The 136,482-nt window shown below is 43.5% G+C and overlaps 7 protein-coding genes across 9 annotated transcripts; 5 read left to right on the top strand and 2 right to left on the bottom strand.

Annotated features, from left to right (window-relative positions):
• Positions 1 to 15,112: 15,112 nt before the first annotated feature.
• Positions 15,113 to 20,029, top strand: gpn1 (GPN-loop GTPase 1). The gene is made up of 13 exons (XM_046307887.1): positions 15,113 to 15,378; positions 15,658 to 15,751; positions 16,003 to 16,109; positions 16,238 to 16,275; positions 16,415 to 16,493; positions 16,586 to 16,680; positions 16,850 to 16,895; positions 17,092 to 17,238; positions 17,438 to 17,520; positions 17,599 to 17,638; positions 17,717 to 17,807; positions 17,966 to 18,076; positions 19,308 to 20,029. Exons 1-13 carry the CDS (start codon positions 15,199 to 15,201, stop codon positions 19,397 to 19,399), a joined length of 1,203 nt encoding a protein of 400 aa, XP_046163843.1. The 5' UTR covers positions 15,113 to 15,198; the 3' UTR covers positions 19,400 to 20,029.
• A 6,462-nt stretch (positions 20,030 to 26,491) lies between these two features.
• On the top strand, positions 26,492 to 31,656 carry LOC124001244 (stathmin-4-like). Of its 2 annotated transcripts, XM_046307889.1 has the most exons (7): positions 26,500 to 26,690; positions 28,451 to 28,511; positions 28,687 to 28,776; positions 28,994 to 29,199; positions 29,416 to 29,607; positions 30,014 to 30,031; positions 30,946 to 31,656. In XM_046307889.1, the coding sequence occupies exons 2-7, from the start codon at positions 28,499 to 28,501 to the stop codon at positions 30,952 to 30,954; spliced, it is 528 nt and encodes a 175-aa protein (XP_046163845.1). In that variant the 5' UTR covers positions 26,500 to 26,690; positions 28,451 to 28,498; the 3' UTR covers positions 30,955 to 31,656. The 2 variants fall into 2 exon arrangements, with proteins under 2 accessions (XP_046163844.1, XP_046163845.1); XM_046307888.1 differs by lacking the exon at positions 30,946 to 31,656 and having other exon boundaries at positions 26,492 to 26,690; positions 30,014 to 30,923.
• il17a/f1 (interleukin 17a/f1) lies at positions 31,656 to 33,210 on the bottom strand. Its single transcript, XM_046307890.1, has 3 exons — positions 33,089 to 33,210; positions 32,543 to 32,784; positions 31,656 to 32,205 (listed from the first exon to the last, which is right to left on the bottom strand). Exons 1-3 carry the CDS (start codon positions 33,119 to 33,121, stop codon positions 31,965 to 31,967), a joined length of 516 nt encoding a protein of 171 aa, XP_046163846.1. The 5' UTR covers positions 33,122 to 33,210; the 3' UTR covers positions 31,656 to 31,964.
• Positions 33,211 to 48,121: 14,911 nt separating this feature from the next.
• On the top strand, positions 48,122 to 49,656 carry LOC124001242 (interleukin-17A-like). Its single transcript, XM_046307885.1, has 3 exons — positions 48,122 to 48,172; positions 48,658 to 48,833; positions 49,214 to 49,656. The coding sequence occupies exons 1-3, from the start codon at positions 48,140 to 48,142 to the stop codon at positions 49,443 to 49,445; spliced, it is 441 nt and encodes a 146-aa protein (XP_046163841.1). The 5' UTR covers positions 48,122 to 48,139; the 3' UTR covers positions 49,446 to 49,656.
• A 489-nt stretch (positions 49,657 to 50,145) lies between these two features.
• Positions 50,146 to 53,822, top strand: LOC124001407 (membrane progestin receptor beta-like; the record flags this gene model as incomplete). Its single annotated transcript, XM_046308148.1, has 5 exons — positions 50,146 to 50,210; positions 50,876 to 51,068; positions 51,218 to 51,487; positions 51,583 to 51,798; positions 51,899 to 53,822. Coding segments are annotated over 5 exons (1,080 nt in total), but the record flags the coding sequence as incomplete, so codon positions are not given.
• A 2,721-nt stretch (positions 53,823 to 56,543) lies between these two features.
• LOC124002060 lies at positions 56,544 to 69,894 on the top strand. Of its 2 annotated transcripts, none has more exons than XM_046309304.1 (7): positions 56,544 to 56,776; positions 59,573 to 59,717; positions 67,380 to 67,446; positions 67,714 to 67,783; positions 67,906 to 67,989; positions 68,104 to 68,196; positions 68,794 to 69,894. In XM_046309304.1, exons 2-7 carry the CDS (start codon positions 59,581 to 59,583, stop codon positions 69,663 to 69,665), a joined length of 1,323 nt encoding a protein of 440 aa, XP_046165260.1. In that variant the 5' UTR covers positions 56,544 to 56,776; positions 59,573 to 59,580; the 3' UTR covers positions 69,666 to 69,894. The 2 variants fall into 2 exon arrangements, with proteins under 2 accessions (XP_046165260.1, XP_046165259.1); XM_046309303.1 differs by having other exon boundaries at positions 59,570 to 59,717.
• Positions 69,895 to 71,114: 1,220 nt separating this feature from the next.
• Positions 71,115 to 76,568, bottom strand: LOC124002146. Its single transcript, XM_046309454.1, has 3 exons — positions 75,742 to 76,568; positions 73,323 to 73,378; positions 71,115 to 72,951 (listed from the first exon to the last, which is right to left on the bottom strand). The coding sequence occupies exons 1-3, from the start codon at positions 76,276 to 76,278 to the stop codon at positions 72,849 to 72,851; spliced, it is 696 nt and encodes a 231-aa protein (XP_046165410.1). The 5' UTR covers positions 76,279 to 76,568; the 3' UTR covers positions 71,115 to 72,848.
• Positions 76,569 to 136,482: the final 59,914 nt, after the last annotated feature.

Raw genomic sequence — 136,482 nt, 5'->3', positions numbered from 1 at the left:
AACAGGCAGTGGCTCAGGTGGTTGTTGTCCTTGATGTAGGTGTCCTGGAGGGCAGGTAGTTTGCCCCGGTGATGCGCTGTGCAGACCTCACTACCCTCTGGAGAGCCTTACGGTTGTGGGCGGAGCAGTTGCTGTACCAGGTGGTGATACAGCCGACAGGATGCTCTCGATTGTCCATCGGTAAAGGTTTGTGAGTGTTTTTGGGGACAAGCCAAATTTCTTCACTCCTGAGGTTGAAGAGGCGCCTTCTTCACCACGCTGTCTGTGTGGCTGGACAATTTCAGTTTGTCCGTGATGTGTACGCCGAGGAACTTAAAACGTTCCACCTTCTTGTTGCAGGAATGAAATAACTCTATGTTTTAACACCCAATTAAAATTAAACACTGTCAATTCATAAGGATTTGTAAGACCCTTATTTTATAGTAATGGACAGAGCCCAGTCTTAAAGTCAAACAACAGCTTTTATTCACGAGAGTACTGAACACGATACAGTTTACCACAGGTTATAAACTGAAAATGACGTCATTAGTTTTCGAACTGTCCCGTCTCTTCTCCCACCCTGGTACAAAGGCAGTATCTCAAGCCTTCCCACATCGTCTCCGTACCAATTTAATATAATTTATGACTGAGCCAAGGTCTTCCTGTGTAGATAAGCATTCTAGCCAGTCTGAAAATATAGTTCATTCATTTCTACCAAGGAACAGACAGTCATTGTTCTAATTATTGATTATATTTACACACATTATATTCAGTACTAGGATTAAGAAAGAAAATTCATACATATACCGTAACATAATAGTATTCTGATTAGTTAGTCCTGATTGAAATGTATACATAATTAGTCATTATTGATAAAAAAAATCCCTTAAAGCACTTCTCTACTACTGTCCTGTCGATGTGGATAGGGGGCTGCTCCCTCTGCTGTTTCCTGAAGTCCACGCTCATCTCCTTTGTTTTGTTGACATTGAGTGTGAGGATATTTTCCTGACACCACACTCTGAGGGCCCTCACCTTCTACCTGTAGGCCGTCTCGTCATTTTTGGTAATCAAGCCTACCACTGTAGTGTCGTCTGCAAACTTGATGATTGCGTTGGAGGTATGCATGGCCATGCAGTCATGGGTGAACAGGAAGCACAGGAGAGGGCTGAGAATGCACCTTTGTGGGGCCCCAGTGATGAGGATCAGCGGGGTGGAAATGTTGTTTCCTACCCTCACCACCTGGGGGCGGCACGTCAGAAAGTCCAGGACCCAGTTTCACAGGTTGCACAGACCCAGGGTCACGAGCTTAATGACGAGTTTGGAGGGTACTATGGTGTTAAATGCTGAGCTGTAGTCGATGAACAGCATTCTTACATAGATATTCCTCTTGTCCAGATGGGTTAGGGCAGTGTGCAGTGCGATTGCGTCGTCTGTGGACCCATTGGGAAGGTAAGCAAATTGGAGTGGGTCTAGGGTGTCATGTAGGGTGGAGGTGATATGGTCCTTGACTAGTCTCTCAAAGCACTTCATGATGGAGGAAGTGAGTGCTACGAGGCGATAGCTTTTTTGCTCAGTTATCTTAGCTTTCTTGGGAACAGGAACAATGGTGGCCCTCTTGAAGCATGTGGGAACAGCAGACTGGGATAAGTATTGATTGAATATTGATTGAATAAGTCCGTAAACACACCAGCTGGTCTGCGCATGCTCTAAGGACGCGGCTGGGGATGCCGTCTGGGCTGGCAACCTTGCGAGGGTTAACACGTTTAAGTGTTTTACTCACGTTAGCTGCAGTGAAGGAGAGCCCGCAGGTTTTGGTAGCGGGCCATGTCAGTGGCACTGTATTGTCCTCAAAGCGAGCAAAGAAGTTGTTTAGTTTGTCTGGGAGCAAGACATTGTGGTCCGCGACGGGGCTGGTTTTCCTTTTGTTGTCCGTGATTGACTGTAGACCCTGCCACATACCTCTCTTGTCTGAGCTGTTGAATTGCGACTCTAATTGGTCTCTATACTGATGATTAGCTTGTTTGATTGCCTTGCGGAGGGAATGGCTACACTGTTTGTATTTAGTCATGTTACCTGTCACCTTGCCCTGATTAAAAGCAGTGGTTCGCACTTTCAGTTTTGCGCGATTGCTGCCATCAATCCACGGTTTCTGGTTGGGGACGGTTTTAATAGACGCTGTGCGTACAATATCACCGATGCACTTGCTAATAAACTCGATCACAGAATCAGCGTATTCGTCAATGTTATTGTCCGATGCTATTGCCACGCCCTGACCTTAGAGATCCTTTTTATGTCTCTATTTTGGTTTGGTCAGGGCGTGAGTTGGGGTGGGTTTTCTATGTTCTATGTTGTGTATGTCAGGATTTGGCCAGGATTGTTCCGGTTTTGGCCCCCATTGTGCTTTTTGACCCTTTTGTTTTCCCTTGTTTCCAGTTATTATTTGCACCTATGCATCGTTTCCCTTGAATGTATTTAAACCCTTAGTTTTCCTCAGTTCTTTGCTCTGTGTTTGAATGTTAGCACCCAGCCCCAGCGATGCTGTGAACATTTGTTGCTCCAGTTGGACTCTCTTGTGGTACTCTGTTTTTGTTTTTGTTTATTTATTTTTGATTATCTTTTGAGGCTTTTATTCTGCTGTACCTACCACCTTGTGGATTTACCTTTTGAGTTGGAGGATTATCTTTTTCTCTCTGAATTACTTTTGACGTTTTGGATTTATATTTTTGCCTGAACTTCCCTTTTTACTTTATTAAAACACAGTCGCAAGTACTGCTGTGTCTGCCTCATCTTCTGGGTTCTGCCGACTATTAGTGGCTGTTTGCTAAGTGACTGTTTCTCACACCGGAGACCTGAGTTCGTACCCAGGTCTTGACAGTGTAGTTCTATGTTTTGGCCAGGTAGGGTTCTCAATCAGGGACAGCTGTCTATCGTTGTCTCTGATTGAGAATCATACTTAGGTAGCCCTTTTCCCACTTGTCATTGTGGAAAGTTGACTTTGTTTATGGCACATAGCCTGTAGCTTCACGGTTGTTTTCTCGTTTTTTGTCTTGTTGGCGTAATTTTTTATAATAAAAGAAAATGTACGCTCACCACACCGCACCTTGGTCCACTTCCTTCAACAGCCGTGACAGAACTTCCCATCACAAATGGACCAAGCAGCGTGGTAAGGTGGAATGGATGTGGGAGGACATTTTGAATGGCAAGGGATCCTGGTCTTGTCACGCCTTGGTCATTGTATCTTGTGTTTTTGCTATATGTTTGGGTAGGCCAGGGTGTGACATGGGTTTATATGTTGTATTTCGTATTGGGGTTTGTATTAATTGGGAGTGTGTACTATTAGGGGTGTGTCTAGTTAGGCTTGGCTGCCTGAGGCGATTCCTAATTGGAGTCAGCTGATTCTCGTTGTCTCGGATTGGGAACCGTATTTAGGTAGCCTGAGTGCGCGTTGTATTTCGTGGGTGATTGTACCTGTCTCTGTGTTAGTCACCAGATAGGCTGTAATTAGTTTCACTCGTTTGTTGTTTTCTTCTTCAGTTATTTCATGTACCGCATTATCTTCATTAAAAGTCATGAGTAACCTACACGCTGCATTTCGGTCTGACTCTCTTCAAACAACAGACGAACTTCGTTACAGAATCACCCACCACCATTCACAGACCGAGCAGCGTGTGAACTGGCAGGATCTGAAGGTGGACGTTATGGACAACAGAAGCAAGGAGTATACTACGTGGGAAGAAATCGACAGGTGGGCGGCCGACCCAGAGCGAGTGCAGGAGCCCGCCTGGGATTCCCTACAGCAATGCGAAGAGGGCTATACACGTATGGAATCGAAAAGGAAAGCACGGTTATACAGAGCGAAAACCGAAGGTAACGGGGAAAGCGCAGAGAGAGAGTGGCTGAGTCAGGAATCAGACCTGAGCCTACTCTCCCTGTTAATCGTGAAGAGCAGTTGCAATGGGAGAGACTGCATCATTTGGAGATTTGGACATGGGAGGAGGAATTAGACGGTAAAGGACCCTGGGCGCAGCCGGGAGAATATCGCCGTCCCAAGGAGGAAATAGAAGCGGATATAAAGCGGAGAGGCGCAAGTATGAGGAGGCAGCACGGCGACGCGGTTGGAAACCGGAAAGTCACCCCCCAAAAAATATTGGGGGGGTAAATGGGAGAATAGTTATGCAAGGTAAGAAACCTGCGCATACTCCCTGTGCTCACCGTTGGGCTAGAGAGACCGGGCAGGCACCGTGTTATGCTATGGAGCGCACGGTGTTTCCAGTGCGGGTGCAGAGCCAGCTGCGACACATACCAGCCCTTCCTATTGGCCGGGCTAGAGTGGGCATCGAGCCAGGTAAGCTTGGGCAGGCTCGGTGCTCAAGAGCTCCAGTGCGCCTGCACGGTCCGGTCTATCCAGAGCCACCTCTACACACCAGTCCTCCGGTAGCAGCTCCCCGCACCAGGCTTCCTGTGCGTGTCCTCGCGCCAGTACCACCAGTTCCAGCACCACGCACCAGGCCTCCAGTGCGCCTCGCCTGTTCAGCACAGCCAGTGCTTTTCTCCCCTCCTGTGCTATCGGAGTCTCCAGCCTGTTTAGCGCAACCAGAGCCTTTCTCCTCTCCTGCGCTGCCGGAGTCTCCTGTCTGTCCAGCGCCACCAGTGCTACCAGTCGGCCCAGCGCGTCCAGTGCGCCTCGCCTGTTCAGCGCAGCCAGAGCTTTTCTCCTCTCCTGCACTGTTGGAGTCTCCCGCCTGTTCAGCGCAGCCAGAGCCTTTCTCCTCTCCTGCACTGCCGGAGTGTCCTGTCTGTCCAGCGCCACCAGTGCTCCCAGTCGGCCCAGCGCGTCCAGTGCGCCTCGCCTGTTTAGCGCAGCCAGAGCTTTTCTCCTCTCCTGCGCTGTTGGAGTCTCCCGCCTGTTCAGCGCAGCCAGAGCCTTTCTCCTCTCCTGCGCTTCCGGAGTCTCCTGTCTGCCCAGCGCCGCCAGTCGGCCCAGCGTCACCAGTCTGCCAGGATCCACCAGAAGTGCCAGTCTGCCAGGATCCGCCAGAAGTGCCAGTCTGCCAAGATCTTCTAGATCGGCCAGACAACCTGAATCATCCAGGTCCACCAGCCAGCCAGGATTTACCGGAGCCTACTACCTGCCTGAGCTTCCTCTCAGTACTGAGCTTCCTCTCAGTACTAGGCTTCCTCTCTGTACTGGGCTCCCTCTCAGTACCGGGCTGCCCCTCTGTCCCGAGCTGCCCCTCTGTCCCGAGCTGCCCCTCTGTCCTGAGATGCCCCTCTGTCCTGAGCTGCCCCGCTGTCCTGAGATGCCCCTCTATCCTGAGATGCCCCTCTATCCTGAGATGCCCCTCTGTCCTGAGTTGCCCCTCTGTCCCGAGCTGCCCCTCTGTCCCGAGATGCCCCTCTATCCTGAGATGCCCCTCTGTTCTGAGTTGCCCCTCTGTCCCGAGCTGCCCCTCTGTCCCGAGCTGCCCCTCTGTCCCGAGCTGCCCCTCTGTCCCGAGCTGCCCCTCGGTCCCGAGCTGCCCCTCAGTTATGTGGGGATCAGGGTGAGGACTATTAGGCCATGGTCGGCGGAGAAGGTGGATTATCCTAGGACGCGAAGGGGAGGAACTAGGACATTTATGGAGTGGGGTCCACGTCCCGAGCCAGAACCGCCACCATGGACAGACGCCCACCGGGACCCTCCCTATGCTCTTGAGGTGCGTCCCGGAGTCCGCACCTTAGGGGGGGGGGTTCTGTCACGCCTTGGTCATTGTATCTTGTGTTTTTGTTATATGTTTGGGTAGGCCAGGGTGTGACATGGGTTTATATGTTGTATTTCGTATTGGGGTTTGTATTAATTGGGAGTGTGTACTATTAGGGGTGTGTCTAGTTAGGCTTGGCTGCCTGAGGCGATTCCTAATTGGAGTCAGCTGATTCTCGTTGTCTCGGATTGGGAACCGTATTTAGGTAGCCTGAGTGCGCGTTGTATATTATTTCGTGGGTGATTGTACCTGTCTCTGTGTTAGTCACCAGATAGGCTGTAATTAGTTTCACTCGTTTGTTGTTTTCTTCTTCAGTTATTTCATGTATCGCATTATCTTCATTAAAAGTCATGAGTAACCTACACGCTGCATTTCGGTCTGACTCTCTTCAAACAACAGACGAACTTCGTTACAGGTCTTGCGAGGAGATACTGGCCGGGAGGGATCGCCTGCCCTGGGAGCAGGTAGAAGCAGAGAGGAAGGCGAAGGCAGAGCGGCAGCATTATGAGGGAACACGGCTAGCAAGGAAGCCTGAGAGGCCCTTAGCCAACTCCCCGTGCTTACCGTGGCGAGCGTCGTACTGGTCAGGTACCTTGTTATGTGGTGGAGTGCACGCTGTCTCCAATGCGCGTGCACAGCCAGGTGCGATACCTTCCAGCTCCCCGACTCTCCCGGCAGGTCGGAGGATGTCGGCTCAGCGCATCTGGCCGCCAGTATGTCTCTACGGCCCGGGAAATCCTGCGCCGGCTCTGCACACTGTCTCCGGTGCGTCTGCACAGCCCAGTGCGTCCTGTGCCTGCGCCCCGCATCTGCAGGGCGAAAATAACCATCCAGCCAGGACTGGTTGTGCAGGCTCTGCACTCAAGACCTCCAGTGCGCCTCCACGGCCCACATATACATGACTGTGATTATGATCGAAGAGAATTCTCTTGTGTGAGCGTACCAAGTAATTAGGTGTCACTCTAAAGCGGGAAGGTGGAATAAACGAGTCAGGAGTAGGTTTTTCTGATTGAACACGGTTCTCTATTGAGGGTATTTTGTCAACAAAAACATTAACATAATCAATGAAAAATCTTCCAAGGAAAAAACACACATCTTCTTCTCCAGATGAAACAAGAACACAATACGATAATCTTTAAACTACAACAAACATAAATCACGGGTTTGTCACCGTCTTCGTGGTTCTTTCAGCACAGCTTCTCTCTCTCGGTGGCCATCTTCCAGAGATAGTTTCCCCTTCTCTGCTGGTTCCATTCTCTCTTTTATAGGGGAAGGAGAGTATCTCATTAGTACCGTCAGCTGTGCTTAATTGACTCTGGTTACCTTGTCTCCCATGCTTTGTTGGGCTACTATCCATGAGCCCAGCCTGCCCTCTAGTGGTCCTTCCACATACCTTCCCCCCCAGGACCGAACTGGAGGTTCGGGCGCCAGACGCACCGTCTTGGTCGCGTCGGGACAGCGCGTCTGCATTCCCGTTCCTCGATCCGGCCCTGTGGATGACATGGAAAGAGAACGGTTGTAAAGACAAAAACCATCTGGCTATTCTGTTGTTATTGTTTCTCTTACCAGCCATCCACGTGAGGGGCGCATGGTCAGTAACTAATGCAAACCTCTGACCCAGTAGGTAGTACCGGAGATAATCGAGGGCCCACTTGATGGCTAAGGCCTCTTTCTCTACGGTCGCATACCTCTGTTCCCGATCGCTGAGTTTCCTACTAATGAAGAGAATTGGCTTCTCTGCTTCACCTTCACCCTGAGCTAGTACGGCCCCGAGCCCTGTATCCGAGGCGTCGACCTGCACAATGAACTCTTGTGAGAAGTCCGGAGCCTGTAGAACGGGATCAGAACACAGGCCATCTTTTAACAATTGGAAGGCCTCTTCCGCCTTGTCTTTCCACTCTACCTGGTTTGGCAGGTTTTTCCTGATGAGGTTTGTGAGGGGGTTGGCAATGGTTGCATATCCCGGGATAAAACGGCGATAATATCCTGTTATCCCTAAGAAGGCCCGAACGTCTCGCTTGGTCCGGGGTCGAGGCCAGTCACGAATTGCCCTGGTCTTCTCTGCCTGCAGGCGTATTTTCCCATTCCCCACGGTATACCCCAGGTATTCCGCTTCGGACAGGCCCAGGCAGCATTTATTTGGATTGGCTGTCAACCCTGTGGCTTCCAAACTCACGAGCACCGCCCGTAATCGCAGGAGGTGACTATCCCAGTCCTCGCTGTGGATGACCACATCGTCTATGTACGCCGCTGCATACTCTTGATGGGGCCGTAGAATGGCATCCATGAGGCGTTGGAAGGTTGCAGCGGCTCCGTGCAGTCCGAAGGGCATCCTCACATACTGGAAAAGCCCCTCTGGGGTGGCGAAGGCAGTCTTTGGGCGATCCTCCGGAGCCACCGGCACTTGCCAATATCCCTTCGTCAAATCCAGGGTAGTGATGAACTTGGCCTTTCCTAAGTGCTCCAAGAGTTCATCCACGCGGGGCATGGGGTACGCATCGAATGTAGAGATGGCATTCACGCCCTTAAAGTCGTTGCAGAGTCTCATACTACCATCGGCTTTGGGGACCAGGACTATGGGACTGGACCACTCGCTCGTCGAGGGCTCGATCACGCCCATCCTCAACATCTCCCTCACCTCTTTCTTAGCGATGACTCGGCGAGCCTCAGGAATCCTGTAAGGGCGGATATGCACTTTCTTGCCGGGTTCAGTGTGGATATGGTGGAACAGGACATCTGTTTGTCCTGGGAATGGAGAGAATATTCGACCAAAGTTCATAATCAGCTTGTCTAGCTGTCTTGACTGCTCCGGTAGGAGAGTTTGGCCACGGCGCACCGGTGGTAGAGCCTCTTTTTTTCTTTGCCCTCCAGGGCCATCAAAGCCACCTACTCCTCTCGTCCATGGTACGTCTTCAGCAGGTTTATGTGATAGAGTTGGACCTTCTTCCTCCTGTCAGGTTGCTTGATCAGGTAATTGACCGGTGAGACCCTTTTCATTACCTCGTAGGGCCCCCTCCACTGCGCCAGCAAGCGATGTTCGGCCGTGGGCACAAGCACCATCACTTTCTCTCCCACGGTGAACTCACGGGGGGTTGCAGATTTATCATAGGCCCGGCCTTGGGTCCTTTGGGCCTTCTCCATATGCTCCTTGACTATGGGCCACACTGCTGACAGGCGGTCTCTCATCAGGGTAACGTGTTCTATTGTGGATCGAAAGGGGCATGGTTGGGTCTCCCAGGTCTCCTTGGCTAAGTCGAGGATTCCTCGACAGGGTCTGCCATAGAGCAATTCAAACAGAGAGAATCCAATGGATGCCTGAGGTACTTCTCGCAGGGCAAACATTAAGTGTGGGAGAAGCATGTCCCAGTTTTTCCCGTCTCGGGACACCACTCTTCTCAACATGCTTTTAATTGTTTTGTTCAAGCGTTCACACAACCCATCTGTTTGAGGGTGGAATATGCTTGTACGTATCTGTCGAACCTGATATAACCGACACAAGTCCTTCATCAACCGGGACATGAACGGGGTTCCTTGATCGGTTAAGATCGTCTTGGGAAGGCCCACACGAGAGAACATCAGGAATAACTCCTTGGCAATTCCCTTTGACGACATGTTACGCAGGGGTATGGCCTCCGGGAACTTGGTAGCATAATCTATAACCACTAGGATGTACTCGTGTCCTCTGGCGGATTTTGGGAGGGGTCCTACGAGGTCCATAGCTATGCGTTCAAAGGGAGTCTCTATGATGGGGCGAGGAATCAAAGGGTTACGTAGGTGTGGCCGTGGGGCTGTACGTTGACATTGATCACACGTCTTACAATACCTGGCCACATCTCGGGTGACACGGGGCCAATAGAATCTCTGCATGATTCTGTCAATAGTCTTGTCTCGTGCCAGGTGTCCTCCTAGGACGTGGGAATGGACTAACTGTAGAACTGTATCCCTGTATGGTCTAGGCACCATTAGTAATTCCTGGTTTTCCCCCCTTCGTCGTACGACCCAGTATAAGAGACCCCGCCTGATTGCATAGTAAGGAAGAGGGGGCTCACCTGATCCGTCGACGTTCCTCCCGTCGATCACGTTCACCTTCCTCATGGCCTCCCTTAGGTCTGGGTCTCTATGCTGCGAGGTGCCGAACTGTCCCTTTAATTCCTGGGGCAGGTCAACCTCAGTAGAGGGATGTGGAGGTTGTTCCACATCCCCATCAGGGGAGACCGAGGAGAATCCCTTCCAGGTTCCCTCCTCGGATGGAGCTTCAAATATATCCCTTAGTGCCTGGTTGCTCCTTCCTTCCTGCGTTGTGTATAACCCTTCACAGGTGTCTTCATCGGTGGTTTCCTGGAATATCTGTCGTAAACGTTGGGTCGCTATTTCTTCCTCTGCAGTAGAGGACGAGGACGCGGCTACGTCTCCTTGTAGTACCACTACCTCGGGCTTGGAGATTCTCTTCTTTCCTGTCCCCCTTCTTCCCGTGCATAACGTCATCTGCCGAAGCTCCTTATATAGGGGACAGTCTCTCCCGATCAATAATGGCACCTTCAGCTGGGGCACTTTCCCTGCCCTGACTGTACACCTTCCTTTTGGAGTGAGAATAGGCAGATTCACAGTGGGGTAATAGTGGGTGTCTCCATGGATACAGGATACGGCTACTTTGTCTGGTAGCAGTGTTGCGGAGGTCACCATCCGCTCCTCTACTAACGTATCCATACTTCCCGAGTCGAGAATAGCTACCACATCTTGTCCTTCAACTCGCACCGGAATCTCTGAGGCTGGGGCTATCTCTGCTAACAAACAGTGTTGATCCTGCCCCCTCAAAACGGGATGTGTGGGGGTAGGCAGTGACGACTCCGTGACCATGGGCTCATCCTTGCTAGGACATTGTGGGGCATAATGGTTGGGAGACTGACACTTATAACACCGACCCGGCTGTGTGGTGGCTGACTTCTCCCACCTCCGGGGGGGGGGCTTGGACGTTTCGGTGGCGGGCGCGCCGGGATGAGTCGTGGTACGGGATTGGAAGACTCCTTCCGTTCCTCCTTGTTACTTTTTAACAGCTCCCCTGTAGACCGATATGTTTCCACCACCTGGGCTATGTCGTCGGCTGACAACGGGTTGGCTTGCCCCACAACCCTTTTTAAGTCACTGGGTAATTCTCTCAATATCTTGTCCACTACGAGAGTCTCTATCACATGTCCTACTCCTTTTCCAGGTTCTAGCCACTGTTTCGTCAGTCGTATTAAGGCGAAGATCTGGGCACGGACGGGTTGATCAGCTGTATAGGTCCATTGATGGAACTTTACAGCCCTATCTCTGGCAGTCAGCTGGTTCCGGGACAGGATCTCGGTTTTTAGTCGCCCATAGTCCGCAGCTTCGCGGGAAGCCAGGTCAAAATAGGCTTCCTGAGCCACCCCGGTCAAAAGAGGAGCTAATGCGCTAGCCCATTCTGTGGGCGGCCACTCTTCCAAGGTGGCCGTCCTTTCGAAGGTCATGAGGAAGGCCTCAATATCATCCTCCTTGGAGAGACGAGGTAAGATGGCGTGAGCAGCAGCTCTTGGCCTAACTCTAGGTTCTTCTCGTCGACTCAGCTGTTGTTGCAGGAGTTCTATGGTTGTCTGCTGTGCCGTGATCAATTGTTGTAGTAGGGCGTTATCCATCATTCTTGAATGGTTCCTCCGGGTCTTCTGGAAGAATATTAATTTACTCACTTATCCTTGTGTCACTCGTCCACCTAATGCCTGCATCCTCCACCAATGTGAGCGTACCAAGTAATTAGGCGTCACTCTAAAGCGGGAAGGTGGAATAAACGAGTCAGGAGTAGGTTTTTCTGATTGAACACGGTTCTCTATTGAGGGTATTTTGTCAACAAAAACATTAACATAATCAATGAAAAATCTTCCAAGGAAAAAACACACATCTTCTTCTCCAGATGAAACAAGAACACAATAGGATAATCTTTAAACTACAACAAACATAAATCACGGGTTTGTCACCGTCTTCGTGGTTCTTTCAGCACAGCTTCTCTCTCTCGGTGGCCATCTTCCAGAGATAGTTTCCCCTTCTCTGCTGGTTCCATTCTCTCTTTTATAGGGGAAGGAGAGTATCTCATTAGTACCGTCAGCTGTGCTTAATTGACTCTGGTTACCTTGTCTCCCATGCTTTGTTGGGCTACTATCCATGAGCCCAGCCTGCCCTCTAGTGGTCCTTCCACACTTGGTAGATAATGCGGTTGGCATTTGATTGTAAGGAATTCTATGTCAGGTGAACAGAAGGACTTGAGTTCCTGTATGTTGTTATGATCCCACCACGTCTCGTTAATCATAAGGCATACACCCCCGCCCTTCTTCTTACCAGAGAGATGTTTGTTTCTGTCTGCGTGATGCGTGAAGAAACCAGGTGGCTGTACCAACTCTGATGACATATTCCGAGTGAGCCATGTTTCCGTGAAGCAAAGAACGTTACAATCTCTTATGTCTCTCTGGAAGGCAATCGTTGCTCGGATTTTGTCTACCTTGTTGTCAAGAGACTGGACATTGGCGAGTAGTATGCTTGGGAGCGGTGCGTGATGTGCCCGTTTAAGGTGCCTGACCAGAAGACCGCTCCGTCTGCCCCTTTTGTGGCGCCATTGTTTTGGGTCACCGGCTGGGATCTGATTCATTGTCCTGGGTGGTGGAAGAAACAGAGGATCCGCTTCGGGAAAGTCGTATTCCTGGTCGTAATGTTGGTGAGTTGACGTTGCTCTTATATCCAATAGTTCCTCCCGACTGTATGTAATAAAACTTAAGATTTCCTGGGGTAACATTGTAAGACATAACATAAAAAACAAAATACTGCATAGTTTCCTAGGAAAGCGAAGCGAGGCGGCCATCTCTCTCGGCGCCGCAGTTCCTCTGTCCAGTGTCTGTGTTATTTTGCCCAGCTTAATATTTTATTTTTATTGGCCGGTCTGAGATATGGCTTTTTCTTTGCAACTCTTTCTAGAAGGCCAGCATCCCGGAGTCGCCTCTCCACTGTTGACGTTGAGACCGGTGTCTTGCGGGTACTATTTAAGGAAGCTGCCAGTTGAGGACTTGTGAGGCATCTGTTTCTCAAACTAGACACTCTAATGTACTTGTCCTCTTGCTCAGTTGTGCACCGGGGCCTCCCACTCCTCTTTCTATTATAGTTAGTGCCAGTTTGTGCTGTTCTGTGAAAGGAGTAGTACATAGCATTGTATGAGATTTTCAGTTTCTTGGCAATTTCTTGCTTGGAATAGCCTTAATTTCTCAGAACAAGAATAGACTGAGTTACAAAAGAAATTTATTTGTTTCTGGCTATTTTGAGCCTGCAATCGAACCCACAAATGCTAATACTCTAGATACTCAACTAGTCTGAAGAAGGCCAGTTTTATAGCTTCTTTAATCAGAATAACAGTTTTCAGCTGTGTTTCTAATGATCAATTAGCCTTTTAAAATGATAAACTTGGATTAGCTAACACAACGTGCCATTGGAACACAGGAGTGATGGTTGCTGATAATGGGCCTCTGTAGTCTTATGTAGATATTCCATGAAAAAATATTTTTCCAGCTACAATAGTCATTTACAACATTAACAATGTCTACACTGTATTTCTGATAATTGTATGTTATTTTAATGGACCAAAAATGTGCTTTTCTTTCAACAACTGTAACGGCTTTCTTTCGTTGAAGGAGAGTCGGACCAAAATGCAGCATGGTTAGATCGATACATATTTATTAAAGAATAAACACGAACAATACAAAAACAACAAACGGAATGCGAAAACCTACACAGCCTATCTGGTGATAATAACGAACACAGAGACAGGAACAATCACCCACAAAATACACAGTGAAACCCAGGCTACCTAAATATGGTTCCCAATCAGAGACAACGAGAGTCACCTGACTCTGATTGAGAACCGCCTCAGGCAGCCAAGCCTATGCTACACCCCTGCTCAGCCGCAATCCCAATACCTACTAACCCCAATACAAAAAACACACCATAACATAAACCCATGTCACACCCTGGCCTGACCTAATAAATAACGAAAACACAAAATACTAAGACCAAGTCGTGACAACAACAAGGACATTTCTAAGTGACCCCAAACTTTTGAACGGTATTGTATGGAAAATATGTACTACCACACATGGATAAGTAATAGACATAAATATATTTACATATACAGGGACTTCAGAAAGTATTCATAGCCCTTGACTTATTCCACATTTTGTAGTGTTACAGCCGGAATTAAAAATGGATTAAATATATGAGATGAGTAATGTAGGGTATGTAAACATAAAAGTGGCATAGTTTAAAGTGGCTAGTGATACATGTATTACATAAAGATGGCAAGATGCAGTAGATGATATAGAGTACAGTATATACATATGAGTAATGTAGGGTATGTAAACATTATATTAAGTGGCATTGTTTAAAGTGGCTAGTGATACATTTTTTACATAAATTTCCATGAATTCCCAGGGATAAATACACTGGGGAAAATAAGTGACACCTGGAGGGGATGGAGACAATCACAGGAACAGGTGAAACAGATCAGGGCGTGACAACTTTATAAACTTGATCTCCACTATAAAAAGCATCTAGACATTATCTCACATTTCTTTTAGACTAACATTTCAACTGCAGAGATTTGAATAAACTTTGTTTGTCTCTGACATTTGCAACATTGTTTCAATATTCAAATTATATCCCCAGATGTCCCATAGTAACAGTGGTGGAAAAAGTACCCAATTGTCGTCGTACTTGAGTAAAAGTAAAGATACCTTAATAGAAATTATTAAAGTGAAAGTCACCCAGTAACATCCTACTTGAGAAAAGTAAAAGTATAAATAATTTTAGTCTAAAAGTATTTGGTTTTTAATATACTTAAGTATCCAAAGGTAAATTGAATTGCTAAAATATACTTAAGTATCAAAAGTAAAAGTAAATACTTTCACAGTCCTTATATTAAGCAAACCTGATGGCACCATTTTCTTGTTTCAAATTTTTTTTGTAAAAATTGTATGGCTAGCCAGGGGCACACTCCAACGCATTTATTTACAAACGAAGCATGTGTTTAGAGAGTCCGCCAGATCAGAGGCAGTAGGGGTGAGCAGGGATGTTGTCTTGATAAGTGTGTGAATTAGACCATTTTCCTGTCCTGCGAAGCATTCAAAATGTAACGAATACCTTTGGGTGTCAGGGGAAATGTATGGAGAAAGAAGAACATTATTTTCCTTAGGAATGTAGTGAAGTAAAAGTTACCCCAAAAAACTCCTTAATTAAGCAGTACTTTAAAGTATTTTACTTAAGTACTGTACGTCATTGAATAGCATTTTCCTTTTTTTACGCTGAAGGAGAAAACGGAAACAAAAAGATTGGATAAGAGCATCACTTAGTGGTGGAAATAAGAAAGACAAGCTGGCCCTTTGCGACAGACTCTACTACTTCACAGCAACGGTCTCTACCAACAACCAGCATGGCTACTGCGTCTGGGAGCACTTGTCAAGAAGGAGAAAGGGGTGAATGCGACGATGGAGGAGGCGACGACAATCGCGACTCAGCACAAGAGACTACTTCGGGAAATGCTTCGCAGAAGAAACCCGTTTGTCTCATAGTGCTTGGCATGGCAGGGTCTGGAAAAACGACTTTTGTGCAGGTACGCTAAAACGAGCTAATGTTGGCTAACTAACTGTTAGCACTACAGTGGCTGGGTAAGTTAGCTAGATAACGTTACCAGTACGGTGTATGAGACATAGCTATGCTAGCTCAACCAAACTAAGCACAATTGTATTCTGGAATTTAGTATTTTTCTTATTTTCTATTTAGTCAAGCAGTTTGGAAACTGTATATTTTAGCTAAGTCACGGACATCTGGGTTCTAACTTAGCTACCTATGCTCATGTTACCTAGCTAGAGCTGACGTTGTTTCCTCACAGCGACTCAATGCTCATCTTCACACCAAGAAGTCTCCTCCATATGTTATCAACCTCGACCCTGCGGTGCATGAAGTTCCTTTCCCAGCCAACATCGGTAAGAAATCATTCAGACCACCATGCATAACTATGCATGTGTCTGGCATCATGTTGATACTGTAATACTTCTTACCTATCATTAATGTGTTGACTGTTCAGAAAGGTATGTTTTTTTCCCCTTGGTATTCTATTGATAGAATTAAAGAATTGTAAATATGTCGATATCCCACGACACTATTATTGTATTAGCTAGCTAGCTACCAACCATGGCTAATAAGTAACTGATAGCTGCTTATTGTCCCCTTGTAGATATCCGTGACACAGTGAATTACAAAGAAGTGATGAAGCAATATGGCCTAGGTCCTAATGGAGGAATCGTCACCTCGTTGAATCTCTTTGCTACGAGGTTTGATCAGGTAGGCCCAACTCTCTTCCTGTTATAACAGGACGTGTAGTTGACACCTCGACTGTCCAATAGATGTCACTATTATTGCTTGCACAATTTGGATATTATGAATCAAAATCTCCTGTTTTGCCTTCTCAGGTCATGAAATTCATTGAGAAGAAACAGTACAATCACCAGTAAGTATTTTTGAAAGTTAGTAGATGTACTCCTGGTAAGCATAGAAGAAGCATAGTTAGTACAGCATTGTACTGTTGTTTAGCCATCCCCTCTTCTGGTGTGTACCTACCTGCCCTAACCTTTGACCTATGTCTACAGATATGTGTTGATTGACACTCCTGGACAGATAGAAGTGTTCACCTGGTCGGCGTCTGGAACCATCATCACTGAAACTCTGGTGTGTAGTAGTAATGTGTTATAACGTTTAGGCCTAAAGATATGACTAGCTGCAACATAATTGTGATCTGTTTGGTGTGAATGTGTTTCCAGGCCTCTTCCTTCCCCTGTGTGGTGGTCTACGTGATGGACACGTCTCGCAGCGTCAACCCAGTCACCTTCATGTCCAACATGCTCTACGCCTGCAGGTCTGACACTGAAGGGAGCACTAGCTACTTTCTGATGGTCAAATAAAACCACAATTGGTTTGAACAAATTTAATATTTTACATATAGGCAATTAAAGAAATAGTGTGGTGCTTTTGTTTGTTCACTTTGTGACTGTGTCCCCCCCTACCCCCCCCCCCCCCCCCCCCAGCATCCTGTACAAGACAAAGCTGCCCTTCATTGTCATCATGAACAAGGTAGGAAATGATTGGAACACTTTCATCAAACCACTATATTGGTAACAGTGAATTACTGAATGAGGGGAAAAAAACTATAGGTCTGTAAGTGTTGACATGCTCAAAGGAAATATGTTTTTTTTGGGGGGGGGGGGGATAATAATACAGAGATAACAAATCACAGATTTTGGTACATGTCTGTGTTGTGTGGTTTCAGACAGACATAATCGACCACAGCTTTGCGGTGGAGTGGATGCAGGACTTTGAGGTGTTCCAGGACGCTCTGAACCAGGAGACGTCCTACGTCAGCAACCTGACGCGCTCCATGAGCCTTGTGCTGGATGAGTTCTACTCCAACTTACGGGTATGTGTCTGTCTGTCAATACCGTATGCTACTTCAGTGCACACTTCTGAGAACTAGTATTATTTGTGTGTGTATTTGAGACACTATTCCATGAGTTTTGTTGGACTTTTACATCAGTCTAAGGGGAAGTGTTTCTGTGCATTTTTGAGAGAGTTTATCGAGTTTTCCCTCTGCTTGGTCACGTCTGTTTCATATGCAGGTTGTGGGTGTGTCTGCAGTCACAGGCAGCGGATTGGACGAGTTCTTTGTTCAGGTGGCAGAGGCCGCAAAGGAGTACGAGACGTGAGTGAGGGGGCTGCTCTGCAAACACACCACTGTCTCTAATATTTGTATGACAATTCATTGTTTTGTGTTATTCAGGGATTATCGTCCTGAATATGAAAGACTTCATAAAGAACTGGTGAGTGTTTAAATACCAAATGTCCCGTGCAGACACGTAGCATCTATCATTCTCTGACGGTCCTGGTATGCCCTCCAGGCTGATGCTCAGAGCAGGAAGCAGCAGGAGCAGATGGAGCATTTACGGAAGGACATGGGAGCTGTTGCCATGGAGACGACCTCACGGACAGGTGTGTGTGTGCCTGTGAGCGAGAGAGTGGCCCCCCCCCAATGCATTACGTGCTTGATTGTGTAAGAGATCCCACGTTGTGTATTTTATGCTTGGCTCAGGTACATGAGACCGGTTTTCTGTGAAAGAAATAACAAAATGTCGCTTCCTGTCCTCCAGAGGATGCTGATGTGGCGGGCCGAAGTGATCTCATCTTCAACCGTGGTAACCCTGATGAGGATGAGGAAGAGGAGGGGGAGGACAGCGACACGGATGACATAGATCACAATGGTAAGGGGAGAAACTTTTTGAGTGGCCTCAAGGTTCTATCATAATATAATAATAATATATGCCATTTAGCAGACGCTTTTATCCAAAGCGACTTCATTGATTTAACCAATAACATCCTTGCATTCCTAAAAACAAGCCTAATCATGATTTGTTGATTCTTGCGTGGAAAGCGAAGATTTGTTACAAAAATATGATCAAACACAAAAATACTGGCAATATACACCTCTCAAAAAAATAAAGGGAACACTTAAACAACACAATGTAACTCCAAGTCAATCACACTTCTGTGAAATCAAACTGTCCACTTAGGAAGCAACACTGATTTACAATCAATTTCACATGCTGTTGTGAAAATGGAATAGACAACAGGTGGAAATGATAGGCAATTAGCAAGACACCCCCAATAAAGGAGTGGTTTTGCAAGTGGTGACCAGACTACTTCTCAGATCCTATGCTTCCTGGCTGATGTTTTGGTCACTTTTGAATGCTGGCGGTGCTTTCACTCTAGTGGTAGCATGAGACGGAGTCTACAACCCACACAAGTGGCTCAGGTAGTGCAGCTCATCTGGGATGGGACATCAATGCGAGCTGTGGCAAGAAGGTTTGCTGTGTCTGTCAGCGTAGTAGGAGGGCAACAACCTAGCAGCAGGACCGCTACCTCTGCCTTTGTGCAAGGAGGAGCAGGAGGAGTACTGCCAGAGCCCTGCAAAATGACCTCCAGCAGGCCACAAATGTGCATGTGTCTGCTCAAACGGTCGGAAACAGACTCCATGAGGGTGGTATGAGGGCCCGACGTCCACAGGTGGGGGTTGTGCTTACAGCCCAACACCGTGCAGGACGTTTGGCATTTGCCAGAGAACACCAAGATTGGCAAATTCACCACTGGCGCCCTGTGCTCTTCAGATGAAAGCAGGTTCACACTGAGCACATGTGACAGACGTGACATAGTCTGGAGACGCCGTGGAGAACGTTCTGCTGCCTGCAACATCCTCCAGCATGACCGGTTTGGCGGTGGTTCAGTCATGGTGTGGGGTGGCATTTCCAGACGTCCATGGGTTGATAAATTTGATTTCCATTGATAATTTTTGTGTGATTTTTGTTGTCAGCACATTAAACTATGTAAAGAAAAAAGTATTTTAATAAGAATATTTCATTCATTCAGATCTAGGATGTGTTATTTTTTTTGAGCAGTGTAAGTTCCCTTGTTGACTTAACATATCATCCCTTTCAGTGACTGAGGAGAGCAAGGAGGGCACAGCCTTCGGGAACTTCCTGAAGGAGAGGAAAGAAGTGGTGCAGGTACGAAATAGGAAGTCTCAATGATGTCTGGAGGACCCTGTAAGGATGCCACTTTAGATTACTAAGATACACCTAGGTGTGTTGGATACTGGGACCTCTATCCCCACCTGCATGCCTACTGGTACCCTCTTCACAAGTGCTGAACTTCATTGGACTGAAGCAGTGTTGCAGTTCAACTCGGACTTAAATTAATATTCTTCCTTGTGAATGCAAGTGTTATGTAGGTTTTTTGTTTGATCTTACTAACTGCAACTTATCAAGTTAAGGACAATATTTTTGCATACGGGTTGGGAAAAGTGAACCACTTGTTTTGTATTTCTTTGTCAGAAGCTCAAGACTCATTTTTGTTTATAAGGGAGGGTTATTGAGGTAATGGCTGATGGAATAATGTACTTGTATCCTATAATTTTATCTTAAGTTGTTTTTATTGCATATTGTATGTTCATTCTATGAAGCTTTTTCTTCAGTGGAAGAACACACACCTGTAAGTCATTCCTATCTGGGTAATGCTCTTTAACAGTCACATAGTCCTTGAAGTGTATATTTTTGTATCAGTTTTGTTTTCTGTTTTAGTGCAAATGTGCTCATGTTTGTTAAAGTCCTGTAGTGTTTTTTTCTCAATTTTAAAAGCTAAATAAATAGGTTATGAATGTGTTTAGCCTAGTCATGTGTGGCTTCGTGAGATGCACACTGCCTTATGTGAATGAAACTATGGGGTGAGAGGGGGTGGATAGCCGGAATATTCTGGATTCTACGCCTTCTCACCATCTGGCCTAAGAATCAAACTGGCATTCACAAATACAGCAGAATGGTATTCTGTGAAGACTGAAAATACAGTCTTTTTTTACCTTGCTCAAATGGGTATGGCATCATTTGCCTACAGAATGACTGCATATGAGTTTACAGATTAAAACACATTTGTTAGAGGAAATTTACTCATTTTTACGTGGCCTTATTTTAATTCTTTCTGTGCTTCAAGGTGATATCCCAAATGTTTTTTAGTTTTTTTTCTCTTTAGAGTCATCACTTGCCATAGACTACAATGCATTATGAAAATGTGTCTAGGCATGTTATATAAAATGCTGAAACACTCCAAACCGTATGTTATTACATCAGAATATCATTGTGGATTTTGTTTTCTGCGCTACATTTAGATTTTTTTTGTATGTTGCACTGTCCCATAAATCCTTATTTGCATATTTTAGTTGTTTTAAACGACATCATTCAAACACGGATGTGCTGAAGAGTGAAAATAAGGCCACGTAAAAATGGGTGAACTTTCCCTTCAATGCTTTGCATCGCTGAGTTCTCTTGTCCCAAATAACTCATTCGGCCCTAACCATTCAATGTTTACAGATCTGTAAGGTAGATGCAGATTTCATCTGCTCTGATAGCTGCTGCTGTGGCTGCTTATTGTATATTCCTGCTATATGTGTAATGCCAATGCATGAGTCATGCCTGCTGAGTCGTGTTTGCAGCAGCACAGAAAGCCCAACAGATACAGGGGAGTATTTTATCACAAACCTCAGTCTTAAAGGCCAACGTTTCCCTCCATTTGTTCAAGATGAGTGGGTCTTACCACACAGATTCACATAAACACAAACCGTCTCCCTGATGAGATGAAAGTGTTGTCGCGGCAACACAAACAATAGCAGCAGCCAGACGCCTCCTGTGTCCCTGTGTTCTTCCAGTGATGGTGACTCACTTCCGCGATGGCATTTGCAAGAACATTCACACACCCTCCGCGCCCCTCCTCTCAGCCCGTGGGCTAGAAATGTCGCCACACACACAGGGAACAAATAGGATTTCTTGAGAGGAATTCACAGCTCAGTGGGAAAGTGTCAAAACGCCTACTAGTCGTTACATATCTACAGTAAAAAGCAGAATAATGTGTCAAAGTTGAACACAAGTATGGGAACAATGTTGTAACTACAATTGAGAAATCACATTTGCATGCAAGTGAACTCTTTGGGAGGTAGTGAATAAGGTCAAATGTCATGATCTTTTGTCTGTGCAAATCATGGCTGACTTGTCTTTTTCATGCAATATCACATCTGACGTTTTAGTAGACGCTCTTATCCAGAGCGACTTACTGGAGCAATTAGGGTTAAGTGTCCTGCTCCAGGGCTCGTCGACAGATTTTTCACCTAGTCGGCATGAGGATTCAAACCAAGCGACCTTTCGGTTACTGGCCCAATGCTCTTAGGCTACCTGCTGCTTATCATTAGCTGTGATACACCCTTCGGGGTTCCTGTTTGATACATTTACTTACCTTCACGTTTCCTTTCTCACATCATAACAAAGACCTAACCTTAATAAAACGTTTTCATTGAAGAGGATCTGTGGTGTCCAATGGCGACATGCATTCTTCAAGATGACATCATATGGGCGTGCAGGCATATTAGAAAAGATTGAATCAGAAACTGATTTCATCTCATTTATTGTTAGGGTAACTTTGGTCCAGCAGTCTCGCTTAGCAGGATGACTCATGCCCCCATTACAACATTGAGTCTTGTTCTTATGATGTCATCCTCTGGGCTTGATGTGAGGAGGGTAAAGTGGATTCAGGATGTGTGTTGCCCCTTTGGAATACAGCATGATGTCATTCTTACTGACATAAAATAAATGCTTGGAATTACTGGCAATGACATAAACATTGGCATACATTCTGCTTGGTCTCATTGTGTGTGTTCTCTTCAACTCCTTCCTGCCCTAAGGTCTTTCAAATGGTAAATTGATTGATTGATTGAAACCCTAAATTCTAATATCACTACAGAGGCTGTATAATGAGCAAGAGAGAGGAATGACGACTGAGTCTAATGAATAATGGATGGTGCTGTTTGGTATGGGTGAGTGGTCAACAGCACAGGACTGACGCAGTGAGCTCATCCCACTGCACAGAGGCTCAATGCAGACCTACAAGCCCACCACCCCAACTCCCCAAACTGCACCTAGAGATTTGTTGCAGCCCTACAAGCCCCCCACTCCAACTCCCCAAACAGCACCTAGAGATTTGCTGCAGGTCTGCAAGCCCCCCACTCCAACTCCCCAAACAGCACCTAGAGATTTGCTGCAGACCTGCAAGCCCCTACCTGCACACACACACAATTAAAGATTTTTATGATTAAGTCTGTCACAAGAGTCTGTCCCACCATACTAAGGTAAATTAATAGCTTTACCGTAAACCAATGTCACTATGTGCCAACTCCTTACAAACAGATTGTAGCACTGCAAACCTGTATCCCCCTTCCCCCTCACAACACCTATAGATATACTGTAAAACCATGTGCGTCCCCCTCCCCCGCACAACACCTATAGATATACTGTAAAACCATGTGCGTCCCCCCCCCCCACAACACCTATAGATATACTGTAAAACCATGTGCGTCCCCCTCCCCCTCACAACACCTATAGATATACTGTAAAACCATGTGCGTCCCCCTCCCCCTTACAACACCTATAGATATACTGTAAAACCATGTGCGTCCCCCTCCCCCTCACAACACCTATAGATATACTGTAAAACCATGTGCGTCCCCCCCCCCTCACAACACCTATAGATATACTGTAAAACCATGTGCGTCCCCCTCCCCCTCACAACACCTATAGATATACTTTAAAACCATGTGCGTCCCCCTCCCCCTCACAACACCTATAGATATACTGTAAAACCATGTGCGTCCCCCTCCCCCTTACAACACCTATAGATATACTGTAAAACCATGTGCGTCCCCCTCCCCCTTACAACACCTATAGATATACTGTAGATATACTGTAAAACCATGTGCGTCCCCCTCCCCCCTCACAACACCTATAGATATACTGTAAAACCATGTGCGTCCCCCCTCCCTCTCACAACACCTATAGATATACTGTAAAACCATGTGCGTCCCCACCCCACCTCGTGCAAACATGACTGTTGCTGCATCGTCTGTTATTAATGATTATTACATTTTAGTGACGTAACGCCTTGCCTTCCTCGTGACATTGTCCTCTTATTGTTTGTTGTGTCTAGTTATGTGATCTATGCGGACGATGAGACTGATGCATGTACTGCATCTGCAGAGAGAGGAAAGGGAGCTCCCGTGATTGGCTGGAAATGACATCACTGAAGGGATACTGGTGATGAGGCTTTCCTTGCAAACACATCGTCGTCTACTCTCCTCTGCTCGTCCTCCCATCCCCCACTGCATCCTCTCCTAGGAATGTTTATGTCATTGTTTTACACTGACTCAAGGTATATGGGGTTGCTCTTCGGCTTTTGCAGGGGTAAGACAGTCCAATGCAGTGATAGACAATGGAAAGGTGTTATACAAGCAACGTCCTCCCTCTTCTCTCCCTCATTCTCTTTAATGCCTCCAATGCCGTGGCTCGGTTCCTCCACTGATAACCTCTACCACTCACTTCCACCCCCTCTTTTTCCTTCCTTCCTTCCTTCTCTCTTTCCTTTTCTTCTTTCTATCTGCATCCTGTACTGTACCTTTCTCCTCTACTCATAGCCCACACATTTCTCTCATCAGCACCCACTCGCACCCCCCTTCTCCTCCTCTCACTTTCTCTCTCTCTGCACACGACTCTTCTGCTGGCATGCAGCTGCATGACATCATTTGGGCTGGTGAGATCCCTCCCCCCTCTGTGTCTAATAACAATGCACCCTGTGCTAATAAAACCACCTCTCTCTACTGCACTCTATTGTTAATGTGTTTGTTTTATTTGCCTCCCTGAGCTGCTGCACTCCACAGTCCCTGCCCTTATCCTCCTGCCTTGCAGCGCTAATGTATTACGACATCATTCGAATGCACCTGACGTCTCGCCTTGAGGGCACGATCATTAATATGAATGTTTCCCGCTATTAATGCTTGTGAGTCTTCACACAGAAATGCGGCTTTGTATGTCTAGAGAATGTGTTTGACGTAAATTGGTGGATAGCTCAGGTTCCTTTCATCCTATAGTATCACATTTGCCTTTATCCCTTTTTTCTTCAGCTACTAGTCTCTTCCTGTTTATTCTGCGAACACTGATTGATGCCATGGCTGTGCTGGGAGTCTGTGTTCCTGATGTTCTTCGAGCACTCAGTGTTCTGTTCCAGGTACCACTTCCATGCATGGCATCATGGGACATGTCGTTTATTAAGGGGATCTAGCTCTGTGGAGTCTCACACAAGCCTAAAGATTGTCAGTACGAGGTTGACAGTCCTGGTCCCACGGTGCTGCAGGGTCTGCAGGTTTTTGCTCCATCCCAGCACTTACTAACACTTCTGATTAATAGTAATGGTGCTGGGGTGGAATAAAACCTGCACACTCTGCATGTTAAGTAATTGTTTCCATTATATTATGGAATTATTTATTGATCGCTATTTAAAAAGACCCTTTATATCTCAACTTCATTTCAGGTCCTGTTATTGAAATAATATTAAAACTGAGACACTTGTAGGAGAACCAGAAGAACAGGTGGACCGTTTTAAAGAGCCGTCAACAGGCTGCTTACACAGGAAGCATGCAGGCAGTTGATCCAGACACAGTTTGTGTGCACACATGAGTGAGTGAGTGTGTGTGCGTGTGTATTTGTGTGTTTTTGTGTGTGTGTGTGTGTGTGTTTGTGTGTTTTTGTGTTTGTGTGTGTGTATTTGTGTATTTGTGTGTTTTTGTGTTTGTGTGTGTATGTATTTGTGTGTTTTTGTGTTTGTGTGTGTGTGTGTGTGTGTGTGTGTGTGTGTGTGTGTGTGTGTGTGTGTGTGTGTGTGTGTGTGTGTGTGTGTGTGTGTGTGTGTGTGTGTGTGTGTGTGTGTGTGTGTGTGTGTGTGTGTGTGTGTGTGTGTGTGTGTGTGTGTGTGTGTGTGTGTGTGTGTGTGTGTGTGTGTGTGTGTGGGTAGTGGCTGATCCACACAGGGCTGTTTGCGAGGTGAGTGTTGTTTAGTCATCCAGAGCTCTGAAACTGAAAATGATGAGACAGATCCCTCGGTTCTGACAGTAATAGATCTGACATTTACTGCTAAAATCTGACTGACTCAAACCAGTCACAACCAGCCACTTAATTCAACATTATTCCCATCTGATTTTGCATCTAACTTTTTGTTCAGAGTGCTATGTATGCCTAGTTAAGGAAAAGCACTATGCAATGCTCATGCAAAATCACTGAAACGTTTCAGTCAGTGACCGCCATCAGACTCCCAAAGCACTGTAAAATTATCTCTGACCAGTAGAGGTTCGTGGGGTAAAATCACTGGGGAAGCCAAGCCAGGATAAAAGCCATATTACAACCTGTGTTGAGATAATTGAGTTGTTTGCTCTATAACCCATTAGTTCACACGCCACCGAGATATATAATACGGCCAAGACAACAAAAAGACAACAGTCACAGTAGCTGAATAAATTCAACCACATGTTTGTTTCATCAGAAGAGCGACTTACATTTTGTGCTCAATTCATGGTTTCTGTTTTCAGTACTTCAGCTCAGTGTCATACAACATGACCAGTGTTTTCATTCACTCAATTATCAAGAAATTATGAACTCATGGATCAGGGCTGGAACTAGTGCTTCTGAGGGACCGACCTCCGAGGTTTTTGTTTGTTCTGGGAAAATAAGCGAACTTACTACACTTCAACACATTTTGCCATGGTGCAGAGAGATAAATGCTAATTTCCTGCAATATTCCACTTTTTGTTATGGGACAGAGACAGAGACATTTTCTTTAGCTGTTTTATAGCTCATCACATGCTTTTGTTCACATTTTGCCATGTAACTAAGAGAAAATATTGGCGTTTTAAAGCAAATTTCCTGATTTTCTACACATTTCGCCATGAGGCTGAGAATTTTTTTTGCAGTATTAAACCTGATTTCCTGCAACCCCCCCTTAATTTCTCTGTCTTTTTAATGTCTCCCATCTTTACATGCATTGAACTGCTGTGACAAACATCTGTCCTTACATATCCTTTGTGCCTGGTCACTGTGCTATTATCCACCTATTTGCTATTATCTTGTTCCTCTCTCCATTTAGGATGTATCCATCCTTGCAGCTGGCCTCCACTCAGTACACGCTAAAGAACACAACCTCACCCCCAGCTCTTTTCTCCTCCACATTACCCCCATCCCCTTCCCTCCACCATCTCTCCAGCCAATCAGGGGCCTTGAGTCCTCTGGGCCAATGGGATGGCTGGGAGGTGATGTCATGCAGTAATAGCTGGTTGTGGTGCTGATGCTGCTGAGAGAGCAGCCCAAACAGCAGCAGAACGACAGAGAGAGAGGGAAAGAAAGAAAGAAAGAAAGAGAGATAAAGAAATAAAGGGAGAGTACCACCAACATTGCTCAGCACAGGGTGAGTCCATCAAAACTACTGAAACAACAAACAAAAATATGAGATGTTGCATCCTGTATATAGTCCTATTATATTAATTTCAAAGCTGTTTTCTTGTATATTTTTCTAATTTAAGTGTGTATGTTGTGCATTCTCTAAAGACTGTTCTGTCTTATATCTGAAAAGGCTTTAGCCACAGAAAACAGAGTGCATGCATGGGATGCCTCTCTGCCACAGATGATGGACATTCTCTGTGCAGCATTGGCTATGACATCACCCGAGTTGCACGGGGAGTTTACCTCACCTCAGTTGTTCGAGTGTGTGCATGTGCACTGTGTCTGGCTGCACAGATTATCCACAGATGGGTTGAAATGTAGTGAAACAACAAGAAACAGTCTGTCCCAGCTGATTTTGTAAAGTGACTTTGCTTCTCAGACATGCAGTTTATGCAATTCATACAGTGTGCGTTACTTATTATGCATTTAGTACAAAATGCTTTACTTGTTGAAGAAATAGCTTCAAGTGAGAAAGAGGAGGTTGATGATCAGTACAAGATGACTATGAGATGACTTTGGTTATGCAATGAGGAGATTGTGAGTCTAAGATTAGGATTGAGATATCAGTGATAACTATGGGATTCCTTTTTTTATTGTGATTGACCGGTGATAATGAAATCTGTACGATGTGTGTATTCATCTACACGGTGGGAGGAAGTGTGCTTGTGCGTGCGTTCGTGGTGCGTGCGTGTGTGTGTGCAGGGTAGTGTACGGGCCTTTGGTTCCCTCCTACTCCTCCTACTCTCTCCCTGTGTGGTGCCTTCCTGTTCTTTCAACACGGCGTGAAAACTCACTCAGGAATATCGAGGAAACAATATGACAGGCGACAAGACACTTCATAGAAAAAAGGAAGCTAAGTCATAAAAAAGCATGTTGAATTCAAGTAGGTGAAGGATTGAGTATATTGCAGACTCTTTCTGCAGTCAAGCCTCACAGTAGGCAGGTTCAACAACAGCAATGTTCAAGGTGGAACAGTAGTCCTGCGGTTAGTCATGACTGAAGGTTTTGAGTATGTAAGGGGAATGTATCATGTGGCCTAGTGGCCTAGCTACTGTTTTGCGAGGTAGCTTTGTGTAAGTGTGTAAGATTAGGGGCCAGTGAGAAAGGAGTGGATGGAGAGAAAGAGAGAGGAGAGAAATGCAAAGAAAGTGCGAGAGAGAATATTCAGATTCTCTGTGGGTGGATTCTTTTGTTGTCTTTGTGGTGAAAGGAATCGACCACAATTGAGTCACAGCGATAGCTTGAAGAGCAGGAGACAACACAAATGGAAAGATTATTATGATGTTATTATCAAGTATCTCCTTTTCTCTCCATCCATCACTTTCTCCTTTTTTTTGCTGTAGACAATAAGGCCTGTATGTTGTTTAGTTATATAACAAAAGTCTACCATCATGCTCTGATCATGTGTGATCTGTCCACCTTATTATCACCAGGAGAGAGAGAGCTTAGTGGTTAGGTCACTTCTGCAGCAGAATGCAGATGGTATTCTCACCCAATCCCCATCCTCCTCTCTATCTCTTCCTCACCCCTCCCTCTCTCTTTTTGTGACAAGCGTAAGGGCTCAAATGCTCTCTATGAGTGGGTTTGAATAAAGGCTTTACAGTAGTTCACAATGGTCCGTTTTATTGTAATGGTAGTGGATTTCTGTTGCTGTACAGGGATTTAACGTGTGTTTGCAGATTGCAGGGTCTGATGTTAATAAACTTTTATTGTCTCCTCTTCTAGGACTATCTGATTCACCACAGTGTCTTTAGAAGATAAACAAGAGGCAGAATGACTCTCGCAGGTAATGTATGTGTGTTTGCATGTGTGTGAGAGGGAGAGGGAGAGGGAGAGGGAGAGGGAGAGGGAGAGGGAGAGGGAGAGGGAGAGGGAGAGGGAGAGGGAGAGGGAGAGGGAGAGGGAGAGGGAGAGGGAGAGGGAGAGGGAGATTCATGCTAATGGTCTTCTCTCCCCTGCAGCCTACAGAGACAAGATACGGGAGCTCCCTCTAGTGTCCATCTTCTGTTCCTGCATCCTACCTGAAGCCAAAGAAAAGCCCACCAAGAAAGGCAAATAGCTTTACACAATTTGACCACAATCCACCTGCAAGTCCCACAACACACCATAGAAGCCATTTCATTCAATGAGCCAGCAATCAGCTTACTATAATTATTGTTTTTTGATGCAGCTACACAAATGGCACCCAGCCCCCTCATTGGTATTCTATTTCCTTTGGGTCCTTCCTTTATACAATGTCACACTTTTCTTAATCTCTACCCTCTGAAGATGTGGTGGACCTGAATCTGTGCATCATCAGGGACATGGAGGTGATTGAGCTGAACAAGAGGAGATCCGGCCAGGCCTTCGAGGTCATCCTGAAGCCCCCCTCGTTTGACGGGGGTCCGAACCCTCTCGCCACCACACCTCCACGCAGGGAGCCCTCCCTGGAAGAGATCCAGAGAAAGCTGGACGCCGCTGAGGAGAGGAGAAAGGTGAGGGGTCAGAGGTCAGGGGTCAAGAGGGAAAGGCGGATATGGGAATGTTCACCAAATTCAGAATATAATTTTTCCAGTTTGATGGGGAGATGGAATTCTTAGAGTCAGGTGTGCAGAGTTGAGCAAGACTGCTTTGCATCATTGAAGAGATAGCGACTCTGGTCTTTGATCATCCACTCACCCCTCCCTCTACCCTTCTCTATCACACCCTAGTGCCAGGAGGCTGAGTTACTGAAGCACCTGGCTGAGAAGCGGGAACACGAGCGTGAGGTGGCCCAGAAGGCCCTGGAGGAACACAACAACTTCATTCGGCTGGCCAAGGAGCGCATGGAGCTGCGCATGGAGCACAACAAGGAGAAACGGGAGGCACACCTGGCCGCCATGCTGGAACGCCTGCAGGAGAAGGTAGAGTTACACTCAGCTGATACCCAAGGCAGGATTGGGGTCCATTCCATTTCAATTCAATCAATACAGGAACTACATTGATGAACATTGAAATGGAATTAACCCCAACTCTAACTCTATCTCCTTTGTTTTCTGTTTGTTTTTCTTCTGTCATGGATAATATCATCAATATTCTGTCAGAATAGTTCTATTTGGTTAAGATATTTTATTTTTTGTGATGTTAAAGTTCAGAGTGCTGTGTATTACCTCTATGTAATGTAGCTGGTTTGAGAAACAATCAAGACACATTTGAGATACACTCTACTGACTAGTCCATCCATAGAATATCATTACCTCTGACCATTATTTTGTTGATATAAAACAGACGGGAAGTCTAAAGAGTGGTGTCTGTGTTTCTCTCTTTCAGGACAAGCACGCTGTGGAGGTGAGGAAAAACAGAGAGCACAAGGAGGAGAGCGGGTAGAGAGAGAGAGATGGAGACAAAGAAAGAGAGCCCGTGGTGCCTCTGTTTTGTTGCGTGAGAATAGGAGAGAAGAGAAGAGACAAGATAAAGAGACTAGCATGACAGGTTCTTAAAATGGACGTGGGATTTGTTTGACAGACGAGAATCCACAATGATGAAGTTGAAGTAGGAGAAGTGCACACAAGGCGGTTTCCTGAAGAGACGGAAAATCAAGATGTAGTTTTGTATTGCTCTTGAGTGTAGCGGAGTATAAGAGCACTATGCATCCTTTAGTAGCTAATTATACATTCTGTAAGCTGGGTATTTATAATAGACCTTGAACACATTCTTATTTGCAAGAAATCTAAACATAGCTTACTTTTTTAAAGTTCTGGTCAATAAAATCACTGACACATATACTTCAATTTAAAGCATTCTACACATAATGTTTGTTACACTTTTCACCACTTTTTGGCATGTTAGCTTGTGTACAGTACATAAATAGTATTTGAATGGCATACTGATGCTACTGACTTCGCAATTTATATCTATCTCAAATAGGAAAGCTCCTATTTGCGTTAATTATCTCTGTATTTATTCTGTAGTCAATGGCTGTTGTGTTTCACTGTGGTGAGTAGTGTAGTGTTGATTGTGCATGGCTAGTTTCTTTGGTGTTTTTTCAGATATAGTAGATTTGATTATTAGGGGAATAGGCTGTTTGTACTAATATGTACCAGTTACAGATGTATGTGATGTGTCACTCAATATCAATTTAAAAAAGTACAACATCTGTATAAGAGACCCTTGTTGTTTGTATGCTTACTTACATGTGCACTAGTCACGTGTGTGCGCTCGTGTCTTTTCTAACTGTCCTATCTCTGAACTCTGTGTTGTAGGTTTCATGACGGCCTGATCACAACACGAGCTGAACTTATTTTGGAAGCCATTTTGAAGGGCGTTCGCCAGCCTGTTCAGACTGTAGCCCTCTGGGTTCAGTCGTTTGGAGAAAAGACTGAGACTATGAGATTCTAATGATGACACATGAGAGAAGTGGTTATGTCAACGACTGAAGCGGATTGGTCAGTGTGCCCTGCTTTAGGAACTGATCAGTACAACACCAAAAAATATTAAAAGATCGAGCTGAAACATATGACAAAGGATGACGTCATTGCTACCTTCTTCAGTGTTCTGCTCAGGATTCTCTCTGTGCTTTGCTGACATGCCAACAGTGCCAACGGTGGGTCTGAGTGTGAGTGTGAGTGTGAGTGTGAGTGTGAGTGTGAGTGTGAGTGTGAGTGTGAGTGTGAGTGTGAGTGTGAGTGTGAGTGTGAGCGTTTCCGTAAGGATGAGCGTGAGCATGAGTGTGTATGCTTCAGTAAAAATACTTTGATATCACACATTTTGCTTTGAGCTCACACTTGCAGGCAAGGTTTGAACTTAAATGTCCTTACGAGTTTGGTTTGTAAACTTGAGTCTGTTGGAGCCAAAATCATTGTAAATCTACTGAAGCGAATGGAGGTCAGGGAATGATGTGGCTGCATGTTGATGTACAGAAATGATGCTCTATTTTAGATGCCAAAAGAGAATTAAAGGAGTTCTGTTTTGAATTGAACATGTGAATTTCTTTATTCAATAAATACCAAAATATCATCCAATACATTAAATAACCCAAAAATAAATAGAACCATATACTGAATAAATACATAATTAATTTTGTGATTTAAAGCTCAATAGAAAATATATCCATATTTGATTATTCAAATCGATCTTTCAATGACATAGAGCCAAAGCTCCATAAAACTAACACCCAAATACTTTCAATGAATGTGGGGAACGAACCTACAACCTTGGTATTGCCAACACTCACGGCCCAACCAGCTGCACCACCAGGCTTGACCTCACCGCACTGATATCATTACTGTTGGTACTCAATGCTAGGCCTGACACAGGTGCAGCCCACCGCGATGATCTTTGCCTCCAGCCGGTAGTAGTATCTGTCCTTGCTCCCCATCACCTTCCTCAGGACCAGGATCTGGTGGTAAATGGGTTTGGACTCCAGGCACCTGTCCTCCTTACCCGCGACGTTCAGACAGCCCTCCAGAGAGCACCTGACCTCCGAGATGGTTTGGGGAAAGCGGGACTCATCATAGGTGGTGCTGGAGAGACAGGGAGAGAAGAGATAGAAAGAGAAGGGGAGAGGATGATATTAGAGATCACAATGTATTCAACAGAGCACAGCTGAGAATTCAGACGTTTTTTTCAAGCAAGGTTCCTAAAGGTATGAAAGGCATATTTCATATAAGCATATAGCATTTTCATATTTTATTTTATTCCTTACTCCGTAAGTGTCCTTAGGTATTTTGAAAGGCTCAAATAAAATGTATTATTATTATTTTGAAAGGCATATAAAAATATATATACAAAAATAAAAAAAAGTTTGTGTGTATTGTGGTATTTCTATGGTGTCTATGTAAGCTCGTTGCAGGTCCTCACTTGGTAGTCCATGGGGAGATGGAGTGGTTCCCAATGGATCTGACGGGGCGGGAAGGAATCAAGTCGCTCGGGTCCAGGTGCAGGGGGACAGTTATTGTGTTTGGAGCTGAAGGCTCTACAGGCTTCTTGTGTCCCTGAAGGTTGTTCTGTGAGCGTCTCCCTGTCAACCCTGGATGGACGTGGGGGGCAGCCTCTGCACCCGTCATCATCATCATCACCAACAACCCCATTAAACACAGCACCTGAGGAACAGAGGGACTGTTGATGGCCTGGTATCACCTCTGAATGAAGGCATATATATAGGACAGTTTTGCTAAATTTGTTGCTAAATGTGTTTGCTGATTTACACTATGAGCCAGGCAAATTCAACAGCAAAACATAAAACATCATCTTTACTCTACTATGAACCCATTAAGGTAAAACGGATAATCAAAACGACAGAACTGAAAAAACGATTTAAAACAACTTTCAACTTCTTGCTCAGCAGATACAGACACCAGTGGCAAACTCAGCTGATATCTTGAAGACACTCAAGTAATCACTTACCATCAAAAAGTGTACGTTTGAAGTAGAACCCATGATTTGTTTGTTCGTCTTGTCGTCCTTAGTGAAAGGTCGCTGCTGTGTTGTAGCCTTGGTCTGGTTGTCTCACTGCTGCCGTGTTCTGATTCTGTTCATGTTGTCTGAGGTGATGCTGTAGGTTTTATACTGTAGTGGCTGTGTGTCTACTCAGAAGTTTCACTTCCTGTGATGCTGCGATTGCCTTTCATCCTCTGCTTAAGGCTTACTAGCTAACCACACAGCGTGAAAAGTAGTGCACGCAGTTACTGCTGTCATCTACGGAAATCTTGGTAACACTTTACTTGACACCCAGCGTCATAAAACGGTATGGCACTGTCGTAACCATGTCATAATGTGTCGTAACAGCTGACATAACCTGCCATAACCTGTTTTAATATGTTCATAATACTGTCATGACACAGATCTTTAGACCTATTGTGAAATACTGTATATTGTGTTATATTGTGACTGGTTATGACACACACCTACATAAGAGTGTCAAAACCCACAAAACCTACCACACAGGGCAAAACATTGCTTTACACCATATAGCCTACGTGTCAACAATATGTTTATGTCATATACAAAAAATATGAATTGACCATATTCAATTATCATTGTAATTGCACATACCCCAATGCTCTGTGGCTGATGACTGGGATGACTGCAGGAGCAGGAATCAGGAGCAGGACAAGACACCCTCCTTTTTTGACTGATGATTGACATAAGGGCATGTACATGATAGACCTCTCTGGCTTATATGATTATATGATGGTCATAATACTTCGTCCAAGTAAAGTGACACATAATGATTCATGACAGTGTCATAAAGTGTATTTCCTACAAATGGTTTGACATATGATGAAAGAAAACATGACTGTAAATAATTCATTAAAACAACAAGAAAGGATTTAAGAAACAAACTTACAAACAAAAGGGAACTTCTTGGTAGGGAAACATATTATTTGGATAAATGTGGGGTTTGACACCCTTATATAGGTGTCATAACCAGACATATAATAACGTAATTATTATGATAGTTTATGACAAGTTATGTCAGCTGTTATGACATATGACATGGTTACGACTGTGTCATAATGTGTTAGAATACCGAGTGTCAAGTAAAGCGTTACTGAAATCTTATTGTCATATTTTGGGAATTTCAAGTCCTTTTTGGGGTACATAATAGGCCAGATGACTTTGTTCCATGACAAAGTCATTTGCAAAAGACTGTTAATGACAAGTATTATCATGAATATCATTAGTGTTATGTAAGGCTCAACAATGCGTTTGCCAAATCATTTGATACTGACATTTGCCAACCAGCCAGTTGTATGGTTATGTGCCAGATCGTGTCAATAGTTCTGATAGGTAGGAAGATGTATGTCTATGTCACAGCGACAGTACGTCAGTTTAAACAGCCATTGTTAAGCCGTGTGATTGTCATGGCCATAGGAGGCTAACTGACTTTTTGTTGTTGTTGACTATATTATATTAGATCAACTCAATTAATTTGGTAATGTGCTTAAAATGATGTGTGTGGCAAAACTGTGTGCTTAAACAATGTGATTCAAATGATGATGTGTGTAGTTATTGTTTTTTCTGCAATTTGATATCAACATTTTTTGTGAGATTTTCACTGTCCTGGGAAAATAACACACACAAAGTTAAAATCGTATCCTAGTAATAATACAACTATATGTATATAGACACTGCACACTTCCTTACTCTTGATACTCCCACACTTCAATACTCAGAACACAATAGAACCAGCAACTGGCCAGGATTATCATGCCGATCATTATGTAACCATGGGTTCAGATAGACAGCACTGTGAGTTTCCATCCTCCCATTTCTTTCCTTGTCATGGTTTCGTTTTTTCCCTCTTGAGATGATGAACATGATATCGAGACAATGCGGTTACATTTTGTATTATTGGCATTTACACAAAGACAGCAAAGGTAGATTCCCAACTATTCATGGTATATCATATCTACTACAGGTGTAGGATCCTAGTTTGATCACTCTTGGACAGCAGGAAATGCACACTTGTCGTATATTTGAGGTTTAAAATGGCTTCTAAAGTTTGTAATTCCCATTTTAAAATGTCAGACTTGATTTTCCCTCATGAAAACCCCTACAAAATATGTCAATTTATTATAATCCACATTATAATTCACATTTCCTGTTGCTGCAGGATTATTTTCCTGCTGTAGAAGAATTGGCTCAAATTTAGATCCTACATCGGTAGATGTGTCTTGAATGATTCATTTCACTGTACAAGGTTGAACCCTAACACAGTACGTCCCAAATAGCGGGCCTAGGGTCACAGCAAAGAACTGAGTTCAAGCCAGACACATTGGTTTGATTCATTTTAAGAGACAAGAAAAATCTTTCGGTGGGTCATTTACAGCCCTTCCTGAAACAAAGCGTCATATTCTCTTAGTTGCAAAACAATTTGATATCCAGTTCTGCTAAATGGCATATATACATAAAAAGCTATACTACGCTGTCTCAGAGCTGAAGCAATGGAAAGCGAGGGATCTCGGAGCGAGTTCAGGTTCTTCATTAAGGCTTGACTGGCTTTGATGTGGCTCAGGTCTTCTAGGACTTAGTTTCCCCCATTTGTTCTGTCATCACAATCTAGGACACCACTGTCAGTCGAAATGTGGATGTCAGGGCCATGGTTAACCTACATGGGGGTTTCTAAACATCCAGGAATCTCTGAAGTTGCTTCCTCCTCTTCCGCTAACAGCCAACCAGCGTGGGCTAAGTAATATCCAGGAACCACGGGGGGAGACCCAAAAACATTTTATTGATTTTTATCGATTAACATTTTACTGTACTGGGCTAAATCAGGATCACACAGAGTGTTTATTGGTAGTCATAAACAAACCTACTTTGAAACGAAAGTATACACTTCACACACATGGCTATGGGCTTAAAAAAAGAAGACACCTATACCATAATTTTGAGTTTGCATCCCAATTTGACACTTTATATACATCACAGAAGACTGAAATTTAACTAAACCGACACATAAACACAGTAAAAAAACAAATATGAATAACATTCCACCCATGAGGCTACTAGGTCATTTGACTGCAGGAAAAGGCTACACTTGTGTATCTGTGGCGGTCAATCAAGAGCTTAGAACAGGGCACAAATATGTTTGCACTTTCCTGACTTTTGGTTAGTCACTTTATATACACTACCGTTCAAAGGTTTGGGGTCACGTAGAAATGTCCTTGTTATGAAAGAAAAGCACATTTTTTGTTCATTAAAATAACATCAAATTGATCAGAAATACAGTGTAGACATTGTTAATGTTGTAAATGACTATTGTAGCTGGAAATGGCAGATTTTAAATGGAATATCTACATAGGCGTACAGAGGCCCATTATCAGCAACAATCACTGCTGTGTTCCAATGGCACGTTGTGTTAGCTAATCCTAGTTTATCATTTTAAAAGGCTAATTGATCATTAGAAAACCCTTTTGCAATTATGTTAGCACAGTTGAAAACTGTTATTCTGATTAAATAAGCAATAAAACTGGACTTTTTTTTAGACTAGTTGAGTATCTGGAGCATCAGCGTTTGTGGGTGTCACATCTGCTCCAGCCCTAGTGGACATCCATTATCTCCTTGACCTGCAGCCATTCCCCCAGTACACTCTCCCTCTCCCTCTCCCTCTCTGTGTGTGTGATTGTGTGGTTGGAGACAGGTGTGCTGGAGTCAGAGCAGATCCCCACCAGCTGCAACCCGTTCCACAATCAAGAACTCTACAAATACTAAGTCTTCCACTTCCACTCTGCCAGATCGTAATCTCTGTTCAGTCAGTCATGCTTCTAGCTATTTAAGATCCTGTATCCTGCTGTGTTTCCTTGCCTGAAGCTGTTCATCCTCTCACTGCAGTTTTGCTGATCCTGTTCAGTTTTGCCGCTCTGACTCAGTTTTGCCGATCCTGTTCAGTTTTGCCGCTCTGACTCAGTTTTGCTGATCCTGTTCAGTTTTGCCGCTCTGACTCAGTTTTGCCGATCCTGTTCAGTTTTGCCGCTCTGACTCAGTTTTGCTGATCCTGTTCAGTTTTGCCGCTCTGACTCAGTTTTGCTGATCCTGTTCAGTTTTGCCGCTCTGACTCAGTTTTGCCGATCCTGTTCAGTTTTGCCGCTCTGACTCAGTTTTGCTGATCCTGTTCAGTTTTGCCGCTCTGACTCAGTTTTGCCGATCCTGTTCAGTTTTGCCGCTCTGACTCAGTTTTGCCGAACCTGTTCAGTTTTGCCGCTCTGACTCAGTTTTGCCGATCCTGTTCAGTTTTGCCGCTCTGACTCAGTTTTGCTGATCCTGTTCAGTTTTGCCGCTCTGACTCAGTTTTGCTGATCCTGTTCAGTTTTGCCGCTCTGACTCAGTTTTGCCGATCCTGTTCAGTTTTGCCGCTCTGACTCCTGTTTTGCCGCTCTGACTCCTGTTCCTGTCTCCTGTTTCACATCTTGCTACCCTGTTCTGGATTCGGCTCACCATCACTCCCTTCGATTCCCCTCCGGACCTGTTTACCCTGTCCAAACCCAGCTCACTCCAACCTCAGCCTCCACATCTGGTTTCCTACAACTCATTCGAGCTTCCCCGGATCTGCACTTCATCTCTCCCTGTATTACAATAAATACCTTGGTTCATTCATCCCTGTTTCCTTCTCTGAGTCTGCTCTTGGTTTCCCCTGTGCTGCTCCGCATAACAGTGCGTTCAATTACAGGCTCAAAATGGCCAGAAACAAATAACTTTCTTCTGAAACTTGTCAGTATATTCTTGTTCTGAGAAATGAAGGCTATTCCATGTGAGAAATTGCCAAGAAACTGAAGCGCAAACTGGTTTTAACCAGAATAGAAAGAGGAGTGGGAGGCCCCGGTGCACAACTGAGCAAGAGGACAAGTACATTAGTGTCTAGTTTGAGAAACAGACGCCTCACAAGTCCTCAACTGGCAACTTCATTAAATAGTACCTGAAAAACACCAGTCTCCATGTCAACAGTGGAGAGGCGACTCTGGGATGCTGGCCTTCCAGGCAGAGTTCCTCTGTCCTGTGTTCTTTTGCACATCATAATCTTTTATTTTTATTGACCAGTCTGAGATATGGCTTTTTCTTTGCAACTCTGCCTAGAAGGCCAGCATCCCAAGGTCGCCTCTTCACTGACGTTGAGCCTGGTGTTTTGCAGATACTAAGGGAGTAGTACACAGTGTTGTACAAGATCTCCAGATTCTTGGACATTTCTCACGTGGAATAGCCTTCATTTCTCAGAACAAGAATAGACTGACGAGTTTCAGAAGAAAGTCTTTGTCTATGGCCATTTTGAGCCTGTAATCGACCCCACTGTTATGCTGATGCTCCAGATACTCAACTAGTCTAAAGAAGGCTCGTTTTATTGCTTATTTAATCAGAATAACAGTTTTCAGCTGTGCTAACATAATTGCAAAATGGTTTTCTGATGATTAATTAGCCTTTTAAAATGATACATTTAGATTAGCTAACACAACGTGCCATTGGAACACAGGAGTGAAGGTTGCTGATAATGGGCCTCCATATGCCTGTGTAGATATTCCATTAAAAATCTGCCATTTTATGTCTACACCGTATTTCTGATCAATTCGATGTTATTTTAATTAACAAAAAAATAGCTTTTCTTTCAAAAACAAGGACATGTCTAAGTGACCCCAACATTTTTGAAAGGTAGCGTATATCATATTATTTTTCTATGTTGTATTTTATTGTATCATGAGTAGCAGTTATATCAGAAGCATTGCATTTGTCTACATACACACCTCCTCTCTCTAGATAAAATGGGGTCACAGAAGTGCTGATACACTTCCCACAAGTAAGTATCTCTTGAGTCACAGCAGCGGACTAAGAATGAAACCTCTACACAGTCTGACCAGACCACATCAGAGGACGCTAGGAACCACATTACACAGATTGTGACATAACAGTAAGAGGCAGGGCCAGCAGGAAAGACACAGGAAGTTTGTAGGTCCATAAAAGGAAAGTAATGTACTGTACAGTACAATACCCGTCAGCTTCAAAAATCCAAGGATAATGAACAGTAATATGCTGCTTTGTCTGTTTTAAAAGGTTGTAGTCAGTGGTGTAGTGGGCCTGGAGAAGTGGGTATACTAAAAATTTTCCCAAAATGTCCTAAATGGCCTGCCCGGGCAAAGGAGAGGCGCCCTGGGTGAAAAATTAAATGAGAAACAGTGGCATACTGTCAGGACTTCTCCCGAAGTCAGCCCTTCTCCTTGTTCGGGCGGCGTGCAGCGATCGACGTCACCGGCTTCCTAGCCATCGCCGCTCCAACTTTCGTATATCCATTTGTCTTGTCTTGTTTCCATACACATCCCTGTAGCACTGTTTGGTTAGCGTTTCTGTAGCACAATGAGATTAAGTTTGAAAAACAAATGACCACTTGGATTGATGCAAATGCCAGGTAGACAAAATAATTTTGCCATGTAAGCATAGGTTACTTTGTAGCCAGTTAACATTTAATTGGGAAGGTTTTACCTGAAGGTTAGGCCTATCATTAGCATTTCTATATTTTTTATGTCCTTAAATTGTTTGAAACCTGGACATTTTACTTCATATTATGAAGCATGTGTTATCTTGCTCAAAGTAGTCTATAGCCAAAATCCCACCATAGAAACGTGGAGCCAATTATTTTATGAAGACATCCTCATATGCATTCTCCTGTTCTATTCTTTCAAATGTATTTAAATGTCTTGCAGCGAAAGGCATTATCCTAATCATATGAGCAACCCATGACAGTTGTTGCATCTTTATCTCTCCTCTTTCTACATTTCTAACCGTATTCCCATCTCTGTCCGCTTGCATGTATACAACACATTTTAGAACTGTGTTTTCCTGTGTTAGATTCTGGGTTAAACTTGGAACATTGTTATACTAGAGACATGATACATCAGGAGTAATACTAGAGTATCTGAGGAGTGATAGAGACTGGTTTTTACATCAGAAGTTAAATGGTTATCTGTAGGAGCCAGATGGCTTTGGAATGTGCTGGGTAGAGGGGAGGGTGTTAAGGGAGTGCTATGGGTGATACGGGTGGAGAGCTTTGGATTAGGCATCAAGGGGGTTGAGGTCAGGTCACCTTAAGGGAGGAGGAACGGTTTATTACCCCATCACTTCGTCATCCTGTTGAACCATAACAGATGTCAGGGTTGGAGAGAAGGAGGAGTGCATCTAAATTGGATTATATATACTTGTGTTGGTGGAAATATGTTTTGTCTAATGCAGCTGTATTGATCCTCTGGGAAGAATAAACTTGGTTTAAGCTTTCATAGTGTCCGTAGAGTTTTTTACTCTGAGAATTGGAACCCAACACCTGCTAATTGCATTTTAGAACATTCTCTCATAGGCCTTCCGCCGTGTGCACATTTCTGGGACTAAAATGGGAAATAATGCTTTATAAAAATATATTTTAAGCTAAGCATTATGATCTGTTTCATCCTCCTTATATAATTGATAGCATCATGGGGATTAAGAAGTGAGAATATGCAATGCCCACTGAAAAATAAGTGAGTGGGAGAAAACCTGTGTATAGCCTCCACTAATCTCTCTCTCTCTCTCTCTCTCTCTCTCTCTCTCTCTCTCTCTCTCTCTCTCTCTCTCTCTCTCTCTCTCTCTCTCTCTCTCTCTCTCTCTCTCTCTCCCCTCTCTCCCTCTCTCTCTCTCTCTCTCCCTCTCTCCCTCCATCCCTCCCTCCCTCTCTCTTCCCCTCCCTCCCTCCCTCCCTCCCTCCCTCCCTGGGACAGCATCTGACTGTGTGCATGTGCACGTTTCCCAGGTTGAGAGGGCTTGTTAAGGTGGTAGATGTAACCTGTTTTAAAATGGGACAGTGTCTGGATGCAGTCAGCCTTTCACTCATCTGTGCAATGGTTGGGTAGTCGAGAGCACATGAGGATGCCCTATCATTGGAGGCATCTATCTAGAACAGAGTTTCATCTCGATGGAGAGATAGATAATAAAACTGTTGTGTATTTGTGTAGTTTAGAGTGTACGGAATGACTAGACTACAACTGGGTAGGAGGAGGTAGGAGTATCTCACAACTGCTTATCTGTTCAGCCAATGCGGTTGATCGCTGAGATAAGAGAGTAAATGCATGCAACAGGCTAAAACAACGATCAACAAAGGGGTGTAATGGGTTGTGCTATACCGCCCTACCAAGCAAAAAGGCAGTAACTGTTCATAGCGTTGAACTGAGAAAAATGGCTTCAGTTTTTTAATTGTCCCTGACCTCTAAAATTACCTTTGACCCTTAAACAGCAGTTACTGCCTATTTTCCTGGCATGATATGTTACAAATTGCAGGTTAATACCAAATACCAATACCAACAAAGGTGATGGATACAATTTTGGATTTGAACTTTCCTGGCCAGGACAGTCACTCAATACTGGAAGCTAAAATAAAACCAGAAACCCTGGACATGTGACTAGATATATTATTAATGAGTGTCACGGCAGTCAAAAGAAGTGGACCAAAGTGCAGCGTTGTGACCGTACATTTTCTTTTCTTTTAAAATGTCGCCAACAAAACAACCATGAAGCTTACAGTGCCACAAACAAAGTTAACTACCCACACTGAAAGTAGGGAAAAAGGGCTACCTAAGTATGATTCCCAATCAGAGACAATGATAGACAGCTGTCCCCGATTGAGAACCATACCCGGCCAAAACATAGAAATATAGAAACCTAGAAAACAAAAAATAGAATGCCCACCCCACATCACACCCTGACCTAGCAAAATAGAGACATAAAACTGCTCTCTAAGGTCAGCGCGTGACAATGAGGTAGCAATGCTGTGTGTGCGCTCAACTTGAAACAAGGGTGTGTGGCTTTTGACAATTCAGTATGGGATGCACGTCTACTGACTGTCAGCTGGCTACAGATCGTGTGTGTGGTGTAACGTTACTGATTCAAATAACCCATATAATATCAGAATACAATTATAGGGATTATATTCGTTATGGGGATAATAGATTGAAGCTAGTATAAATCGCTGATTGTCTCTTACGGGAACATGTAGCACAAATCTATTGCTTCATGCTAATGCTAGCTAGGTAGGTTTTTACAATAGGTTTTTACATTTTGGGGTGTGTCAGTTCTAGCTTGGTGGCTGTCACAGGCTAGAAATCGTGTGTGTGGTGTAATGATTCAAAGAAACCTTCAGATTAAATTTCTGAATATAATTCAGATTGAAGTTAGTATCATATCATCAAACTTTTGACTGGTACTGCATCACATACATACTGCATTCTTGCATCACAAGACAGTAGCTCATTGACTACTGCCGCCATTTCCGGTCACAACTTGCAGATTTGTTTACGTGTTGCTGTCCATTTTGTGCGTTTTGTTGCCAACCTTACTTTTCTACCTGACAACTTTACGTTTTTTACTTTTTGATTACCATTTATATTTTTGTTTTTTCCCATTCAACTTTTTCACTCCGGACGCTTTATCTGGACATGGTTCGTCAAGACTTCCAACAGCCGAAGCTAAGTAGTAACATTAACATGATGCCTTCTAATTGCAGCCGCTGTATATTACAGCTGTACTGTAATATACAGGAGAACGATCGCCTTACGGCGAAGATAGCTGTGTTGCAAGCCCAGCTTGCCCTCCAGGACACCTACACCACCCGTTGTTACAGGAAGGCCATAAAGATCATCAAGGACATCAACCACCCGAACCACTGCCTGTTCACCCCGCTATCATCCAGAAGGCGAGGTCAGTACAGGTGCATCAAAGATGGGACCGAGAGACTGAAAAACAGCTTCTATCTCAAGGCCATCAGACTGTTAAACAGCCACCACTAACATTGAGTGGCTGCTGCCAACACATTGTCATTGACACTGACCCAACTCCAGCCATTTTAATAATGGGAATTGATGGGAAATGATGTAAATATATCACTAGCCACTTTAAACAATGCTACCTTATATAATGTTACTTACCCTACATTATTCATCTCATATGCATATGTATATACTGTACTCTACATCATCGACTGCATCCTTATGTAATACATGTATCACTAGCCACTTTAACTATGCCACTTTGTTTACTTTGTCTACACACTCATCTCATATGTATATACTGTACTCGATACCATCTACTGTATGCTGCTCTGTACCATCACTCATTCATATATCCTTATGTACATGTTCCTTATCCCCTTACACTGTGTATAAGACAGTAGTTTTGGAATTGTTAGTTAGATTACTTGTTGGTTATCACTGCATTGTCGGAACTAGAAGCACAAGCATTTCGCTACACTCGCATTAACATCTGCTAACCATGTGTATGTGACAAATAAAATTGGATTTGATTTGATTTGATTTGAAATGTTGTAGGAATGCTCATCCGGTGTCGCTCATTCAGCCGACAGAAACTTTCAACCGGTTTTCCCCATTAAGCAGCGAGTCGGAGTCTGAGGCCAAGCCAACACAAAGATTCCTTGATGCCCTTCCAGACTCCCTCTGCCTACCCAAGGACGTCAGAGGACAAAAATCAGTTAACCACCTAACTGAGGAACTCAATTTAACCTTGCGCAATACCCTAGATGCAGTTGCACCCCTAAAAACTAAAAACATTTCTCATAAGAAACTAGCTCCCTGGTATACAGAAAATACCCAAGCTCTGATGCAAGCTTCCAGAAAATTGGAACGGAAATGGCGCCACACCAAACTCGAAGTCTTCCGACTAGCTTGGAAAGACAGTACCGTGCAGTATCGAAGAGCCCTTACTGCTGCTCGATCGTCCTAATTTTCCAACTTAATTGAGGAAAATAAGAACAATACTGTGCATCCTGTGCTTGGCCCTCCTATGTTGAACATAATAAACGGCTCTCTATGTGTACCAAACTCACTAAACTCACTAAAAGTGGCAGTAATAAAGCCTCTCTTGAAAAAGCTACCTTGACCCAGAAAATATAAAAAAACCATCGGCCTATATTGAATCTTCCAATCCTCTCAACATGTTTAGAAAAGGCTGTTGCGCAGCAACTCACTGCCTTCCTGAAGACAAACAATGTATACGAAATGCTTCAGTCTGGTTTTAGACCCCATCATAGCACTGAGACTGCACTGGTGAAGGTGGTAAATGACCTTTTAATGGTATCAGACCGAGGCTCTGCATCTGTCCTCGTGCTCCTAGACCTTAGTGCTGCTTTTGATACCATCGATCACCACATTCTTTTGGAGAGATTGGAAACCCAAATTGGTCTACACGGACAAGTTCTGGCCTGGTTTAGATCTTATCTGTCGGAAAGATATCAGATTGTCTCTGTGAATGGTTTGTCCTCTGACAAATCAACTGTACATTTCGGTGTTCCTCAAGGTTCCGTTTTAGGACCACTATTGTTTTCACTATATACACTGCTCAAAAAAATAAAGGGAACACTTAAACAACACAATGTAACTCCAAGTCAATCACACTTCTGTGAAATTAAACTGTCCACTTAGGAAGCAACACTGATTGACAATAAATTTCACATGCTGTTGTGAAAATGGAATAGACAACAGGTGGAAATTATAGGCAATTAGCAAGACACCCCCAATAAAGGAGTGGTTCTGCAGGTGGTGACCACAGACCACTTCTCAGTTCCTATGCTTCCTGACTGATGTTTTGGTCACTTTTGAATGCTGGCGGTGCTTTCACTCTAGTGGTAGCATGAGACGGAGTCTACAACCCACACAAGTGGCTCAGGTAGTGCAGCTCATCCAGGATGGCACATCAATGCGAGCTGTGGCAAGAAGGTTTGCTGTGTCTGTCAGCGTAGTGTCCAGAGCATGGAGGCGCTACCAGGAGACAGGTCAGTACATCAGGAGACATGGAGGAGGCTGTAGGAGGGCAACAACCCAGAAGCAGGACCGCTACCTCCGCCTTTGTGCAAGGAGGAGCAGGAGGAGCACTGCCAGAGCCCTGCAAAATTACTTCCAGCAGGCCACAAATGTGCATGTGTCTGCTCAAATGGTCAGAAACAGACACCATGAGGGTAGCATGAGGGCCCGACGTCCACAGGTGGGGGTTGTGTTTATAGCCCAACACCGTGCAGGACGTTTGGCATTTGCCAGAGAACACCAAGATTGGCAAATTCGCCACTGGCGCACTGTGCTCTTTACAGATGAAAGCAGGTTCACACTGAGCACATGTGACAGACGTGACAGAGTCTGGAGTCGCCGTGGAGAACGTTCTGCTGCCTGCAACATCCTCCAGCATGACCGATTTGGCGGTGGGTCAGTCATGGTGTGGGGTGGCATTTCTTTGGGGGGCCGCACAGCCTTCCATGTGCTCGCCAGAGGTAGCTTGACTGCCATTAGGTACCAAGATGAGAACCTCAGACCCCTTGTGAGACCATATGCTGGTGCGGTTGGCCCTGGGTTCCTCCTAATGCAAGACAATGCTTGACCTCATGTGGCTGGAGTGTTTCCGCAGTTCCTGCAAGAGGAAGGCATTGATGCTATGGACTGGCCCGCCCATTCCCCAGACCTGACTCCAATTGAGCACATCTGGGACATCATGTCTCGCTCCATCCACCAACGCTACGTTGCACCACAGACTGTCCAGGAGTTGGCGGATGCTTTAGTCCAGGTCTGGGAGGAGATCCCTCAGGAGACCATCCGCCACCTCATCAGGAGCATGCCCAGGCGTTGTAGGGAGGTCATACAGGCACGTGGAGGCCACACACACTACTGAGCCTCATTTTGACTTGTTTTAAGAACATTACATAAAAGTTGGATCAGCCTGTAGTGTGGTTTTCCACTGTAATTTTGAGTGTGACTCCAAATCCAGACCTCCATGGGTTGATACATTTTATTTCCATTGATAATATTTGTGTGATTTTGTTGTCAGCACATTCAACTATGTAAAGAAAAAAGTATTTAATAAGAATATTTCATTCATTTAGATCTAGGATGTGTTATTTTAGTGTTCCCTTAATTTTTTTGAGCAGTGTAAAAACATAATGTTAACTGTCACTGCTATGCGGATGACACACAGCTGTACATTTCAATGAAACATGGTGAAGCCCCAAAATTGCCCTCGCTAGAAGCCTGTGTTTCAGACATAAGGAAGTGGATGGCTGCAAACGTTCTACTTTTAAACTCAGACAAAACAGAGATGCTTGTTCTAGGTCCCAAGAAACAAAGAGAACTTCTGTTGACTCTGAAAATTCATCTTAATGGTTGTACAGTCGTCTCAAATAAAACTGTGAAGGACCTCGACGTTACTCTAGACCCTGATCTCTCTTTTGACAAACATATCATGACTATTTCAAGGACAGCTTTTTTTACATCTACGTAACATTGCAGAAATCAGAAACTTTCTGTCCAAAAATGATGCAGAAAAATTAATCCATGCTTTTGTTTCTGCTAGGTTAAACTACTGCAATGTTCTACTTTCCGGCTACCTGGATAAAGCACTAAATAAACTTTTCAGTTAGTGCTAAATACGGCTGCTAGAATCCTGACTATAACCAAAGAATTTGATCATATTACTCCAGTGCTAGCCTCCCTAGACTGGCTTCCTGTCAAGGCAAGGGCTGATTTCAAGGTTTTACTGCTAACCTACAAAGCATTAAATGGACTTGCTCCTACCTATCTCTCTGATTTGGTCCTGCCATACATACCTACACATACGCCACGGTCACAAGACGCTGGCCTCCTAATTGTCCCTAGAATTTCTAAGCAAACAGCTGGAGGCAGGGCTTTCTCCTATAGAGCTCCATTTTTATGGAATGGTCGGCCTACCCATGTGAGAGATGCAAACTCGGTCTCAACCTTTAAGTCTTTACTGAAGACTCATCTCTTCAGTGGGTCATATGATTGAGTGTAGTCCCTGCCTGGCCAGTTCCCCTCTTTCTTTTATTACAGGGGCTGAGTCACTAGCTTACTGGTGCTCTTTCATGCCGTCCCTAGGAGGGGTGCATCACTTGAGCGGGTTGAGTCACTGATCTGATCTTCCTGTCTGGGTTTGCGCCCCCCACTTGGGTTGTGCCGTGGCGGAGATCTTTGTGGGCTATACTTGGCCTTGTCTCAGGATGGTAAGTTGGTGGTTGAAGAAACCCTCTAGTAGTGTGGGGGCTGTGCTTTGGCAAAATGGGTGGGGTTATATCCTTCCTGTTTGGCCCTGTCCGGGGGTATCTTCGGATGGGGCCACAGTGTCTCCTGACCCCTCGTGTCTCAGCCTCCAGGATTTATGCTGCAGTAGTTTATGTGTCCTCCAATGATGTCAATTAGCCTATCAGAACGCTTCTAAAGCCATGACATCATTTTCTGGAATTTTCCAAGCTGTTTAAATTTACAGTTAAATTAGTGTAGACTTCTGACCCACTGGAATTGTGAGACTGTGAATTATAAGTGAAATAATCTCTGTAAACAACTGATGGAATAATTACTTGTGTCATGCCCAAAGTAGATGTCCTAAATGACTTGCCAAAACTATAGTTTGTTAACAATACATTTGTGGAGTGGTTGATAAATGAGTTTTAATGACTCCAACCTAAGTGTATGTAAACTTCTGACTTCAATTGTATAAGTGACTAATGTTGATATTTGTACTAAGTCTTGAACGGGATTTGTGCCACAAATGCAAAAAAAATTACCATATCGAAACAGTGCAGGGAAAATAAACCTAAGTATGAATTGCTGTCATACTCTGTCTATTGACTGCTTACAGGGTAAGGAAACCCATATGTAATTTTGTAATTTGGGTGAACTTGAACACCTTTTTGCGTGGTGTTTCCACACCGAAGGTGCCTGGAAGTAGATTTAGTGATAAGGCAAACTATTTCAGATCTGCAGAATCCCCCTTTGTTTCAAATGGTCTACAAACAGGTCAGGTCAGAGATATTATCTCATTTTTGATCTGTTTTCCATATTACGTGCAGATTTTCCACTCAAGGCATTCAGATAAATACTTCACACCCGGAGGAAGAAGTTCGACATAAAAACGTGACGGATAGACAGACAGAGATCAGAGATGGAGCTCAAAAGCAACGTGTCGAAGTACCTGGTGAGTATAACAGTCAGCGTGTGATAGAGCTACTACTAATGTTTTTTTTTTGTTATACTGAAAATTGTATGTAATAATTGAAACTCTTATCGAGAGCATTTAAGGTTCATTCAAAGGCACATCCAAAGATGTTTCACCTTCTCGGCTCAAGGATTCAAAATGGCAACCTTTCGGTTATTGGCCCAACACTAACCACTAGGCTACTAGCTGCCTAATAAGGATGACCATACATGTACTTATTTGCCATACTTTCTTTGCCATGTACTTGTGATGTGCAAATGAATTGATCTCATAAACGAAAAACTCTTTGCTTGCATCATCTCTAATGTATTTATTAGTACAGTGCAGAGTCACATCCGATCTGGACAATTTTATTCATTTAATTGATTGTTTAGCCTGTTTTTGTGCTTAAGTTTCAGCACTGTTCATTTTGTTAGATAACTTCTAACATATTTACTTGTATTTCCATCTCTTCCCATCCTCAGGTTGTGTGCTGTGTGTCTATGCTGCTGGGCCTGACCATGGCGAAAGGAATGAAGGTGACAAAGGAGAGGTGTAACGAAACACTGATCATCCCTTCAGACTTCTACAAGATTCCCACAGAGGAATCAGAGGGAAATGGGAACATTCACACACGCTCTCTGTCACCCTGGACCTGGAAGTGAGTTACATTTACATACTATAGCAGACACTCTTATCCAGAGTGACTTACAGGAGCAATTAGGGTTAAGTGTCTTGCTCAAGGACAATTGACAGATTTTTCACCTAGTCGGCTCAGGGATTTGAACCAGCGACTTTTCAGTTACTGGACCAATGCTCGTAACCGCTAGGCTACCTACCGCAAATTTACATTAACACACACACTACACTATTTGATACTGTACCTAAAGAAATCCTTAAAAAAAAAAATTGACCTCGATCTGAGTTATGTGACTGTCTTACAATCTTAATACAAGCTCTATGTAAAGCCTGTGAATACTATCCGTAGGTTTAAACATTTGTTGTTGATTTATTTTCTTCTCTCTCTGTTTTCATCTCTAGAAGCACTACAGTGGAGAACCGTATTCCTCAGACCATGTGGGAGGCCGAGTGCAGCTCTATGTACTGTGTCTACCCCACCAACAGCAGCCAGTACATGCGCTACGGGCAGAACTCTGTACCTATCTACCAGCAGGTTGTGGTACTCTACACTGCAGCCACCAGGAAGTGCTACAGCGCCTCCTTCCTGTCTGTGGCCGTGGGGTGCACCTGTGCATGGGCAAGGACTACTTGATGTAGCCTGCAGTACACTACATCTGTGGCCTTACTTTGTTTGGTTATTCATTTAATTCAATCCAAATGTAATGTATTTTAATTTAAAGTCCAACATTTGTTAATCCCACTAAGCCAGAAGAATTGACTGTGAATAGTTCAGTAGAATTCAAGAAAAAGATCCCCATTGACATATGTTCTATTTGAGCAATAAAAACATGTTTAAAACCCAATTGTCTTAAACTTTTTGAAGTATATTATTTTTTGAAGTAGAATAGAATGTCCAGTCCATTCATCAGAATTGAAAAATCAGCAGTAGAAGTTACTACAATTTAAAGAATGTCTCATGACTGATTATCCTCGTGGTCTGCAGTTTGTGTTTGGGAGGAAAATAAGCATAATTGGAAACAAATTCTTACATTCATTAAGAAAAGGAGACTCATTGTTTTATTAAGCTGACTAAGAGCTATGAGGTAGAACATACCGTCTGTTACCCTTGTGTGTGTGTGTGTGTGTGTGTGTGTGTGTGTGTGTGTGTGTGTGTGTGTGTGTGTGTGTGTGTGTGTGTGTGTGTGTGTGTGTGTGTGTGTGTGTGTGTGTGTGTGTGTGTGTGTGTGTGTGTGTGTGTGTGTGTGTGTGTGTGTGAGAGAGTGAGAGAGATGGCCAAGCAAAATAGATCCCTATAATGAGGGAATTATGTCTGGGATCGGTGGGAGTGAAATGTTGATACACATAAAGTTGCAGTCAGTAGTCAGAGGTGGGAGAGTCCAGAAAGGGAGAGTTTCAGGTTAGTTCCTTTTTCCTTCTCTCACCCCTGTGGAACAGCAGCCTATACTTGTTATATACGTGTTAAAAGGGGGAATTCAAAGTTCTGTTTTATTAGGTTTGTTTCTCCTACATCCACTTTTAACATGTTTCTTCAGGGCTTTCTGGTTTAGTTTATAGTAGACATCTACAAGTATGTCTTCTGCTAACTGTTATTCATAAGGTTGAGTTCCTGGTTTGTCTTTGTGATCACTGTGAGTATATGTAACCAGATTAGTCAGCAGCATGTTGATGTTGTTTTGAAAGAGGAGCATTATATGGCAGAGGATATACCAGAGGCATGAGAAGTCTAGTAACGTGTTTGTCCAATGACAGTTATGTCTGTAAATGTACAATCATGTACACCTCTTATTGTGTTATCCAGTTTTTTGGGCAAAGCATGCATCTCATCAAATTCGACTAAACTCAGTATGACAACACAGTTACCAACCTGCCGTCCTTCCCTCTACAGACAGACCCCCTCACCTCAGCTCAAACCTCCTCACAGGTTCCCCATTCTCCTTACCCCCTCATTCCCTCTGCCCCCAATTCCACCATGCCCAGTATATCTGTCTCCCTCTCCCTAAAACCCATGAGTTCCCTCTCCTCCTTCCTCTCCTCTCTGTCTTCTCTTCCCCACACCGTCAGAGACACTGAGGTCCCCCTTCTCTTCCGTGAGCCCTACATCCTGTCTGGCTACCGGCCCGTGGGCCATTCCTGGAGCTTCTACTTCCTCAGCCTCTTCCAGATACACAATGAGACAATCAACGTGTGGAGCCACTTGCTGGCCGGAGTCTGCGTTGCCCTGAGGTTCTCTGTGTTTGCTGTGATGTGTGGAGGGGTACTTCAATACTTTTTTGTGTAATTCAGTGTGTGTTAGGGTTAGATTTAGATGAATTTTGTATGTATGCATTTGTATGTGCGTCTTTGTGTCCAAAATAATTACTGCAGATTTAAACCTTTTATTTAAACCTCATCACCCTTCCTAAGGGTCTCGTGGGCCTGACCCTGAATGGACCAGACGGGCTGGGTCTTTACCTGGACCTGGCCTGTCTACCGCTGGTCTACTACGTCCTGTCTCTTCTGACCTACTTGTGCTGCAGCGCTACAGCCCACCTGCTCCAGTCCCACTCCGAGCTGGCCCACTATGCCCTATTCTTCCTGGACTATGTGGGAGTGGCTGTGTACCAGTATGGCTGTGCCCTGGCTCTATACTTCTACAGCTCTGATCCCGCATGGAGACGCAGTCGAGTAGGAGAGGTGGGGAATGAGTGAATGAGGGAGTGAATGAGTGAATGAGTGAATGAATGAGTGGACAAAGGAAGAAAGTTACGAACAAACCTCTCCTCTGTTAGGTGTTCCTCCCTGCAGCAGCTCTCCTGGCTTGGTTGTCCTGTGCCTGCTGCTGCTTTGCCAAACTCAGTTACCGCCACCCGTACCCACTCCATCGTAAGCTGTGCCAGGTCGTGCCAACCGGTCTGGCGTACCTGCTAGACAGCAGTCCTGTGGCACATAGACTGGTCAGCAGGACCTGGGGAGACGACCCTGCTATGACCCTACACGCAATACAGGTGAGCGAGAGGGAGAGGGGGAATGATGGAGAAAGAGATAGAGAAGATTGAGGTTGGGGAGAGGTTTCTACACAATCTGACACTCTGATGTCACACACAGGTGTTGCTGTTCCTCCTGGCAGCGTTCTTCTTCTCCTGTCCCATGCCTGAGCGTTTCTTTCCTGGGCACTGTGACATCATCGGCCACGGGCACCAGCTCTTCCACTTCCTCCTCTCCCTCTGCACGCTGACCCAACAGGAAGCTGTGTTTGAGGACTTCCTGTCCCGGCGGGCGTCCCTGACGAGGGAGTACGGGGAGTGCCGCCTACTGGTGGCAGCCGTGTCATTTCCTGCCCTGGTGTTCTGTAGCGTGCTGACAGCTGTGGTCATGAAGAGATTGGTGGAGAGGAGGCTGAGGAAGGAGGACAGTTGGGGGGAGGAGGTAGAGAGAGGATAGAGAGTGGGAGAAAGAGAGATCTGGTGTGAGGTAGAACGAAGGGGAAGAGAGGGTAAAAGGGGAAGGAGAGAGAGATTTGGGGATTGTAAGATGAATTCTTATACATTATAAGGACTTCATCCGATGACTTGATAGCTAGCTTTTATGGTCACTTATTTGTTTTGAACATAATTCACTGGTGATCATAGGCTTATGTATGTTGTTGTCTCATTTGTAGTGTGCATCTTTGGCCATAGGGAGGCAGTGTCTACTGTCATTACTATCTACTGCAGGGAGATTTGTGATTTGTGAAGCAAAGATGAACACTTTTACTCCAAGCACATTCATGCTGTGATTATGTTCCTATTGAGAAGCATTTAACAATTTAGGTTCATGTTTAGGTTCATGTTGTTTAGGTTCACACTGTTTAGGTTCACGCTGTTTAGGTTCACGTTGTTTAGGTTCACACTGTTTAGGTTCACGCTGTTTAGGTTCACACTGTTTAGGTTCACGCTGTTTAGGTTCACACTGTTTAGGTTCACGCTGTTTAGGTTCACGCTGTTTAGGTTCACACTGTTTAGGTTCACGCTGTTTAGGTTCACGCTGTTTAGGTTCACGCTGTTTAGGTTCACACTGTTTAGGTTCACACTGTTTAGGTTCACACTGTTTAGGTTCACACTGTTTAGGTTCACACTGTTTAGGTTCACGCTGTTTAGGTTCACGCTGTTTAGGTTCACGCTGTTTAGGTTCACGCTGTTTAGGTTCACGTTGTTTAGGTTCACACTGTTTAGGTTCACTCTGTTTAGGTTCACATTGTTTAGGTTCACACTGTTTAGGTTCACACTGTTTAGGTTCACTCTGTTTAGGTTTACACTGTTTAGGTTCACTCTGTTTAGGTTCACGTTGTTTAGGTTCACACTGTTTAGGTTCACACTGTTTAGGTTCACTCTGTTTAGATTCACACTGTTCAGGTTCACGTTGTTTAGGTTCACACTGTTTAGGTTCATGTTATTTAGGTTCACACTATTTAGGTTCACACTGTTTAGGTTCACACTGTTTAGGTTCACTCTGTTTAGATTCACACTGTTCAGGTTCACGTTGTTTAGGTTCACACTGTTTAGGTTCATGTTATTTAGGTTCACTCTGTTTAGGTTCACACTGTTTAGGTTCACTCTGTTTAGGTTCACGTTGTTTAGGTTCACACTGTTTAGGTTCACACTGTTTAGGTTCACACTGTTTAGGTTCACACTGTTTAGGTTCACTCTGTTTAGATTCACACTGTTTAGGTTCACACTGTTCAGGTTCACGTTGTTTAGGTTCACACTGTTTAGGTTCATGTTATTTAGGTTCACACGGTTTAGGTTCACACTGTTTAGGTTCACACTATTTAGGTTCACACTGTTTAGGTTCACACTGTTTAGGTTCACTCTGTTTAGGTTCACACTATTTAGGTTCACACTGTTTAGGTTCACACTGTTTAGGTTCACTCTGTTTAGGTTCACACTGTTTAGGTTCACTCTGTTTAGGTCCACGTTGTTTAGGTTCACACTGTTTAGGTTCACTCTGTTTCAAACGTAATTTTTCAAACAATAAACTAAACTTTCTGACACATGCATCTTTCAACAATGTGATCCTACTCACACTAATACAGACACATATACAGGTTTAGTGAGCCATGGCCACTGCGAACACAAAGGACATTCATGCATGGGTGCATGAGTGACTGTGTGTCGGTGAAGATAAGGCTATTTTTAGGTTAGACCCTGTTGCTACAGTATGTCTCAATCAGAACCCTGGGGTGATGTTATGCTAAAGCTCCTCTACCACATTCTCAATCCGCCTCAAACACAGCCCTGTATTCACCAAATAAATCCGATCAAATCAAATTGTATTAGTCACATACACATATTTAGCATATAATGTGTGTGTAGTGAAATGTGTGTGTTCCTAGCTCAGTGCAGTAGTATTTAAAAATACAAAACAATATACACAAATCTAAAAGATATATATATATATATATATACTCCGGACCTCGAGATTGCTCATCCTAACTTTTCTATATTTCTTAATTCCATTAATTTACTTTAGATTTGTGTCTATTGTTGTGTATTGTATATCTGTAGAATATGTAGGACAGAATAGTATATGTACAGCAATAGTTTAATAGGATGGCCTTAACTAGAATACAGTATATACATATGAAGTGGGTATGTAAACATTATTAAAGTGACCAGTGTTCCATTATTAAAGTTACCCGTGTTCCATTATTAAAGTGACCAGCGTTCCATTATTAAAGTGACCAGCGTTCCATTATTAAAGTGACCAGTGTTCCATTATTAAAGTGGCCCGTGTTCCATTATTAAAGTGACCAGTGTTCCATTATTAAAGTGATCAGCGTTCCATTATTAAAGTGATCAGCGTTCCATTATTAAAGTGACCAGTGTTCCATTATTAAAGTGACCAGTGTTCCATTATTAAAGTGACCAGTGTTCCATTATTAAAGTGACCAGCGTTCCATTATTAAAGTGGCCCATGTTCCATTATTAAAGTGACCAGTGTTCCATTATTAAAGTGACCAGCGTTCCATTATTAAAGTGACCAGCGTTCCATTATTAAAGTGACCAGCGTTCCATTATTAAAGTGACCAGTGTTCCATTATTAAAGTGACCAGCATTTCATTATTAAAGTGGCCCGTGTTCAATGTTTATGTACATAGGCAGCAGCCTCTAAGGTGCAGGGTTGAGTAACCGGGTTGTAAACGGCTAGTGACAGCGACTAAAGTTCAGGACAGGGTTCTGGGCGGAAGCCGGCTAGTGGTAACTATTTAACAGTCTGATCGCCTTGAGATAGAAGCTGTTTTTCAGTCTCTTGGTCCCAGCTTTGATGCACCTGCACTGACCTCGCCTTCTGGATGGTAGTAGGGTGAACAGGCCGTGGCTTGAGTGGCTGAGGTCCTTGATTATCTTTTTGGCTCACATAATGACACTGAACCACTCACATAATGACACTGAACCACTCACATAATGACACTAGACTTTTACTGCTTTTAAACTCGTACTTACTTTTCACTGCTGTAAGTACAGTGCAATAATACTTAAAGAGCTTGTTGCACTGTATTCAGAGTAATAATTACCCAGTAATAAGGACACACTAATGTAAGGGTTGAATGTAAAGTCCAATTTGTAAGTCGCTCTGGATAAGAGCGTCTGCTAAATGACTTAAATGTAAATGTAACTAAATCTAGAAAAATACGTTATCTCTATTATTTTGTACTCTACCAATCATCTTTATATACTGTAAACTTGGGATGTACTGACTTGTATTTTACCTACAAACTTGGTAGAGTAAGAAATAATAAAAGACACTTCTTTTGGATAACCACATTCTAGAAGTCAGAGTAAAAGTCCCAGTGGACCAGTGGTTTCATTCCAAGGATAACACTCAAAAGCTCCCAGGTTTGACCTCTGCTTGCGGCTAACAACAAAATACAGTGAAACTACTGTATGTTTGTACCTTGTCATGTCATGTCATGTGATTCCAAATAAGTGCCATATGTGTTTCTACATGGATTGTTGTACAACTAACTTCCTCAACAGTAAGGTAACACACGGAAAAAGAAACCACCATGGACTGTTCAAAATGTAATTTTATCATTCTGGGAACATTTGAGGTAATGTTTTGTGCACCCTGATTCAAACATTGTAAGAATGTCATCACAACTGGACAAATTGAGTGTTTTCCATTTCCATTGTTCTGACATTTTGTTGCGGCAGTATGACCTAAAAACATTACTAGTACATTGTGCTATTACATTACCTGAAAACCCACTGAGAAAGTACGAGGAATGTTCTGAGGCAGTCGCTCCAAATGTTGTGCAAAACATTTTAGTGAATGTAAGTGAATGTAAGGAGAACATTCCAAATATATTTAATTGAAAACATTTTCTGAAGAAAAAAACGACAACATTTTGTTATCAAAAACATTCTTTGAATGTCATCATCCTAATGATGATGTCATCATCTTAATGTTAGATAAAACCGTGACTAGAACGTAATGGGAATCTTAGCTATTATTCCGCGAATGTTTCCGTTTTGCTGTGATGTGTGTCACATTAAGCGAGAAAGAGAGAGAAAGAAAGAGGTGGGGAGAGAGAGAATGAGGAAGTAAAGTTCCAAAGTTACTTGCTGCTTAATGCTATCCGAGATCAGTGGCAAGATAACAGAGAGAGACAGAGACAGACAGAGAGAGAGAGACAGAGACAGACAGAGACAGTGACAGAGAGACAGACAGAGAGAGAGAGAGACAGAGACAGACAGAGACAGTGACAGAGAGACAGACAGAGAGAGAGAGAGACAGAGACAGAGAGAGACAGAGACAGAGACAGACAGAGACAGTGACAGAGAGACAGACAGAGAGAGAGAGAGACAGAGACAGCGACAGAGGGAGAGAGGTGTTGGCTGTGGTGTGCCATATTGACATGGTACATTTGGGTGAGAAGGTGTTGCTGTCTGTTGACCGTCTGTGACAAGGTCAGCTGTCCGACCCTGCAAAATTCTTTACTTTGTGAGTACTTGTTTATTTCCACCTGTGTGTGTGTGTGTGTGTGTGCTTGTGGGCCTTTGCCCGAATACTGTATATACTCCATGAATACTGTATATGCTTGTTTTCTTTTTTAAACTCCTCACACTGTCATACACAATATCTACCATCTGCTAAGTGTTTATCTTCTCCTTTCTCTCCTTCAATGTATTAAGTGGTCTTTCTCTTCTCTTTTCTCGCTTTCATCTCAGTGACACACACAGCTGGGGTCACAACACACTATGCATCACTGATCAAGGGTTAACCATCAGTTGGGGGCTGCTGTGCACTGCTAAAATAGCTGCCAGTTTGATATCTTTGTATACTAATCCCTTGTCACAGTATTGTACAAGAACAACAAAAAATGGCTTGATCCCAATTCCCAGACCACAATACACACACAAAACGACACAACAAGAGCCTTTCAAAGGAGAAAGATTGTGTGTATTTCAGTATTAAAGCCTTCAACACCTGTACAGTGAAAGGCATTAATGACCATATAACACAAACCTAGGAGCACTGTTCAGTACTTGCCCTCTGTCCTGTGTGTTCAATGCTGTCAATGAATAAACTGCAGAATGTAGAAACTTCCATTTCCACTTTTATTAACAACCCGAATTTGCCGTAGGCTACAGTCTAAGTCTTAGGCGGCAGGAGAAGCCTGTTCATTGACACTGTTCTTAGAGTGAGTTTTCAGGTGTGGTCAAAACAACCTGCTCCTTTGTGCAAGCATACAGTGTGTGTGTGTGTGTGTGTGTGTGTGTGTGTGTGTGTGTGTGTGTGTGTGTGTGTGTGTGTGTGTGTGTGTGTGTGTGTGTGTGTGTGTGTGTGTGTGTGTGTGTGTGTGTGTGTGTGTGTGTGTGTGTGTGTGTGTGTGTGTGTGTGTGTGTGTGTGTGTGTGTGTGTGTGTGTGTGTGTGTGTGTGTGTGTGTGTTTGTACATTAGGACTACAGTATTTGCTCATGGGTTACCTGAAAGAAAAAGTTACATTTCAAAATATAATTTGAATTGTTTGAACAACGTGTAGGCCGCATGAAGTACAGAGTGAGCAGTAGAATTAGCACGTGCACTTGTATGAGCACAGGTTTGTATCTAAATGCTTTTCAATCAACACCAGCCCATTTTGATTGGCTCAAATCAACGGGTCATTGATTGGCAGTGGCAGTGAGACCTCTCCGAACAGGTGAAAGGGTTTCAGAGAACACAGAATGGAACTGACATGAGGCCATTCTTGGAATGGTAGAATAGAATATAAACATTGTTAATGATATCCGTTATCAGGTGTATTAAATGTCAATTAAAAGCCTGTGTATTTTTCCTTCTGCTATTTGACACTTATTTGACAGATGGCTCTGGGTTATGAATTTGATTGGATTATAACAGTCAAGACATAATCCCTGTGAATCACAAGGTAAATCCTTTTTTATATGAAATACAGTTTCCTATTCAATATGTAACAAGCTATCGGTAGAAGCCATATACTGAATGAGCATGGCATATCATGATGTCCTTTGGGTGACGGACCATTCTTGATACACACGGGAAACTGTTGAGTGTAAAAAAAACCCAGCTGTGTTACGGTTCTTCACACACTCAAACCGGTGTGCCTGCACCTACTACCATACCCCGTTCAAAAGCACTTCAATCTGTAGTCTTGCCTATTCACCCTCTGAATGGCAGACATACACAATCCATGTCTCAATGGCCTCAAGGCTTAAAAATCCTTCTTTAACCTGTCACCTTCCCTTCATCTACACTGATTGAAGTGGATTTAACAAGTGACATCAATCAGGGATCATATAGCTTTCCTCTGGATTCACCTGGTCAGTCTGTCTATGTCATGGAAAGTGCAGGTGTCCTAATGTTTTGTACACAGTGAATGTCCGTTTTCTTTTGTTTCACTGTTTCTATTTCAATGTTTTACTTCTCTTAGAATGTTTTGCACACTTGTTGATAATTCGGTATTTAAGTACAGTAAGTGATGTCTGTCTGTCTGTCTGTCTGTCTGTCTGTCTGTCTGTCTGTCTGTCTGTCTGTCTGTCTGTCTGTCTGTCTGTCTGTCTGTCTGTCTGTCTGTCTGTCTGTCTGTCTGTCTGTCTGTCTGTCTGTCTGTCTGTCTGTCTGTCTGTCTGTCTGTCTGTCTGTCTGTCTGTCTGTCTGTCTGTCTGTCTGTCTGTCTGTCTGTCTGTCTGTCTGTCTGTCTGTCTGTCTGTCTGTCTGTCTGTCTGTCTGTCTGTCTGCATGTGTGCATTATTCTGATAGGCACATTTGTTTTTATAAATATTGGTGATCAATACTGCCAGCAATAGAAATCCCTCACTGTTTTGCATAAGATAGGAGCAACGTTTTTACTAACTTACCATCTACTGTAAGGGCATAACCAGATCCCCTCACCCTGAAGTGGATAAGCAAGCAGCCTACACTTCCTTAAGCAGACATGGGTGCAGGCAGGGCTGGGAATATACAAAGAGTTCCATCCTATAATGTAATAATAAGTGCATACACGAACTCTCTTGAATTATCTTTCAATGAGTAAGTAGATTAATCCTCTCAGTGCACAAATGTGTGCTATGCTTTGTTTTGTCAACTTCTCTTTGATCATGTAACCATAAAAGTACAAATTGACACCATCAATCACAACTATACACAAACTAAACACTTCTTTCAGTAGATGAGCCAACGCTTTTATTTCACCCAAGCACACTCTGAAAGCATGTATGCACCCACAAACTCTCTCTCTTTCTCTCCACCTCTCTCACTCACTGTTTCCCCTTACAGCAGCAGTTGCCATGGCGCCGGTGGGAGAGTTCATGGAGTCATGGGCAGTGTCAGTGTCGAAATCATTCTCTATAGAGGTCGTTGTTTTCTCTCTGCTCTTCCTCCTCCTCTCCATCATCCTCCTGGCCCTCTGCACTGTCTGTGGAAGGTCAGTGATAGATTCATTTTATAATATTATTATTTTGTTCCATTATAGAAAGTATTTGACGCCTACAGATGTAGGATCTTAATTTGATCACCCTGTAGCAGGATAACATTACTGCAATACATGAAATGTAAAATGTGTAGTGTATATGAGCTTTAAAAATATTAACTTTGAAATTTCAGACTTGTTTTTCCCTTACAAAATATATATAGACTCCTACAAACATGTAAATGAATTATAATGCACTTAATAATTCACAATTCCTAAAGCAGCAGGATCTTTTCCTGCTGTAGCAAACTGGCTCAAATTAAGAAGCTACATATGTATGAGAACTGTACAAGAACCTATATTGCATGCTTACAGGAATGAGGTGTAGGTAAATGTATGAATGAAACGTGCATGGAGCTCAGTGCTCCAGACTACAACTAGTTCATCCCTCCATACAGTACACCACGGCCTCAGGTTAAAATTCCAACTCTTTCTGAGATTCTAGAAGACTTTGTCCCATCAACTGTGGCTAAGGAGAGAGTAATTTTACATCTAAACCATGACTAGAAAAGTAATGTACCTGTTGTATATGTAGGAATACTCACAGAGGCCATGGATTACAGGCAACATTCGCATCGAGCTAAAGGCTAGAGCTGCCATTTTCAAAGAGCGTGAGACTAATCGCTTATAAGAAATCCCACTATGCCCTCAGACGAACCATCAAACAAGCAAAGCGTCAATACAGGAATAAGATTGAATCCTACTACACCAGCTCTGACTCTCGTCGGATGTGGCAGGGCTTGAAAACTATTACGGACTACAAAGGGAAACCCAGACGCGAGCTGCCCAGTGACGCGAGCCTACCAGATGAGCTAATTTCCTTTTATGCTGGCTTCTAGGGCAAGCAACACTGAATCATGCACGAGAGCACTAGTTGTTCTGGATGACTGTGTGATGCTCTCGGTAGCCAATGTGAACAAAACCTTTAAACAGATCAAAAATCACAAAGCCGCTGCGCCAGAATGATTACCAGGACGTGTACTTAAAGCATGCGCGGACCAATTGTCAAGTGTCTTCACTGCCATTTTCAACCTCTTCCTGACCGAGTCTGTAATACCTACATGTTTCAAGCAGACCACCATAGTCCCTGTGCCAAAGGAAGCAAAGGTAACCTGCTTAAATTATTACCGCCCCATGGCACTCACGTTGGTAGCCATGAAGTGCTTTAAAAGGCTGATCATGGCTCACATCAACAGCATCCTCCCGGACACCCTAGACCCACTCCAATTCGCATACCGCCCCCAACAGATCCACAGATGATGCAATCTCTATCGCACTCCACACTGCCCTTTCTCACCTGGACAAAGGGAACACCTATGTGAAAATGCTGTTCATTGAATACAGCTCAGCGTTCAACACCATAATGCCAATGAAGCTCATCACTAAGCTAAGGACTCTGGGACTAAATACCTCCCTCTGCAAATGGACTTCCTGACGGGCCACCCCCAAGTGGTAAGAGTAGGCAACAACATGTCTGCCATCCTTAACACGTGGCCCCTCAGGGGTGTGTACTTAGCCCCACCTGTATTCCCTGTTCACCCATGACTGCGTGGCCAAACACGACTCCAACCCCATCATTAAGTTTGCTGACAACACAACAATGGTATGCCTGATCACCGACAACAATGAGACAGCCTCTAAGGAGGAGGTCAGAGAACTGGCAGTGTGGTGCCAGGACAACAACCTCTCCCTCAATGTGAGCAAGACTAAGGAGCTGATCGTGGACTACGGGAAAAGGCGGGCCGAACAGGCTCCCATTAACATTGACGAGGCTGTAGTGGAGCGGGTCAAGAGTTTCAAGTTCCTTGGTGTCCACATCACCAACAAACTATCATGGTTCAAACACACCAAGACAGTCGTGAAGAGGTCACGAAAAAACCTTTTTCCCTCAGGAGACTGAAAAGATTAGGAATGGGTCCCCAGATCCTCAAAAGGTTCTACAGCTGCACCATCGACAGCATCCTGACCGGTTGCATCACCGCCTGGTATGGCAACTGCTTGGCATCTGACCATAAGGCGCTACAGAGTGTAGTGCGAATGGCCCAGTACATCACTGGGGCCACACTTCCTGCCATCCAGCAGTTATATGATAGGCGGTGTCAGAGGAAAGCCCATAAAATTGTCAGAGACTCCAGTCACCAAAGTTATTGACCGTTTTTTCTGGTACATGGTTAAGGCAAGCGGTACAGGAGGGCCAAGTCTAGGACCAAAAGGCTTCTCAACAGTTTCTACCCCCAAGCCATAAGACTGCTGAACAATTCATAAAATCGTCAGCGGACAATTTACATTGACCCCCTCCCTGTGTATACTGCTGCTACTCGCTGTTTGTTTGTTACCTATGCATTGTTACTCACTTCGCTCCTACCTGCATGTACAGATGACCTTAACTAGTCTGTACCCCTGCACACTGACTCGGTACCGGTGCCCCATGTATATAGCCTCGTTATTGTTACTCTTATTGTATTACTTTTTATTTTAGTCGACTTGGTAAATATTTCCTGCTTCTTGAACTGCACTGTTGGTTAAGGGCTTGTAAGTAAGCAATTCACATAAAGTCGACACTTGCTGTATTCGGCGCATGTGACAAATAAAGTTTGATTTGATTTTGATTTGAGTGTACTTATGGATCATGATCAATGTATGATTGATCAATGTCATGATACTCTACACCTGAGACATTGTCTTTGAATGCTGTATTGTCTTTTGTCTTGTAGATAATCATAAACCAAAATATGTCTGTCTATCTCAAACGCACGCATGCACACACACGCGCGCGCACACACACACAGACATTCCAGACAGACAGAACGTTCAGGTTTGGTGGCTTCGGGAATTCCTGTGGTATGAGGCATATGAGTCTCTCTTCTCCTCTCTTTTCATTACGAAACGACACATTTCAAATAACGTACATAATGTACAGACCGACCCCACCGGTGAATCACTCAGATACTTCACTCTGCTTCACTCAACCTTTCTTTTCCGAGCAAGAGAGAATATACATACATTTGTAAGGTTCTGAACAAACAGAGTAAAAACTCAAACAAATGACTAGAAAAAGCTTAAACCAAGTTTATTCACCCACTGGGTGCTTCATCTGCAGACACAAGTCACACAAGCATATACAGTACTTACGACTAGGTGTCCCCTCCTTGTGTGTCCAAGATAAACACACCTTTTCTGTTGTTTGGCAGAAACTCAGTCGGTTCCTCTTACTGGTATTGTCATGGCCCTTCCTAAGTCTAGGACCCTCTTGGGCGTGGAATTGTGTATGAGATAGGACATTGATCAGATGGTCTTTGAGGTGGGCCCCTATGGCCCCGATCTCAGCAGTTTCTTCTCCCTTCAACTGTTGATCTTAAAGGCTTCCCGAGTGGTGCAGCGACATAAGGCGTCACTACAGCGCCGGGTTCAATCCCAGGCTGTGTCTCAGCCTGCTGTGACCGGAAGACCCATAAGGTGGCGCACAATTGGCCCAGCGTCGTCCGGGTTAGCGGAGGGTTTAGCCGGCCTGGATTTCCAAGTCCCATTATGCTCTAGCGACTCCTTGTGGCAGCTAGATGGTGTTTCCTCCTACATATTGGTGCGGCTGGCTTCCGGGTTAAGCGAGCAGTGCGGCTTGGCAGGGTAGTGTTTTGGAGGACGCATGGCTCTTGACCTTCGTCTCTCCCGAGTCCGAGTTCAAGTAAAATAAATCAATGTAGGCTACAGCAGAACACACATATGAGAATATAAACAGTTGAAGTTGAAAGTTTGCGTACACCTTAGCCAAACACATTTAAACTCAGTTTTTCACAATTCCTGACATTTAATCCTAGTAAAAGTTCCCAGTTTTAGGTCAGTTGGGATCACCACTTTATTTTAAGAATGTGACATTTCAGAATAATAGTAGAGATTTATTTCAGCTATTATTTATTTCATCACATTCCCAGTGTGTCAGAAGTTTACATACACTCAATTAGTATTTGGTAGCATTGCCTTTAAATTGTTTAACTTGGGTCAAATGTTTTGGGTAGCCTTCCACAAGCTTCCCACAACAATAAGTTGGGTGAATTTTGGCCCATTCCTCCAGACAGAGCTGGTGTCAGGTTTGTAGGCCTCCTTGCTCGCACACACTTGTTCAGTTCTGCCCACACATTTTCTATAGGATTTAGGTCAGGGCTTTGTGATGACCACTCCAATACCTTGACTTTGTTGTCCTTGAGCCATTTTGCCACAACTTTGGAAGTATGCTTGGGGTCATTATCCATTTGGAAGACCAATTTGTGACTTCCTGACTGATGTCTTGAGATGTTGCTTCAATATATCCACATACTTTTCCTACCGCATGATGCCATCTATTTTGTGAAGTGCACCAGTCCCTTCTGCAGCAAAGCACCCCCACAACATGATGCTACCGCCCCCGTGCGTCATGGTTGGGATGGTGTTCTTTGGCTTGCAAGCCTCCCCCTTTTTCCTCCAAACATAATAATGGTCATTATGGCCAAACAGTTATATTTTTGATTCATCAGACCAGAGGACAACTCTCCAAAAAGTACGAACTTTGTCCCCATGTGCAGTTGAAAACCGTAGTCTGTCGTTTTTTTATGGCAGTTTTGGAGCAGTGGCTTCTTCCTTGCTGAGCGGCCTTTCAGGTTATGTCGACATAGGACTTGTTTTACTGCGGATATAGATACTTTTGCTGTTGTTCTGGGATTCAATCCCAGACTATTGGTTATCTGAGCGGCGGTAACTCACTAGAACTAGCAGCATTTTACGACCAGGAATACGACTTCCCTGGAGCAGATACTTTGTTCACTCTCCCCAGAGCAATTTAACTTATTCCAGAGGCCGATCCAAAAACATTGCCTGCGGAGGAGAGTCACTTAAGTGAGCCTGCTGGTTCGATTTAGGAGGCACGCACACCACCCACTGCTTCCAAGTATATTACTCGCTAATGCAAGGATTTTTTCCAGATGGACATTGGGGCCTGTAAGATACTTTGTTCCGTGGAAACATGGCTCTCTTGGGATACTCTGTCGGAGACGGTAAAGCCGACAGGATTCTCCGTACATTACGCAGACAGGAATAAATATCTCTCTGGGAAGCAGATGGGCAGAGGGCTGTGTTTCATGATTAACTACTCATGGTGTAATTAAAGGAACATACAGGATATCAAGTAATTTTGTTCACCCAACCTTGAATACCTCACAATCAAATGCCGACCATATTATCTCCCAAGATAATTCTGCTCCGTCATTACCACGGACGTTTACATCCCTCCTAAAGCCGATACCATGACAGCCGTCAGAGAGCTTCACTGGACTTTATGAAAACTGGAAACCACATATCCTGAGGCTGCATTTATTGTAGCTGGGAATTTTAACAAAGCAACTTTGAGGACTAGGCTGCCGAAGTTCTATCAACATATCGACTGTACTACTTACCCTGCTAAGACTCTCGACCATAGCTATTCAAACTTCCGGAATTCCTCCCCCGCCCTCCTTTCGGCAAATCTGAACCACGACTCCATCTTGCTCCTCCGTTCCTATAGGCAGGAACTCAAACAGGAAGTACCCATGCTAAGAACTATTCAAAGCTGGTTTGATCAATCGGAATCCACGCCTCAGGATTGTTTTGATCACGTGGACTGGGATATGTTCCGGGTAGCTTGTGAAAATAATCTAGACGCATACACGGACACGGTGACTGAGTTTATAAGGAAGTGTATAGGAGATGTAGTACCCACTGTGACTATTGAAACCTACCCTAACCAGAGACCAACGTCTTGCTTCCGGACAGGCTAAACAAATTCGTTGCACTGAACTTAATGACTATCGCCCGTAGCAATCACCTCTGTCATCATGAAGTGCTTTCAGAGACTAGATAAGGATCATATCACCTCTCCCTTACGAGGAATACCTATGTAAGAATGCTTTCTATTGACTATAGCTCAGCATTCAACACCATAGTACCCTCCAAGTGCATCATTAAGCTTGAGGCCCTGGGTCTGAACACCGCCCTGAGCAACTGGGTGGGGGAGGCAGGTGGGGGAGGCAGGAAACATCACCTCCACTCTGCTCATCCTCAACACTGGGGCCCCACAGGGGTACGTACTCAGCCCCCTCCTGTACTCCCTGTTCACCCATGACTGTGTGGCCAAGGACGCCTCCAACTCAGTCATCAAGTTTGCAGACGACACAACAGTAGTGGGCTTGATTACCAACGAAGACAAGACAGTCTACAGGGAGAAGGTGAGGGCTCTGTGGTGTCTGGAAAACAACCTCTCACTCAACGTCAACATAACAAAGGAGATGATCTTGGACTTCAGGAAACAGCAGAGGGTACTCTCTTATCTACATCGACGGGACTGCAGTGGAGAAGGTGGAAAGCTTCAAGTTCCTTGGTGTACACATCACTGACAAACTGAAATGGACCTCCCACGCAGACAGTGTGGTGAAGGTGCAACAGAGTCTCTTCAACCTCAGGAGGCTAAAGAAATTTGGCTTGTCACTTAAAACCCTCACACACTTTTACAGATGCACAATTGAAAGCATCCTGTTGTGCTGTATCACCACCTGGTATGGCAACTGCACCACCCGCAACCGCAAGGCTCTCCAGATGACAAACTACCTGCCCTCCAGGACACCTACACCACCCGATGTTACAGGAAGGCCAAAAAGATAATCAAGGACATCAACCACCCGAGCCACCGCCCCGATATCATCCAGAAGGCGAGGTCAGTACAGGTGCATCAAAGCTGGGACCGAGAGACTGAAAAACAGCTTCTATATCAAGGCCATCAGACTGTTAAACAGCCATCACTAAAACATTAGAGGCTGCTGCCTATAGGCATAGACTAGAAATCCCTGGCCACTTTAAGGAATGGTACACTAGTCACTTTAATAATGTTTACATATCTGGCATTACTCATCTCATATGTATATACTTTATTCTATACTTCTATGGTATCTTAGTCACTTAATGTTTACATATCTGGCATTGCTCATCTCATATGTATATACTGTTTTCTATACTATTCTACTGTATCTTAGTCCATTAGGCTCTGACATCGCTCATCCATATATGTATATAGTCTTAATGAATTAATTTGTGTGTATTGGGTATATATTGTGTAATTGGTTAGATATTACTTGTTAGATATTACAGCACTGTCAGAGCAAGAAGAGAAAATATTTTGCTTTACCCACCGTAACATCTGCTAATCACGTGTATGTGACCAATAAACTATGATTTGTTTTGACATGTACATTTCTTATATGTGTAAAGTAATCAATAGGTTCTAGTTTGGTAACATGAATAAGTATATTTCATGCCAGAATCCAACACCTTCAAACAGTGATTTGATAGCACCAAAGTGTGAGTGCTAGTATATCATGAACACACCTATAAATACAGGTCTGTTACCAGCAAATAATCACTTTATATACTGTTTATAGATACTGTTGCTGATATGCATTAGCTAATGGTGACCATTTATTGTTTGTGCACTTGACTCTAAAAGTAAATGCTTTTTCATGCATTGTTGAATATTGGGGAGTGTACCAAATTCTTTGAAATTCTGTAAGCATCAGTAGATATCTGTTTTACGGATTCTCTAGTTTGTGTTGTGTTCCACAGGCAATCCTTTGAGCTTCAGGACGGTGGTGGGGAGGTGGGGGCCACCCAGTCACAGCTGATGAGAGTGGTGAGAGACAAGACAAGCAACAACAATGACAGCAGCTATGTCCTGACCAGGGTTACACAGAAGTCAGTAAGAGAGGAGGTAGTGAGATTAAGGAGGAAGGGAGGAAGCAAGGAAGGTGTAGAATGGATCAAAGGGTTGAAGAGAGAAGGGAGGGAGGGATGCGGTGGATGGAATCCTTTTGAGACTACTTTGTCTTGAGACCAATGACAGCGAAATGATGAACCCAGTACACTGTGATGTCATTACCTGAGTGTTTTTGATTGACAGGTAAAGTTGGAGGACGCCCTGGCCGCCAGGGAGAACCCCATGATCAATGACATCAGAAAAAGCGAGAGAGGTGGGAAACCAAACTGTTACACCTCTGTGTTTATAATTTCAGCCGTAAGCGAGGCTTCCTCTAGATCTGCTAGAAGGGTTGTCTTACAGTGTGTGTTCTGTTTTCATCTCCTCCCTGGTTAGATTTCAGTCACATACCTGAAGAACGTGTCCCAGAGCAGCTTCCTGCTGAGCAGGATGGCATCAGGTTCAAACCCGATCACCAAGGTACTGCCTTCATCACTCTCTCTGTATCTCCCTACGCATTTTTCCCATGTGTCTTTCACACAAGTTTGGTGAGTAGTTGGTGAGTATTACAGGTGTGTTTTTGATGTCCTGCAGGTGATTCTCTAGGTGCCTTGCAGATGGCCAACGGAACCCCTGTGGCCATGATGACAATATCTCCCCCCCCCCCCCCCACCACCGTCGACATCGGTAGGCTACCTCAAATCACCCATGTGCACTTCTCAAACTATCAACCAATCAATCAAATCAAATATATTTATAAAGCCCTTTTTACATCAGCAGATGTCACAAAGTGCTATACAGGAATCCATCCTAAACCCCCAAACAGCAAGCAATGCAATGCAGGTGTAGAAGCACGGTGACTAGCAAAAAAAGGCAGGAACCTGGGAAGACACCCAGAGAGGAACCAGGCTCTGAGGGGTGGCCAGTCCTCTTCTGGCTGTGCCGGGTGGAGATTATAACAGTACATGGCCAAGATGTTCAAACGTTCATAGATGACCAGCAGGGTCGAATAATAATAATCACATGGCTTGTAGAGTGTGCAACAGGTCAGCACCTCAGAAGTAAATGTCAGTTGGCTTTTCATAGCCGATCATTCAGAGTTAGAGACAGCAGGTGCGGTAGCGAGAGAGTCGAAAACAGCAGGTCCGGACAAGATAACACATCCGGTGAACAGGTCAGGGTTCCATAGCCACAGGCAGAAACTAATGGGGCTCAATCTCTCTTTGGCTAAGCTTCAGGTTAAGTGACTCTCCTCTATTATTTTCTTATTTTCTCACCTTGTAGGTGACCTGAGGGACGTCCTGAACTTCACACCCGAGCTCCACTCTATACCAGCCCCGATATCCATGGTGGGAGATGACAGCCCCCTCGAGTCCGTACCCCCACCTGTCTATTCAGGGGACACCCTGGAAACACCCATCATGAATGTTCTTCACACCCTGGTGCTGGATGCTCCCATCGTGGATCCCCTCATCATAGACACCCTTGCATCTGTGGATGCCCCCATTGTGAACAGCCTTGAACCTGTCGACATCCACATTGTGAATGACACTGACCCCCTCAATATCCCCATCGTGAACGACCTTGACCTCCTGGAGGCCCCTGCAGAATTCAGCTCTAACTTTATCGGTCAGCTTGAAGAAGATGGTCAGGTGGAGGGTGAGGACCAGGGGCCTTCCCTGGGGGTCCGACCCGAGCACACCTATGAGATCTTTGGTGAGCTCACACCTGATGATCCCTCTGTGGAAGTGGACCTGACAACCCCAGGCTATCAAACCATAGCTGAACTGGTCAACAAATCAACCACACAGCATGACGATGACACAACCATGGTCACAATGCCATCGGACCTGGCAAGCCCAGACTATGAGATCATAGCTGAACTGGTCCAGAAATTGAGCGCAACCACACTGCCTGACAATGAGCCAAAAAAAACTACAGGCACAGACCCGGGGGAGGGGCTTGACCTGACAAGCCCTCTCTCATTTGTGGAGGAGGTAGAGGATGGTTTGAGTGACAGGGGCTGGAATCCAATGTATGCCAGAGTGAGCAGGAAGCTTAGTAAGTGCCCCACCCCACCCCCTGTGCCTCCGCCAGAGGAAGAGGAGGAATATTTACCTCCAATACCGGAAAGAAGAGGAGAGATGGAGGAATGATCATTGTAGAATATCCCTTCAGACTTTTAAAAAGCACCGCAAATGTGTTTTATGTACTCAATGCTATTTGAATGTATATGCAGTGCATTCGGAAAGTATTCAGACCCCTTGACTTTTTGACTTTATCAACATTTGTTACATTACAGCTTTATTCTAAAATGGATTAAATTGTTTTTTTCCCCCTCCTCAATCTACACACATTACCCCATAATGACAAAGCGAAATCAGGTTTGTATTGGCCACCTCTCTGACCAAGGCCCTTCTCCCCGATTGTTCAGTTTGGCCAGGCGGCCAGCTCTAGGGAGAGTCTTGGTGGTTCCAAACTTCTTCCATTTAAGAATGATGGAGGCCACTGTGTTCTTAGGGACATTTAATGCTTCAGAAATGTGTTGGTACCCTTCTCCAGATCTGCCTCGACACAATCCTGTCTTGGAGCTCTATGGACAATTTCTCATGGCTTGGTTTCTTTTCCTGACATGCACTGTCAACTGTGGACCTTATATAGACAGGTGTGTGCCTTTCCAAATGATGTCCAGTCAATTGAATTTACCACAGGTGGACTACAATTAATTTGCAGAAACAAGGATGATCAATGGAAACAGGATGCACCTGAGCTCAATTTTGAATCTCATGTTAAATGGTCTATATATTTATGTAAATAAGGTATTTTTTGTGTGTTTTTTTTACATTTGAAAAAATGTCTAAAAACCTCTTTCGCTTTGTCTTTATGTGGTATTGTGTGTAGATTGCTAAGGCTTTAAAAAAAAAGGCTAACGTAACAAAATGTGGAAATAGTCAAGGGGTACTTTCCAAATGCACTGTATACTCAACCATCTCTGCCTTATTTCTAGACTTATAATATATCTGATGATGAGGGTAAGGGTTGTAACCAGTCCAAATAGAAAGTAACACTTCCCTATCTAATATACTCTTATATGAGACAGGTATCTCAGTATCCTATCCTCCTACCAAGAAATTTCATTGGTTTTACAAACGCTGTTCCAACACAATGCCATGCTATGCATTCCATAACGAACCCCGAGCCAGAATAGAACTGGGTCCCTTAACATGTGCCAGAGGAGGCTGTTCCCCTGCTCAGATATTGCATGCATCAACCAATGGTTGAGTGCCATGTCAACGACTGTGTCATCGACTAACAGATTGTTATAACATACGATGTGGTTAGCTAATACGTTAAATACAGCATCAGCAACACCTAGGCAGAGGAATGCACCCTTTATGTCTGTATGTACTAACACATTACAGCGTGACATGGCAATTACACAATTGTAAATCTAGGAGTTTTTGTTTCTTTGAGATTCATTCAACTGGGTCAACTAAGACTCTCTCTCTCTAGAATTACAAACGTAATACTATAATGACTATACTGGTGCATTCTTAATAAATCATGCATGTATATTAATAAATTAAATGGACATCAAAACAATATAATAGCCATAGCTAGTTTATTTATTTATTCAAATCGTTCCATGTGAGGTATAATAAATCATTTAAATGTTTTGTTTAACTAGGCAAGTCAGTTAAGAACAAATTCTTATTTACAATGACGGCCTACCCCGGCCAAACCCTAACGATGCTGGGCCAATTGTGCACCGCCCTATGGCACTCCCAATCACAGCTGGTTGTGATACAGCCTGGAATCAAACCAGGGACTGTAGTGATGCTTCTAGCACTGAGATGCAGTGCCTTAGAGAGCTGCACCACTCGGAAGTTCATCCTACTTGGGATTTATGGACTATGTAAATCTGTGTTGTAAAATGTTCATTTTCATTATTAGAACATATACGCAGATTGAAATACAAGAGGACAGATGTAATAAAGAGTATTTAGTACATCCTGTTGGCCATCATTTACTACGAAATATTACATTGCAAACCTCAACCATTGAGGGAGTGAATGTCACAATCTGAAATGAAGCCACTATTGAAATATCACATTGTGGATGGGACATAGCGAAATTCAACACATATATCACTGTTCCAATTCAATATATTGTGTGTAAATGGATATGTGTGCAGATGCAATTCCAGTATCTCACCACAGTGGGGTAGTAGAACTGAAGATCTGTGACTGGATTTCTCTCTTTCAGTGGAAAGTGAGTTGCCAAAAAAGGGGCCACATCGAGCTCCTCTAAAACCCTGCTGCCGATCCATCACGTGAGGCAGGTGGGGCGGAGCGCCACCAATATCCAAGAGATTTGCATGCAAATCTGTTATTTCCTGTCACAATAATATATCATATCCGAACTAACTGTGCAATAGATGAAGCGAAGCAATAGCGTAATAAATGTTGCATATTGCTAACCGGGTTATTTTGTAACAGGCAGGCAGACATGCAAATTGTTGTTATATTGCAGAAATATGACTTTCCTTCTACTAGTATAGCATGCCCATAAGCCTTGTGGAAATGAGTGCAACATCCTTCAGCTCTTTTATTCTAAAGTTATGCAACAGTAAGAATACAAAACCACAAGTACATTGCTCAATGACAAATATTTATAAGACCGTGGAAAGAATTGTTCCCTCAGCATTTTTGTGGTCCGATTTGATGTTGAATTCCACATGTAAATTGATGGTTCTGTCTATTAGCCATTGAGAGACATAACCATGGAGAAAATTCATAGTTTAGTAAATTAGTTGACGGTGGGTGCCCTGCATGGTGCTGCAAATGCAGTATTGTTTTTCAACTGACTGCTACAGCACCTATCATCAATTCATAACAAAAAAACAACAACTCCTTGGTTCAAAAGTTGTCCTGCATTTTGGGGGGACCCGACCAAATTCACATAGAAATGTGTAGATCTGTTATTGTAGATCTGTTATTGTCATCGGGAAGCAAGTCTAAGGAGTGGTAGATCTGTTCTATGTGCTCCAATTCTATGCTTCTATGCTTCCCAGTTTTTGCATATTTTTCTTGCGGTTTTGTACACCAGCTTCAAACAGCTGAAAATACTATATTTTTGGTTATCGTAAATATATTTCACAGCGATTTAGACGGTACAATGATTCCTTACACTAAACTTGCTTGTTTTGACACATAAACTGAAATTAAGCAAACTATTAGAATTTGAGCAATATAGTACATCTTTAAAATGAGCAATGTGCTTCTCCAAAAGTGAATGCAGGAAATGTGAGCAGGTTGCCACCAGTCTCTCCTGTGGGGTCAACTAAACTCTCTCTCTATGGTCTCCATCAGGTCCACTTCTGATCCATCATACAGGACAACGGGCGTGGAAAGAGAGGGGCCATGGCTATCATCAGGGACTCTGGGAAGGAACAGAGAGATATGTCAGAAATTGACTCGCAGAGACAGTTTCAGAAATGGGCCTAGATTAAAGCAATAGTTTTATAGATGAAACTTTGGACCAAATTGTGATGTGTAATGGATACAGTCAGTGTGTAATGTGCACCATAGATGCAATATAGCCTAGGCCTATTCCACAATAATTTCAAAGTGTAATTCAATATTTAATCATCATCTTTTTTTATAGCATATTCTCAAGTTGAAAAGTATCTACATAAATGAGCCACAATAAAGCAGTTGTTTGCAAGTGGTAACTAATCTGATCTGCCCAAAGGTTTGGTATTTTGTTATGCTCAAGGTGAATTTGATCTTGCCCGATCAGCAGTTACTTACGAGTCTGATTCTGAGCGAGGCACTGATTCCACCCAAGTTCCCTTTGTCAAGAAGTCCTGTTGAGAGTTTTGACAATAGAGTTGTCAGAGAACACCATACAGTCCCTTCAGAAAGTATTCACACCCCTTGACTTTTTCCACATTTTGTTGTGTTACAGCCTCAAATTAAAAGGGATAACATTTAGATTTTGTTTCACTGATCTACAAACAATAACCCATAATGTCGAAGTGGAATGATGTTTTAGAAATGTTTACAAATGAATGAAAAATGAATAGCTGAAATGTCTTGAGTCTATAAGTATTCAATCCCTTTGTTACGGCAAGGCTAGATGAGTTCAGGAGTAACAATGTGCTTAAAGGTGCAATATGCAGACATTTTTCTGCCATATCCTGGTTGCTAAAATTCTAATAGTTTGCCTAATTTCAGTCTATGTGACAAAACAAGCAGTGTGTAGTGTAGATAATCATTGTGCCATCTAAACTGCTGTGAAATATATTTCCAATAATCCAAAATATAGTATTTTCAGCTAGTGTACAAAACTGCAAGTAAAAGATGCTAAAACTAAACTTAAGAATGGGAAGTATAGAAATAGCACACACAGAACAGATCTACCGTTTCATAAACTTATTTTCAATGAGAATGACAGATCCATAACACACTTTCCATGTGAATTTGGTCGGGTCGCCCAAAAAGTTACAGATTTCAGATTTAACAAGTCACATAATAAGTTGCATGGACTCACTCTGTGTGCAAAAATAGTGTTTAACATGATTTTTGAATTACTACCTCATCTCTGTACCACACACATACAACTATATGTAATGTCCCTAAGTCGACTGGTGAATTTCAAGCACAGATTCAACCACAAAGACCAAGGAGGTTTTCCTATGGTTCGTAAAGGGCATCTTTTTCGTAGATGGGTAAAAAGAAGCAGACTTTGAATATCCCTTTCAGCATGATGGTGTATCCATACACCCAGTCACCGCAAAGATACAGGCACCTTTCCTAAAGAGAAAGGAAACCGCTCAGGGATTTCACCATGAGACCAATGTCAGAGTTTAATGGCTGTGATATGAGATAACTGAGGATGGATCAACAACATTGTAGTTCATCCACAATACTAACATAAATTACAGAATGAAAAGAAGGAAGCCTGTACATAATACAAATTATCCAAACATTGCATCCTGTTTGCAATAAGGCACTAAAGTCATACTGCAAACAAAAATGCAAAAGAAATGTACTTTTTGTCCTGAATACAAAGTGTTATATTTGGGGCAAATCCAATCCAACACATCACTGAGTACCACTCTTCATATATTCAAGAATTGTGGTGCCTGCATCATGTTATGAGTATGCTTGTCATCGGCAAGAACTACGGAGTTTCTAGGATAAAAAGAAACGGAATAGAGCTAAGGACAGGCAAAGTCAGAGGAAGACCTGGTTCAGTCTGCTTTTCAACAGACACTGGGAGACAAATTCACTGTTCAGCAGGACAATAACCTAAAACACAAGGCCAAATATACACTGGAGTTGTTTACCAAGATGTCATTGAATGTTCCTGAATGGCCTAGTTACAGTTTTGACTTAATTAAATCGTCTTGGAAATCTATGGCAATACTTGAAAAGAATATATCTATGTATTTTTTTGTTTATTTCACCTTTATTTAACCAGGTAGGCCAGTTGAGAACAAGTTCTCATTTACAACTGTGACCTGGCCAAGACAAAGCAAAGCAGTGCGACAAAAACAACAACACATGGAATAAACAAACGTACATTCAATAACACAATAGAAAATCAGTATACAGTGTGTGCAAATGAAGTAAGGAGATAAGGCAATAAATAGGCCATAGTGGCGAAGTAATCAGAAAAGAATGTCTGTCTAGCAATGTTCATCAACCAACTTGACAGAGCTTGACGAATATTTTAAAGAAAGATTTGTCAATGTTGTTCAATCTAGGTGTGCAAAGTTCTTTGAGATTTTCCCAGGACTCACAACTGTAATCGCTGCCAAATATGATTGTAGTAACATGTATTGACTCATTGGGTTGAATACTTATCTAATCAAAATATATTAGATGATATTTTCTATTAATAAAAAATAAGATAAAAACATTTCTCCCACTTTGACAATGCAGTGAATTTTCTGTAGATCATTCACACAAAAAATGACATTTGAATCCATTTGAATCCCACTTAGTAACACAACAACATTTGTCAAGGGGTGTGAATACTTTCTGAAAGCACTGTATATGGTTTGCAGAAAACTTTACAATACAAAAATGTAATCAGTTACCAATGCCATTGGTTAAGTAATTTTAACATTTTATATAACAGGAAATAATAAATAAAATGCTGTCAATTTGATTATGCTCGTCCATCACCACTGATCAGAATGAGCTAAAATAATATTCTTACATTTTCCTGAGTGGCGCTTGGGAACTGAATGTGTGTATCTTTGGAAATGTGGTGAAAGACATGCTTGCCCTTGTTGATGACTCCTACAGAACCGTTATAAGGACAATGTGCCCCCGTCCCTTCCGACAACTCAGAACTCTGCAAGTGAGGGGTTGAATTGAAATCGCTTTCATTGTGGACCCGTTTGGAATTACAGAATCCATACGTGTCTGACCCGATTAAAAGCGTCTTTTCAAAAGTTTTCCTTTTGGAACGCAATTCCCGATTGTCATATTCCTCTAGAACCCGGTCCAGTTCCATATCAACGTCATCATCCTCTGCTGAAAATTCCGAGTCGTGTCCTTCACTGTGGCAGTCCAGTTGTTGCGTTATGTTTCGTGACTGATTGAAGTTCGTCAATTTGTGTATATTCAATGGTTTGAACAAGTGACTTTCCTCTTTCGAAACATGGACTGTGTTGTCATCTCCTTTGAATGCGTTTATCTCGTTGACACTCCCAGGTGCAACCTTCTTTCCACGACTACTACCGCTTCCCATGTTGTTGTTGTCCCTTGGCACCAGGCTGTAAAAATGTACGAGGCACAGCAAAGGCACGCTCCCATTGCCAGGTCCCTTGGCCCCCCACCAAGTAATCCAAGAACTCAGAAGTTAGGTCAAAAATGAACTTGCCTCCACTCAATAGATCACCAAAAAATGTGGTTCACTTACGCACTGGAGGGAAAGCGGTCCTTCTGTCTGTGGCGCAATGGAATCATACAAACACAAAGAAAAAGTGTGGAATAATTTGATCCAATCAAGACGTCTACCCGTAGCTTGCAAAACGCAGTCAAGCCATCCGTGCTTCAGCCTCCTCCTGAATTTGTACGTGCGAGTACACAACACTTTACGGTATCACGTCTTTTCTGACTGATTCGGATGCGCTCTCATGCGCAGTCAGAGAGAGATTCAGTAGGTACTGTACAAATCATTCCAAGCAAACAGTTTGAAACACATTCATTCTATAGTCGTTTCATTCATTTTCGGCCTTATCAAAAATAACTTTGAAATTATGGGTAGAGTGAGGCTGCAGAAGCCTACCAGGGTGCTGTTTACCAAATGTTAAATTGTGAAAGAAAAAATGTCTTTACAGTCATGACACACAAATACAGTAGACACACACACTCACGCACTCACAACATTTTAGGCTTTGATTGACCCCTATGTCCAAAAAAATCACAGTAAAAATGTCTGGTATACTTTTTTTGAGATGTGTGCGACTAGTAGATCATTAATCCAGTGTGATGACCATTGCATCGCATAAGAGGCCTAGTGCTAAGCAACTAAGTGAAATGAATTGAATTGTTTTTAGTGAGCGCAATGCACAGTTTCTCTAGAGATAAATCAGCTCAAGCTGGAACTGTGCAAGGTAGTAGAGAGTTGTAGTTTCCAACAGGCCAATATTCAACATAGTTTAGCGCCGAGAGCCTGGTAATTAATTTAGTTACAATGACCATAATCCGTTGCGTGCCTACTTGTCTGGTCTGTGTGGTGCAGATAATAGAAATGATAGAGACCTCTGGTGGCCAAAAGGCCATTTAAGCATTCGTAGCCCCATTAAGGGCTTCCTCCATGCTTCTGCCATTTTAAAGTAGTCAACTGGGTGCGGATTCCTATGGGTTGTAGCCTCAATGGCGCTGCCCATGCTGTCACAGATGCTATAACGGCACAGATTTTAAGATGAGTCCTCTATATATCTCTATGGTGCAATCATAGCCGGAGAGAAGATACAGAAGAAAGCCAATCTAGAGGGATAGAGATCAGCTGCTTTGTGAGGTATCTCTACCTGAAAATAAGTTATTGATAGTTGGTATTCGGCAGCCATAAATGTATGCCTTATTTACTTCGAAGAACTACTAAAATAGTGATTTTGTCAGACAGCATAGGCAGCAGCTCTATAGAGATGAGATGACTTGGAATGAAATAATAAAGTCATCAAATAGGCCTAAAACAAATGTAAGATATATATATACACAGCAACTGACATATTTTACTGAAGTAAAGTAATGTGAATAAATGATGGTTAAATAAGTGATAAGCAGTAATGGCCAGTTACTACCATCATGGGACTTGTATTCATTGTTCTGTTCTGTGTTGTTACAGCATTCAACCCACATAATGCATGGTGCATTTAGCTCACAATGGATTATTGATCCAATAGTGGCACGTGACAAAATGTTTACCATCCATTTTTTCTGTGTTAAGATTGAATTAGGTTCCCTAAAAGTTCACTGTAATAGGACAAAACACATCTTTTTCCCATGTTGTAGCTGGCATATGGGCATGTTGTGCTTTGCAATGTTAATGAAAATAGATTGTTGATCTACTAGTGGCACACCTGTCACAAAATGTTTACCATCCATTTTTTATGTTTTAGAATTTAATTATGTTTCCTCAAAGTTCACTGTAATTGTCACGTTCTGACCTTAGTTCCTTTGTTATGTCTTTGTTTTAGGTTGGTCAGGGCGTGCGTTGGGGTAGGTAGTCTATGTTCTTTTTTCTATGTGTTTGGCCTAGTATGGTTCTCAATCAGAGGCAGGTGTCGTTCATTGTCTCTGATTGAGAATCATACTTAGGTAGCCTTTTCCCACCTGTGTTTTGTGGGTGTTTATTTTCTGTTTAGGTTGTTTCCCTGATAGAACTGTGCGCTTTCGTTTTCTCCGTTTGTCATTTTGTTTGAGTGTTTTTTGTGAACATTAAATATGAACAATTTCCACGCTGCGCTTTGGTCTCATTCCAACGACGATCGTTACAGTAATATAGGGTAGGTAAAGAAGTATTTTGACCATCTTGGAACTGGCATAAAATGGACATCTTATGGTTTGCAATGTTAATGACACTGGATTAATGATCTAATAGTGACATATCTCAAAATATGTTTACCAGACATTTTGTCTGTGGAAAACTTGAGTTATACGCCCTCAAACTTATATGCTCTCAGAAATGGAGTTATATGCCTTTAAAATTCACTGTAATATATAGAATTACCAACTATTATCCCCCATCTTTTAAGATGACATAAAACGGGCGGTTTCTTTCTGATCACTTCATGATGTGTGTTTTGTCCTATATTTTTACTTCATTTATCTTGATTTTGAATCCCAGCCCCCGGCCCCGCAGGAGGCCTTTTTCATTTTGATAGGCTGTCATTGTAAATAAGAATTTCTTCTTAATAACTGACTTGATAAATAATAGTTAGACAAAAATAAATACAAAATACAATCGCTAAAATATAATAACGGTTTTCGATAGTTTTTTTAGACATTAAATGCACCATGCATTATGTGGGTTGAATGTGGTAACAACACAGAATAAAACAATTATTAAAAGTCCCATGATGGTAGTAACTGCCCATTACTGCTTATCACTTATTAATCATCATTTATTCGCCTTACTTTACTTTAGTAAAATATTTCAGTTGCTGTGTATATATATATCTTACATTTGTTTTAGGCCTATTTGATGACTTTATTATTTTATTCCAAGTCATCTCATCTCTATAGAGCTGCTGCCTATGCTGTCTGATAAGGGGCAGCATTTCACGTTCAGATGAAAAGCGTGCCCAGAGTAAACTGCCTGCTACTCAGGCCCAGAAGCTAATATAAGCATATTATTAGTAGATTTGGATAGAAAACACTCCGTAGTTTCTAAAACTGTTTGAAGGATGTCTGTGAGTATAACATAACTCATATGGCAGGCGTAAACCTGAGAAAAATCCAACCAGGAAGTGTGAAATCTGAGGTTTGTAGTTTTTCAAGCTATTGCCTTTCGGATATACAGTGTCTATGGGGTCATATTGCACTTCCTAAGGCTTCCACTAGATGTCAACAGTCTTTAAAACCTTGTTTCATGCTTCTACTATGAATAAGAGCTGTTTGACTAAGTTTGACTAAGGGGTCTGGCAGAATGCCATGAGCTAAGTCAGGCGCGTGGTTGTGAGAGCAAGCTCTGTTTCTTTTAATTTCTAAAGACAAAGGAATTGTCCGGTTGAAACATTATTGAACATTTATGATTTAAAACATCCTAAAGATTGATTCTATACATCGTTTGACATGGTTCTACGAAGTGTAATATAACTTTTTAAACTTTTCGTCTGGACTTTCATCTGGACTTGCCTGCGCCTTGTGAATATCGATTGGTGAACTAAACGCGCTAACAAAAAGGAGGTATTTGGACATAAAGATGAACTTTATTGAACAAAACAAACATTTATTGTGGAACTGGGATTCCTGGGAGTACATTCTGATGAAGATCATCAAAGGTAAATTAATATTTATAAAGCTATTTCTGACTTTTACTGACTCCACAACATGGCGGGTATCTGTATGGCTTGTTTTTGTGGCTTAGCGCTGTACTCAGATTATTGCATGGTCTGCTTTTTCCGTAAAGCTTTTTTGAAATCTGACACAGCGGTTGCATTAAGTAGAAGTATATATGCATTTTCAGGTAGAGATACTTCACGAAGCAGCCGATCTCTATCCCTCTCGATCATGTGTTCTACTGTCTCTTCTCGCCGTATCCGTGTCTGCACCATAGAGATAGAATTAGGACTCATCTTTATATCTGTGCCATTATAGTGTCTGTATAATCATGTGCAGGGCCATTGAGACTACAACCCATAGGAATCCCCACCCAGATGACGAGCATGGTGGAAGCTCTTAATGGTACTGCCAATGCTAAACTAGCCTTTTGCCCACTAGAGGCCTCTATAATTCTTTATATAATATATAATAATATATTTATGGTCTGCACCACACTGACCGGATAAGTAGTTGTGCAATGGATTATGGCCATTGTAGTTAATTACTACATTTTGTGGGCTAAACTATTTAGAATAGTGACTTGTTGGAGACTACAACTCCCTACTACATCACAGCATTTGGACTTGATCTGATTTATGTCTACAGAAAAAAAACGAATGACATGGAACAGCATTTTAGATGGAGCCGGAGGAGATGGCTGTCATTATATAGGCTCCTAACCAATTATGCTTTTGTGTATGTTTTTTCACGTTATTTATAACTTATTTTGTTCTGCCACAGTCTCTTATGATCAAAAAGAGCTTCTCTTATGACCAAAAAGAGCATCTGGATATCAGGACAGCGATTACTCACCTTGTACTGGACAAAGATTTTTTCTTTAATGAGTCAGACACAAAGGATTTACCTCAGACACCTGACAAAGGCCCAAATCCCTGTCATTCGCATGAAGAAGAGAAGGAGATTGTAATGCTCCGGGTGTCGTGGGTGTGGAGTCAAATGCAGGAGACAGAGTTCAATGCTGTGCGTCTTTTAATAGCACCAACGCACCACAGGGTGCTCACAAAAGTTACGTTCCCAACCACAGGGAATCAAAAAATACAATGGAAAAAATCACGACCAGGCACTAACACGTACCTCTACAACAGAGCCGAAGGTTACATTGAAATAATCCCGCACAACAACCAGGCGGGCCGGCTGTCTAATAAAGACAAACTAATTAAACATGAACAGGTGCTACCTCTAAACATACAAACAATCAGTGGCAGCTAATAGGCCGGTGACGACGACCGCCGAGCGCCACCCGCCCGGGAAGGGGAAACACCCTCGGTCGGACTCGTGACAGCACCCCCCCCCCCCTGACGCGCGGCTCCTGCAGCGCGCCGACATCGGCCTCGAGGTCGCCCTGGAGGACGAGGTGCAGGGCGATCTGGATGGAGGCGATGGTAATCCCTCAAAATGGATGGATCCAAGATGTCCCCCACCGGTACCCAGCACCTCTCCTCCGGACCGTACCCCTCCCAGTCCACCAGGTACTGCAGGCCCCTCACCCGGCGTCTTGAGTCCAGAATGGCCTGGATCGTGTACGCCGGGGACCCCTCGATGTCCAGAGGAGGGGACCTCCGGTACCTCACTGTCCTGCAGGGGACCAGCTACCACCGGCCTGAGGAGAGACACATGAAACGAGGGGTTAATATGATAATAGGAAGAGAGTTGTAATCGATAACACACCTCGTTTATTCTCCTCACGACTTTAAAGGGCCCTACACACTGCGGACCCAGCTTCCGGCAGGGCAAGCGGAGAGGTAAGTTTCTTGTCGAGAGCCAGACCCTGTCCCCCGGTACAAACACGGGGGCCTCACTACGGTGGCGGTCAGCACTCCTCTCTGCCGTCCACTCGCTTGTCGTAGAGATTCCCGGACGGCCCTCCAGGTCTCCTTGGAGCGCTGTACCCATTCCTCCACCGCAGGAGCCTCGGTCTGGCTCGGATGCCATGGTGCCAGGATCGGCTGGTACCCCAACACACACTGAAAAGGGGACACGTTAGTAGAGGAGTGGCGTAGTGAGTTCTGAGCCATTTCAGCCCAGGGAATGTATCGTGCCCACTCCCCTGGCCGATCCTGGCAATACCACACCTTCAGAGCTCTAACCACCGCTAGCAACTCCCGGTCCCCCACATCATAGTTACGCTCCGCTGGGCTGAGCTTCCTTGAGAAGAAAGCGCAGGGGTGGGTGCCGTGATAGCACGGCACCCACCCCAGCCTCGGACGCGTCCACCTCCACTATGAATGCTAGAGAGGGGTCCGGATGTGCCAACACGGGCGCATCAGTGAACAGCGCCTTCAACTTGTTGAATGCTCCGTCCGCCTCTGCTGACCACTGCAACCGCACCGGGCCCCCCTTCAGCAGTGAGGTGATGGGAGCCGCTATCTGGCCAAAACCCCGGATAAACCTCCGGTAGTAGTTGGCAAAACCCAAAAACCGCTGCACCTCCTTTACCGTGGTCGGAGTCGGCCAATTACGCACGGCCCTAATGCGGTCACCCTCCATCACTACCCCCGAGGTGGAAATGCGATATCCCAGAAAAGAGACGGCTCGTTTAGAGAACACGCATTTCTCAGCCTTGACGTATAGGTCATGCTCCAGCAGTCTACCAAGCACCTTGCGCACCAGAGACACATGCACGGTGTGAGTGGCCGAGTAGATCATAATGTCATTGATATAAACAACCACTCCCTGCCCGCACAGGTCCCTGAGAATCTTGTCTACAAAAGATTGAAAAACGGCTGGAGCATTTTTTAACCCATACGGCATGACGAGGTACTCATAGTGGCCGGTTGTAGTACTAAATGTGGTTTTCCACTCGTCTCCCTTCCGAATACGCACCAGACTATACGCACTCCTGAGATCCAGTTTTGTGAAGAACTGCGCTCCGTGGAACGATTCCACCGCCGTAGCGATGAGAGGTAGAGGGTAACTATACCCCACTGTGATGGCGTTTAGACCTCTATAATCGATACACGGACGCAAACCTCCCTCCTTTTTCCTCACAAAAAAGAAACTTGAGGAGACGGGTGAAATGGAGGGCCGAATGTACCCCTGTCCCAGCGACTCCGTGACATATGCCTCCATTGCAAACGTCTCCTCCTGGGACAGCGGGTACACGTGACTCTTGGGAAGCGTAGTGTCTACCTGGAGATCTATCTTACAATCCCTTCCCGGTCGATAAGGTGGTAATTTAGTCGCTTTCACTTTACTGAAAGCGATTGCGAAATCGGTATACTCGGGGGGAATGCACACCGTGGAACCCTGGTCTGGACTCTCCACCGACGTGGCACCGATGGAAACTCCCAAACACCTTCCAGAACACTCCTCTGACCACCCCTGGAGAATCCCCTGTCTCAACGAAATTTTAGGACTGTGCCGGGCCAGCCAGGGAATCCCCAGCACCACTGGAAACGCAGGCGAATCAATAATAAAGAAACTGATACGCTCCCTATGATTCCCCTGCGTCACCATGTCCAGTGGGACCGTGGTCTCCCTGACCATCCCTGACCCTAATGGCCGGCTATCTAGGGAGTGCACGGGGAAAGGAGAATCTATCGGCACCAGCGGAACCCCTAACTTAAGGGCGAGTCCGCGATCCATAAAGTTCCCAGCTGCGCCTGAATCGACTAGCGCCCTATGCTGGGAAGAGGGAAAAAAGTGAAGGAAAAAGGTTAAGACAAACATGTGGCCAACAAGGGTTCTGGGTGAGTTTGATGCTGACTCACCTGGGGTGACAGAGAAGCGTTCCACCTGCCATCTCTACTCCCAGACGGACCCCCCCAGCACCGATCAGACGTGTGTCCTCTCCGACCACAGTTGGTGCAGGGAAAGCCTCCTCCTCCGGTACCCCTCGGCGCAGCCCCTCCCAACTCCATTGGAATGGGAGCGGAGGGGCTGGGTGGTGGAACGCACAGAACCCTCTCTGAACGCCCGCGGGCAGCCAGCAGATTATCCAGTCGAATGGACATGTCAATCAGCTGATCCAGTGACAGAGTGGTGTCCCGACACGCTAACTCCCGGCAGACGTCCTCTCGGAGACTACACCTGTAGTGGTCCATAAGGGCCCTGTCGTTCCACCCAGATCCGGCTGCCAAGGTCCGGAACTCCAGCGCGTAATCCTGGGCGCTCCTCCTCTCCTGCCTGAGATGAAATAGTCGTTCTCCCACCGCTCGGCCGTCTAGAGAGTGATCAAACACGGCATGGAAGCGGCAGGAAAACTCTGTGTAGTGCTCCCGCGCTGAGTCTGGGCCATTCCAGACTGCGTTCGCCCACTCCAGAGCACGACCCGTGAGGCAGGAGATGAGGACACTCACCCTCTCTGCTCCTGAGGGAGTGGGTCTGATGGTGGTCAGGTATAGCTCCAGCTGAAGCAGAAACCCCTGGCAACCCACCGCCGCTCCATCATAAGCCCTCGTTAGCGTCAGACGGAGGGTGCTGGAGTCGGTAATAGGCCGGTGACGACGACCGCCGAGCGCCACCCGCCCGGGAAGGGGAAACACCCTCGGTCGGACTCGTGACAGAGATATCTTGGACATAGGACGGGTGCCTTGTAAGGACTCGAAGGTGAGTGAGTAATCCCCCTCTACCTTCAGTCTTATTAGCCAACGTGCAATCATTGGATAACAAAATGGATGAACTCTGATCAAGACTATCCTACCAACGGGACATTAAAAACTGTAATATCTTATGTTTCACAGAGTCGTGGCTGAACGACAACATGGATAACATACAGATGGCTCGGTTTTCTGTGCATCGGCAAGATAGAACGGCTGCCTCCATTAAGACAAGGGGTGGTGGTCTGTGTCTATTTGTAAATAACAGCTAGTGCAGAAAATCTAATATTAAGGAAGTCTCAAGGTTTTGCACGCCTGAGGTGGAGTATGTTAAATGTGCAACCAGAGAAAAAATAATGGACCACCTTTACTCCACACACAGAGATACATACAATGCTCTCCATCACTCACCATTTGGCAAATCTGACCATAACTCTATCCTCCTGATTCCTGGGAAGTGGTCAGATGACGCAGATGATAAACTACAGGACTGTTTTGCTCGCACAGACTGGAATATGTTCCAGTATTATTCCGATGGCATTGAGTAGTACACCACATCAGCCACTGGCTTCATCAATAAGTGGATCGGTGACATAGTCCCCACAGTGACCGTATGCACATACCCAAACCAGAAGCCATGGATTACAGGCAACATCCGCACTGAGCTAAAGGGTAGAGCTGCCGCTTTCAGGGAGCGAGACTCTAACCTGGACTCATATAAGAAATCCTGATTTGCCCTCCGACAAACCATCAAACAGGCAAAGCGTCAATATAGGACTAAGATTGAATCATACTACACTGGCTCCGATGCTCGTCAGATGTGGCAGGGCTTGCAAACTATGACGGACTACAAAGAGAAGAACAGCCGCAAGCTACCCAGTGACACGAGCCTACCAGACGAGCTAAATAACTTTAACACTTCGAGGCAAGCAACACTAAAGCATGTGTGAGAGCGTTAGCTATTCAGGATGACTGTGTGATCACACTCTCCATAACAGATGTGAATAAGACCTTTAAACAGGTCATCATTCACAAGGCCGTGGGGCCAGATGGATAACCAGGATGTGTGCTCCGAGCAGGCACTGTCCAACTGGCAAGTGTCTTCACTGACATTTTCAACCTGTCCGTGACCGAGTCTGTAATACCAAAAAGTTTCAAGCAGACCACCACAGTCCCTGTGCACAAAAACATCAAGGTAACCTGTCTAAATGACTACAGACTTGCAGCACTCACATCTGTAGCCATGAAGTGCTTTGAAAGGCTGGTCATGGCTCACATCAACACCATTATCCCAGAAACGCTAGACCCAATCCAATTTGCATACCACCCCAACATATCCACAGATGATGCAATCTCTATTGCACTCCACACTGCCCTTGCCCAGCTGGACAAAGGAACACCTACGTGAGAATGCTGTTCATTGACTACAGCTCAGCGTTCAACACCATAGTGCCCTCAAAGCTCATCACTATGCTAAGGACCCTGGGACTAAACATCTCCCTCTGCAACTGGATCCTGGACTTCCTGACAGGCCATCCCCAGGTGGTAAGGGTAGGTAATAACACATCTGCCATGCTGATCCTCAACACGAGGGCCCCTCAGGGTTGCGTGCTCAGTACCGTCCTGTACTCCCTGTTCACCCATGACTGCACGGCCAGGCACGACTCCAACCGCATCATGAAGTTTGCTGACGACACAACAGTGGTAGGCCTGATCACCGACAATGATGAAACAGCCTATAGGGATGAGGTCAGAGATCTGGCAATGTGGTGCCAGGATAACAACCTCTCCCTCAATGTGAGCAAGACAAAGGAGATGATTGTGGACTACAGGAAAAGGAGGAGACCTTTCTCATCAACAGGGCTGTAGTGGAGCAGATTGAAAGCTTCAAGTTCCTTGGTGTCCACATCACCAACAAACTATCATGGAACAAAAACACCAAGACAGGAGGCTGAAAAGATTTGGCAGTCCTCAGATCCTTAAAAAGTAATACAGCTGCACCATTGAGAGCATGGTTACATCATCGCCTGGTATGGCAGCTGCTTGGCCTCTGACCACAAGGCACTTACAGAGGGTAGTGCATACGGCCCAGTGCATCACTGTTGCCAATCTTCCAGCCATCCAGGAGATCTATACCAGGCGGTGTCAGAGGAAGTCCCAAAAAATTGTCAAAGACTCCAGACACCAAAGTCAAGGTGTACCTCCGCACATTGACTTGGTACCGGTGCCCCGTAAATAGCCTTGTTATTGTTATGTAATTTCAGCATATTGTTACTTGCTGATGTGGCCTTTAAACCATGAGTTTAAAAACTAAGCCATCAAAGTAAGGCCTAATGATATAAGTATTGTATTTTCATGGAGTACATTTTTTATGATACCATTCACCTCGGTACTCACTTTGTGAAAGCCATCGGCTTTTAAAATGAAAGAATTCAATAACCATGTCTCTGTCACTAACAAACAGCCATTGGTGGAAAACCCTACATACAATTCACTCAACAAGAAAAGGCTCCCTGGGAAAATGCAAATTAGGCTTTACACCATACAGTGTTAAAACAAAACCCCAAAACGTGTTCATTACGTACACTGAGAAAGTGTAGCAGCATCAGCCACTGTTCAAATTAACTCTAAATCAAGTGTTATGTTTTACCCTGTAGGTGTTGCCTATTACTCTACAGTAGAGCTATGCAAACACCACAATCAAGTTAACTTGAACACTGTAAGAATTGAATGGTAAACACTGCCACAGAGTTAAATCTTTAACACTTTAAAAGTGTTATTTTAATACCAGTTCAGTGGGATGTATATGTTCACTGAAAATAGTGTACATTTAAAACTTTCCAAGTTAAATGGACACCACTTATTTTACTGTGCCAACAGATCCTGCTACTGTACCCACCAGTTGGCCTGACTCTTTTCCTGACTCTGAGCACGAACATGAGGATGATGAGTGACAAAAAAGAATGAAGCAATTAGTTTGATATATCTTGGCCATGACAAGACAGCAACAATGGCCGGGTCATTGTCATGTCTGTGTTCCACTAACAGATTCTATTGAGGCAAGTGAGGACAGGACAAGAAGGTCTTGAGACCCTGTCACAGAGCAGTAGTGTGAATAACAGACTCAGAGATCCTATGGTGAGTGATTCAATGACCAGTGCTGACCTATACAATCGAGGGGCATTCCATTCCAACAACACAGGCTTCCCGGAGATTCCCCAATAAGCCTTTGTTTGGTCCGCAGCTTGCTGGAGAGTTACCAAGTCAAAGACACCTGGCCTAGAGGCTTTTTTTGCTGGCTTCTCATCTGCTTGGAATAAAAACAAAGAAAATGTGTTGGCCTTTTCCCCACTTTTTTTTACATGAGAAAGTTAAAGAACATTGATGCATTATCACTAGAGAGACAAAACAGTATACTTTCAGACCTTCACCCGGCCCAAAATGTTCAGAGAGGATTCATATGGATGAAAAGCCCATTGAATGTTGAGTGGAAATGTTTGACATATTGGGATTTTTTACATTCCTCCTATATCCTTAAATGTTCTGTTCTAGCCGTGTTTGTGTTCTTGAGCAGACCCCTCTCTGCTATTCACTGTTAAATTTATGTGTCCCAGAAGGGTTGAGAACATCTGAATCTCAGCTCAACAGCTTCCAGACAAGAGAGAGAGAGAGGCACTGCTGCAGCTGTGGAGTCCACAGAACAAACAGACCACAGAATGTGGTTTTCCCTACTCTACTCCACTATGGCCATACTAGAAATAAACCCTAACACGAAGACACTAGCTATAGGGGTCTTAGGGGTTGGAGCAGACAAGCAGTTTTTTAAATCAACTCTGAATAACTACTCGTTTTCTTCTACCTTTAGTTTTCTATTATCATTTTGTCGTACCCCTTTTTCTCCCCAATTCTGTGATATCCAATTGGTTGTTACAGTCTTGTCCCATCGCTGCAACTGCTCTACGGACTCGGGAGAGGCGAAGTTTGAGAGCCATGCTTCCTCCGAACCACGACCCTGCCAAGCCACACTTCTTCTTGACACATTGCTCGCTTAATCTGGAAGCAGGCCGCACCAAAGTGTCAGAGGAAACACTGTCCAGCTGGTGACTGAAGTCAGCTTGTATATGCTTGGCCCGCCACAAGGAGTCGCTGAAGTGCAATGTAACAAGGAAATTCTGGCCGGCCAAACCCTCCCCTAACCCGGACAACGTTGGGCCAGTTGTGCCCCGCCTCATGGGTCTCCCAGTCACGGCCGGCTGTAACACAGCCTGGGATCGAACCCGAGTCTGTAGTATCCCATTGCTGTATCCCATTCCTCCTCCAAGTTCATATGAATAAGAGTCCCCCAAAATGAGAATTATTGTCCTCAAATGTTGAAACAAATGTTTACTTTCCATTATCAGCCTCAAACAAGGATGTTATTACAATGGAATTGTGATGGATCTAGAAATTATTTATGCTTTCTGTTTCACACATGGAACCAAAACTGCTGAGGCCATTTTTAACAAGGCAGCTGCCCACTGATGGGCATTCCATCAAAACTGTGACAGAGCCTGTTCGCTCACCATAAGCTCCTCAGGTACACAAACCCATTCAATGTTACACATGACATCTCTATCCCATCCTGACTGAACTGTAGTCTCCATATGTCTCTCCCCCTTGGTATGTTGATGTGTGAATGCCATCCCTTCACAGTTCATTACACAGGAAGGATAAACAAGAAACTGCAACAGTCTGCAGACCTGCCATGCTGTTGATACTGGGTAACAGCCTGTTAGCGATCTGTTTCCTGTGATCAGATTTGCTAGCTATGTGATCTGTTGTTCATTGATAATCAGTTACAGTATTCTTGTTTGTAATCTTGCTGTGTGTTCCGTGTCCTTTTGATCTACCCTAGATAACAGACATCGCAGACAGTCGCTCTGGATAAGAGCGTCTGCTAAATGACTTAAATGACATACAGTGCCTTCAGAAAGTATTCACACCTCAATAAATGTGCAATAATTTCCAAAACATGTTTTCACTTTGTCATTATGGGGTATTGTGTATAGATGGGTGAGGAAAAGCATCTATTTAATCCATTTTGTATTCATAATGTAACAGTCAAGGGGTATGAATACTCTCTGAAGGCACTGTATCTGTAATCCCTTCATGGCACACACAAAAGTAGGACACTTCACTGTCTCACCATCACTGCCAAACTTTGTGACATTCTATAGACTTCATTTTACAGACGGCCCTGGCTTGGACAGTATGTACGTTACAGTTTGTTGGGAAAAAAATGTTTTAGTTCCAGTGAAAGAGAATGTCCTCCAATAGATGTACCACATAATCGGCTGAATGGATGAGCAACGCAAACATATTGTATCCCCTTGACATATGATGTAAGGTTGCTATGGTAACCCTTTCACTGTTGAAGAGTGCAGCGTTGGTGAAAGAGAGACACTGTCAGCCTATTCATCACTGGCCTTGTGTTCAGTTTCCCTCACAAGGACAGCAAAGTCAACATCCTCGTGGGACCCCTGTAGAGCCCTTAATGTCCCAATGACATGAGTACCAACATTAGAATGACATCAATCGGGCCTCCCAAGTGGCGCAGTTTCCTACATTACAGCTATGTGAATTAGAGGGCGATTGATGTCCACAATTGGTAATTGGTAACAGTCTTATCCCATCGCTGCAACTCCCGTACAGACTCGGGAGAGGCGAAGGTCAAGAGCCATGCATCCTCATCCACTGCTCGCTTATCCCTGAAGCCAGCCACACCATGTGTCAGAGGTAACACAGTACAACTGGCATGCACCCGGCCCGCCACAAGGAGTCGCTAGAGCGCGATGGCACAAGGACATCACGGGCGGCAAACCATCCCCCCCAGACAACGTTGGGCCAATTGTGCACCGCCTCATGGCTCTCCTGGTCACGGCTGGCTGTGACACAGCCTGGGATCGAACCCGGGTCTGTAGTGATGCCTTAAGCACTGTGATGCAGTGCCTTAGACAGCTGCGCCACTCGGGAGGCCCGATTGATGTCATTCTAATGTTGGTACTCATGTCATTGGGACATTAAGGGCTCTACAGGGGTCCCAAGAGGATGTTGGCTTTGCTGTCCTTGTGAGGGAAACTGAACACAAGAAGTGTATATGATGTTGGGTTAATGTTTTTGCAGACTCCACTTTTTGTGAAACGGCTGTGCTGCTGAAAAGCCCTTTGATATTCACAACCACCAGGTGGAGCTAGCATGCAGACCGACCATAGCCTCTCAAAGAACAAGGAGGAAAGAAGAGTTTGACATTGTTGTCCATGTTTTTCATCTTGATCTTGACCTGGGACGATGTTTATTGCAGACATACAGACCTTTTTAAGACTCTACATTTTGTGAAATTGCTGTGCTGCTTAAACCCCTCAACATTCAAATAGTGTCCTTCTGAGGCAAAAACAAAGCATTACTTACTATAAGATATTACTATATTTATTTCACACAACTCACCCAGTTAGACAGATATGCCTTTGATATTCATAACCACCAGGTGGGGCTAGCATGCAGATAGAATATAGCCTCTCAAAGAACAAGGATGAAAGAAGAGTTTGATATTGTTGTCCATTTTATATGAGTACATCTTGACCGTATTGTGTGCAGCTAACTTTCTTTTCAAAAGCTGGTAACAGAAGGTGTAAACTGCCTTTTCTGTCCCAATTAGTAATGCAGAATCACAAATATTTGACAAAAACAAACTTTTGAGGCTGTAAATACACTGCTCAAAAAAATAAAGGGAACACAACACAATGTAATTCCAAGTCAATCACACTTCTGTGAAATTAAACTGTCCACTTAGGAAGCAATACTGATTGACAATAAAGTTCACATGCTGTTGTGCAAATGGAATAGACAACAGGTGGAAATTATAGGCAATTAGCAAGACACCCCCAATAAAGGAGTGGTTCTGCAGGTGGTAACCTGGTCACTTTTGAATGCTGGCGGTGCTTTCACTCTAGTGGTAGCATGAGACGGAGTCTACAACCCACACAAGTGGCTCAGGTAATGCAGCTCATCCAGGGTGGAACATCAATGTGGCAAGAAGGTTTGCTGTGTCTGTCAGCGTAGTGTCCAGATCATGGAGGCGCTACCAGGAGACAGGCAAGTACATCAGGAGACGTAGAGGAGGCCGTAGGAGGGCAACAACCCAGCAGCAGGACCGCTACCTCTGCCTTTGTGCAAGGAGGAGCAGGAGGAGCACTGCCAGAGCCCTGCAAAATGACCTCCAGCAGGCCACAAATGTGCATGTGTCAGCTCAAACGGTCAGAAACAGATTCCATGAGGGTGGTATGAGGGCCCGACGTCCACAGGTGGGGGTTGTGCTTACAGCCCTTACAGAGAACACCAAGATTGGCAAATTCGCCACTGGTGCCCTGTGCTCTTCACAGATGACAGCAGGTTCACACTGAGCACATGTGACAGACGTGACAGAGTCTGGAGACGCAGTGGAGAACGTTCTGCTGCCTGCAACATCCTCCAGCATGACCGGTTTGGCGGTGTGTCAGTCATGGTGTGGGGTGGCATTTCTTTGGGGGGCCGTACAGCCCTCCATGTGCTTGCCAGAGGTAGCCTGACTGCCATTAGGTACCAAGATGAGATCCTTAGACCCCTTGTGAGACCATATGCTGATGCGGATGGCCCTGGGTTCCTCCTAATGCAAGACAATGCCAGACCTCATGTGGCTGGAGTGTGTCAGCAGTTCCTGCAAGAGGAAGGCATTGATGCTATGGACTGGCCTGCCCATTCAGGAATCCAATTGAGCACATCTGGGACATCATGTCTCGCTCCATCCACCAATGCCACGTTGCACCACAGACTGTCCAGGAGTTGGCGGATGCTTTAGTCCAGGTCTGGGAGGAGATCCCTCAGGAGACCATCCGCCACCTCATCAGGAGCATGCCCAGGCGTTGTAGGGAGGTCATACAGGCACGTGGAGGCCACACACACTACTGAGCCTCATTTTGACTTGTATTAAGGACATTACATCAAAGTTGGATCAGCCTGTAGTGTGGTTTTCCACTTTAAGTTTGAGTGTGACTCCAAATCCAGACCTCCATGGGTTGATAAATTTGATTTCCATTGATAATGTTTGTGTGATTTTGTTGTCAGCACATTCAACTATGTAAAGAAAAAAGTATTTAATAAGAATATTTCATTCATTCAGATCTAGGATGTGTTATTTTAGTGTTCCCTTAATTTTTTTGAGCAGTGTACATACAGTATTATGGACTAGAGGTCGACCAATTAATTGGAATGGCCGATTAATTAGGGCCAATTTCAAGTTTTCATAACAATCGGAATTCGGTATTTTTGGATTCTTCATTTAACTAGGCAAGTCAGTTAAGAACACATTCTTATTTTCAATGACGGCCTAGGAACGGTGGGTTAACTGTCTTGTTCAGGGGCAGAACAACAGATTTTTATCTTGCCAGCTCAGGGATTCAATCTTGCAACCTTTCGGTTAACTAGTCCAACGCTCTAACCACCTGCCTCACGAGGAGCCTGCCTGTTATGTGAATGCAGTAAGAAGCCAAGGTAAGTTGCTAGCTAGCATTAAACTTATCTTATTAAAAACAATCAATCAATCAATCATAATCACTAGTTATAACTACACATGGTTGATGATATTACTAGTTTATCTAGCGTGTCCTGCCTTGCATATAATCGATGTTGTGCGCATTTGCGAAAAAGGACTGTCGTTGCTCCAACGTGTGCCTAACCATAAACATCAATGCCTTTCTTAAAATTAATACACAGAAGTATATATTTTTAAACCTGCATATTTAGCTAAAAGAAATCCAGGTTAGCAGGTAATCTTAACCAGGTGAAATTGTGTCACTTCTCTTGCGTTCATTGCACGTAGAGTCAGGGTATATGCAACAGTTTGGGCCGCCTGGCTCATTGCGAACTAATTTGCCAGAATGTTACGTAATTATGACATAACATGAAGGTTGTGCAATGTAACAGTAATATTTAGACTTAGGGATGCCACCCGTTAGATAAAATACAGAACGCTTCCGTATTTCACTGAAAGAATAAACGTCTTGTTTTCGAGCTGATAGTTGCCGGATTCGACCATATTAATGACCTAAGGCTCGTATTTCTGTGTGTTATTATGTTATAATTAAGTATATGATTTGATAGAGCTGTCTGACTGAGCGAAGGTAGGCACCAGCAGGCTCGTAAGCAATTATTCAAACAGCACTTTAGTGCGTTTTGCCAGCAGCTCTTCGCAATGCTTCAAGCATTGCGCTGTTTATGACTTCAAGCCTATCAATCCCGAGATTAGGCTGGTGTAACCGATGTGAAATTGCTAGCTAGTTAGTGGGGTGCACGCTAATAGCGTTTCAAACGTCACTCACTCTGAGACTTGGAGCAGTTGTTCCCCTTGTTCCCCGCGTTTTTTTTGTGGCGCAATTGGTAAACGCTGCTTCGAGGGTGGCTGTTGTCGATGTGTTCCTGGTTTGAGCCCAGGTAGCGGCGAGGAGCGGGACGGAAGCTATACTGTTACACTGGCAATACTAATGTGCCTATAAGATCATCCAATCGTCAAAGGTATATGAAATACAAATCCTATAGAGAGAAATAGTCCTATAATTCCTATAATAACTACAACCTAAAACTTCTTACCTGGGAATTTTGAAGAGTCATGTTAAAAGGAACCACCAGCTTTCATATGCTCTCATATTCTGAGCAAGGAACTTAAACGTTAGCTTTTTTACATGGCACATATTGCAATTTTACTTGCTTTTCCAACACTTTGCTTTTGCATTATTTAAACTAAATTGAACATGTTTCATTATTTATTTGAGGCTATTTATTTGACACTTAAAATACGTGTTCATTCAGTATTGTTGTAATTGTCATTATTGCAAATACATGTTTTTTTAAATCGGCCGAATAATTTGGTATTTGCTTTTTTAAGTCCTCCAATAATCGGTATCGGTTTAAATAAAATCATTATCGGTCAACCTCTATTATGGACCATTAAATGAAGTGGGTTTAGAAACGTTTTGCTCATTCACTTTGTGTGAGGAATCTTGTCTGATAGAGTACCAGGAACCCAACAGCATTGCTTTTCTTTTCAGTCAGTTGGCTAAAGGCAGAGAGGTCATAAAAACATTTGACTAAGATAACGCTATGAGCACAGTACTGTAGTAGTATGCACAGCAGTTTACCAAGGACCTTGTGGAGAACCCTAAGTAATCCTAATCAAATGTAACATTTGTGTGCTAGTAAGGCAACCCTCTCTCTCTCTCTCTCTCTGATGTTTCTGAGAGTGTGGAAGAGAGAGGAGAACACTAAAGGGATACTTTACCTCATTGAAGCATAGGGGATTATGCCATACATTGCCCCCTGTTATGTAATGGAGCAGTAATTGGCAAGCATCCTTATCTGTTCCTGCCAGTCTAAAAATACAGTTTGAAAACTCCAACAGAGTGTGACATTTATGTAACTGACGAAAGGACAGGGTATTGGATCACTGGCTGTTTCTCTGCTCTGAGAAACAAGAGAAGTGACTGTGGGTGTATGCATGCTAGTTCCCAAGTCTTTTATATCTGGCAAGTTTGTGGTTTATGCAAGTTTGTTACACTCAAGTCTCACCTGTTCTTGCTACACGGTATGAAAAGCAATGTTACATTTCTTCAAACCACATTCTTCAATATCCTCTAATGACTCTTATAGGTAATTGCATCGTCTCTGTGTTCAGGTAATTAGTTAGCAATCAACATGCTGTTTTGTTTTGTGGTGTGGTTATACTGCTGATGCTCCAGAGACTAAATCAACTCCACTGTAATTACAGCAGTGATATTGACTAAATGTTTTCCTTTATTAAACATGCAGTTACAGTCTACTCCTAGAACTCAGTTTAAATGTGTCACTTCCATAAGTCTTTTCCTGGTCAACGTTTCTGTCACTGTTCCAGCATCCTAATGAGAACTTGGCAGCGGCACCCAGCTGTGTGTGTGTGTGTGTGTGTGTGTGTGTGTGTGTGTGTGTGTGTGTGTGTGTGTGTGTGTGTGTGTGTGTGTGTGTGTGTGTGTGTGTGTGTGTGTGTGTGTGTGTGTGTGTGTGTGTGTGTGTGTGTGTGTGTGTGTGTGTGTGTATTTCTCTGTTTCAGAAAAAGCCCTAAATGGTACTGTACATTTGAACCTTGTTGATCCCTTTACAAGGAAGTGTACTACGCTTTCCCAGCAGCCAACAGGAGAACTAATGACCGATTCCGATTCACCCCTGAACCAAATTCATCAGGGACGAATCAAATGTTTTCCACGATATACATGGCTAGATAATGGGCCGTGTGGGCAGAGGTGTGTCAAGTGTGATGCTTATTTCATTACCTCACACTCACACATGCTGTTTGTAATAATGAAGTGCTTACTGACAGTTTAAATGCAGCCATTTAAAATTAGCAGCACATAACGCTAATCCTGAGGGCATCCGTCAGCCAAGATGAGCCCCAAAGCCCCTAAGCAGTTCACTGTAATCATACAACTCACTTAGATACTTTACACCAAGGGCCTAATGTTGTGACTAACCATTAATATCCCTGTGATGGGTTGAGCTATAAGTAAGATTTCCAATGTATGTATTACATAATGACACATAAACTTGAGGTTTATCCTTGGAGGATGGGTGTGAAGAAAGAGAACCGTATGTAACTGTGACTTTTCTGACAAACTACACAAGGTAAGCAACTTGAAAATGTGTTAGCACAGTGTTTGTGAGATTTATGTGCACGTCTGCACACATACCTAATTTGGCTGGATCTGGCAGACAAGGCAGAAAGTCCACGACAGAAAGAAACCCTCAATAGTCCCCCCGACCCCCCGCCCCCCCACCAAAATTGTGAGGATGTGTACACTTCTCCTGTCGTTCAGAACGATTGTAAAAGTCAATAACCTGTGTGTGACTACATATCTGTAACATACATGTTACATGGTAATCTAACATATGTTACGGGTTATGTAACTTCAGCATTTTCTTTACGTGACTTTATGACATTGTTCAGGTGATATGTATGTTTTTTTTGCAATAAGCAAAATGCAAGCATGCATTTTCAATAGGTTTTTGTTTATAATTGAATTGCAAATTCCTAATCATGAATACATTTCACAATATTATCTCTGAAAAAATGTAGAGGATGTACAGGTGAGCATCTTAATTTCAGCCAGTTTGCTACAGCAGGAAAATAACCCTGCAGAAACAGGACATTTTAATTATTATGTGAATCATAATAGCCAATTTGACACAACTGTGGGAAGAATTGGAGTCAACATGGGCCAGCATCCCTGTGTAATTCTTTCCACACCTTGTACAGTCCATGCCAGATGAATTTAGGCTGTTCTGAGGGAAAGGGGGGGGTTGTGCGACTCAATATTAGGAAGGTGTTCGACTCAATATTAGGAAGGTGTTCGACTCAATATTAGGAAGGTGTTCCTAATGTTTGGTATACTCAGTGTGGTGCATTCGGAAAATATTCAGGTTCCTTGACATTTTCCACATTTTGTTAGGTTACAGCCTTATTCTAAAATTGATCAAATATTTTCCCCCCTCATCAATCTACACACAATACCCCATAACAAAGGAAAAACAGTTTTTTGAAAGTTATACAAATTTGATCAAAATTAAATGTTACGGCTTTCTTCTCTGACGAAGAGGTGTAGCAGGGATCGGACCAAAATGCAGCGTGGTAATTTTCATACATGTTTAATAACGATGAAACACGAACAATACAAAAACAAGAAACCTAACACGAAAACCTAAACAGCCTATCTGGTGCAAACAAACACAGAGACAGGAACAATCACCCAAGAAACACTCAAAGAATATGGCTGCCTAAATATGGTTCCCAATCAGAGACAACGATAAACACCTGCCTCTGATTGAGAACCACTTCCGGCAGCCATAGACTTTTCTAGAAAACCCCACTATGCCACAATCCCAATACCTACAAAAAAACAAGACTAAACACACCACATAATAAACCCATGTCACACCCTGGCCTGACCAAAATAATAAAGAAAACACAAAATACTAAGACCAGGGCGTGACATTAAAAATGGAATTATCACATTTACATAACTTTTCAGACCCTATACTCAGTACTTTGTTGAAGCATCTTTGGCAGCGATTACAGCCTTGACTCTTCTTGGCTATGACACTAGAAGCCAGAGGTGTGGACTCGAGTCACATGACTTGGACTCACTGGAATTGTGATACAGTGAAATAATCTGTCTGTAAACAATTGTTGGAAAAATTACTTGTGTCATGCACAAAGTAGATGTCCTAACCGACTTGCCAAAACTATAGTTTGTTAACAAGAAATTTGTGGAGTGGTTGAAAAACGAGTTTTAATGACCCAAACCTAAGTGTATGTAAACTTCCGACTTCAACTGTATTTCTTAACTCCATTCTTTTTCTTGAGATTTGTGTGTATTGTTGTGAATTGTTAGATATTACTGCACTGTAGGAGCTAGGAACACAAGCATTTTGCTACAACCGCAATAACATCTTCTAAATATGTGTATGTGACCAATACAATTTGATTTAATTTGACCTATTAATTTTATGTCCTGAATACAAAGTGTTACGTTTGGGGCAAATCCAACACAACACATCACTGAGTACCATCATATTTACAAGGTGCATCATTTTGTGGGTATCCTTGTCATCGGCAAGCATTTTTTTGATGAAAATAAATGGAATAGAGCTAAGCACAGGCAAAATCCTAGAGGAAAATCTGGTTCAGTCTTCTTTCCAACAGTCACTGTGAGACAAATTCACAATAACGATAACCTAAAACACAAGGCCAAATATACACTGGAGGTGCTTACCAAGACAACATTGATTGTTTCTGATTGGCCTAGTTACAGTTTTTATTAAATTGGCTTGAAAATTGCAAGACTTGAAAATGACTGTCTAGCTATTGTCAACAACCAATTTGACAGAGCTTGAATATTTAAAAAATATTAATAATGTGCAAATATTTTACAATCCAGGTGTGCAAAGCTCTCAGAGACTTACACAGACAGACTCACAGCTGAAATCACTGCCAAAGGGGATTCTAACATGTATTGACTCGGGGTTGAATGCTTATGTAATCAAGATATATTAGTGCTTCATCTTTCACATTTTCATTTGAAAAATGATAGAATATTTATTTCACTTTGACATTACAGAGTCTTTTGTGTAGATCGTTGGCAAAAAAATGACAAGTACATCAATTTGAATACCACCTTGTAACACAATAAAATGTGGGGAAAGTAAATACTTTCTGAAGACACTGTACACAGAAAGCGGGTCGGGTAAAACAGTAAACAATGGGTAAAACAGTAAACAATGGGTAAAACAGTAAACAATGGGTAAAACAGTAAACAATGGGTAAAACAGTAAACAATGGGTAAAACAGTAAAAAATGGGTAAAACAGTAAACAATGGGTAAAACAGTAAACAATGGGTAAAACAGTAAACAATAGGTAAAACAGTAAACAATGGTTAAAACAGTAAAAAAAGGGTAAAACAGTAAACAATGGGTAAAACAGTAAACAATGGGTAAAACAGTAAACAATGGGTAAAACAGTAAACAATGGGTAAAACAGTAAAAAAAGGGTAAAACAGTAAACAATGGGTAAAACAGTAAACAATGGGTAAAACAGTAAACAATGGGTAAAACCGTAAACAATGGGTAAAACAGTAAACAATGGGTAAAACCGTAAACAATGGGTAAAACAGTAAACAATGGGTAAAACTGTAGATTGTGTTTGTATTACAAACTTTGTGGTATGAGAAGTAGTGTATGATCAACAACATTGTGGACACTGAGCCAGTAGTTAAACCCAAAATGAACAATCCTGACTGTCACCATTTACACACTGCTCATAGCTCTATTTTTTTCATGCTATCACTGAATTTCAGAAACAAAAAATACCCTTTCTATCCATCCATGATATCATCCTCTCTGCTACTGTGGAGAGATTTTCACTCTTCTCTTACCGTCTTACAGCAGGTTCTGCACCCCTGTTGTTATACTTGTCAGCTGGAGCTCAGTGGAGCGTTTGAATTATTCAGGCTGCCAGCAGCATCTCTCCTCTACATGGGCCCAGTTCACAGCCAGAGAGGTGGGGCTACTGCTGCAACACTCTAGCCTTGTTCAGAACTCTGGCTGCGATAGCAGCGGTTAAAACGTAATTAATATCCTTTGAAAAACAGTAAGATCATTCATCTATCACATTATCACATTAATCAACTACAGGTTTGGCACTTGTTCAATGGTTGTTTTAATGTTTATTATTCTTACGGTGCTGTAATAAACTTAATCTTGCCCTGCTTGGCTACTTGACTGTTTCAAAAGCACAAACAGACTTACTACCATTGTGGCAGATCTCCAGATATCAAACCAGGCTCAGTGTCTTCCCCTTTGGAAGGTGTGTTTGTTTATACAGCCTCCATGGCGAGAGGAGAGGAGAAGCGTTCCACCTTGTTAAACAGAACACCAGTTCATCTCAGCCATGAGCTCTACCTCTTACTACTGAGCTGTCCGTGATCCTCCTAGACTACTATTTCAAGATCTCAGAGCGCGTGACATCTTAGATGAAACATTGTAGTGCACACCACTAACTAGCTAACCATTTCTTTCCGGTTACACCGGCAACCTTGAGAAGAAGAAGTAGTCACGGTTAAGGAAATGCAACGAAGCAATGGAAGGTCATTCATACCTGTGTTTCATTGGAAATCAATACTGTCCCTCTCATTAATGTACTCATACCTACCTGTGTGTTGATGACAGGCGACTCGCAGAAAAGATACAGAAAGGGTTTTCTCAACATGCCAGACAAACGGAAATTGTAAAAAAGAACTGTGGAACTAAAAATCTATTCATTTTTTGTGTAATTGTACTATAGTAGAGCGATACATTTGGTCAGATAACTTGCTAATTCAAAACATGGGTGAAAGCTGATCATAAAGGGTTGGTTGCCATTACAGCATACATAAATCATCAGAGAGAATAATATGAGCCCTCTTATTTTGCGTAATGATGATGACATAGAATGATATGGTTCCTGTGAAAGGTCAATGTCCGTTTAGGAATTAGCTGGAGAATGGACTCCATAGTTAACTGGCTGTGTCCACTCACTCACTCACTCACCACTCACTCACTCACTCACTCATTCACTCACTCACTCACTCACTCACTCACTCACAGACAGACGGACAACCACCAGTTATTTGACCCTGCTATTGCTAGCAATTGCCATTACAGATGGGACAGTATTGATTTCCGCTCCTCCTGGTTTTTCTCCGGTATTGAAAGCAGTTGATTCCGTCTTACATTTTATCGATGATTTACATATTAGGGTACCTGAGGTTGGATGATAAATGTTGTTTGAAATATTTGGACCAGGTTTACAGGTTACTTTTTGCATTTCTTTGTAGGCATGTTGGGTGAGTTGGAACAGGTATATTTCTGAATCAAACGCGCCAAATAAACAGACTTTTCATTTATTTACATATTAGGATACCTGAGGATTGATTAGGAACATTGTTTGACATGTTTGGACCAAGTTTATTGGTAACGTTTGGGATTCATTTCGTATGCATTTTGAATGAGAGGAAACAGGTGGGTTATTGAATGAAGCGCGCCAAATCAACATACTTTTTGGGAATATAAAGAAGGACTTAATAATGTATAGCAATCCCAAGTGTAAAATAGTAAATAATGGCTACTTCTCACAAGGGTGTCCGCTGTCACCATATCTATTTGTTATGGCCATCGAAATGCTAGCTATTAAAATGAGATCCAATAACAACAGAGGATTAGAAATCCATGTATGCCGATGACTCAAGTTATATGTTAAGTCCGCAAGCTAGATCCCTGCAATGTCTCATTGAAGATCTAGATAACTTTTCTCTACTCTCTGGACTAAAACCTATTTATGATAAGTGTACAATATTACATATTGGATCCTTAAAAACATACAACTTTTACATTACCTTGCAGCTTACCTATAAAATGGGCTGATGGTGAAGTAGACATACTCGGTATTCATATCACAAAATATATAAATAAGTTCTCCACAATGAATTTCAATAGAAAACTTGGAGAGGCAACCATGGAGAGGTAAATACCTGTCTATTTCTGGAAAACTTGCCCTGATTAACTCCTTAGTCATGTCTCAGTTTACTCACTTACTTATAGCGCTGCCTACTCCTGATGATTTGTTTTTCAAATCATATGAACAAAAAATATTTTGCTTTATCTGGGACACTAAACCAGACAAAATAAAAACGAGTCAATCTATATAATGAATATGAATTGGGTGCTTTGAGATTATTAAATAAACTAAACATCTCTATAAAACCTTCACTCATTCAAAAGTTTTATTTTAACCCTAAATGTTTCTCATGTAGATTAATAAGAAAAGCTCATCCATCGTTTAAAAATGGCCTTTTGCCTTTGTCCAGATTGCCATGTCTCATTTTCGATTAATTGAAAATGATACTTTTTTAAAAGTATCTGTCTTTTTCAAACAAGCATTGCAGAGCTGGCTCCAATTTCAATTGCATCCCCCTGAAAAGATAGAACAAATATTATTTATGGGAAAGATGTTTGGAAATGGTATTTTGTTCATAGATTATATTGTAAATTGTAATGGTAGAGTTATGTCCTTCATGGAGTTATCAGAATTGTATGGGAAGGTCTGCTCAATCCAAGAACCAACCAATTGATTACAGCATTTCCCCAAAAATGGAGGAGGTGGGTGGCAGTGGGAGGAGGTAGGGAACTGGTCTGTCTGCCCAATATAAAGGATAAAAACTGGTGGAGGAATAAAAATAGCATAAATAGGAAAGTATATCAGTTTCATTTGAGGACCAGGATGTTGACAACTGTGCCGTACAGATTGCAAAATAGCTGGGAAGAGATTTTTGATGTACCGATTCCATGGTACAGGGTGTATGAGTTGATATATAAAACAACGCAAGATTCAAGACTTCGTGCTTTTCAGCTAAAATTATTATATAGAATTCTTGCCACCAACAAAATGTTGAATATTTGGGGCATAAAATGATCGAAGCTCTGCAGATTTTGTTGTGAGGATACAGAATCAGTAGACCAGTTATTTTGGTATTGCCCTCAGGTAGCCTGTTTCTGGTCTCAGGTTCAGGAATAGCTGAAAATGCATAGTATTGATCTAAAATTGACCCTAGAAATAGTACTGTTAGGAGATCTGAAGAGACCGGGTCAGTCAATTACTAATATACTAATACTCTTAGTAAAAGTCTTTATCTTCAACACGCAATCTGTAGATTCTATTCGATTAGATAGATTGAAATTGTACGTTAAACATAATAGCATCGTTGAAATATATGTGTTGCGTAGAAAAACGAAGTGGGTGGCCAGCAGAGATAGATGGGATGGGCTGAGGGAAGCTGAGGGTTGGCATGTGGAATTGGAGACAAGTGGGAGTGGAGTTGCTGTGTGAGTGAGAGAATAATGGTCAACAGATAAAGGAAAAAAAGTCTAAATAAAACATAACAAAAGTACATTTGAATGACACTAAGTGGCAGTGTTTTTACAACTAATGCCAGTTTGCCTGAGGCTGATGCCGTGAAGGTGTTTGTACACATGCATATACACACACTCTCAATAAAATACAAGAAATGCAAGAACACACACATTCATGTAATTGTGCCAGACATGCACACACAAACATATAAAGTAGGCATTGCTGTTATGATTTCAGTTGTCCTTGATGTCCTTTGTTATAAATGTATGTTTTCTTCTGTACTTTCCTTTTTTGTCTTTAGTTCATTCTCTTGGTTGTTGGTGTATTGGGGGGTTCTTGGTGGTGGGGAATGGAATTAACAGCTATTGGGGAACTGTGGGGGGGGGATCTTGGAGGGTTAGTCCAGGTTGTGTGTGTGTGTGTGTGTGTGTGTGTGTGTGTGTGTGTGTGTGTGTGTGTGTGTGTGTGTGTGTGTGTGTGTGTGTGTGTGTGTGTGTGTGTGTGTGTGTGTGTGTGTGTGTGTGTGTGTGTGTGTGTGTGTGTGTGTGTGTGTGTGTGTGTGTGTAACTGCATTTGTTTGTTTTGGCTTTTAAATCATGTATGACCCTTGTATTTAGTGAATGTTTAATATTACGATTTCTGTCATTTGAATTTGGCGCTCTGCAATTTCACCGGATGTTGTCGAGGTGGGTCGTTTCAGGGCACATCTAGCCCAAAGAGACAGATTATTTCACTTATAATTCACTGTATCACAATTCCATTGGGTCAGAAGTTTACATACACTAAGTTGACTGTGCTTGTAAACAGCTTGGAAAATTCCAGAAAATTATGTCATGGCTTTAGAAGCTTTTGATAAGCTAATTGACATAATTTGAGTCAATTGGAGGTGTAGCTGTGGATGTATTTCAAGGCCTACCTTCAAACCCAATGCCTCTTTGCTTGACATCATGGGAAAATCAAAAGAAATCAGCCAAGACCTCAGGAAAAGATTGTAGACATCCACAAGTCTGGTTCATCCTTGGGAGCAATTTCCAAATGCCTGAAGGTACCACGTTCATGTGTACAAACAATAGTATGCAAGTATAAACACCATGGGACCACGCAGCTGTCATACTGCTCAGGAAGGAGACACATTCTTTCCCCTAGAGATGAATGTACTTTGGTGCAAAAAGTGCTAATCAATCCCAGAACAACAACAAAGGACCATGTGAAGATGCTGGAGGAAACAGGTACAAAAGTATCCATATCCACAGTAAAACGAGTCCTATATCGACATAACATGAAAGGCCGCTCAGCGAGGTAGAAGCCACTGCTCCAAAACCGTCATAAAATAGCCAGACTACGGTTTGCAACTGCACATGGGGACAAAATCGTACTTTTTGGAGAATTGTCCTCTATTCTGATGAAACAAAAATAGAACTGTTAGGCCATAATGATCAAACAGTTCTGTCTGGAGTTATGTTTGGAGGAAAACTGGAGAGGCTTGCAAGCCGAAGAACACCATCCCAACCGTGAAGCATGGGTGTGGCAGCATCATGTTTTTAGGGTGCGTTGCTCCAGGAAGGACTGGTGCACTTCACAAAATAGGTGGGAAATTATGTAGATATATTGAAGCAACATCTCAAGACATGAGTCAGGAAGTTAAAGCCTGGTCGCAAATGGGTCTTCCAAATGGACAATGACCCCAAGCATACTTCCAAAGTTGTGGAAAAATGGCTTAAGGACAACAAAGTCAAGGTATTGGAGTGGCCATTACAAAGTCCTGACCTCAATTCTATCGAAAATTTGTGGGCTGCACTGAAAAAGTGTATGCAAGCAAGGAGGCCTACAAACCTGACACAGTTACACCAGCTCTGTCAGGAGGAATGGGCCAAAATTCACCCAATTTATTGTGGGAAGCTTGTGGAAGGCTACCCAAATTGTTTGACCCAAGTTAAACAATTTAAAGGCTCTGCTACCAAATACTAAATGAGTGTATGTAAACTTCTGACCCACTGGGAATGTGATGAAAGAAATAAAAGCTGAATAAATCATTCTCTCTACCATTATTCTGACATTTCACATTCTTAATAAAGTGGTGATCCTAACTGACCTAAGACAGATACTTTTTTACTAGGATTAAATATCAGAAAGTTTACATGTATTTGGCTAAGGTATATGTTAATTCCAGACTTCAACTGTATATATATATATTTTTTCTTCCTGTGAATAATAAGAGAGTTCCAAACCAATAACAGCTAGTGTTCAGTTTTCCCCTCCCCACGCAGACCACTCCCAGACATTACTAGCAACATTCTTGCTTGAGACATTGCTCTTGCTATGAAGCTATTTTGGTTTATTTTTGACCATTTTGATTGAAAACAATCACATTAAGGTATGTAATTGTTACCCAGAGTATCAGTTTGCTTTGATGTCTTGAGGACTGTTCATACTTTCCTTTACCATGTGTTTTCAATTGCTTGTTTCTCAAAGCAATTTAGTTGTTGTCTGTTGAATTCTATAAGGTCACATAACCCAATCTGACTAAGGTCATGGAACATTGTATAAAATAAAAAATAGTTTTAAAATTAACTCTTGTCTTTCTTGCACTAACACTTGCCCTTGTCTTCAATTTTACTAGCACTGACTTTGTTGATAGCTGCTTTATTGTAGAAAAGTTGTACGTACCATAACTGTGATATGTGGTCTTCTTACCAAGCTACCTTAAGATGGAGGCACTAACTGTAAGTCGCTCTGGATAAAAGCGTCTTCTAAATGACTAAAATGTATATTACCTGTGCTAATTGGTTTGTCAGCTAGCTAACCTTTGTTGTGTTAAGGCTTGTTTTTAACTTTACCTCAGCTCTTCATTGTATCTCAAGCCATCGACAGACAGTGATATCCCCTCATCTGTTAAACTAAACAGAGGTTGACTGCCTCATAGTCAGGGGCATTCAGGCAAGAGAATGAGCAAGCCCTTGCCACAAAAGGCCAACCCTGATTAGCTTGCGATCTGCACCAGTTGAGCTGATATCAGTGGCATTATTACCATATAAATGAGATAAGGGCTTCTGTAATTGCTGGTGCAAATTAAAGCCAAATAGCCATGCATTGGAGAAAGTAGTCCCTCAGGAAAGAGACGCCGGTGTCATGAATTTTCTCGGATAAGATTCCTTTGTGCCCTTGTGTTTAGCAGGTTTTAGATCCTTGAGGATTGTTACATTAAGCTTTCCAGCTTGACAAGGAGCTACTAATGAAATAGAATATACACATATAATAAACAACTTGCCTATACTATAGGTCACATGAGGTGTTTTAAAACTGGCATTAGTTGCCATATTTTTTATAATACTGTACAGTATCTTTATTACAAATAAATGTCCTACTGAAATATATGTACATCATGGACATAAAGTTACTATCAGCACCTCGCCCTTGCGGGTGATAAATCAAGTCAGTAATCTAATTACTAATTTGATTCAATGCAATTCCCCCCTCCTAGGAAATGTATCTGTTTAACTTTTGGGACTCTGGATATGCCGCTATCATTCTCAACCCCAGAGTAAAAAAACTGCCATATGTTGGGATAATGGCTGGTGCTTTCTTTTGAAAAAAAAAAAAAGAAATCTGGGGAAAGTACTGGGAAAATTACCTGAGAAAAAAATCTGAAAATACTGGGGAATATAAAGGGGCGAGTGGCTTGTAACAGGATGAAAATGAAGGAGAAAAAAAAATTGTAGGAGATCCCGCCACAGTTTTGCAACAGTGATATAATAATTTAGATTTGCTCCTAAAGGTTGAAGTTAACGGTCTTGTCAGTCCTTACATAACATAAAATATGGTTTTATTACAAGAGCTAATGAACATATAAACAGCCTTCCACGTTTAGCCTACAGTTGATCCCCTCACATTTGATTATCTTACACAGTAGTTAAGAGTGTTTTTTTTTTTGCTGTTGTATAAGCTAATAGTGTTTGGAGCTGAGAGAGAGGGGGAGACTGGGGAATAACATTTATTAGCTGATGGGATGACCCACCTGGGATAAAAGGATGCTTGACACTTGTTAAGTGACTGTCCCACTGGATGTCATAAGGTGAATGCACCAATTTGTAAGTCGCTCTGGATAAGAGCGTCTGCTAAATGACTTAAATGTATGTAAAAGTTTCAGCTGTGGGGTAATGCAATTACCCTGGGTGTCAGCAGCAATAGAGCAGGCCTCCCCTCGCTGTCGTTTTATTCCTCCACAGAAACAGCCTTTGATTTGTACATGGCAAGGATTACATGGAGACACTTTGTTTACGATGAGGGCCTTTATATACCATTTGAATCCCATTATAAACATCATTGGCCACAGTTTCCAGGACCCTGATTATGCCTAGATTCTCAATTAAGCATGCTTTTTAGTCCTGCAGGAGGCTTAATCTTGGTCCAGTAAACCGGCCCCATATTTAGGACTATATGATTAGTTAAGATTGTCAGGGTGATCCGCTAATATTTTTTTATTTTACTACAATAGTGAACAACACAAAAAGAATGAGATCAATCTTGTGACGGTGTCTGTTCCAAGTATTTTTTATTTATTTTTTATTTCACCTTTATTTAACCAGGTAGGCTAGTTGAGAACAAGTTCTCATTTGCAACTGCGACCTGGCCAAAATAAAGCATAGCAGTGTGAACAGACAACACAGAGTTACACATGGAGTAAACAATTAACAAGTCAATAACACAGCAGAAAAAAATGGGCAGTCTATATACAATGTGTGCAAAAGGCATGAGGAGGTAGGCGAATAATACAATTTTGCAGATTAACACTGGAGTGATAAATGATCAGATGGTCATGTACAGGTAGAGATATTGGTAGAGATAAGTGACCCCTATAGGGTTTAGTGGCCAGAGAACTATAACAATTGTATGTGACCCTGACCTCAGGAGGTGATTGTGGACTACAGGAAAAGGAGGACCGAGCATGCCCCCACTCTCATCAATGGGGCTGTAGTGGAGCAGGCAGCACCATCAAGAGCATTTTGACTGATTGCATCACTGCATGGGATTGTAACTGCTCTGCCTCTGACCGCAATGCACTATAGAGGGTTCTGCGTACGGCCCAGTACATCACTGGGGCCAAGCTTCCTGCCATCCAGGAACTCTATACCAGGTGGTGTCAGTGGAAGGCCCTACAAATTGTCAAAGACTCCAGCCACCGCAGTCATAGACTGTTCTCTCTGCTACCACACGGCAAGTGTTACCGGAGCCCCAAGTCTAGGTCCAAGAGGCCATACTAATGGCATACATGCCATACGTTTAACCATAGTATGTCCAATCGAAACCGTAGCCCAAGATTACTCTATATTAGAATACTCTATACTGCAGCCTTGAAAGCAGGCATCAACATGGCCGAACGAGAGGCCGCCAGCGAATTAAAGAAATCGCTTTCTACGGGTACAAACCTTTTTTCTATGAATACAAATCACTTTCTGCGTGTGAGAACTTTTTCTATTTTTCTTGTCAAAATCCCTGCCAAAAGTCAGGTGACCTAAACGTTCCAAAATATGGAGTTGCATTCTGCCTTGCAAGTTGATCAACTTGTAAACTCACTTTTGAGAAAACCGTCTTTCAATGTTTTGGTACTACTATTGGAGAGCCATTCTTTGTCTACACCCATTTAGCACCCTCTTAAACCTTAGCCCTACCCATCTCTTTAAGGGTTTATCCGAGCATTCTGTACTTACTTGCCAACTACTTACAGACATCTAAGAGAGAGAACAGATCACTGAACATTACCCGCCCTAGCAGAACTGGTTAGGCTGTTATGTTATCCATAGCGTTGGTGACTGCAACTGTGCTGTAAGATTGTCCGTTTCTAAATTTAGAGCGTTTCGCGTTCAGAGCGCACACTGAACGCTCTGGCCAATAAGTAGGGTTGAGCTGAAAGCTTTGACCTCTCAACGAAAGGCAAGCACCCAAGCTAACTGGCTAACATTGGCTAGCTACTTCCAGATACATAATGAGAGAACACCCCACTCTGACCATTTTACTCACCCTAGCAGAGCTGGTTAGGCTGTTTTCATGTCATCCAGAGCGTTGGAGACTAACTGTGCTGCTGGCAACAATTGAATTATGCTTTGTTTCCAACGTTTACTGACACCGGACATACCCAATGGATGTTGAGTGTTCAAAATTGTATCAGTTATTCTGTGTTCTGGCACACTAAGACGAGAGTCTTTTGTTAAAAATGTAGCTAGATAGTTAGCTAGGTAAACAATTAATCCCAGCGCATTATGTAACATTAGTTAACAAACTCAGACTGCTAACGTTAGCTAGCTAGATAACAGTAATATAATAATATAATAATATATGCCATTTAGCAGACGCTTTTATCCAAAGCGACTTACAGTCATGTGTGCATACATTCTACGTATGGGTGGTCCCGGGAATCGCACCCACTACCCTGGCGTTATAAGCGCCATGCTCTACCAACTGAGCTACAGAAGGACCAGTACACGTTAACTTGAAATGAAAATACTTTGTCAAAATTAGAAATAAGTAATATATGAAAATGTAGCTAGCTATCTTACCTGTGGTCTTAAATCGTAGTATACAGCCAGAGCAAATTTACCGGCGAGTTCGTCTATCAACAGTTGCAGTGACCTTCTATTGAAATGCATAGTGGAGTCTTTTGTTAGACATGTAGCTAGCTAGCTAAACAATGGACCATAATCACAACTCATGACGTTACTACCCTGCATTACTCTGCAGGTAGCTAACCAACCATGTTCTATGGCTGTAACTAGTCAAGCAAATGTGTCTGAAATACAAATAATTATATCATATAACGTTAGCTAGTGACCCAGGCAGCTAACGTTAACTAGCTAACATTACTCTTAAAATGAAACAGATGTATGTCAAATTAGAAGTGTGTAATATCTGAAAATGTAGCTAGGCTATCTTACCCGTCCGTATACATCATGGTTGGACACGTCTCCTGTCTGATGCCATGCATGGTTTCCTTTATGAAGATGTAATCCTGACTGGTGTTTTCTCCATCTCCTTAGCTATTGTACTCGAATTCCACTGATTTCAAAACTCGGTCCACCAGACAGTGGAGTGCATACACATAATGTTAGCTAGCGAGCCAACCAGCTAACATTAGCTAGTTAACAATACACTTTAACTTGACATTAGGTTTCTGCAGTTTTACTATGCTATACATTTTTTTTTAAAGCTGCGTTCGACACGATTACCTAAACATACTGACCAGCTCCAATAGACAGATGTGTGCTTTTTCTGTGGCTAAACCAACTAGGCTCGTAATTGAAAATTGTATTTGTATTTACAGATGGCATACAAGTTTGATATTAAGGCATACATTTTGATAAGAAAATATTTTTTACGTTCAAACGGCTTTACTATTAACCTCTTGAACCTCTGGGGGCAGTATTTCATTTATGGATGAAAAACGTTCCCGTTTTAAACAAGATATTTTGTCACGAAAAGATGCTCGACTATGCATATAATTGACATCTTTGGAAAGAAAACACTCTGACGTTTCCAAAACTGCAAAGATATTGTCTGTGAGTGCCACAGAACTAATGCTATAGGCGAAACCAAGATGAAATTTCATACAGCAAGTGAGCCAGATTTTTGAGGCGCTGTGTTCCAATGTCTCCTTATATGGCTGTGAATGCGCAAGGAATGAGCCTACTCTTTCTGTCGTTTCCCCAAGGTGTTTGCAGCATTGTGACGTATTTGTAGGCATATCATTGGAAAATTGACCATAAGAGACTACATTTACCAGGTGTCCGCTCGGTGTCCTCCGTCGAAACTATTGCGTAATCTCCAGGTGCGTGCATCTTTCCATTTTGAACAGAGGAGAAACCAAACTGCCACGAGTGACTTATCATCGAATAGATATGTGAAAAACACCTTGAGGATTGATTCTAAACAACGTTTGCCATGTTTCTGTCGATATTATGGAGTTGATTTGGGAAAAAGTTTGCGTTGTAATGACTGAATTTTCTGGGTTTTTTCTTAGCCAAACGTGATTAACAAAACGAAGCGATTTCTCCTACACAAATAATATTTTTGGAAAAACTGAACATTTGCTATCTAACTGAGTCTCCTCATTGAAAACATCCAAAGTTTTTCAAAGGTAAATTATTTTCTTTGAATGCTTTTCTTGTTTTTGTGGAAATGTTGCCTGCTGAATGCTAGTCTTAATGCTATGCTAGCTATCAATACTCTTACACAAATGATTGTGTAGCTATGGTTGAAAAGCATTTTTTGAAAATCTGAGATGACAGTGTTGTTAACAAAAGGCTAAGCTTGTGAGCCAATATATTTATTTCATTTCATTTGCGATTTTCATGAATAGTTAACGTTGCGTTATGGTAATGAGCTGGAGACTATAATTACGCTTCCGGATACGGGATTGCTCGTTGCAACAGGTTAAATCGTGACTTGCGACATACGCCTAGTTTCCTGAATAGGGTCACATTTGTGGAATGTGATTTACATTTGTGGATTGGTACTTATTTGTACAGATCATGATACACGTTACCAAAATGCATGCTGTGTGTTCACAATACATTTGGAATGATATTGTTCCCATAAACCTCCTCCTGACTGAAGATTGGAGCAGGGGAATCATGGAGTGGGTTATATTGGCTATGGTCTCTGCAGCTGTATTGTCATTGCCCCTAGGTGGGACTTTTACACATGAACACAATAGCTGGAAACTCGCATAGGAGATAGAATGGGTGCACAGAGTGAGCGGCTCGATGTTGGTCTCATGCAATGTAATGTTATTATACCACTCCCTAGCACCACTTAATGTACCACTTAATGTACATACATACACCACCTATTCTCTCTTTTCCTGACTCCTTAGTTCTGTCTGCTTGAAACACATTGAAGCCATCAAGGTGTATGGCCTGGTTGGAGAACTGCTCATCCAGCCAGGTTTCACAGAGAGCGATAACACAGGCTTCCCTGAATACAGTCCTTTTGCTTAAAGTTCATCCATCTTATTCCACAGTGATTACATATTTGAGAAGATTTTTGAGGTTAGAGGTGGTCTGTGTGGACACCTCCTTAGCCTAGCTCTTAGCCCGCTCACGACTTTTCCGAGGCTTGCGTAGAATCTTGTTCGGAATGGGAGATACAGATTGCGGTGGCTCCAGAGCAGTCGGGAGCACTCTGAGACTCAGGGGAGCAGGGAAAGGAGTCAGTCCAGGGAGTATAATATCTCACTGCGCTGTGCTTTGTAAATGGTGCTGGAACAGGGATTCTCGGTCCACAACAGGATCACCATAAACAAAGGCGGTAGTATTCCATATAAATCACAGATAATTATGAATGAACTGCAGGTCATCATCCACTGACCTTTTCCTTTTCATGAAGTAACAATTAAAACAAAAGGCTACATTTCAATTAATTTATGTCATAATGGCCCCCCTTTTTCAGAATAACGAGTTGAGTGGAATGCTACTCAGGTTATTGTGGTTGACCTTTCGATGTCTTCATGGGCCAACACACATTTTATGAAGATTTGAGAATTGATTACATGTTAAATTGCATAATCCAATTTTCGCCATAATTTGGTATTATTTACTTAACTAACTTTGTCTGCCATTGACCATGTCTAGTTTTCTGTCTCAATGAAATGAAATGAAATCAAATTGTATTTGTCACATACACATGGTTAGCAGATGTTAATGCGAGTGTAGCGAAATGCTTGTGCTTCTAGTTCCAACAATGCAGTAATAACCAACGAGTAATTTAACATAACACATTCAAAACAACTACCTTATACACACAAGTGTAAAGGGGTGGCAGCGTAGCCTAGTGGTTAGAGCGTTAGACTAGTAACCGGAAGGTTGCGAGTTCAAACCCCCGAGCTGACAAGGTACAAATCTGTTGTTCTGCCCCTGAACAGGCAGTTAACCCACTGTTCCCAGGCCGTCATTGAAAATAAGAATGTGTTCTTAACTGACTTGCCTGGTTAAATAAAGGTTAAAAAAAAAAAAAAAAGGGATGAGGAATATGTACATAAAATTACATGAATGAGTGATGGTACAGAGCGGCATAGGCAAGATGCAGTAGATGGTATTGAGTACAGCATATACATATGAGATGGGTATGTAAACATAAAAGTGGCATTGTTTAAAGTGGCTAGTGATACATGTATTACATAAAGATGGCAAGATGCAGTAGATGGTATAGAGTACATGATATACATATGAGATGAGTAATGTAGAGTACCGTAATTTCCAGACTATAAACCGCTACTTTATTCCCACACTTTGAACCTCGCGGTTTATACAATGACGCGGCTCATTTATGGATTTTTCCCGCTTTCACAAGATTCATGCCGCCAAAAAACTGAGCACCATCACATAATGTGACGTAAATCGAGCGCGCTCAAACTTCCCATCATTCTGATTACGGTAGTCATTTTGTCACCCTCATCATGGCAAAGACACAGAGAAATGCATATGATGCAACTTTCAAGTTGAAGGTGATAAATCTGGCTGTTGGAAAAGGAAATAGAGCTGCTGCATGGGAGCTTGGCCTTAATGAGTCGATGATAAGACGTTGGAAACAGCAGCGTGAGGAACTGACTCAGTACAGAAAGACAACAAAAGCTTTCAGAGGGAAGAAAAGCAGATGGCCCAAAGTATTTGCAGCAACTCGACATCAGCGTAAATCGTGCATTTAAGGTGGCGCTCCTTGTTCAGTGGGAGTCTTGGATGACAAGTGGGGAGAAATCCTTCACTAAAACAGGCCGCAGGCGAAGAGCATCTTATGGTCAAGTCTGCCAGTGGGTCCTGACAGCGTGGAGCATTGTCAAAAAATCCACTATCATCAAGGGGTTTCAAAAGGCTGGACTGCTGCGTGTTGAAGGGGCAGCATGAGCTCAGTGGGGTATTTGTATTTTTGTTACAAGCCGTGTTTCCTTAAAACCTGTTGGGGACACAGCTGGGACCTCCCCCCCCACACACCCTCAACTGGAATGTGGCGCATGGAACGCAAAAATATTCCTAAAAATATTTAACCTCCACACATTAACAAGTCCAATAGCTCAAATGAAAGATAAACAAGTTGTTTATCTACCCAGCAAGTCAGATTTCTAAAATGTTTTACGGCGAAAACATAGCACATATTTATGTCAAACCACCACCGCAGACATAGCTCATTTGCATAGCCAAGTAGGAAAAAATATGCAATCAACAAATGCAGGATTAAAAGAAAAATAATTTCACTAACCTTTTGAAATCTTCATCAGATGACAGTAATATAACATGTTACACAGTACATTCATTTTTTTTCCATAAATCTCTGTTTACAATGACGCATCGTTCAAAAAATGCTACTAAAATGTCAGGAGAAATGACGATAGCTCCGGCAGATAACGTAAGCTAACAAGGAATACACATCATAAACTTTGACTAAATATGCATGTTCTACATATGTATAGGAAGATACACTTCTTCTAAATGCAATCGCTGTGTTACATTTATTTTTAACGTTACAGGTTGCGTTCACTAGGCTATACTAGGAGTCGGCGCTCCAAATGTAGCATTCTGGCTCCTCTATCTTGGAGTCCACAGAAACCAAAATTTACCACATAAATATTCCCTTACCTTTGCTGTTCTTCCATCAAAAGACCTGGAAGGGATTATACTTACCAAAACAGCGTTTAGTTTTCAAGTCTGCGTCTTTCGGTTCTCAAAAACTACACATTTCGGTCAAAATGTAGCCAAAAGTCAAGTGGATGCGCACCAAAACGTTGAACTTACATATTATATGTCGAGTAAACTTGTCAAACTAACTTCATAATCAAGCTTTAGCATGTTATAAAGGTGTACAGCAATTGTGAGGACGAACAGAAACACAGGCATCGTTCAATCGATCTTGGAAAAAAGACAGGACTTGACCAGAGCGCGCATAAAAGTGACCTGTTTTTTCGCGTGACCGAGAGCTTTCGGCACGCTCAAACTCCCGTGAGCGCGCGATTCTCACAATGAGAAGCCCCATTGAAAGCAGGGATCGCGCTGAACACGTAGGAACTGTTCCCAGAGCTGTAACTGTTTGTGAAGGGTGTTTGCGATGACGTCAAAGTTGGGCCAACTTTTATCATGACAAGAGATAGTTTGGGAGAATGCATGCCCTGACAGTTCTGCTTTACATAGAGACACAATTTAAACGGTTTTAGAAGCTTTAGAGTGTTTTCTATTCGATAATATTTTTTATATGCATATATTAGCAACTTTTGACAAAAATTTATCCTGTTTAATAAGGGCACCAAATTCCTCCAGTAGGGGCAGTAAACAGCCCTAGCACTGACAGGTTAAAGGCTGTGTAAAGTTCATTTGTTTCAATGTACCGGTAGGCACCTGCGGCTTATAGACATGTGAAGCTTATTTATGTACAAAATACATATTTTTTAATAATTCAGTGGGTGCGGTTTATATTCAGGTGCGCTTAATAGTCCAGCAATTATGGTATGTAAACATTATATTAAGTGGCATTGTTTGAAGGGGCTAGTGATACATTTTTACATACATTTTTCCATTATTAAAGTGACTGGAGTTGAGTCAGTATGATGGCAGCAGCCACTCAATGTTAGTGGTGGCTGTTTAACAGTCTGATGGCCTTGAGATAGAAGCTGTTTTTCAGTCTCTCGGTCCCTGCTTGGATGCACCTGTATTGACCTCGCCTTCTGGATGATAGTGGGGTGAACAGGCAGTGGCTCGGGTGGTTGTTGTCCTTGATGATCTTTATGGCCTTCTTGTGATATCAGGTGGTGTAGGTGACCTGGAGGGCAGGTAGTTTGCCCCCGGTGATGCGTTGTGCAGACCTCACTACCCTCTGGAGAGCCTTAGGGTTGTGGGCAGAGCAGTTGCCGTACCAGGCGATGATACAGCCCAACAGGATGCTCTCAATTGTGCATCTGTAAAAGTTTGTGAGTGCTTTTGGTGACGAGGAACTTAAAATGTACTACCCTCTCCACTACTGTCCCATCGATGTGGCTAGGAGGGTGCTTCCTTTGCTGTTTCCTGAAGTCCACGATCATCTCCTTTGTTTTGTTGACGTTGAATGTGAGGTTATTTTCCTGACACCACACTCTGAGGGCCCTCACCTCTTCCCTGTAGACCGTCTCATCGTTGTTGGTAATCAAACCTACCACTGTTGTGACATCTGCAAACTTGATGATTGAGTTGGAAGCGTGCATGGCTACGCAGTCGTGGGTGAACAGAGAGTACAGGAGAGGGCTCAGAATGCACCCTTGTGGGGCCTCAGTGTTGAGGACCAGTGGGGTGGAGATGTTGTTACCTACCCTCACCACCTGGGGGCGGCCCGTCAGGAAGTCCAGTACCCAGTTGCACAGGGCGGGGTCGAGACCCAGGGTCTCGAGTTTAATGACGAGTTTGGGGGGGAACTATGGTGTTAAATGCTGAGCTGTAGTTAAATGCTGAGATGTATTCCTCTTGTCCAGATGGGTTAGGGCAGTGTGCAGTGTGGTTGCGATTGTGTCGTCCGTGGACCTATTGGGGCGGTAAGCAAATTGGAGTGGGTTTAGGGTGTCAGGTAGGGTGGAGGTGATATGGTCCTTGACTAGTCTCTCAAAGCACTTCATGATGACGGAGGTGAATGCTACGGGGCGGTAGTCATTTAGCTCAGTTACCTTAGCTTTCTTGGGAACAGGAACAATGGTGGCCCTCTTGAAGCATCTGGGGACAGCAGACTGGGATAAGGATTGATTGAATATGTCCGTAAACACACCAGCCAGCTGGTCTGCGCATGCTCTGAGGACACGGCTGGGGATGCCGTCTGGGCCTGCAGCCTTGCGAGGGTTAACACGTTTAAATGTTTTAGTCACGACGGCTGCAGTGAAGGAGAGTCCGCAGGTTTTGGTAGCGGGACGTGTTAGTGGCACTGTATTGTCCTCAAAGTGAGCAAAGAAGTTATTTGGTCTGTCTGGGAGCAAGACATCCGGGTCCGCGGCGGGGCTGGTTTTCTTTTTGTAATCCGTGATTGACTGTAGACCCTGCCACATACCTCTTGTGTCTTAGCCGTTGAATTGCGACTCTACTTTGTCTCTATGCTGACGCTTAGCTTGTTTGATTGTCTTTCGGAGGGAATAGCTACATTGTTTGTATTCGGTCATGTTTCCGGTCACCTTGCCCTGGTTAAAAGCAGTGGTTCGCACTTTCAGTTTCGCTCGAATGCTGCCATCAATCCACGGTTTCTGGTTTGGGAATGTTTTAATAGTTACTGTGGAGACGACATCGCCGATGCACTTTCTAATGAACTCGCTCACCGAATCAGCGTATTCGTCAATGTTGTTGTTGGACGCAATGCGGAACATATCCCAATCCAAGTGATCGAAGCAGTCTTGAAGTGTGGAATCAGATTGGTCGGACCAGCGTTGAACAGACCTGAGCGTGGGAGCTTCCTGTTTTAGTCTCTGTCTATAGGCTGGGAGTAACAAAATGGAGTCGTGGTCAGCTTTTCCGAAAGGAGGGCTGGGGAGGGCTTTATATGCGTCGCGGAAGTTAGAATAACAATGATCCAGGGTTTTACCAGCCCTGGTTGCACAATCGATATGCTGATAGAATTTAGGGAGTCTTGTTTTCAGATGTGCCTTGTTAAAATCCCCAGCTACAATGAATGCAGCCTCAGGATATGTGGTTTCCAGTTTACATAGAGTCAAATAAAGTTTGTTCAGGGCCATCGATGTGTCTGCTTGGGGGGGATATATACAGCTGTGATTATAATCGATAAGAATTCTCTTGGTAGATGCGGTCGACATTTGATTGTGAGGAATTCTAAGTCAGGTGAGCAGAAGGACTTGAGTTCCTGTATGTTGTTATGATCACACCACGTCTCGTTAATCATAAGGCACACCTCCCCGCCCCTCTTCGTACCCGAAAGATGGTTGTTTCTGTCAGTGCGATGCGTGAAGAAAGCAGCTGGCCATACCGACTCCGATAGCGTGTCTCGAGTGAGCCATGTTTCCGTGAAGCAAAGAACGTTACAGTCGCTGATGTCTCTCTGGAATGCTACCCTTGCTCGGATGTCATCAAACTTGTTGTCAAGAGACTGGACTTTGGCAAGTAGAATGCTAGGGAGTGGTGCGCGAAGTGCCCGACCAGAAGACCGCTTCGTTTGCCCCTTTTACTGCAATGTTGTTTAGGTTCGCCGGCTGGGTGGTGGGCAAAACACAGGATCCGCTTCTGGAAAGTCGTATTCCTGGTCGTAATGATGGTGAGTTGACATTGCTCTTATATTCAGTAGTTCCTCCCGACTATATGTATTGAAACCTAAGATTACCTGGGGTACCAATGTAAGAAATAACACGTAAAAAAACAAAATACTGCATAGTTTCCTAGGAACGCAAAGCAAGGCGGCCATCTCTGTCGGTGCCGGGAATAAACATGTAATAATGATAGAGAGAAAGAGAAAGAGTATCTACTCCTTACTATAACTTGACTTGACTGATTTCATTCTCTACAGGGACCTTTCATTAATCTTTTATATTTTGCCTGTAGTTATCAATACAACAAAAAAATAGAATCTCTTCCTTGCATCGAACAAAAAGACAGGTGCTTTCATCTTCAGAGCAGGTGAAAGAAAAGTTTGACTTTACCTACTTACCTTTTCCTCCTTCTTTTTCCTCCTTCTTATGAAGTTCTCAGCATACTGAGTTCTCTATTTAACAGTCTATCCAGAAAAAGACACAAGCTTGTCACGACTTCCGCCGAAGTCGGCTCCTCTCCTTGTTCGGGCGGCGTTTGGCGATCGACGTCACCGGCTTTCTAGCCATCGCCGCTCCATTTTTCCTATTTCCATTTGTTTTGTCTTGTTCCATACACACATGGTTTTTATTCCCTAGTCACACTGAATGTATTTAGTCATCTGTTCCCCTCCATGTCTTTGTGTGAAATTGTTTTATGTTATGTGGGTATTGTCACACGCCAGACTTTTGTCTATGTTCCTTGTTTTGGGCACGTTTATGTGGTCCTTCTGTAGCTCAGTTGGTAGAGCATGGTGCTTGTAATGCCAGGGTAGTGGGTTCAATCCCCGGGACCACCCATACGTAGAATGTATGCACACATGACTGTAAGTTGCTTTGGATAAAAGCGTCTGCTAAATGGCATATATTATTATTATTATTATTATGTACTTATGTGCTTTCGTTTGGACTGGAATAAAAAGTGTGCCTGTTAACTACACTCTGCTCTCCTGCACCTGACTTCACCTCTGGTACACACCCGTAACAAAGCTTGTGATCTGATAGCCATCATTTTAGCTTGTTTTGAAGAAACTAAGTAGGTCTACCTTTTAATTTGGAACTGTTGATCCTACGAAAATGCTGTAATACTGCACTAAACAGTTTATCAAAGTAGATGACAGACTGTAATGAAACTCATCGTAGAGATACATGTTCTTCCAACTTTTACCTAACTTTATAGTAGTTCTAACACGTACTGTATCTAAAGATTAAGCACACGTTTTACCTGTCAAAAAGGACCATTACTCCTCATTAGAATTCGGCTAAATAAGTTTAATTTTTCTGCCTAAATTCCTCAGTGTACTGTCACAGTGAATCCCTGTGGCGGGGCGTTACTGGTGGCCTGTGTCAGCCTAATTACAGGCTGTCAGATAGCGGGCTGAAGCCTGCAGTATTACACAAGCATTAGCGTAAGGAATGGTCCCCTAAAAACTTAATAGGATTCACACCTCTTTCGGGAACACTTGAGTCATCATACATACAACCTCCAGGATGAGAGGATGCAGATAAGTGATCCGTTCGTGAATCATTTGCGAACAGTTTCTCTTTTACGGTATGCTGTAAACTTAAACGGCCTGTGCCAGTGGGACCAGATGTACCGATCTGCTTGGCGGTCTTTGTCCATGCACAGTATGCACACATAGTCTCTTTCCCCATAACACTTCCTTCATTATTAACAGGAGTTGGTATAGGGCATTCCTGTTGTGTGGAGCTTATGCAACTCTTATTATGATGTTGGCACCCTGCTGGTTCAGCTGGGTTCCTCCTTACATCCAGAGCATGGACCAGATGAGGTCCACAGTGATTCCCTGGGCTGAGCTGGCCTTGGTCTGACCTTGGAGTTTGGGTCTAACTTTCACTCAGTACATGGGACATATGGATGGACACACATGGTATGGAATATGGAGTGAGGTAGCCCAGCTGAGGATGTCCATATGACAGTTACAGGACAGTTACCTTCTTTCACCCATACCAAAACTATCAAGAGTTGTTTATAAGTAGCTTATAGCGTAGTAGTTAACTAGTATTCATCTTAGTTACCAAGAGGATCATTCCTGATAAATAAAAGATCTGGGCCTTTTGCAGCCATGTCTGCCTGTGAGTGTCAGAGAACTAATAAATATTTAAGGACTGCCGCTCGCTGCCATGGGGAACGGCTATGTTCGTCACGCAATAACAACATCTTGTTTACATATTCTCAGTTTATAGTCTTAGACAAAAGTTGAATTTCTTTGTCATTACTTCTGCTCCTCGAGGTCTGGAATAAGTGGGCCACTGAGGATTTGGGTCCCTAATTGAAATGTGTAATATCGCCTCTCTCTTCCTGAATCCGAGGACCACTCTGGAACACACCAGGGAACTGGCATTTGTTTCATCATACATAATGAAACTTCTCTACACAGTCTGAGCTGAGACCAGTTGCATGAATCTATTGAACATTAAAACAAAGACACAAGGAAAGGAAAAGTTACGTGTGGGTGAACTGTTTCAGTATAGTTAAAGGCCTTGCTATGCGACAGCCATTGGGCATCCAGCATTGCCATCAGCCATTGAGGGAATGTTTCCTTTGAAATCAATGCGAGCAGCTATACTGATGTTGCGCCTGCGTTGCGTCATGTTCAAGCTCAAGAAGGACTGAGGTTCAATTTTCGATGGCTAACGAGTACGTTCATTCTATCTTGCAAATTAAACTAATGAGAAATACATTTGATTTTGGTTGCATTTGGTCTTGACTGTGCACCAAAGGTGATTTATGAAGTCAAGAAGCTACAGTATGTACTATGGACTATGTTCACAATGTAAACAAAAGCGACTTGTGTAATTAGAGGATAATTTAGTACATCCACTAGCAACAATTTAATGAGTACTCTTGAAAATCTGGACCAAAGCCTGTTGTACAAATAATCGATGAACATGGTACAGTACAGCAGGGGGAAATAGAATAAAGACCTCTTCCCTGCTGTTACTGCCCGCTCTCAAAACAACACGCTCTGTATAGCAGGCAGAACGTCAAATTGAGTCGATGCTGATGGCGAGACAGCACGACTCATAGAGTGGAGACCTTTAGGACACTAGGTGGAGCCATGTGGTGATTTGATTGCCTCTCGATCTGTTAGAAAAAGTGCTCAGATTCGTCTAAGACACATGACACTGATTCGTTGATTTGGCTCTGGAAATGGTGATCCAGAGGAAAATCATGACTAATACTGGTATCATCTTGGCATATCACGAGTTGACGTTTTCCAACAATGAAAATCAAACATATATTTTTGACACTTAAAGCTAGAATCCCGAATTGCTACACACATTGTTGGATTTATAAATGAATGATATACAGTATATTCATTGAATCTTGAAGAAAATGACTGATAAATGCCTCATGAGCTTAGTTCAACTCTCGTACCCAAAATATAAGTTTGTTTTACTACAATGTTTGTGAACAATGTAAATGTAAACAAACACTGTTTAGCCTCAGAACATTATTAAAGCTACAATTTTGAGATTATGTATGGTCAATCGTTGCATCCATAACTCTGTCTATGATTTGAGAGTGGTTACATTTCTCCAGGCCCATCAATCAGCTTTTTACCAAAACAAAGACGGGCTATACACTTTGATGTTGTTTCAATTAAGGATTTTAGCTTTCAGCAGGTGTGCTATTAAATGCTGACTCCATAATAAGCACCTGTCTCTTTTCTCCCTAAACATCAAAGCTGTTTCCCTTTCACATGTTTGCCACAGGGATATAAAGCTACTGAGTTCCACACAGCTTTTTATAAAGCAATTTTCAATAAAGTCAGCATTGTTCTGGAGCATGGCGCACCATCTGCCTGAGCATCAAAATAAAATGAAAAGGGGGTATTTAACTACAACCTGCTCAGGAATGATTGACATTGGTAAAAATGGCGAATGAGACCCAAAACAATTACACATAAGAGGACCCTCACACCCTTGTGACAATAACTGTTCTTTTTTGGAGGAAGGAAAAAAGACAAGGCTAATTAAAGTGATGTATTACCTTGCTTGTCTTTCTTTTGATACATTTCGAAAAAACGGATGACATATAGTGGCTGCAATAGTTACCAAATGGTATATCTTCTTCTGCTTCTATTTCTATCTTTCAGCATATCGGATGAAAGGGTGGAGGAGAGGACTGAGAACCACAGATTTACTGCAACTGAATGTAAAGAAACTGTCATCTGGAATCATAGCCCTAGAATCTACTCTTCAGCAGCGAGTTTATATGGGTAAGTGAGGAGTTACTGCTTTGCCCTATTAGGTCTGTGATGCTTCCTGTGTTAAATGCGTTTGTATATTTTATAGCCCAACGCCGCCCCCAATTAGTATCATGTTGCTAAGTGCCCTTGTATCCAGTCAAGCAGACCTGAGCCTGTTTGTGGCTCACTCTGGGTAACAGTTACACACTCTGTCTGAAATACAAGGCACTGAGGCCTCGTGGAGGATGCAAACTGCTGCATATTGTCTGACATTTACATAACTTATTCAAGCTCTCTTGGAGAGAGGGAAAGAGTAGTGTGACCCTACAAACTCACTTTTACAGACTCTATACACTTCTGCATTCATGTTTCTGAGACATTTTATAAATGAGGAAGACAGTATGATAGTGAACCTATCTCATGTTTCCGGCAAGGAGATGAGGTTTGAGGTATTGAGATGAGCAACAAAGGTATTGAGGACAATGGATCCAGAAGACGTACTGCACCATAAACTGGGCTGTCTCCTTGGCAGAGGGTAGTTTGGGGAAAGGGATGAAATGGGCAGCCTTGGAGAATCGGTCCACTACTGTCAGAATGACGGTGTTGCCATCAGACGGAGGGAGCCCCGTGACAGAGAGATATGGGACCAGGAACGATGAGGGACAGGTAGTGGCTGAAGGAGGCCGGAAGGAGCTTGCCATGGAGTCTTGTTCTGTGCACACTGTGACAAAGGCAGAGACGTCAGGAACCATTGTGGGCCACCAAAAATGCTATCGGATGAAGGCTAGGGTACGACGGGAATCCGGTCAATGCACAAAAAGCAATCGCGTAGTCCGCCACCCTAAGGGAGTTTTGACATAATTCAAGAAGTTTACTGGCCACCCCTCTTTCGGATACCGGAGAATTAAATACCTTCCTCACCTCTGCCATGAATTCCTCCAGATGACAATAAAGGGTGGATTGTTGCTTCCAAACAGCCGTGCTCTTCCCGACATCAGCGTAATAATATACGCTATCTTCAATCGGTCCGAAGGGAATGAAGATGGCTGTAGCTCAAAAATAGGAGAGCACTGAGAAAGAATATCCTAGGTACCAGGATTACCAGAATATCTATCCAGAGGAGGTAAGTGGGGTTCTCAGGGAACCAGTGTAGGCTGTACCAACTCACCACTAAAAGGAAGATAAGTACTGGGAGATTGGGGTTTCTCAGGGATGGCAGACAGCCTATGAATTAACTCCTTAATTATTTAAGGCTCCATGGTAGCCTTAAACCCTTGGTCGTGGCGTTCCGTCAGGGAACGAAGCCCTTCCAACAGGTCCTGTAGAAGCTCCTCATGCCTCCCAATAATGGCTCCCTGCAGGGAGACAGCGTGGCGGAGTTGATCCAAGTCTGCGGGGTCTGTCATGGCCAGTTCGTACTATCAGGGCACAGGGCGAGACCCAGATGCAGACACACGAGGCAGATGGTTGTAGTCTTAGATGTTTATTGATCCAAAAAGGGGTAGTCAAGAGAATGGTTGTGGAAAGGCAAAAGGTCAAAACCAGTTCAAAATCCAGGAGGTACAGAGTGGAAGGCAGGTTCGAGGTCAAGGCAGGCAGGCAGAATGGTCAGGCAGGCGGGTACAGAGTCCAGAAACAGGCAAGGGTAAAAAAGGGAGGACAAGCAAAAAGAAAATAGAGAAGACAGGAGCACGGGAAAAACACACTGGTTGACTTGAACATACAAGACAGGATAAATACACTGGGGAAAACAAGCGGCACCTAGAGAGGGTGGAGACAATCACAAGGACAGGTGAAACAGATCAGGGTGTGACAGTTTTGCTACCTACCCTCACCACCTGTGGGCGGCCATCAGGAAGTCCAGGATCCAGTTGCAAAGGGAGGCGTTTAGTCCCAGGATCCTGGTGTTGAACACTGAGCTGTAGTCAATGAATAGATTTCTCATGTAGGTGTTCCTTTTGTCCAGGTAGGAAAGGGCAGTGTGGAGTGCAATAGATATTGCTTCATCTGTGGATCTGTTTGGGCAGTACGCAAATTGGAGTGGGTCTAGGGTTTCTGGGATAATAGTGTTAATGTGAGCCATTACCAGCCTTTCAAATCACTTCATGCATGCCTCAGTGTTGCTTGCCTCAAAACGAGCATAGAAGTGATTTAGCTCATCTGGTAGACTCATGTCACTGTGCAGCTCGCGGCTGTGTTTCCCTTTGTAGTCTGTAATAGTTTGCAGGCCCTGCCACATACGACGGGCATTGGAGCCGGTGTAATACGATTCAATCTTAGTCCTGTATTGGCTATTTGCCTGTTTGATGGTTTGTCGGAGGGCATAGCAGGATTTCTTATAAGCTTCCAGGTTCGAGTCCTGCACCTTGAAGATGGCGGCTCTACCCTTTAGCTCCTTCACGACTTCCACTGAATTCTGTTCCTCTCCTTGTTCAGGCGGCGTGCAGCGGTCGGCGTCATCGGTCTTCTAGCCATTGCCGATCTACTTTTCATTTTCCATTTGTTTTGTCTTGTTTTACTACACACCTGGTTCTGATTTCCCTCATTAAGTGTTGTGTATTTAACCCTCTGTTCCCCCCGTGTCTTGTGTGGATTTGTTTGTTGTAAGTGCTTGTGCACATGGTTACTGGTGCGCGTTGGGTTTTGTACCCATGTTGGTATTTTCTTAATGCCGTTGGTTTTGAAATTAAACTGCTCTGGCTATTACCTAGTTCTGCTCTCCTGCGTCTTACTTCACTGCCACCAGTTATGCACCCCATTACAAGCTCAGTGTGAATGTTGCCTGTAATCCATGGCTTCTGGTTTGGGTATGTAGACTGCGGTCACTGTGGGGCGATGTCATCGATTCACTTATGGATGAAGCAAAACAGTCCTGTAGCTTAGCATCTGCTTCATCTGACCACTTTTTTAAAGACCGAGTCACTGGTGCTCCCTGCTTTCATATTAGCTTGTAAGCAGGAATCAGGAGGATAGCATTGTGATCAGATTTGCCGAATGGAGGGTGAGGGAGAGCTTTGTACGCATCTCTGTGTGTGGAGTACAGGTGATCTAGAATTTATTTTCCTGTTGTTGCACATTTAACATGCTGATAGAAATTAGGTAAAACTGATTTAAGTTTCCCTGCATTAAAGACCCCGGCCAATTGGAGCACCGCTTCTGGGTGAGCGGTTTCCCATTTGCTAATTTCCTTACACAGCTGACTGACTGTGGTCATAGTGCCAACATCCATCTGTGGTGGTAAACAAACAGCCATGAAAAATAGAGATGAAAACTTTCTTGGAAAATAGTGTGGTCAACAGCTTATCATGATTTACTCTACTTCAGGTGAGCAAAATCTAGAGACTTCCTTAGATTTCGTGCACCAGCTGTTGTTTGCAAATATGCACAGACCACCCCCCCCCCACTCGTCTTACCGGAGTGTGCTGTTCTACAGTATATAGCGGATGCAGCGTATATCCCTCAAGCTGAATATCCATGTCGTCATTCAGCCATGATTCGGTGAAACATAAGATGTTACAGTTTTTGATGTCCTGTTGGTAGGATATTCGTGATCGTACCTAATCTAATTTATTGCCCTATGATTGTATGTTGGCAAGTAATACTGACGGTAAAGGCAGATTTCCCACTCGCCGTTCGCGGATCCTTACGAGGCACCCACGCCCTGTGTCCTCTGTACCTGCGTCTCTTTCTCTTGCCAATGATGTGGATTTTGGCCTCGTCGGGCGTCTGTGCGTCCTGCTTGTTGAATAAAAAATTATTGTCTAATCCGAGGTGAGTGATCGCTGTCCTGATTTTTAGAAGCTCTTTTTTTGCCGTAAGATATGGTGACAGAAACATGTACAAAATAAGTTACAAATAACGCGAAACCCCCCCACATAATAGCACAATTGGTTTGGCGCCCGTAAAACTGTTGCCATTTCTCCCGGCACCATTTCTGCCGGTATGCTGGCCAGAAACATTTTATTCCAGCAATGTAAGCCACTATACGGTATGTTGACCATTACATTTACAGTGTTTTCCCACAAAGTATGAGTAGGTAATCGATACTTTCCCAGTGGTGTGAAGTACTTAAATAAAAATATTTTAAAGTACTACTTAAGCAGTTTTGGGGGGTATCTGTAGTTTACTATTTATATTTCTGACAACTCTTACTTCACCAATGTACATTCCTAAAGAAATAATGTACTTTTTACTCCATACATTTTCCCTGACACCCAAAAGTACTCGTTACATTTTGAATGCTTAGCAGGACAGGAAAATGGTCCGATTCACTCACTTATCAAGACAACATCCCTGGTCATCCATACTGCCCCTGATCTGGTGGACTCGCTAAACACATATGCGTTGTAAATGATGGCCGGGTGTTGGAGTTTGAGGAAAAAAACAAGAAAATGGTGCTATATGGTTTGCTTAATCTAAGACATTTGACATTTATTTTAATTTACTGTAATTTTAATTTCACCTTTATTTAACCAGGTAGGCCAGTTGAGAACAAGATCTCATTTACAACTGCGACCTAGCCAAGATAAAGCATGAAATGATATATTCTTGTATTTTTTATATGTATATTTTAGAAATTACATTTACTTTCGATCCTCATGTATATTTAAAACCAAATACTTTTAGAGTTTTACTCAAGTAATGTTTTCTGGGTGACTCACTTTTACTTGAGTCATTTTCTGTTAAGGTATCTTTACTTGTACTCAAGTATGAGAATTTAGTACTTTTTCCACTACTGTGCTTTTCCACTGAGACTCACTCACCTGTCTGTCCCTTGTGTGAACTGTAGAACACAAAGCAGTTACATGTGTCTGCAGAACAACGGGACCTTGCAATAGCCTGAAAATGTCATGCAGGTGAAAGAGGACCCAAAAGCGACTTAACAGAAACAGAGTTTATTCAAGTCCAAACAGGGAATAACAGAAATCCTCTAGTCTGTAGAGGGGAATAACAGGAGAAGCGGCCACAGACTGCAGGTCGCTTCGGGTAGGCGCAGGCCGTAGTTGACAGAGACACCTGCTCACACGCAGCATCTGATGAAGGCAAAAAACACGACAGGACAGGGCGATACACAATCACAGCAAAAACACGACAGGACAGGGCGATACACAATCACAGCATGGTGAATACTAAACAAGGAACCGACGGGACAGGAACGGAACACAAAGGAATAAATAGGGACTCCAATCAGGGGAAAGGATCGGGAACAGGTGTGGGAAGACTAAATGATGATTAGGGGAATAGGAACAGCTGGGAGCAGGAACGGAACGATAGAGAGAAGAGAGAGCGAGAGAGTGAGAGAGGGAGGGGGAGAGAGAGGGATAGAAAGAGGGAAAGAACCTAATAAGACCAGCAGAGGGAAACGAATAGAATGGGGAGCACAGGGACAAGACATGATAATAAATGACAAACATGACAGAAAAGCTGTGAGTACGTATTTCCCTTCATTGAGTATTTTAGAGGAAGTTGAAAAGGGCATTGCAGTCAGCTTTGAATGGGGAGAGGCTACAGTGTTACAATGACTGCACTAGTTTCATTGTGCTGAGTGTAATACATTATGGCCTTGTCGTTAAGATATGTGACAGCTATCTTGAATATGCTAGGTGTTCACGATGAGATGCTAGAAAACAAATGTCATTTTCAGAAACAGTAAAACATTTTATAAATACTTATAAATTCATTGGTAGGAGGACTAATGAGTCGTCTTTTCGTTTGGTTTCTTTCAGTACTTGTGTTAAAACCCAACTTTGTCCTTCTGATGCATCATTCGGAGAACATAGACGTAGTGTAGACGATCATCTCAGCAACGCACACTCATCCATATTGAAATGGCAGGACCTTACTCACTAGAAACTCTAACACACCAGCTGCTTTACTGACGTCAAACACAAACCCTTTGCGCAATTCCTGCGGAGTCACATGTGAAAACTGAAAAATACACCAGAGACAAGACATCTTTGTGGTTGTCTTAGTAAGAAAATCAAAATAGGGGAATATGACATAGAGTACCTGAAAGTGAACAGCAAAAGCATGGGTCTAAAAGGGGGCCTCGGGAACTTTCACATTGCGAAAAAGCTACCTTGGCATCTAGTTCAGATGGAGTTCAAAGTTAAGTGGGCTTTAAGTGTGGTTGTCTCTAGCTCTGGAAAAAGAGACTGTCATGACTGCCATTAATCCTCATTAGGGAGGAACATGACAGGACCATATGTGTGTCCCTAAGCTGGAGAGGAACCTTCCTTCCAGAGACTCAGCCGACCCGGCTGCTCCCAGTCGCATGCTCCTGTCGCTAATTAAGATGCCAAGGCAACGAAAAGGAAGATCTGAAATTCCAAGCATTTTCCCCTTGAAAGATGGATGGGTTATGATCACAGCAGTGGTGAACCGTGACTATAGGACCTAAGCCTTCAGAGATACCAAAAATCATTGTATCAAAATAACAGCACCAATGTGCCCAAAATTATATATTCAGTAGTCAAACCATTCTACTTCTAGTGAAGGAGGAGCAATGCTTTTTGATGACATTATGACTGAATCAAACAGGCATTAGCTGCGCTTTGGGCTGCCGAAAACCACAGAGACAGAACAGGCATTGACAAAACACGCGACACACAGCATAAAATAATGCGACCAGCAAAACATAAAAACACACTGTTTAACCTATAGTAACCACCCTTTGCCTTGCTGACAACTGTGTACACTCTTGGCATTCTCTCAACCAGCTGCACCAGGAATGCTTTTGCAACAGTCTTGAAGGAGTTCCCACATATGCTGGGCACTTGTTGGCTGCTTTTCCTTCACTCTGCAGTCCAACTCATTCAAACCATCTCAATTGGGTTGAGGTCAAGTGTTTGTGGAGGCCAGGTCATCTGATGCAGTACTCCATCGCTCTCTTTCTTGTTAAAATAGCCCTTACACAGCCTGGAAGTGTGTTGGGTCATTGTCCTGTTGAAAAAAATTATAGTCTTACTAAGGGCAAACCATATGGGATGGCGTATCGCTGCAGAATACTGTGGCAGCCATGCTTGTTAAGTGTGTCTTGAATTCTAAATAAATCACTGACAGTGTCACCAGCAAAGCACTCCTACACCATCACACCTCTTCCTCCATGCTTCAGACCAAAGGACAGATTTCAACCTGTCTAATGTCCATTGCTCGTGTTTTTTGGCCCAAGCAAGTTTCTTCTTCTTCTTTGTGTCCTTTAGTATTGGTTTCTTTGCAGCAATTCTACCTTGAAGGCCTGAATCATGTAGTCTCCTCTGAACAGTTGATGTTGAGATGTGTCTGTTACTTTGAAACATGGCTTGAAAAGGAGAATTAACAATTGGCAGCAGAGCAAGAACCTGGTCACCTGGACTAAAGTGACGAGGCTCAGGTCACCGATCAAATATTCCTTTCATCCTCCTCTGTGAAGATCACCAGCGGCGTACAGGCATCGCCCGAAATCACACACATAACATAACAAGGACTGAGGTGGTTAGAAGCCCACACACACTATGTCCGAACACTATGTCCGAACACTATGTCCGAACACTAGGTCATTTGGACTGAAACTTGTGCCCTCCTGTGAAACCACCCTGGCAGCTAACAGTAACCATGGCAACCCCTCCTCCCAATCCTTAGCTCTGCCCCACCTGCCCTGAATGACGGGCCGACACTGGTAACAGCCTTATTCTAAAATTGATCAAAACAAATGTTTTCCTCATCAATCTACACACAATACCCCATAATGACAAAGCGAAAACAGGTTTTAAGACCACTTTTTTTTAAAATACTCAATTTTAGAATAAGGCTGTAGCGTAACAAAATGTGGAAAAAGTCAAGGGGTCTGAATACTTTCCGAATGCACTGGATATGTTTGTGGCAGAGTGCAGGCATAATTCAATCAATTTCTCAATCAGCCCAATACTCTACAGATCTAATGTCAGGGGTTCTATACTGTTCTATATTCTAATGTATTTGCAATGTATTTAATCTCTTCAGTGCTGAGATTTAAATGAATCTGGAGAGATATTCTGTCTGTTGTTGTGGGACTTGCTCACTGGTAATTTATGAGTAAACTGTGTTCGAAAGTTAAGGGCAATACTTAAAGTCTGTACAATTATGTCCGTACAATTATGTCAGAATTAGTGTATTTATTCTGTTACTAATGATACTTCAATCCTGCAATCCTTATCAGAATGTTCTCGGTATCTACCGTTAGCCACTTGGGTGGGTGCTATGGACTTTTTAAATCTTTCGACTGGAAATATTGATGAAGATGTGTAGTGACACTTTATTGTGATCTTTGCCTGGATGCACATGAAGAGAAGTAGAGACGTGTTTAGTTTGACCCACTAGAGTGTGCTTGTCCCTGGAGTGAATCTTTTTTTTGAGTTGTCCAAGCTCTAGCTCTCCTCCTACCTTTTGGCAAAACATCAAAACATCAAACCCAACTCGAAGCAGAAATAGAATTACTCCCCCCCATATTAAAGAAACTAAAACACTAAAGGGGAAACCTGTTAAGGATACTAATGATGCCCAGAAGCCACTCTGAGTGAACAGTGTCATGTTTGTCATTTATTATCTTGTCTTGTCCCTGTGCTTCCCATGCTATTCGTTTCCCTCTGCTGGTCTTATTTGGTTCTTTCCCTCCTTCTATCCCTCTCTCTCCCCCTCCCTCTCTCACTCTCTCGCTCTCTCTTCTCTCTATCGTTCCGTCCCTGCTCCCAGCTGTTCCTATTCCCCTAATCATCATTTAATCTTCCCACACCTGTTCCCGATCCTTTCCCCCTGATTAGAGTCCCTATTTATTCCTTTGTGATCCGTTCCTGTCCCGTCGGTTCCTTGTATTGTATTCACCATGCCGTGATTGCGTTTCGCCCTGTCCTGTCGTGTTTTTGCCGTGATTGTGTATCACCCTGTCCTGTCGTGTTTTGTGCCTTCATCAGATGCTGCGTGTGAGCAGGTGTCTCAGTCGACTACGGCCTGCGCCTACCCGAAGCGACCTGCAGTCTGTGGCCGCTTCTCCAGTTGTTTCCCCTCTACAAGTCTAGAGGAATTCTGTTATTCCGTTTTGGACTTTAATAAACTCTGTTTCTGTTAAGTCGCTTTTGGGTCCTCTTTCACCGGCATGACAGAAGGAACCGACCAAGGAATGGACCCAGCGACTTCAGACACTCGTTACACTGCCGTCGAGATCCAAGGAGCCATGCTCGGCAGACACGAGCAGGAATTGTCCGCTGCTCGCCATACCGTGGAGAACCTGGCCGCTCAGGTTTCCGACCTCTCTGGACAGTTCCAGAGTCTACGTCTCGTGCCACCTGTTACTTCCTGGCCTGCCGAGCCTCCAGAACCTAGGGTTAATAACCCACCTTGCTACTCCGGGCAGCCCACTGAGTGCCGCTCCTTTCTCACGCAGTGTGAGATTGTGTTCTCTCTCCAACCCAACACATACTCTAGAGAGAGAGCTCGGGTTGCTTACGTCATTTCACTCCTTACTGGCCGGGCTCGAGAATGGGGCACAGCTATCTGGGAGGCAAGGGCTGATTGCTCTAACAAATTCCAGAACTTTAAAGAGGAGATGATTCGGGTTTTTGACCGTTCAGTTTTTGGTGGGGAGGCTTCTAGGGCCCTGGCTTCCTTATGCCAAGGTGAACGGTCCATAACGGATTATTCCATTGAGTTTCGCACTCTTGCTGCCTCTAGTGAGTGGAACGAGCCGGCGCTGCTCGCTCGTTTTCTGGAGGGACTCCACGCAGTGGTTAAGGATGAGATTCTCTCCCGGGAGGTTCCTTCAGATGTGGACTCTTTGATTGCTCTCGCCATCCGCATAGAACGACGGGTAGATCTTCGTCACCGGGCTCGTGGAAGAGAGCTCGCATCAACGGTGTTTCCCTGCTCCGCATCGCAACCATCTCCCTCCTCTGGCTTTGAGACTGAGCCCATGCAGCTGGGAGGGATTCGCATCTCGAATAAGGAGAGGGAACGGAGGATCACCAACCGCCTGTGCCTCTATTGCGGAGTTGCTGGACATTTTGTTAATTCATGTCCAGTAAGAGGCCAGAGCCCATCAGTAAGCGGAGGGCTACTGGTGAGCGCTACTACTCAGTCCTCTTCATCTAGATCTTGTACTACTATGTCGGTCCATCTACGCTGGACCGGTTCGGTGCTACATGCAGTGCCTTGATTGACTCTGGGGCTGAGGGTTGTTTCATGGACGAAGCATGGGTTCGGAAACATAACATTCCTTTCAGACCGTTAGACAAGCCTACGCCCATGTTTGCCTTAGATGGTAGTCATCTTCCCAGTATCAAATTTGAGACACTACCTTTAACTCTCACAGTATCTGGTAACCACAGTGAGACTATTTCTTTTTGATTTTCCGTTCACCGTTTACACCTGTTGTTTTGGGTCATCCCTGGCTAGTATGTCATAATCCTTCTATTAATTGGTCTAGTAATTCTATCCTATCCTGGAACGTTTCTTGTCATGTGAAGTGTTTAATGTCTGCCATCCCTCCCGTTTCTTCTCTCCCTACTTCTCAGGAGGAACCTGGCGATTTGACAGGAGTGCCGGAGGAATATCATGATCTGCGCACGGTCTTCAGTCGGTCCCGAGCCAACTCCCTTCCTCCTCACCGGTCGTATGATTGTAGTATTGATCTCCTTCCAGGGACCACGCCTCCTCGAGGTAGACTATACTCTCTGTCGGCTCCCGAACGTAAGGCTCTCGAGGATTATTTGTCTGTGTCTCTTGACGCCGGTACCATAGTGCCTTCTTCTTCTCCGGCCGGGGCGGGGTTCTTTTTGTTAAGAAGAAGGACGGTACTCTGCGCCCCTGCGTGGATTATCGAGGGCTGAATGACATAACGGTTAAGAATCGTTATCCGCTTCCCCTTATGTCATCAGCCTTCGAGATTCTGCAGGGAGCCAGGTGCTTTACTAAGTTGGACCTTCGTAACGCTTACCATCTCGTGCGCATCAGAGAGGGGGACGAGTGGAAAACGGCGTTTAACACTCCGTTAGGGCATTTTGAGTACCGGGTTCTGCCGTTCGGTCTCGCCAATGCGCCAGCTGTTTTTCAGGCATTAGTTAATGATGTTCTGAGAGACATGCTGAACATTTTGTTTTTGTCTATCTTGACGATATCCTGATTTTTTCTCCGTCACTCGAGATTCATGTTCAGCACGTTCGACGTGTTCTACAGCGCCTTTTAGAGAATTGTCTCTACGTAAAGGCTGAGAAGTGCTCTTTTCATGTCTCCTCCGTTACTTTTCTCGGTTCCGTTATTTCCGCTGAAGGCATTCAGATGGATTCCGCTAAGGTCCAAGCTGTCAGTGATTGGCCCGTTCCAAGGTCACGTGTCGAGTTGCAGCGCTTTTTAGGATTCGCTAATTTCTATCGGCGTTTCATTCGTAATTTCGGTCAAGTTGCTGCCCCTCTCACAGCTCTTACTTCTGTCAAGACGTGTTTTAAGTGGTCCGGTTCCGCCCAGGGAGCTTTTGATCTTCTAAAAGAACGTTTTACGTCCGCTCCTATCCTCGTTACTCCTGACGTCACTAGACAATTTATTGTCGAGGTTGACGCTTCAGAGGTAGGCGTGGGAGCCATTCTATCCCAGCGCTTCCAGTCTGACGATAAGGTTCATCCTTGCGCTTATTTTCTCATCGCCTGTCGCCATCTGAGCGCAACTATGATGTGGGTAACCGTGAACTGCTCGCCATCCGCTTAGCCCTAGGCGAATGGCGACAGTGGTTGGAGGGGGCGACCGTTCCTTTTGTCGTTTGGACAGACCATAAGAACCTTGAGTACATCCGTTCTGCCAAACGACTTAATGCCCGTCAAGCTCGTTGGGCGTTGTTTTTCGCTCGTTTCGAGTTTGTGATTTCTTACCGTCCGGGTAGCAAGAACACCAAGCCTGATGCCTTATCCCGTCTGTTTAGTTCTTCTGTGGCTTCTACTGATCTCGAGGGGATTCTTCCTTATGGGCGTGTTGTCGGGTTGACAGTCTGGGGAATTGAAAGACAGGTTAAGCAAGCACTCACGCACACTGCGTCGCCGCGCGCTTGTCCTAGTAACCTCCTTTTCGTTCCTGTTTCCACTCGTCTGGCTGTTCTTCAGTGGGCTCACTCTGCCAAGTTAGCTGGTCATCCCGGTGTTCGAGGCACTCTTGCGTCTATTCGCCAGCGCTTTTGGTGGCCGACTCAGGAGCGTGACACGCGCCGTTTCGTGGCTGCGTGTTCAGACTGCGCGCAGAAGAAGTCTGGTAATTTTTTTTTCTGCTTCTGCTCCTGGTCTTGCTGGGTCTCAGTCTGTTCCCTGCCATCGCATCTCTCCTGTTCTTGTCCCTGCCCTTGCTGTGTCTCAGTCTGTCCCTAGTTCTCATTTTTTTTTTAGAGTAGTACCCTAGTTTCCCTTTTTATCGTTTTTCGTTACGGTCCTGAGGAGAGGAGTTGGGTTCTTTCTCGGGACGTGCTGGACCGTTTGATCTATGATTTCCTCCGTTGCCGCCAGTGTTCCTCCTCGAGAGCGCCAGGAGGCGCTCGGTGAGTGGGGGGGTACTGTCATGTTTGTCATTTATTATCTTGTCTTGTCCCTGTGCTTCCCATGCTATTCGTTTCCCTCTGCTGGTCTTATTTGGTTCTTTCCCTCCTTCTATCCCTCTCTCTCCCCCTCCCTCTCTCACTCTCTCGCTCTCTCTTCTCTCTATCGTTCCGTCCCTGCTCCCAGCTGTTCCTATTCCCCTAATCATCATTTAATCTTCCCACACCTGTTCCCGATCCTTTCCCCTGATTAGAGTCCCTATTTATTCCTTTGTGATCCGTTCCTGTCCCGTCGGTTCCTTGTATTGTATTCACCATGCCGTGATTGCGTTTCGCCCTGTCCTGTCGTGTTTTTGCCGTGATTGTGTATCACCCTGTCCTGTCGTGTTTTGTGCCTTCATCAGATGCTGCGTGTGAGCAGGTGTCTCAGTCGACTACGGCCTGCGCCTACCCGAAGCGACCTGCAGTCTGTGGCCGCTTCTCCAGTTGTTTCCCCTCTACAAGTCTAGAGGAATTCTGTTATTCCGTTTTGGACTTTAATAAACTCTGTTTCTGTTAAGTCGCTTTTGGGTCCTCTTTCACCGGCATGACAGAACAGTGTTTTACATCAGCATATACTGTATTTATGCAACATCTAACATGTTAATAGATGCTGGAGTGAAGCTTTTTTTCCATTTTATTTGTTAACTCAGGTATACAGTAGATCTAAAAACAGGATATTGTCTCTGAAGATGTCTTAAAGTTGGAGGATGCCTATCATCATCAACGATTGTCTCTCTATAAAAGCTGACCTGACCTGATACCCTCCCAGCCTAATCTCAGGCTACCACTTACTTCAAACGCCTGTCAGGCTGAGCACATGAAAGACTGTTTGCCGAGACCCCCTCGCCAGCCGACTGCAACATTCACAGCAGCATTCATTTTCATCCTGGAAACATTTAAGGGAAAAATAGGGCAGGGCCCATCTGAAAGTCCTCGGGTCAGCACATACACTTAAAATCTTTTAATCTCATGGAAATGCATTCAAATGTATTCTCCTCACTGCGGGTTTCTACTGTAAGCAGCGTACGCTGTATAATGACGGGCGGCTGTGGTGTAAACAATACTTCATCTCCAACGTCATCAATCAGATGAGGCTTGGAATGAAACGAATTGGGCAACGGAACTTTGATGGTCATGCACTTCAAGCGGTGGCCAACTTTCAAAGAGTGTTGTGGAAGTTGTCTCCATTGCCTGTGGTATAGTTACAAGCCCAAGCATATATAATTGAAATTGTTCCCCTACTGTACACA

The sequence above is a fragment of the Oncorhynchus gorbuscha genome, linkage group LG17 (assembly GCF_021184085.1).
Source record: "Oncorhynchus gorbuscha isolate QuinsamMale2020 ecotype Even-year linkage group LG17, OgorEven_v1.0, whole genome shotgun sequence".
Taxonomy (NCBI): Eukaryota; Metazoa; Chordata; class Actinopteri; order Salmoniformes; family Salmonidae; genus Oncorhynchus; species Oncorhynchus gorbuscha.
This window is presented reverse-complemented; position numbering and strand designations above follow the sequence as displayed.

Coding starts and splice junctions, on each gene's coding strand:
- gpn1 (XM_046307887.1), top strand. CDS start 15,199: ATGGCTACTGCGTCTGGGAGCACTTGTCAAGAAGGAGAAAGGGGTGAA. Junction 17,239..17,437: donor AGTTCTACTCCAACTTACGG/GTATGTGTCTGT, acceptor TTTCATATGCAG/GTTGTGGGTGTGTCTGCAGT. Junction 18,077..19,307: donor GGATGACATAGATCACAATG/GTAAGGGGAGAA, acceptor CATCCCTTTCAG/TGACTGAGGAGAGCAAGGAG.
- LOC124001244 (XM_046307888.1), top strand. Junction 29,200..29,415: donor CCGCTGAGGAGAGGAGAAAG/GTGAGGGGTCAG, acceptor ATCACACCCTAG/TGCCAGGAGGCTGAGTTACT. Junction 29,608..30,013: donor TGGAACGCCTGCAGGAGAAG/GTAGAGTTACAC, acceptor TCTCTCTTTCAG/GACAAGCACGCTGTGGAGGT.
- il17a/f1 (XM_046307890.1), bottom strand. CDS start 33,121: ATGGGTTCTACTTCAAACGTACACTTTTTGATG. Junction 32,785..33,088: donor CAAACGTACACTTTTTGATG/GTAAGTGATTAC, acceptor TCTGTTCCTCAG/GTGCTGTGTTTAATGGGGTT. Junction 32,206..32,542: donor ATCTCCCCATGGACTACCAA/GTGAGGACCTGC, acceptor CTGTCTCTCCAG/CACCACCTATGATGAGTCCC.
- LOC124001242 (XM_046307885.1), top strand. CDS start 48,140: ATGGAGCTCAAAAGCAACGTGTCGAAGTACCTG. Junction 48,173..48,657: donor GCAACGTGTCGAAGTACCTG/GTGAGTATAACA, acceptor TCCCATCCTCAG/GTTGTGTGCTGTGTGTCTAT. Junction 48,834..49,213: donor CTGTCACCCTGGACCTGGAA/GTGAGTTACATT, acceptor TTTCATCTCTAG/AAGCACTACAGTGGAGAACC.
- LOC124002060 (XM_046309304.1), top strand. CDS start 59,581: ATGGCGCCGGTGGGAGAGTTCATGGAGTCATGGGCAGTGTCAGTGTCG. Junction 67,784..67,905: donor CATCAGAAAAAGCGAGAGAG/GTGGGAAACCAA, acceptor CTCCCTGGTTAG/ATTTCAGTCACATACCTGAA. Junction 67,990..68,103: donor GTTCAAACCCGATCACCAAG/GTACTGCCTTCA, acceptor GATGTCCTGCAG/GTGATTCTCTAGGTGCCTTG.
- LOC124002146 (XM_046309454.1), bottom strand. CDS start 76,278: ATGGGAAGCGGTAGTAGTCGTGGAAAGAAGGTTGCACCTGGGAGTGTC. Junction 73,379..75,741: donor CAAGCGCCACTCAGGAAAAT/GTAAGAATATTA, acceptor AACTCTCAACAG/GACTTCTTGACAAAGGGAAC. Junction 72,952..73,322: donor CCTCGCTCAGAATCAGACTC/GTAAGTAACTGC, acceptor GTTCCTTCCCAG/AGTCCCTGATGATAGCCATG.